The sequence below is a fragment of the Vidua chalybeata genome, chromosome 1 (genome assembly GCF_026979565.1).
Source record: "Vidua chalybeata isolate OUT-0048 chromosome 1, bVidCha1 merged haplotype, whole genome shotgun sequence".
Classification (NCBI taxonomy): Eukaryota; Metazoa; Chordata; class Aves; order Passeriformes; family Viduidae; genus Vidua; species Vidua chalybeata.
The window spans coordinates 21,497,371-21,641,549 of NC_071530.1; the positions used below are offsets into that span (position 1 = coordinate 21,497,371).

Here is a 144,179-nt window from a genome sequence, read left to right on the forward strand (position 1 = left end):
GTTTGTTCAGTCACATAGCTCCACAATTGCAGTGAATTTGAAATCAGAGATCATTAAATCTTTCTTCAGATCTCTTATATCTTGTTTAAAATCTATATTTTGGGTGAGACTATACAGTTTCAGCCTTGGAGAGATTAAATCTGTAAAATAAGTCAACAACGGTAGAATGTGAGGTATCACCACTGCACATTACCTGAGTACATAAAAATCCTGTGGGTGAACATAGTAGCTGATTTACAACCAAAATGTACAAAAACACCTAGAAACAACATAGGTGCCAGTCAACCTAATCCAAGGAGAAATACTTTGCCATCCAAAGTCTGGTGACTGGTTTTGCCCTAAATTCATTAGCAGGATTCTATCATAAAGCCAGTGTTTGAAAAACACTGTCTTCCCTCAGATCAGTTATTTGGCTACATCAACAGCTTACCCTCAGCTTTAGCCAATCTTTGATATCATCAAGGGGGAATTTTTAATTCTATAGCCCAAAGACCTGAAGCATGAAATCTTGTATAGACATTGTCTGTATCAAGTAGACAGTGACAAGAAGGATGACTTGAAAAGCAGAGTGTCCTGATCATTTAATAATTCAAGATGAAAGAAAATGTTTTTTTTTTTTCAACTTCAACTTACTAGTCACAAAATTTCTCACAGAAGAGGGATTTAAACAGAGATGACCAATCTATAACCTTTGAGCTATTTAAGGCTCATAAACAACTCCAAATTCCTTCTCCACCCAGTTTGTTATACTATGATTAGAAGAAGCAGAGATCTGGTAATATGGGAACTGTTGGACAATTCAAATCCCTTGTTGCAGAAGCAAGTAAAGAATGGTTGATAAGTTTCATCCACCTGGACTGTTTGAAGCTCTGCTACATGTCCATTTCAGGCCTATCCAACAGTGGATCAGTGGGATTTTATGAAGATAATGACAACTGCAGCTCAAAGAGCTACCTTTATTGAGCTATGGAGTAAATGTTTTAAGAGATTTTAGCCAGTTGAAAGTTCACTAAAGTGATTCATGAGATCAGGTATGTTGGCCTTGTCTAAAGCAATGCCTATACAAGAGGAAAACTTCTAATTTTATGCAAAAAATCGCAAGTGGTCATGAGTTTGTTACACCTATTGGCTAACTGCTTCTATGCTCCATTTCCCCTTACATTGTTTAATTGAAGATAGAACAATACCTCTTGGATATTACAATTTCGTTGAAGCTCTGCGTCATCAGATATATTTCCTATGTGAAAATACTTATATATATTCATAAGGTTTACTCAATCCCCTCTTTATTAAGATAGTAGCCAATTTCCCTTTGTCTAACATAGTTTTATTGTTTCTGCATTATATTCACATATTTTTTTAGAATTTTAAGCATAAATATTTTTTATGTGTTTGGAGCATGATCATAGGCCCCTTGAAATGTTCTGTCAACACTGATTCTGTAAACTGAAGCACAGTTAATTCCCTTCACTTATATGTTATGAATGCATGGTTTGAATAATCTCTCTTGAGTGCTCCAGTACAATGAGAGACTGTATTGGCACAATAAACTGAACCTTAAATCATTGTTTGAGCCAGTGCTATTACAGACCATTCACCAGACTTTTCAGTATAACTCTGTGATTTATGTTGTACTTTGCATGATCATAACATAATTTTTGGCCTGCAGTTACATTAGGTATATACAGATCATCCTGTACCACTATTAATTATTTCAGACTGTTTCCATGTGTTTAACTATCTAAATTTACTTATCCAACCCCCTTCTTGTGTCAAAATGTCTTAATATTTTATTAACAAACTGATTATGAGATATGAGTTTCTGAAACTGCAGAAAAAGACATTTGAAAAATAGGGTTCTCAGGTTTTGTGGTGAAGTTTCAACTACTTATGCTTCTAAAAAATAATTGATGTTGAGAAAATCTCATCCCACAAATCACAGATTGGATCTATGCATTTTTTTTTTATCTGATGCACATCACAAAGTGACAGATGATATTGAAGCTACTGACACAGACATTAATCTAACTTTGATATCAGAGACAAACTGTTGCGAAATGATGGCACTATGCCTTCAAAGTTTTCTAAACAATATCAAGAAAAGCTAACCTTTTTTATATCCTTATTAACAAAACTAGCAAACAAGACAAGAAACTGAAGCAAATACTTCAACATCTGCATATACTGTGACCAGAGAAAATCACACAAACTATTTTTTTATTCTATTTACTTTAAAGATGGAAAGTTGGATTTTCTAATAAGAGCCAGGTAGGCAAAATGCTGGAAAAGATTGCAAGAATTCTTTAATGATTCTGCAATGACATTCAACCCTAGCATAGATCAGAACACCTGTGAAGAACCTCTGATTTATGGTACTAGAAGTCCTGCTCTATTTTAGCAGTCTGTTAATCAGGGCTGGAAAAGAATAATAATCTGTAAAGGAATTTTGCCAGCTTGAATACCATTCTAGCAATGAGAATTGTCCTATATGAAGGGAATTATTATACTGTCAGACTGACAACTTTGTGTTCCTTTAACTATGCTGTATGCTCAGCTACAGGATAATGCCTATTGTAGTTGCTGGACATTTTATTTTTGCTGGACGAAGCATGAGAACAAATCAAGTGAATGTAAACATCAAGCTTCTATTTGTGTTTAAAAGGAAAGTCTATTCTGAAAAGCATGTTTTAAAATTACAAAACTCCACTCATTGTCTGTGATTTGATTTGGAGTTAATTTTTTAATCTCATAAGGAGTACTGCCACAAACCAATGTCACTGTATTCCTACTGTTAATGTGCCAGTTTTCAGCTTTACAAACTCAGTCTTGTTTCTGAAAACATAACCATTACTTGCTGGATAGTTGCATTTAAAATTATATTATTACTACAGTTAGAAAAATTAATTTAAATAAATTAATACAGAATATTCGGGCTTCGAAAATTTTCAGGACTTTATTTTACAAATGAAAACTTATGGGAAAAGATAAACAAAATTACTTTTTGTGCAGATGGAAAACATTTTTCCTACTTAAATCTGAATAAAATATACAATACTATGACACGTCCAATTTTTGTCCATATAACTTTTCTGGACAAGGCTATGCCTGGTAACATTGTAACAGTACAATAATCCTTCCCTCACCAAGTGGCTTTGATTGGACAGGCACCTTTCGCCGCGCACAAAGAGCCCTTTGTAAACTGAATACACACAGCTTAAAAGTATTCAGCAGTTACTGATTAGTTAACCACACATTACCATTTTTTGATAACTTGAATTAATGAAATACTAAAGTGAGTGTTGGTATATTCAATGCCCATGAGCAAGAAACAGGGAAACTCTTTGTTGGCCAAGTCCTCAGTGAGGTAGGGTAGAGCTGGTTTCTGCTGCCCCTGGAATGGATCCTCATTGGGACTGAATTGCTGTCTTCCAAAGCCCTGCTTTTCCCTTAGGATTTTACTTCTTTTCATGATGGTATTTTTTTTTCTTGAATCCCTAAACTGCTGCTTAACTCCATTTCAAGAGACTTACCTTTGTCTGCAATCTTTCTTACCTTGCAGAACCCCAGTTTTATCAACTTCTTTGAAGTCTGAAAGATGGTTACACTTCAGTCTTGGATCACAGACAGCTGAACACCTGAGAAACAAGGAAAGGAGTTTACAAACTCACTATGTATGAAATATATAACAGCATTGATATTATATTTTATACAGAAATCAAATCTATTGACTTATTCCCTTGTACAATACTATTCAAAGCCATATTTTCTAAATGCTGCATTCTATTCCATACTATCTGTGAAATGTTTAGATCACACAGGAAATTATCTGAAAAACCTCTCATTCAGCTTCTTCCCAGTAATACTGAATTTCAAGTTTTTGTTTATTTCTATAGCCACACTTCATTATATGTGGAAGACATATAATGTCAAAATGCCATCCTGCCCATCCTCCTTCCTTTAGATCACATCAAATATCACGTATTAAATTCTTAACAGGTGTTTGAATTCTGTACCTCCACTGTCAGTTTCCAAAAGCAAAGATGGAGAACTTCAGACTATCTGAACTACTTGGAGTTTTTTTGGATGTCTAAAATGAATCGTTCTTGATACAAGTTAGACCCTTTACTCCTTCCCTGTCCACAACAAATAGGAAGAACTTCTTCCACTTCATTTTACAGTACTTTCAAAATTTTAATGCTGCTTTCACACGTGGTCCCTGTCATCTCTCAACAAAAAAACCCAACAAAAACAAAACCCCAAACCAAAAGAAACAAACACCGCTCCCCCCGCCCTGCCTAGTTCCTATAACCCCTCTAGGCAGAATTGGTGCTATTGATCTTTGACATTACTATTCTCTTGACACAAACTACTTCAAATATCTGTTTTTTTTTCAGGAAAGTAGACCCAAACTAGGGGTTATTTCAATAATAGGCAAATACTTTTAATTTCTGTAAGTAATTTGACTTCCATTTTCTGTGGCAGTATGGAAGTATATTTATTTATTTTATTTGATCTTAGACATTGGATTTCATAGCTGTGGTGAAATGACTAAAAATAATCATCTCATAAGACACTGATTATATAGCACTGTGACCAGGTTCTGCATGTTATCTTTAACCACAGTCAAATTGCCTTTTCCTTTTTTGATGTTTACTATAAAACAAATGATTGTGCACTCTAAGGTAAATGTGTTTCTACAGGCAATTGGATACAGTGCAGAAACATGTTTACAAGCTCCAAACCTTTCAAACAGCCATAACCATAGACAATAGAGGCAATGCTCCCTCATATAATTTCTGCTTCCAGAAACATCTGCCACGTGCCACACCTCTACCTTACACGTCAACACCAATGATGCCTGACAACAATCGAGGGAGACTCACCAGTTATGATATCAAGATATGTCTTCATGTGATCGTTTTGCAAGAAACAGTTCTAAAGAGACTGGAGGAAATAACTCTTCACCATGTAAGACTTCAGCAATTAGAAAATCAGATTTCTCTATTTTGTGGCCAGCTACATTGTGGCTACAGTAACTGAAAAGGCAATTACCTGCAGTCTTTCTAATGACTCAGATTAGATGCTCTCACATCTGATTAATCTACCTGCATCTTCTCTAAATCCTCATTTCCATAATTCTATAAAGGATCTTTAATCTTAATTTCCATAAATTCATCATAAGATCATTAAAATGTATTTTGATTGCAACAAAGTTTATAGCTCCATCTGCAGATATTAAGGGAAAAACAACATTTTCCCATACATTTTCCACTGAAACTTGAATGTATTAGACTTTGCATTGCAAATCCAGATTTCAGGGTATTTTTCCTATTTATTTCTTACTGATATCTAAGTATAAACTTTGTGTAAAAGTGACATAACATATGAAACAGTAATGCAATCAATGAAACTTAGGCAGTGCTAATCATGGCCAAACTCATATGAGTAATATTAGTAAATTCAGACCTTCCTGCCAAGAAACAGAAGAAAGCACTCATAAGATATTTAACTAATCAGCAAGCCTCCTCAGTGTTCCTCCCCTTCCCTGTGTGGACAGTGAAATCACAACATGATTTCCTACTTCCCAGACAGAATGGGAGATAAAGGCTGCAGGTCAGAGCCAGAAGGACAGGTAGGTGGCTCCCTAGATGTTGATACTTATGGGGACCCTTGAATCACAAGGTTTTGGACAGTGAGTGTTGCAGCACCACAAAATGATAATTGAAGGAACAAAGCGATCACTGCTCATATTCCAACTTCCTCACTCTTTGCACTTTAGAGATCCTCCTTTGTGACTCAGCCCTGTGTCATGACCTCTGTGCAGTTTACATTCTGCTTGCATGCAATGACACGTGACCCTTTGTGAGTGCCACGATAGTAAATGTAATTCCTTGATTTCTTTTTATTGTCAACAATAAATTATGAATGATTAACAGCTCACCCTGATTGAATAGGGTGTTCAGAGCAGTCCTGTTTCCATAACACCACTCACTGAGAGCAAATGAGTTTGTTAGTATGGGAAATGTTCAAGGAATCTCAGCATGATGCTCTCAGCATCTCATTCAAGCACCTAGTCAAACCAAGATACCTCCTACTGTAAGAAGAAATCCACTCTCCTTGCATTCACTGTCTGCACCTGGCACACAAGGAATGCTGTTCCAGTAGAAATTAGAGAACCTAAGGCAAATATCCTAAGGATCGAGAGATTCCCTGTGGACAAAGTATGATTATTAAATGCTACTGAGATTCCTCAATGGGAGCATCCTCTGGGGTTCTTTGAATAATCAGTACTATGAAGCAGAACCAAATTTAGAAAATTGATCTTTTTCTTAACTAACTCTGGTGAGTATCTACGGGTTAGGATTAGGGTTAGATAAAAGCCTTTTAGCTAACCTTTTATCTAACCAATAGAGGAAAAAACCTGGCAGTGACTCCATTTCATGGGCCATTTGCAAAAGACATTATAGGATTTTTTGTAGTGTCTGAGGATGGATATATTGCTAAATTATCCCACATCCTAAAGAAGACACATGATTTCTGCAGTGATCACACATGGCTCACAATCAGTTCATTAAGACATACACTAAGCTGGAAGTTATCAGCTGTGAGCAGAACCAGGACAAATCCTATAATGAAACTGATTCCATGGCATGGTGCACAAGAGGGAGGATAAGGTATATAGGTTATTAATGGAACATCCTGGCAACACATTAGCAAAGAAAGATGTTTATTACTGTATGTGACAGGACCAGAAAAATTTCTCACACACTAATGGCATCATCTAATGTGCATATGAAATGGTATGTTTACAAGAACAAAAATTATTGAAACACAGTACTTCATTTTGTTCCAAACATATATGTGACAAAATCTCTTTCTGAATACTGGTGTTGTGCATTGTTTCACAGAATAGACTTACAACCTACTTTCCTAATAGATTTCCACTTACATTGATATATCATGTAAACAGAACTATTCAAGAGTGGTAGGTCTCTTAGGGAAAGCATGTGTACATGTTTCCTTAAGGCCTAAAAATGAGGTCTGAGTCATCATGAGTGCATGGTCTTTTCATGCACTGGGGGTTGGATTGTGTTATCACATTTAATTTGTTGCAGAGTTCACCTTGCTCCATTAAATCCAGCACTAGAACTGACAATTTCCTCTGTTTCACAAAAGGGTGAAGTTGAGCAGGCAGAATAATGCTTACCTCAAGATTTCATAGTAAAATGTTCCCCATAAACATTTTAAGCCCAAGAACAGTAAAAGTTATCTTGTTCCTTTTTATGTGCCACCACTATGGTAGTCATTAAAACATCCTTTGTGCTACCACAATATTCATAGTAGTGGCTATTCTGACAATGGTAAACTAAGCAAACTGATCTCCTCCCAACAGATCACATGGATACAGATAAGGACCTGATTGTCATGCCATATCAGATGACTCATACATACATCAGTGTTAAACCGTGATAGGAAATAGAAGAAAAGAATAATTACATTGTTCAACTCTGAAAATCCCCTTCTTCTTCATATATATTTAGATGAATACATTAAAAAAGAGGAGTGAACAACAGAAAAGGAAAAAAAAATATAACTTCTATATCAGCAAAATATGAGTGGAAATAATGGCAAATCTTACAAAAAATGTTACCTCTGTTTTGCATCAGTTTTGATCTAGCTGATAGTAAGAACATTCAGGCTTTTGTCTCTCTTTGGATCTGGGTGTATAATACTGATCTAATGGTGTTTAAAGTTTCTGATTACTAGGTTTACCTTGTAGATTTTGCAGCGAACCATTTACTAACTTGAAGACACACCCTGAAACCTCTACTGCACAAATGGATTTCTGCACACTCAGAAAGCCATTTTACTTCATTACCAGTCACCCAGAACACAACTGTCAACTATATATACAAGGATATAAGGGAAACTCAGGCCACAACTATACAGGTTAAAGTGACAACAAAATAGGTTTTTATGATCTAGTTATGATGTTAAAACCAAAACAGTGGCAAAAAAAGAATGCACCCCACTGGTTACTCCTGCTTGGGTTGTGCTGCTCCTAAAATGTGGGAGATTATTATAACAATAGCAACTGGCCTGACTGCAGAGCAAGCAAGAGCATTTGCTTAAAACTTGAGGCCACTGAATTCAGAAACTTTTAAAATGGGTTTTTTGGGGCTAAAGGATTAGCTTTCCTTAGCTAGTAAAGATTGCACAGCCTCAGAATGGAGTAAGATTATCAGCTGTACCGCAGGAACAATTTCCTGTAAGAAATTTAGTAGGTAGATGTCTCAGAACAGTTATCTGAGCAATGACAGGAGACTTGGCTGTCTCCTTCTGTTCCACCTAGAATCCTATGAGATTGTAAAATACTGTGAATCCTGGGATAATTGTTGGTATTGGCATCTGGGAATGTATCTGATCAAATAGAACCACTGTCTTTCATGCAGCAGTCGTACAAGACTTAAGTTAGCAAGAGTAATTATCAGACCTGTGAATCAAGCAGAGCTACAATGGAAAGAGCTGCAAATTTGGCTTCAGCAGGTATGGACAAGGAAAATGGACAAGGTAATGGAGGTAAGAAAGAATACAAGGAAATCCGAGTCCTGTGGATCTACTAAAAGGTCTACATACTGTAAACATTACAGACTGTAATTTTCAGAAATACAGCCTTAAACAACCCACAGCCTCCATTTAAAATAACAATAAAAAGGAACAGAAAAGGAAAAAAAGTCTTCAGTGTGGGTTAAGTTCTTTATGTAAAAAGAGGTGGTAATGGTAACTGCAAAATATTCTTGGACAATATGATAAAAATTTCCTTTAGCAGACACCAATGAAACTGCAGGAAGAAAATATGGTAAAATATGAGAAAAAGAGGCAAAGATTTTAGAAAATGGAATAGAATACATAAATTCCTTGCTGGCTCATTTTGTCAAGCAAATAAAAAATCATGAGGAATAAAACTACAGAAAATAATAGGTCCCTCTCAGCAAAGCCCTCAGACATCATCTCCTCAGTAACAAGGACTAGGGAGACTCTGCTGTCTACTTGCCCTGGTGGTAAAATTACAATATAACCAATGAAAAAGCCAATAACCATATCAGTACTGGGTGGTCAAGGGAAGAGCATTAACTACCTCTAGTGCCATGATGTTAATTGATACTATAGTGTCAATAATCACTCTCCTCAACAAATATTTGTTCCAGCTATAGCCCAAGAAAGAGGGAAAATGATACTGCATTGTATGCATGAATGGATGTTCAAGTACCTGTATTAAGATCTCTGCCTGCAGTTAAATAGCTGCCAAGTTCAGGAGTCTCCTTCTCCTGTTTCTTCAGGAATGGGAGGATCCCTTTTAGGAACACCAGGGAATTATTGGCAGAGCCTTGTTGAAACAAAATGGATTAGCTACAGATTTTGCTACGGATGTTTGTGAAATTGGGCCTGACCAAGCGGGAGGTGAGGGTGGAGTGATTCCTGCAAGTCATTGATGTTTTGTTATTAAGAATCCGGAGGAAGCAAAAACAGTGGATATTTGGGTAACAGAATTTCCTCAAGTTTTGTGTGTCTGTAATTTAAAATGTGAAAAAATAGAAATTGTGTTTTAATGGCAGAGAAAGGACTCCAATCCACCATCAACAAATTTACTGGTAAGCAAGATCTTAGTACAGAGACCTATTAGTTTAACATCCTATTTGTCCAGGGTTAAAAGCAAAGAAAAAAGCTAAAAGTGAGATTTTAACACTTAAATAAGTTAGCCATCTCTCAGGTTGTCTGTATGCCTGAAATCTGTGTAACACTAAAGAGATTATTTGACTGTTATTTTGTTACTGGTTTAACCAGGGCTTTCTTTGCAATTCCACTAAGAGAGCAGAGCTGGTAACAACAAGCATTTAGCTGTTAGAGAAAGTAATGTTGTTTTATCCACATTCCTCCAGACTTTTAGATAAAATATAATACAGATACATAAAATTATCATCAGAATGTGTTATGTCATACCATACATGAATGATATGTCAGTACACGGAAAAACTGAATGTTTGGGAATATATTCAAGAAGCAGACAGCATTACTCAAAACATAGGCTTCAAAGGTAATCATGACAAAACTCAGGTACAATCTAAAGTGAAATATTCAGTAATAGTTTTAGGTCAAAGGAATGGTGATGCTGGCATCAGCAAAGGGTAGAACTGACTATGAGAGTCCTTGCATGTAAAAATTGTATTTGTTTCACTTTTGCAGTTGATTACATTTTTGTGAGAATCATATTTGCAGAAATGAGTAAACCACTAATCAAATTAGTGAAGAAATCTCACAAAAAAGAATGGAAGGAAAGAAAAAAGAAGCAAAACTGCACTAGTTCAAATGCTGGCCTTTGGATGCACATTACTGTAAGCTGTTTCATGTTCAGCTGGTCACTACCGGTCTACATGGTGCTGTTTAAAGAACACAGAAATAAAATGCTTTTACTTTGAGATTCTTAATATTTGTGGGGAAAAAACTGTATTCCTTATTAAAAACCAGGTTTAGCATTAGTATAGGCAATGCTATCACTAGAGGCTGCTTTGCAGCAGTCCATATCACACATGCTCCACTAAAGTTCATATAATGCATACTCCACTGGAGTATCAGTGGAAAAGTACACTGAAGTACATAATCAGTGGAAAAGTAAAAACTGGATATATATCGAGTCTAGGCTAGCTGGATACACACTGGCTTTTATAAATAAGAGCTTTCTGTAGAATGAGACAAGACTTTATCACTAGCTCTATAGGGTTTTTAACCACTGGAAAGAATAGAAGTGCACTTTACCTTTTTACGTGTCTCTCACTGGATAAAAGCTCCGTTATTGTCTTCGTGACACAGGTTATTCTGTGTGGTTCACAAATGGCTCCAGTTTTTATCAAAAGAATGGAAAATCCTCTATTAGATATGCTGGGAAAACTAAAAAATAGCTGTCTGCTTTCACTCTGTATGAGCAACAGAGCCACAACCTCTGCTAACGATGTTAAAAGAGAAACTCTAAGGAAATTACCTAGCTTCATACTTAGTTTCAGACCGGATACATCAAGCTTTAACTATTTGGCTACCAAAGTAGAATAAAAATTATCTACAAACACAGAATGGAAATCTGGTAGCCTCTCCATCATGGAAAGGAAATCCTGAACACAGTTTAATAAAAGCAGAGAGAAAAAAATGCAAGTCATTTAAAGCCTACCAAAAAGAAACATATAGAGGTAGCAATCTTGGAATAATAGCCAAGCACACACCCTTGCCAAGGTTGTGGTAGTCCCAGTAGATATGACATTGGAAGAAACACCCAACTTGCAAACAAACCGAAGAAAATCTTACAAAGCAAGGTATAAAAAGATAGAGCAACTTTCCAACATGGAAATGAGGAAATTGAGGGTCGATTACTATAGAAGCTGGTAGACACATGAAGCATAGAGAGTGTAGTGTGGCCAGGTAAAAAACACTTGTACATAACAAGCACTATGTACAATTTAAATAGATTTGTTTCAATAGATGCATGAGCAAGATCATGTAGGTGGTGCTTGAATGCAAAAGGGAGTATTAGAAGGCAGCTAGTTGCCCAAACATGAAGATGGACGGGTGCATAATTGCTTCATTTGTGCTGTGGTGAATACCCCCACTAGGAGAAAAATAAAATTAAAACATTAGAGAATTCATGAACCATTTTTGCCATGGTTTAATTCCAGATGGCAACTAAATGCCACACAGCCACTCAATCTCTGCCCAATTCGATGGGGAGCAGAACTGGAAAAAAGTAAAAACTGATGGGTTAATGTAGGAAAAGTTTAATAATTGAAGCAAAGTAAGATACAACAACAACAATAATAATAGTAGCAATAATAATGAAAGAGAGAGAGAGAGGGAGATAAAACCCAGGAGAAATTAGTGATGCACAAGAAAGTTGCTCACCACTCACTAACCGATACTCAGCTGGTCCCTGAGCTGCGATCAGCTCCTCCCAGCCAACTCCCCCACCTTACAGGACGTTCTGTGGTAGGAAATATTCCTTTGGCCATCTCGGGTCAGCTGTCCTGACTGTGCTCCCCCTGCTTCCAGCTTCTTGTACAGCTCTTCTCTGGCAGAACATGAGACACTTAACAAGTCCTTGACTTAGGGTAAGCATTACTTAACAACAGCCAAAACATCAGTGAGAAACATCAGAAGAAGATGAACTCTATCCTAGCCAAACCCAAGACAACGGGCTAGGATACAAACAAACTAAACCAGAATTGGTGCAGTCCCACCTTAGTTCCACATACCATGCAAAATGGGAGAAAGCATGGTTTCCTAATTCTAGACTCACTGACAAAGTGCGTTGAGGTAGTTCAGTAAAGAAAGCTATAGCCAAGTGTACCACCATGCAAGCATTTATCATTGTATTTTCCAGATGCAATTTAAACCAATACATTTATTTGAGACAAGGAATGTATATTCCAGGGAAAATCATCAAGGAATTATGTGGAAGCCTGTGAAGAAAAGAAAGGCTCTGTGTTGCTGTGAACTTCCAGTTCAAGGCAAACTGAATGGTCCAATGGGACTATAAAAATAGCACTAAGCCAAAAAGTGAAAAATTACAGAAAGGTTTGAGATATTGCATCATCTTGTCATTGTAATGACCTGTGAGCCACAGCTTCTCCCAATTTCATGTGATTTAGAGTTGGAGATAAAAAAAGTCTGCCCAATGTTTTAACTGAAGAATAGCTACTGACCCTATCTAAACACATGGGAAGAGATTAATGTTGCTATAGTAACTCAGATGGGAAGGAATGCTCAATGCAATAATAAACAAGCAAGAATGAACCATACTTTGCAGAATGGCAAGGAGGATGGTAAGTAATGTTGCATATTTTCCACACAAGTTTACAGTCTAAACTGTAAATGGGATGAACTAGCTCTAATTATAAACAAAGCAGGATCTTATGTATCTCAAGATAAACTCATAAATGGAAAATAGCCTAAATAGTTCCAGTTTCAATTTTAATGATGGCAAGGTAAATAAGCTAACAAAAGCAAGAATGTTATAAGTGTTGCTATTAAACTTTAAGAGTACATAAGGGAAGTCTCACCAGAATTATAGCCAGCAGAAAGGCTTTTAAAAGAAGCAGCATAAATTAATTATTTAGTTTTGTCTGAGTGAAGTTTGCCTGTTCTTATTTTTATTATTAACTGTGTTAGGTTCAAAATTGTGAATATTTGCTTGCATAACAAGGGAAGTAGTAAGCACCCTGTTCTTTATTCATAATAGACCTTATCTGTAGTGACAGTGGAAAACTCTTTGGTACCAAAGGCAATGAAAACATTAGATACATGTCTCCACTACTTTAAAATAGTGGAAAAAAAATTGTGAGGGCTAAACACAAGCATCTGTGTTCCATGATGCCAAAAATAATCTTGTGATTTTAATGAATGTCTCTGATTTTAAGGGAATGCATTATGGGTGCTTGAAGCAGCATACAAATTTAACTTGCATATTTTATTTCTATTTACTTGGATAAAAATCAAAGTAATGCACAACAATTGTGATGGAACCTGGACAACCTCAGCAACTGAAACACAAGTCGAAAACATCAGAGACAGCCTAAGAAAACCAGAATTGAAGTAAACAAAGTGTGAAAACCAGAAGTAAAATAGGAAAAAAAAAAAAAAAGAGGTCAAATGTTTACTTCACAGCATTTTGTTCTTGGTGTGGTTAACTTTTTTGACTAAAGATTCCAGTTGAGAGAAAATTCAAAATTTTATGTATACAAATACTATACAGTAGCAACAAATTAATTAGAGGGCATGTTACTGTGAACAAAGCATTTACTCTGACTTTTTTAAGGTAGAACAGATATTCTGCTTTTATTAAAGGGTCATTGCAGCACTGACCCAAAAATGGATTTCGTGTGACTGAGTACAACAAACCAAGAGTTTTTATGGGTACCATTTTAGAGGAAGTAGAAATGATAACTGGAATTTTGAACACAATTATATAGAAACTTTGACTTGTGAGTTATCAAAACTGGAGCATATTATAAGCAATATTCAAACTCCATGAAATAAAAATACATATAAATAAATAATTGAATTTTATTTACCTGAGATGTAACAATTTCACAAGGGAATAGAAATATGGATAGAAGTAGCAAAAAAAAAAGTTTTAGAGAAAAAAAGGCACTGGAAGTAGAAAGCGCTATTAACATTGTTGAACTACTAATATCAGTAGACTCTTTAAGCAGTAATCACCAACATACACATTATGGGCCAATCAGAGTGTAGGATGACCAAAGTGCCAACTATTGAAATGGAATAGAGCTGTAATTTTAGGAGAAATGAAAGCCAAGATCCTATACTGAAGAAGGCATAGAGATGACTGTAAAACAGCACACACACAAACCTCATTGCTATTGCCTGAAGAGATGTTATCAGTCACCGTGTGGAAGGCAAGGGGAATTACTGATGGGCTATTAACAGATTCAGAGAGGCATGTAAAAAACAGGGTTATAGTCACTGCTCCTGTCCCATAGAAATGCAGTCTGAAGAAGGCTCCACAATGGAAACAGAGTATTGCTCCTACAATAGCAGTAGCTACTTGAGTGTGGACCCAAATAGTTAATGATTCTAGGATCCATGACACCTGATACAGATACACGTAAATGTTTCTTTGTATTTCAGTAGAAATTGTCAGAAGATTGTGCTCTGTGTAGAGAAACACATCTATACAATTTTGGGTAAACATTTGCAATGTTCACCTACACCAGCAGAATTATAATACCCAGAACATTGTCACCCTGGGGCTAACTGGAATCTTTATAAAAAAAAAACATTAAGGAATCACAGAAAACTGAGCAAATAGCTTAAAAAAAGTCACGAGTAAGCACCAAGCAGTGAAAGGATATATTGCTTCAGAGAATCAACAACAACTAAGATCACAAAAGCATGAAGAAACCTTGTATCTACTATGGTAATTTTAGAGGACAGTCAAGCACTGTTACAAGAACACAACATTTTAGCCATAAATCATTACTTGTGTATTAACTAGATGTCTTTTTGTTACAGCTTGCAGTATGTCTTTTAGTGTGTGACAGAAGACTTGGGGCTATATGGAGTTATGCAATTGCAGAAAGATGTACATAGATTTTGCAAGAAAATCACAAGACTGAAACACGGTGACAGTGCACTTACTTGCTCTGAGGCAGTACATAGCCTTGAGCCAGCAGAGTGTGAGACTGTGGGCTCAGAATCACAGAATCACAGAATCATGGAAGGTCATTTGGTCCAATCTTTCTGCTTACAGAGGGTCCCCTACAGCCTATTACCCAGTATTGCATCCAAGTGGCTTCTGAATAGGTGGTTTCCCTCACAGAGAAGGAGACTCCACAATCATTCTGGGAAAGCTGTTCCACTGCTCAGTTATCATCAGAGGAAAGAAGTTCTTCCTCATATTTAAGGTGCAATTTCCTGTGCATTGGTTTCTCCCCATTGCCTCTTGTCCTGTTGCTTGGAACCACCGAATGAGCCTGGTCCATCCTCCTGACCCCCCCCCCTTCAGATACTCATAAACACTGTTGAGGTTCCCTCTCAGCTGCCTCCTTTCAAGGCTGAACAGCCCCAGCTCTCCCAGCCTTTCTTTGTAAGAGAGATGCTCCTGTCCCCCAGCCATCTTTGTTCTCTGCTGGACGCACCCCAAGAGCTCCATTTCTCCCATGTACTGATGAGCCCAAAACTGGACACAGCACTCCAGATGTGGCCTCACCAGGGCTGAGTAGAGGGGCAGGATCACCTCCCTTGACCTGTTGGCAATTCTCTTCCTAATGCACCTCAGGATTCCATTGGCCTGCAAGGCCACAAGGGTACTGCTGGCTCATGGACAGCTTGCTGTCCACCTGGATCCCCAGATCCTTCTCCTCAGAGCTACCTCCTGGCAGGTCAGTTCCTGGCCTGTACTGATGTGGAGGGTTATTCTTCCCCACGTACAGGACCCTACATTTGTCGCTGAATTTCAAAAGGTTCTGCTCTGCCAATCCCTCCAGCCTGTCAAAGTCCCTCTGAAGGGTTGCACAGTACTCCAGAGCATCAGCCAGTCCTCTCAGCTTTGTGTCACCAGTGAACTTGCTGAGGAGGCATCTGCCCCTTCATCCAAGTAACTGATGAACAAGTTAAACAATCTCAGTATCGAACCTTGGGGGACATCGCTAGTGACTGTCCAGCTAGACTCTGTGCCACTGCTCAAAACCCTCTGAGACCTGCCATTTAGCCAGTTCGCAATCCACCTCACCATCCATTCATCCAGCCCGCTCTTCCCAAGCTTGCAAGGCATGGGGAATTGACAAGAAGCTTGCCAAGGCAGAAGGTTTCTATGAGTAAGTGTCCTAAGCATGATATAATAAATATTTGCTTGCCTTGAACCCAGACAGAAATACACTAAACGAGCAGACCCAGGAACAAGAAACTAGCATTTTGTAACAAAGCTAATCATACAAATAATATGGAACCACAGAGGGACAGAGACTTGGGGTATAGTTTCACAAAAGTGATCCAGAAAAACATTTTCAAGTAATAAAATCTGGAAAATAAGAACTAAGGATGCAGAACAACAGGAAAGAAGCCTGGCAAAATCAGAACAAACTCTAGTCCTAAAAAGAAAAAGAGAAGTTAAATTACTGGTAGCAGACAAGATCCTCTGCTTGTTTTGATTGAGAAGGAGTGTGGAACATTAAAACTTCAAGGATGGGAGAGGAAGAATGGGGAGAAAAATCATTCACTTAAGTTCTACCCTTACTGAAGAGCTCTTCATTCAGACCCTTAAGAACTACACAGCAATCACCACAGCATCCACATATTCATTGGAAAAAAGGATATATTGCTCCTGGATGTGTAGAAAAATCAAGTCAAGGTTTGAATTGCACACCTGTGAAGAAAAAGGATCTTAAATTACATTTTTTATCTTCTATTACTGATCAAATGAGGCCACCAAGTGGCAATGTAAATATTTTAAGTCACAAAGGAAAAGTGTAATAACTTTTAATAATGTAACTCTAGAATATGTAAAAAGAATAATCAAGAGAAATGAACACAGATTAAATTTTATGTGCCATGGCATAAAGCAATAATCTCATTTATCTCACAAGTAATCTCACAAGCATAACTTTCAAAAGCTACAGTGTTTAAGTCATTATGCCTTCAAATATTGCTTTCTTACTCATTTCAGGCAAGCAACCTTAAACCAACTTGCAACAAGTTTTAAAACTCATAGATTGAAATTTACATATTTCCAATCCTAAATCACACACATGCTTCATATTTCAGTGTTTCATATTACTTTCCTTGGCCAACTCTACTATGACATAATTTTGTAAAATTCAGGTTTTGTTCTTATTCTCCTTCTGTTCATGACTGTCATCAAGTATGCTCTAAAAAGGCATATGGTACTCTGCTTTCCTCAATTCCTTTCACTCCTTCCACAGAACTAAGTATCAGCAATATGCCAAAAAAAGAACGTGAGTAGAATTCCATGTTCTAACATGCCCTCAAATCTTTCTTTTAAAGGCTCCTGTAGAGATTTTCTAAGACATAAGGATAAGCAATAATGCCAAAGTGCAAGATCTACAAATAATCTGAAAAATGGACACATTCTGAGAATTCTCATAGGATAGAGAAATTTGGAAAAGTGCAACTACAACTTCAAATTATACCTATCATTTACAAAGATGTTGGTAAATCGGATATTCGTAGATACCCAGATATGCTGCCAACAAAAAACCAAAAAAAAGCCCAGCACAGCAAAAAATAAGCCCAAACTATTTCAAACCATGAAATTAAAAAGAGCAAGTGTGTATGCCTCCGACATATACAGAATCACAGACTTGTTCGTGTTGGAAAGGGCCTCTGGAGATCATCTTGTCCAGACCTCTACCAAGACAGGGTCACCTGGAGCAAGAGACGCAGGAACATGTCCAGGTGAGTTTTGAATGTCTCTGGAGAGCGACACACCTTGAGCTCCCTGGGCAGCCTGTGGCAATGCTCTGCTGCCCTCAATGTAGAGAAGGTTCTTCCTTTATGTTGAGATGAAACATCTTGTAGTTTAGTTGTGGTTAATATACAAAGCTAGGCAGCTGACTGGAATCCATGAGATGTGTTCTATACTATCAATACACTCAAAATTACCCTAAAGAGCAATAGGAAAATATATCACATCTCACACCAATTTGTGTTTTGCTCCTAACTGAGGGAGTCTTATGTGATAGCTTGAGATCATTTTCTCCTACTATAAATGACAATACAGTGCCAACTTGTGGATTAATCCTGGTCAGCAGCTAAGGCCCACACAGCCTTCTGCTCAGTGGGATGGGAGAGAGAGAAAAGGAGCAAAACTTGTGGGCTGAGTTAAAGACAGTATAATATAAGTGAAGCAAAGCAGTATATGCAAGCAAACCAAAATAAGGAATACATCTACTGCTTCCCATCAACAGGCAGATCTTTAGCCATTTCCAGGAAAGCAGGGAACAGGTACTTGGGAAGACAAATGGTGTAACTCAAATGTCCCTGCTTCTTCCTTCTCTTCCTGAGTTTTTACCACTGGACACAATGCCATATGGTATGGTTCCTTTGATCAGCTGGAATCAGTTGTCCTGGATGTGTCCCCTAACAGCTTCGTGCACATCCCCAGTGCTTAAACATCTTTGCATCAAGATTTTTTCCCAATATCTGTCATTGGTTGCAGCTTTTAGCAATTGTTCCTTGCCTGTTTGCTCTGCACTCCTCAGAAAAACCTCTTCTTCTATCCTCCCATTGGCTAATTGAAGGCAGTAAGATTTTCCCTTAGTCTATTTTTCTTACAGAGAGGCTTTAAGAATTCAAGACTTACCACAGTGTACTTCCTGATAAACTTATTGAGCTTTCAAAAGCAGCTGATGATATTTAAATTATTATTTTTTATTCTTTTGAAGTGTTCTAGAACCTTTTTACATTTTCTACTTTGATAAGACAGCAGTGGAAGATAAACTATATTTGAAAGAAAGCAACAATTTTTAAGGAAGTCCATTTACTTGAGGACTAAAACTTAGTAATATTAAAACCTAAGGCTTGGTACAGCAAATAAGTCTGATTTAATCTTAAATCTTTTTCAAGTATAAAAATAAAAACTTGCAGTTTCTGGGGAAAAGGTGAAGAGAGAAGATACTTCTGTTTTTGATATATGTAGAAAAGTTCTCCTGGTTGTTTTGTTTTGTTTTGTTTTGTTTGTTTTTTGTTTGTTTTTTGTTTGTTTGTTTGGGTTTGTGGGGTTTTTTGTTTTTGTTTTTGTTTTTTTGTTAAATATTAGTAATTATCCAGTATGTTTATCATCAGTTCAAGAACAACAAACCTGGCAGCTGAAATTGCTCATCTGCAGAGATTAAATCTAATTCTGCCTTAGCTTGAATTTAATTGAAAGTTTACTCAATCTGCACAAATCTCTTAACAGAAGCTACAGAAACAACAGGCCTTAAAAAAACCTCTGAGAAGAGAAGGAAACCTGAAGACAGGCTTTTTATTTCTGAGAGGCAACAAGTAACACATGCAACATTTCCCTTTGATAGTTTGAATGAAAAAGTAAAGAACAAGAGCTTTTTTCAATCTTGTACTAGTAAAGCCCCTTAAAATTAATTTTAAAAGTATTATTCTTTCTTCCAATGTAGAAAGGATATCCTCCTTCAGATTTACCTGTGCCGCTACGTCTTTATTTTGTTTCTGGAGCAGAGAGGAAGAGAGGCAGAAACAAAATGATGAACTATCTTATAGTGAATTTGAATGCTAATATGCTTGGGGAAGAAAAACACTCAAGCAAAGAAGAAGCTTTACTTTAGAGAAGGCAGAACAGTTTACTTACCATTTCATATCAAGTTCAATGAAGATAAAGATTAGGTCAAATTTACTCAGTTACATGTTGAGTGAGGTGAGACTACAGCATATCAAGTAATACATTATGATCTTGGAAGTTTTGGTAAGTGGTAATACTTGAATCAATTTATGAGATATCTTCTGATGAAAAAAAGTTTATATGCTACTACATTTGAAAAAATAGCCATCTATATGGTAATCTACTTTTCAAACTTCTTATGTCAACATAATTCCTCTTCATGTAACACAATTGTGCTGGACACACTTCTAGTTTGACAGGAATTGTCAGAAATTGCTTCATATCTACAAGGGATATTCTCCAAAGAAACCATAATCCAATGGGGATTTGCATGTCAGTAAACAGAAATTTTTATGTTTCATTAACGGAAATGGGTAGGTTGGAGTTTAACAGAAACATTTAGGAGTATTATGTACATAACTGAGTAGAAAGAAGAGTTGTGCCAAAATTTATTTCACCATTCACTCTCATTGCAAACAAATAAAGTTTGTAAATCAAACAAAATTATCCTCTTAGGCTGAAAGGGAACTTCCTCCCATAAAGGAAGCAAATCAAATTAATCCATACCGTTTCACATCTCCCCAACTAACCAGCCAAATCTACTCCTTCACAGCCACAAACCGCAATTAGTTTACTGCTAGGCTTTCTTCTGCAGTGCTTTGTCTTCCTGTCTTCCAGTGACATGAACGTCATGCAATTCTGCGTCTTGATGCCAAGGCAAAGCCCTATAGCCAGAGTTCTTCCAAGCACACCTTAGTTCAGAGCTGGGCCAGCTGCAGTTTGGTGGCAAAGTGTATTCCCACTTCATTCCCGTATTGCCACAAGCATGGCCTGTAAAGCTGATATATTTCATAAAGCATTGTCCAGCACTGCAACAGACTGCCCAGCGAGGTGATGGAGTCATGCCCTGGAGGAGTTCAAGAAATGATGTGGCACTTAGCGGCATCTAGTTGACATAGTGGTGCTCAGTGAAAGGTCGGACTCGACGATCTCAGGGTTTTTCCCAACCTTGTGATTCTGCGATCCTAACGAACGACTGACAGCATTTCAAACTCTAAAAGCTACAACCAGGGAAGTTCTCACATTCTAGGCGGCAACGGGCTAAGAAGGGACAGAACTGAAAACAATTAAAGGAAGACCACGATTTTACAGACGCTCGGAGAGCCGCAGGGCCCCCTCGGGGTTCCGACGGGGCTCCGACCGAGCGCCGCCCCCGCGGCCGCCTCAGGCGCGGCTCCCCCCGGGCGGCGCGCGCCGCTGGGGAGCGCCCGCCGTGCCCCGGGAGCGCCGCCAGGCGGCGCCGGCGCCGCGCCCCCCGCGCGCTGATTGGCTGGCGGCGCCGGCGCTCTGCGGCGCTGTGGCCGCCCGGCTGCCGGGAGCGGGGGGGCCGAGCCGCCCCCGCCGCGGGGACCCCGCGCATCCCCGGCCGACCCGCCGCTGCCTCGGGCGCGCCGGGACCGGGCAGCGGGAGGAGGAGCGGGAAAAGCACGGGGGCCTCCTCATCCGCTTCCTTCTCGTCCGCGTGCGGCGGCGGCAGGCGCAGCATCCTGGAGAGCGGGAGGCCGGGAACAAAGGCTCCGAGCCAGCCCCGACGGCTCCACCTGCCCTGCCCAGCGGAGATGGCGTCCCTCGGCTTAGGGGGGCTCAACGTCTCGGCCCGGAGGAAGAGCGTCCCGTCCCGCAACGCCGCGGTGGAGAGGCGGAACTTGATCACGGTGTGCAGGTGAGCCCCGGGCCGGGGCCCTGCCCTGCCCGAGGGGACCGTCCCCCCTCGCTCCCGCCGCAGCCCGCGGGCCCGTCCCACCCCCGTTCCGCACAGGTGGGTCGGGGGCAGGAGCGCGGGTGTCGGCCCCGCCGCAGCCCTGTCCGGGGCAGGGAGGCCGGTGCCGGCCCCCGCGAGGGTAGAGCAGCCTCCTCCATCCATCCTGACTCAGCTCCTGGGAGCGTTCGCGGGAGGGTGTCCGGGCGGCAGAGGGGGGGCGGGGGCTCTCCGGGCAGTGCCGCTGCTGCGGGGCGTCGGATGGCCTCTTCTGAAGCGGGGGACTGACAGGTTTGTTCTCGGCACCATGCTTGCATTCTCGGGCGAAAGGCGGTGCGGGAGCCAGGGGGGCAGGATGAGCGCCCAGCGGCGCTGGACTCGTGCGGGCACAGCTGCTGTAGCTGCCCTTGCATTGCCGCGGTCCTGCCGCGGGTCCGGTTCGGAGTTAGTGTGATGAGGTTTAGAGTGAATGGGATGGATCCGGGGGGAAGAGGTTCAGGCCGCTGACCGTGTGCTCCTCCTGCGAGCGCGCCGTGCCGCAGGACCATCCCGAAGAGGCTGCGCTCCGGGATATTTTTATCTACGAAATCTAGATCAGGAAATCTGCAGTACTAAAGATACTGTATTCAAATTTCTTTCTTTCTTTCTTTTCTTTCTTTTTTTTTAAGGATCTTAGTGCTGAGCTTATGCAAGCTTAATAGCAGATCTATGACATTCCATTTAAGCGTTTCCACTGCTGTCAGTGTGGAATTCATGCAGCATTTCCAGGTGTGCAGCAGTGACCTGTAACGTCATGGCAAACTTTTAAATACGTGGATATGCTGGTAGCAATGGCTCCATTCGGTCGTTTGTTTCAATTGCTCAATTTTGAAGTTATTAAAGTAATTTGAATATTATCTCAACAGATTCATGAGGGTTATGATATACTTTTAGTTCCCACAAATCTTACTAAAGTGCCAGGACAACTATTAGATAATTTTGTACCATCATCACTTAATGCTGCAGCAGGATTTTTAAAAACCCATACAATATCATATTTTCTACTTTTTTTTTTCTTTTATGGTATATTGTTAGCAGGTTTTACAAAGTATGACTCTATCATTCATATCATGAATTTGTTTCAGCATTTCTTCAAATCATAGTATTTGTGTTTGGGTAACATCAGTACTATTCTATCTTTTCCTGGGCTTGTATGCTTATCTCTGTTCCTACCTGTGAAGAAGATATACAACAAAAAAAAAAAAATTAAACAAAGTTTTTTATCAAACCTGCTGAAGTAGCTTAAATAATAGAAATAGAAGTTTTCAGTTTCACTGTTGTTACAAAGATGCAGATATTGCCAATCCATGTGCTCTGGAAAACACCGGTTTTATCAAGTAATCACACAATTGTACAGGATGTAAACAGTTCTTTTTAAAGGAATATATTGTATTCTAAAGAACTTGGGGGTCTTTTCCTGCCTACCACTTGAGAAGAACTCTTCTGTACTGTGTGCTGTTACATTGGTTTTTTGGTTTATTTGATGTCCTTGTCCTGAAGTTGAAGTGATGGTGTAATATATTGAAAAATGCTTAGAAATCTGAGGGAATTCACTTAAACACATATAAAACAAAGTACTGCTGCAGAAACTGCTTGAGATTGGTGTATTTTTATTATTTTCAGTAAAGCAACTTAATTTTGCTTTTCTTCACAAAACCTAAAGTTCTCAGTTTGTGAATACACATTAAAATTTGGAAAGAATGTTGAGGAGGAAGGATTTACATTATTATGATGTACATTTATTTATATTTTTATTTTGCCAATGTAAGAGTAAGCGTTTAAAATATCTCTGTGCTTTACTGTAGTTAGTGCACATTTTCTATTATAAAAAAGTGTTACTTGTTAGGAATAGCCAAGTTAGTATTGAAAAGAGTAAAATAATAGTCCTTTCCAATCAGAATTCTATGAAAATAAGGAATTGTTCTGGTAAAAAAATTGCTCCAGTCAATTGATTCAATCAAATGTGGATGGTATGGGCTGTTCCTCAGTGAAGGGGAAAGATCACAAGGAAGATAATCATCTGAGTTACCATCTGTTAACAGTCTCTGGTAATTTAATGAATTATTTTTGTCAAAGCTTCAATTTAGTATATTTTTACTTAATAGCTTTACCAGACTTTAAGGTTTTAATCTCTTCTCTACAGTGATGATATCTAACTCTTCCTGCAGATGTGGGTAGTTTCTTATATTTACAGTTTAGGAAGGAACAAGTTTGTTTTTTTTTTCCACTGAAGTGTTGAGTGTCACTGTAGCCATGGAAAGTGACATAGATGCTTAAGTGCCATAAAGCAATTGCATGTGAAAATGCATGGCTGTGTTTTTGTAGCTGCACAGCCATGATTTAAATTGGAATAATTCTCAGGACTTTTTTGAGTATGTAATGTATGTTCTAAGCTTTGTCTCTCTCCTTACCTGTTTTCCCTTGAGTTTGATCCCTTTCATTTTTCAGTAAGCGGCACTGAGATTTTTTACTAATTATAGATTGTTCAACTTGTTTTAATCTAGTCTTTGATAAAATGCATAGATTAAAGATCCATATAGATATAGAACAACTGAGGCAGGCTTCAGAAGTGTCGTTCATAGCTGAAACTCAGAATTTCTGTTAACACAGACTTGAACAACTGTTAGGAAATATGCTTTTAAAACAGTGATTTTGCTAATACATGTAAGATCTGTTGCAGTGAAATTGACTCTTAGCTTAACTGTCTGGTTTCATGATTGCCATGTTTAGCATAAGGCATATTGTTTTATAATCTTAGGGATTATTCTGTAGTAATAGCTTGAATTTTTTAAAATAATGTTTTAATGACACTTCCCAAATTGCAAGCCAAATAATCGTGACAAAATCCTTTCAGTCACTTGAAAACTTAAAAGGAGACGCAAAATTGGACAAGGAAAAGGAACGGATTCATACATCAGTCTGATTTCCCACTTTTTTGCTTTTTGGTTAGAGACTTGTTGCTGTTTTGGAAATAAGCCTATGGATGTGGGATGTATCCACAAAATGTTTGGCTTTGGTTTGGAGTTAATCAAGTAACTTGGGAGACTTCTTGATCATCTTGCAAAACAGTGGAACAACCTACCCTAAAAAGATTGGTTTAAGTCTTTCTTATTCAAGAATGTGTCCATCTTACATAATTCATAAGGTCTTTTTAAGGTTGGGAGAATGCTACTGTTTCTACATCATCTTTTTGGCTCAAGCAAGAGTAGATTTGTGACAGAGAAAGATGTGTAATAATCCAAATCATCAGAGTATATTAAGGTAATTTAGAAACATTGATAGTGGAATCTCTCCAATGGCAGTTATTGTATTAAAAAAAAAAAACAAATAACAGAAGTCAGGGAGTAAAAGTTGTTGCAGTAACACAATGGGAAATGTTGGATAAAATATTCTTTTTTAAAAAAAGTCTTGAAGCAACTGGTATTATAGCCACAGAAGCTACATTACTCATCTGCCCTTACAGTCCACTTAGAAGTTAACCTCTGATATGTAAGCAGACTGCTGCTCTGGAGTGCAGTGCTGCTGTGGCAGCCCAGTGGAGAAAAGATGGAGTGAGGTGGTGCTTGGGCTCTTTTCCCAGGTAGCAAGTGACAGGATGAGAGGAAAAAGCCTCACGTTGCAGGAGGGAGGTTTAGATTGGGTATTCAGTGAAATTTCTTTGCGGAAGGAGTAGTCAGCCATTGGAACAGAGTGCCCAGGGAAGTGGTAGGATCACCATTCCTGGAAGCGTTTTCCAAAAAAGTGTGGATGTGGCTCTTGGGGACATGGTTTAGCATAGACTTAGCACTATTAACAATTGGACTCCATGATCATAAAGGTATTTTCCAACCTTAGAGATTCTGTGAAGATGAGAGCAATACAGGGAGCCAAGGAAACAGCTCTAGCTATTTGGACCTTTTTTCTTCATAGCTCTTGTGTACTTTAGACCTGACCTTTTGTTTCTTGACTTTCAGTCTCCACGTGGCTCCACATAACTGTTCAAGAGCATGGAATTTCTGGTGTGGGGCCCCATACACTGGAAACAACTTCAACGACTGAGGAGAATTGCTTACTTTGTGCTTACAGTGTAACCTTTTTTCAAAGGCATAACTTCTATATACCCTTAATCCTTTTTCCAATGTACATGGTAAACATGGTGAAGTGTGAATATCCAATACGCAAAACGCACTCATGACTTTTAACTTGCACTTAAATACATGTTTGCCTCTTTGTAGTATTTGGAGAAAAAAAAGATAACACACAAGTATCTGCCTAAGAGTATTTTTTTAAATATCAAAAAAATGTTTCTAGTGAAACAAATTTTGCTTGGTAGTGCTGTTATCTTCCTGGTTTATAGAAGTAAGTACATACTTGCACTTCCTGTAAGTTCTCCTAAAAGCAAATCTAACCCAAGATTTAGGTTTTTGGTGAAAGGGATGTGTGAAAATTAACATTATGAAACTTATGAAAGTAGATGTATGAAAATTAACATTTCTGACGTTATGGCAGTAATATGAGCACTTAAAAAGAATGTTATTTTGATGATGAGCTCTTAGACTGTATTTTATAATCAGATCCTAGGTATATAAAAATTTTTTGTTTCCTTAAATACTAGATATTTTTTTCTTCAGTTGTGTTGCAGAATGCTTTAAAAATAAAAAGAAAATAAAGCTTATCTCTGATTTTTAAAAGTGTTATGAAATTCCTCTTAAGTGTTTCTTCTTGAATATATCTCTATTTCTGAATAGGTACTCTATACAATATTAAGTAGTGAACTTTCAAGTATGACATTGAATACAGGAAAGATAGACATAGCTTTTTATTGTACTCTACTTGATTTTGCAGTTTATGGATGATCCTGTCTCTGAGTTTTATGATGATATTCATGTATACAGGGCAGTACATCACACTGCTAACTCACTGTCTATCTTGTGTATGGATCTGTGAGTGATATGCTGCACTGTATCTTTTTCAGACCTGCATGGTGTGGGAGGACTCATCCCATTACAGTTAATATTACCTTAGTCATGGCATTGCTATAGGCATTTGTTTTTCAAAATGAAGGTTTTCTTTTTAATCAAAAATTTCTCAACTCTGATACAGCTTTGAGGAAGTGATAAGTTCTGCCATTAGAAGAGTCAATAGTAGTTAACTGGTGGGCATGCATGTCTCTCACTTACTCAAAGTTGGTTAAAAATATGGAGGAGTTCAAAACTGAGTCATAATTTGGCGCTGCAGGAGAAGTTTCCTCCTCCACCCTAATTCACTCCTAATTCTTGTTCTGCAAAAAACACTACAACAATAGATGCCTGCAGGAAAGGTAAAATAGGGAGTCTTTATTCAGAAGTTTACTGAGTAAAACATAATTGAGTGGAAACTCTTGAGCTATGTGCCAGTTCAGTTTGAGCACATTAGTTTTGTGCATCAGAAAGCTGTGCTGACTCCACTAAGGAGGTAGTTACTTCTGTAGTACAGAGCATTTTAAAATAGTACCCAAGCTTCATTCCTGCCCATGCCTATAATGCTGTGCTGCTTCTGCAGCTGTGCCATAGAAGTGCTTGTGTTGAGATGCTGTGAAGGATATTTTTTATGAATGTATCCATATTTAAGTCACTTCTCCCCTTCTTTCCAGTACTGAAAATCTAGAACCATAGTGAGCACCACAAAAAGTAGAACTGGCAAAACTGAGGAAGCCAGCGCTCGCTCAGGTGTAGGATCTGGGAGGAGCAGGCAGAGTGAGAACATCCTGAGTTGGTACTGTTGGCATTTGGGTGTTGTGAAAACTATCTCCTCAGGCTGCAGTATGGGTCTATTAATACAAATAAGATTGTTGCAGAAAAACATAATAAATCTGAAGCATTTACTACTTTCAAGTTTGAGAAATTTGTCTTGAAACTGGAAGAACAAATTGAAGAAAGGAAAATAATGGATAATAATAAAAATTATGAAGGTAGAAGAAAAATAATTTTTTGTCGTATTTGTTGAGGTTTAAACTATTTTCTGAATAAGAATAAAAGTTTGTATAAATGTAGGAGTAACTAAACGCAGCAAGCTGGCCAGCTGACTAATTACATCTTGTCTGCATTTTAGTGACTTGATTCAGCCCTTCCAGTTTTAAGTGTTGGATCATTGAAATTGAAAGCTTTTCGAGTGTAATGATGAAGTAATATAGTGCTGAATACGGATTACCCCCATTCACAGAGAAATCAGCCTAAGTAAAAGCAGAGTTAACAATGCATAAAAATTCATTGTTTTATAATATGTCTAGATTAATTTTGCATTAGGATGAAATTAAAGTGTTCTCATAATAGGATAAAGATTGTATTTCTGATTATTGGACATGGATTTTGTGAATAAAAGGAGCACTGACAAAATGTCAAGCAAAAAATGTTTACGTTTAGGATTACAAAGAGAAACTGATGTTGGATGCTTTTGAGTGCTTGTTTTTCTCCAACTGCATTAAAATAGTTTAGAAAAGAGAAAAATAATCGACTCATTCCTGTGTGGAAAGGGTGGAGGTTTTTGTTTTCTTTCTGTTTTTAAGGCTTTATGCCTAAGACCAACAATGCCAATTGCACTTATATGCTATATCTGAACATTTTGTGTGTTCCTGTTGCTATGACTGAACTTGATATCATCAAGGTGGATTCTGGTTCGTTGCTCTTTTGGTTTATACAAACTACAGCCCTGCTATAGAGGACCACTAATTATTCATATAATTTATGACTGCTCCATATTTTTTGCTCTAGGTTTTCAGTCAAGACTCTGATTGACCGTTCCTGTTTTGAAACTATCGATGATACTTCCCCTGAATTTAATAATTTTGCAGCCATTCTGGAACAGATTCTAAGTCATCGACTGAAAGGTATGTTAATTAATTTCCTTATTGGTAATGATTTTGCCATGAGAATTTGTTTATACAAAACCAATATGCATTTGTACAAACTCCCTTTATGCTGAATGAAAGCAATGGCTTTCTCTGTGTGTCTGTCCTATTGCTGTTACCTTCCTTATTTTCTGCATTACTATGGAAAAGTGAAAGCAGCTATTTCTGTGAAACATGTTTCCAATGATCTTGTTGGAAGCCTTCTGGGCTGGTAATTAAGCAAGTGAATGTTGCCATGGTGCTGAGCTCTGTCTGCTTTTCAGCTTTATGATAAGGCTGTGTCCTAAGAGTCTAAAAGACAATTATATTATCTGCTTCAGTAGGAGCTACAGAGCATATCTGGTGCTGCTCCCTTTTCTTCCTCCCTTCCTTGCTTTTGTTGCCTTCTTTTCCAGATACTGTTTTTAGGTCCTTTCATTCTGTTGCCCCACCCCTTTAGTGAAGCTGTTTTTTCTGCTGGAATGTCCTGAAACAGATTGCTTATGAGAAAGGTCAGTTGTTGATTTTCTTCGTGTATCAAGTCAGATGTTCTAGTTCCAGATAATGTCTGTTAGCATTTTCCAGTTGTTCTAGAGGAAGCTGCTTTGCTCAGAGAACAGAGTGTGCTTTAGCAGTAGCAGTCACTAGAAGAGGAGCTTGGAAGAGTCTTCTCTTTTCTCAGTTCTGTGTACAGTTTCTGAAATGATTTCAGGATTATGAAGAACATCATAATCATCTAAATATAGATGTGTAATATGACAATCTACTCATTTTCATACTTTTTAATTTTCATAACCAAGCGTTGTGAACAATACTGTGTGTAGGCTGACATTTGAATAGCACAATTACTACCTGCTGTGGTTCTGTCAGAGGAGGGAAAAAATGGTACACAGTATGGTAGAAACATAGGGTTTGTCACATTGTGACAAAGATTTTTGGAGTGATTATGGGTACTTAGCAGCTTGAGTCTGCAGGGAAATTGCTCTCCTTTCTCCTTCTCCTCCTCCTCCAGCTTCAGCAATATTTGTGCAAAAGAAATAGTAATTTTTTTTTTTTGTCAACATTCTTTTGCTTCACAGTCTTTTTTTCAGGACAGGCAGTACAGAGAAGAAGCCTTGACAAGTTGGCAAATGGAATTTGCAAGTAAAAAATCATTTCAAGTAAGAAACTGAGAAATTCAAATAGCTAAGTTTTTGTTTCAGTCTTCCCCTTGTAATTACCAGTATAGTTTTCTAAGTTTGCAGAGTTAAAATTACAGAAAAAGGTGGGAACTTGTGGATTGTGTTGCAAACGGAGAATGTTTTGGTAATAAGCTAGTTGACTGCTTGTCATTTTTAAAGATTTTAAAATAATAAAACAAAAATTGAAATAAGAAATGTACTATGGTACTTCAAATTTTAAGAAGGTATGTATTCTACAACTCGGGACTTGAAAGAAATTGTATTTTATTGATGGAATTGATGAATATATTCTGAATGTATACTTAATGTCAGTAGGAAGAGACTAAATGCAGACTGGTGATCGCAGTGAGTTGTATAAAGTGTTTTGAAACTGGCAGAACATACTTGATCTGTTTGTCCATGGTAAGATAAATTGCTTCATTGTACTGAAGTTGTCAGGATAATCTCATGGCAGAGTAGTTAAACAGATGATCCAGATTTGAGAGTTTAAGTATATTACTTTGAGGCCATGACAAACCACAGTTCTTAATCTTTAGTTTCCTTTGGAAGTACTGGGTGGGGAAGGAAGAAAAAAAGAAAAAAAACCACTTACTTTATGTTATAAAGTATGAAGTTTGCTTTTATTAGAAAACTTTTACTGGTAACTCTTCTGACATTAAATTTAATGGATTTTTAAGAAGCAAAGCATAGTCTTGATGGAATATAGTGACTGTTTCTGTTTATTGGTTTCATACTTAATTAGGATCCAGACAAAAAAACCCAAACCCAAAATGGCAGGAAGAAGGATGGTTATTTTAAAAGGAAAAGAGTTCAGCTACAGGGATTAGAATTTTGCACTTTTTCTAAAACCATTGCAATTAAAAATTCTGTAATAGTGCTTGTCCAAGCCTTATCATCTTAGGTGTTCTGGAAAAAATGGTTGTTGTAGAAACACCAGGACCATGTAAAATGGATTTTTGATAGGTACCCCATCTGATGCTCCTGGTAACAAAAGGGTAATGAAATAGCGTTTTTTTATTTAACCACCATGAGTGGCTTTGTTGATTTGATTTTTTTATATTCACTCTCATTAAATAATGAAGTTTTGGAAAGTTTTTAGAATATCATCCGGTCCAATCTCTTGCTCAAAGTAGGGCTGTCACAAATTACTCATGACATTGTCCAGTTGTAGTGAAAATGTCCATGACGTTTCTTAAACTCAGTGCAGTTTGCTACAGATTTTTATTTTCCCCCTTACTGCCCGACTTTGACTTTGCACTTACCTTTCACGGCTGTGGTGTTCACGGGGTAGTGAGCCAGACCAAGAAGTCGCACAGGCAGAAAACTGATGGCTTTCCCCATGGATGCACTTTTTTAGCCCAGCTGCTCATGTTTTTAAGAATATTTTACATATGGGTATTTGCTTAGTAATAAAATGAGATTGGCAGAAGCAAACCAGCTCACACAACAGAGGTCTGTAAATGCTGCTTGAGTATATGTATCTGTTCATGTGATACAGAAGACTTGGCACATCTGCCACAAAATAGTTCCAAAAAAGGTAACATAATAAGCAATGGCACTACCTTACAGCTACATATACTGCCAATAAGTATCAGTCAGGAATAGACCACTGTTGACAGTAAAAACAATCTGAATTGCCCTAAGGACGGGAGTTTGAGCAAGCTGTATTAACTGTTTTTTAAGGGACTGCCTTGAGCTGTAGAAAGTGGAGAGCTATTTCCCTGTACTGTGTAACACTACATGTGCAGTGTACCTGGTACTTCCTACAAGTGTTGGATGTGTTGAGAATGTGGAGTCGACCAAAGATTGTAACAAGGAGGTTATAAGGCATGTGATCTTCTTGTCATTGAAGTAAATTGTGCAGCATCCCTGCTGGCAAGATATGATACCACTGGACAGGGCAGTTGAAAATCTTGAACAGGAAGGAGAGAAGAAGTAACAGAAAAAAAAGATGAGTGACTAATTGCTTTTTTATTTCTTCTTAGGAATAAGCTTTTGCATGATTTTACAATAGAGCAGAGATGAAGTGTTACTCTGGGGGGATACAGGGATGATGTATTTGCAGGTCCAAATAAGACCTATAGTCCTGAAAGGGATTTTACAAATTTGTGTATTTTACAAATGTATATGTTTGATAATCTTTAAAGCAAGGTGAATCATTTCAGGATTTTTTTTTTTTACACAGTTGTGTGGAATATTTTTTATTCTTGACCATTCTGTACTGTGGAGATGAAGCAGTATCTTGTAGTCATTTGTGTTGTTTCTTGTTTTCATTTCTGGTCACAGATTTTTCAGGCATATTTCCTGTAAGTGTCTTTTTTTTCAGCTAAGTATATATGGGTAGTGCAGAAATAGTAAGACATCAAAAGTGCCCAGCAACAGTGCTTGGGATTTGATCTCAGATCTATCCAAGCTGATTTAAAACTTGAAGTAATTTCAAAGTGATGTGTGTTTTGTCTTTACTATATAACTAAGTTGTATTACTTTCTGCCTTTTCTTATCACTTTAAGTTAGTGTTAAGTGAATTACTACTGAAAAACATAAATAACTGTTGTAGATTTCTATGGCCATAATCTCAAACATATCTCTGAAAACTATTCTCCTGGATGTATTTACTGCCTTGCTATGTTTTCAGTAATATCCTTTGTGCAGCAAAAATGTTTGCTATCCAAACTGCTAGCCAGTATGTGTGTTTAGAAGTAGTGTCAGGTGTCAGTGTGTAAATGTATCTAGTACGTCTTGTGACTTGTGTAATTTTTGCACATCGTGGTTACTGTGAGCACACTTGTCATCTGTACGCTTACTTGCATTTACCCCCATAAGGACACAAAAAGTGTGCTGTACTGTGCTATTTTGTCACTTTCACAACTTTGTGTGCCTATTTTCCTGTAGGTTTAGGAGGCACTATAAACATGTCAAAAGCTTCTGCTACGATTGTCCATGGAAGCTGATTTTATCTATCCAATCTATGTAACTCCTAAATTTCAGGAGTTCTTTGAGTCAGTAAAATGCAGCTTGTAATGCTCTTTGTTCTGAGAGAAACAAGTCTGCTGGATTAAATAATTAAGGTAATGGTGATATAATGGCAGTGAAAAAGGTAGGTTAAGGATATAAGAACTAAAGGCACTACTGTCATGAAAAAGACAAACATGCAGCTGTGGTAGCCCTTTATTTGGTGCAATAATGTTGTTAGCAGAATAGCTTTTATTACTAGATTTAGTATCTATACACACATACTGAGTTATTCTTTTCATCTAATAAGAGGCAGGAGAGCTCTGGTGTAATTTGTGGTTTAGTTCATTCTTCTTGTATGGAAAAAAATGGTAAATGAATTTATAATTGTGTTGGAGGACTGAGTTTATGAACTGCTCTAAGTATTTAATGACCAATTATGTAGGCTCAAAATAAGGGTAGGTATCTCAGAAATTCCTCAAAGATCACGCTAGTTTGTTAGCAAGAAGTTGTACTGAAATTTAGTTTTTATTGGATAGAAAAAATTGCTGCAACCTAAATAACATAGGGAAATCTGGAGAAAACCTGTCTGTACCTTGGAACATCCTAGTCATTACTTCTTTGCAACTGTGGAACTTTGTAAATTAAATTTGGCTGTAATTGAATTGGGATCAGATTGTTTAATCTTATTTGTGAAGAATCTATTGGGCACGAAAAAGATCTGTGATAACTGTGGATATTTGTATCTAGTTGTCGGGACAGAAATGGGTTGATACAAGTAGGTGTGCAACAGTTTGCAAAGATGTGAAAAAAAAAAATCACTGTTTGTTTATATTTGCTTTGCAGTTCTGTAGACAGGAATGGAATTTATTTGAACAATGTTTAATATTACACATGCAGCTTCCATGTTTACCTAATAATTTTGTTTGGCTGACAAAACCAGCATCACTTCTGTTGGAATAGCTGTCAGCTTCTACATCTTCAGATGACATATGAACTTCACAGCAAAGACCACATACTCATTGTCCTGTGCACCTCCTGAGAAACTTCCTTTTTCCTTATGACGTACTTTGACAGAATATAAGTTCTCTATTAAAACTAGCTTTCAATTTTATTAAGATCTTTAAAAATTTAGGTATGATTTTGAAATCATAGAACAGACCCAGGTTAGAAGGGTCCTTGAAGAATCATCTGGCCCAATCATTTGGGGATGGGAGTCTCGATGAGAATATCTGGCACCCTGTCCAATCATGTTTTGAAAACGTCCAGTGATGGAAACTCTACCACATCACTGGGGATGTTGTCATAGTGAATTTTGGTTCTTACTGTAAAAAAATTTCTTTCTTGGGATGCAGCTTCTCCCAGTACAACTTGTATATGTTGCCTTTTGTCTTCTGTGTGCCTCCTTGTGAAGAGGGAGCCTTTACCGTCTTTAAGTACTGGAAAACTGTGATGAGTTCCCCCATTGAGCCTTCTCTTCCCTGGAGAGAAAAAACCTAATACCTTCAGTATTTCCTCATGGGACAAGTTTAACAGCCCTTTGAACATCTTTGTGACCTTCCTTTGGACCCTCTCCAGTCTGATCCTGCACTTGAATTGTAGAGACCAGAACTGGACACAGTACTGCAGGCAAAGCCTGACAGGTGCTGAGTAGTGGGAGATATTTCATTTCTCATTCTTGAGACTTCTCATGGCTGTGTGCATTGAGTGCTTTAAGGGCCAAATAAATTTCACATGCTGAAAGCTTTTAAAATTTTAGTAAATCTATAGTTTAAAGTCTTATTTGATATTTCTTAAAATACATTCTAACTATTCTCAGTCAGTCTTTTCCAGCATTTTTCTGTGTATAGATAGGTTGAGAAAGTTTTTTTTTCAGATTATATTAATTATGGGAATATGGGCAAGGTTTAAACTTGTAGGAACAGAATAGTGAAATATAGGAGACCTTGGTTCACTTACAGCTGTGCTGGCTGTGAGTTTCAAGCAAAGGAAATTCCTGCTGAAGTCTGAAACCAGTTGCCACCTCTTACAGAGCTGGAATGAGCTGGGAGCCCACTGTAATGTCAGAGTATGTTGAGTTATGGCCAGCTGGCTTTCTTGATCAGTGTAAGCCAAGTAAGTGCTGTATATGGATTTCTATTGTAAAGTTATCTCTTGTTTTAATGAACATGTCTTTTTCAGGTGTTCAGTTGTAAAAGGAATTGTCTTGCATTAGGAGCTTCAGAAAACTAGAGTGAAACTGTTTTTTGCTAAATATATTCTGCCCTTAAGATAGTTAGAAAAAACCCACAAAAGTTAATATATCACATGCTTGCCTTTATTAGTTGGAACTGGAATTGATGATATGAAGTCATCTTTACACCATATAGCTGCATTTAATTTTGTAGGTACGATTCCTAGGGCAGAAATGTTTTTGATTTGGTGAAGAATATGAAAAATATCTGTAGCTTTTTGTGTTCTTAAAATGCTATTGAATTTTTGTTGCTGTCCACTAAACTTGGCATTTCAATAAAAATAGTAAGTTTGTAAAAACACATACCTTGTGGAATTTCTTTTATTTTAGTCCTTAGAGCTGAGCAGATCTAAAACTATAGTAACTGTGGCAACTAACTGTGGAATTCTATTTTTTCTTTGTCATATTGGATATTATATATTAATTCTTCCTGCTTGTGCCTTTTTTGTATTTTTTAAAGTCTTTTATCATGCTTTGAATTTAACAAATTTATCTTTGGTGAAGGAAGCAGATGGACCACAAAATCATGCACCCTCTAGGGAGAAGAACCTACCACTTGAATTTCTTCAGCTCATAGGGGACAGATCTTTGACACTACTTTGGCTGTGCTTGAAGCTAAGTCTAGTCATGTCAAATAAAAATGTATATTTTGAATTTTATTTTCAGTATGTATGATTTGCAGTATCACTCTAATATAGTCTTTCTTGAAATTTGAGCTTTCTACAGAAAAAGGGTTAGAAGTCTTTCACATACATTAGTAAAGCTTCATAAGTGCAATTCAATACTTGAAATAAGATAAAATTAGCTTAAAAAGAGCTCATTTTGTGTGGGGACAAGGTTTTTTGCACACAGCAGTGCTGGCAGTCACCAGGGGCCAATATTAACCTTATTTGTTCCATACCTGTTTGCAGGTATGTCCAAAGTGAGAACAGTGTGCTTGCTGCTCACTCTGAAAATTGGGTTAAGCTGTTGTGCTGCTGCTGAAGTTTATGTGGAGATGTTGCAAGTGCTGTGTAGTTTTGCCTTTCATTTTCTAAGTGCAATACGTTGCAAACTGGAACAAATGTGAAGGATTTTGGTTGTAGTTCCAGAAGAGGTAAAGGTCTCTTCTGTTATTTTCTCTCAGCTTCTGAGGGAATGTTCTGTGTATACTCAAAAGAAATTGTGATTGCAAAACTTGTTTGCTTATGCATCAGCTTCTCTTCAAATAAAAATACGTTTTGAAAAAATACAATCTGTTCTTAAAATAAAGATAACACTACCACAGCAAAGTGGTATTTTATATTTTTATTTATATAGTATTTTTAAGAATAAAAATCTCTCTACTTGACTGTATTAGTGAAATATATATGTTGCCTGTAGAAATAGCATAAATACTTCTTGTCTCATATTTTTAAGTTACAAGTTTGTGCTCTGTTGTGCTTGAAGAGTTCTGTGAAGGACTCTTGAGTATTATTTTAGCATAATAACAAGAAAAAGCCGAAGAAAGTACACATATATACACAAAGCCTGCCCTAAACTTCTCTTTGTGCACCACTTTCAAACCAGGGAGAGCTGCATAATGCAACTTTTTTTACATCTGTGAGTCAGTTTTCAGTAGGAATTAATGGACTTGTTTGTATAAAATCCTTTCAGTAAAGGCAGCATATCGGGGAGTATTTAATTACATTTATCTCCAATAAGCAGAGAGGGAGGTTCATGAATCTTGATGTATCTTGTATTTTGATTTAAGGTCAGATCACCTGGTTCGGCTATGAAAGTCCTCGTAGTTTCTGGGACTACATTCGCGTAGCTTGCCGAAAAGTCTCTCACAATTGCATCTGCAGTATTGAGAACATGGAGAATGTCGGTTCTTCTAGAGCTAAGGTAGGGAAGAGAAAGGCTAAAGTGACTCTTTTATTACATTGCTGTGACATTTCTGTACCTGTGAAAAAACCATTGTACTTAGCTTGCTCTACACATTTTTTCATTGTTCAAAATATTTTTTTTAATGTGCCTGGTAAATACTTGCTTTTAAAAGGCCCCACTTTTAAATTGGAATATGTTTCCTTTGAGATTCCTTACTCAGTATGAAAAACTCTCAATTCAGTGATTGTGTTATATTATGAAAGAATTGTCCTCAGATTTTTTACTTTACATAATTTTTTGAAAACACAATTTTTAAGGGAAATTAAGTTCTTGTGGACATGCCTGAGAAATATTAAAATTGTAGAAATGGGGTGATTTTTTTTCTTTCGCCTTCTAGTAATTTTACTTCAAGTTGAATTTATGCACTGATAGAATAGGTGTGATCAGCTCTTAAGATTTATTTTATAGGTCCTTCTGAAGTCTGAGATTTTAATAGATAAGAATATTTAAATCCAGTAGATAAGTTGATGCAAGTCTATTTTCTGAAATATTCTTATAAATAAATAAAAACTTCCTATCACTCTGTGGAATACTTCATGCCAGACCAGTAGACAGAGAACCTAATTTGTGCAGTGAGTGTGGAGAACAGTGTTCAGTTTTTTAGGGGAATATTTTGAATGTCTAGATATGAAAAGACAGTGAGCATGTTGATACAAATACCCATCATGTGGGTCCAAGTAAGTGTCCTCCTCAGCCTGGAATCTGTCAGCAAGGGTTTGCCAGTGCTAGTTGGCTCTGCTTTCACTGGAGGTGCATAGGCTTTAGTCCTTAGCTAAGCAGCATCATCAATTCCAAGGTTTCAGTCACATTCTAAATAAATGCAACATAAAGGCAGGTAAATGTCCTTTTAATTTCAGTGGGATTTAATTTAGTTTCTATGTTAAATGTTTTGCTATGCTGTTGATATTTATGAAAGCAATTTTATTTAGCATTTCATAGAATTTTAGAATGGTTTGGGTTGGAAGAGATCTTGAAGACCATCTAGTTCCAATCCTACTGCGGTGGGCAGAGACATATTCCTACTCTCTTTTAGCTTGAAGCTACTCCCCCTTGTCCTGTCACTACACACTCTTGTAAAAAACCTCTTGGATTTGATTTCATGTCTGTATTTTATGTGCATGTCCTATAATTATGGTGTTACTGAAACAATATTGCGCAACTCATTTTTAGTGTAAATCCCTCAAAGATTTGAGTGAACACAGAGAATCACTTTGAGGACAAGTTTCTGCCATTTTACTGGGGAAACAACTGGATGCTTCCAATACCATTGATTTTAAAATATAAAGCTTTCTGCTCTGATCTGCTGCCTCCTACATACGTAAGCTTTTCAAAAGGCTGGAGCATATAATTAAGGAAAAAACCCTCCACCCTCTCCTTAAAATTTTGGCTAACTTTATTTCACAATAAACTTTGTGTCCTTGTAAGAAGGCAGTTTTTATTTTCATTATTGCTGTAATGAAGTACATCCTAGCAACTGTTTCTGTTTCATGGTAGTTTTGTTAATCAGTCATTTACTCAGGTAAACCAGTGGTATTAGTTTTCAGATTGTAAAACTGTTTCTTTCTGTAATGCCTAAATATTTGATACCTGTTTTGTCTTGCAGGGTCGAGCATGGATAAGAGTAGCACTTATGGAAAAACATTTGTCTGAATACATTTCCACAGCTCTGAGAGACTTCAAAACAACCAGGTCTACAAGAATTTTATTTTTGCAATATTTTAGTAAATATTGTTTTAAGTGAGGGACTTGAAAGTGAATGGTGCACTTTATTTGTATAGTAAAGGATGTCATTAATGAAAGACCTGTAACCTAGTGAAAGGCATCTAGAGCTGGTATGGATGTGGTTTTAGTATGGGTAAAACTGCAAAATTGAAAATCTTTTTGTGATTTAAAAAATGTGGAAATAAGCCTGGAATTCTTGAAAAGTCAGAAGCAAAGAAAACCTCTCTGAAGTAGGAACTAAATCTGAAATTGTGGTGTAGTAAGGATAGATGTACTATTCATTTCAAAATTGATAGAAAGCATAAGAACTCAATGAAAAATAATTTTTATAGAACTTCTTCTGAAGAAAAAAAGAAGAGAATTCCAGGAACCTCTTGAGAGCTGTAGAGTAGCAGAATTAGTAATCAGGCATAGCTGGGATTCTTGATACAATAAGAAAAATATATAACAGATTCTTGTTTTAACTTCTAATGATAAAATCAGGGATGAGAATATGCTTTGTGATAGCGAATACTCTGGCAGTTTGGGACTGGTTTTAGATAATGTGATTATTAGATGCTATTTTATCTCCTAATGAATATGTCTTAGAGATTTTTTATGAAGTCATCTGAATGCAAGTGGATCTGTAACTTGTATTTTGTGTTGAACTCTAAAAGTTCAGACATAATGAATGGACTATTGAAACAGAAAGAATTTTCTCTGTAAGGACTTCCGTTCATTTAGCATATTATTTGTTTGTCCAGAGATTTCCATATAGTTTGCCAGTATTAAGCCAATTTTGAAACACAACTAGGTAAACATCCCATTTCATTGCAGTTTCAAAACCTGTTGTCTTACCTAGATTTGCTTGCATTTACAGTAGACAAGAAGCACATAAAACAAAGAAAATCTGGAATAGATTTACTAATGTTGCTTCAAACTGAAAAGTCACATGGGTTTCTGAGGAGATGAGGAAAAGTAGGGTCACAAATTATGTAGTTAAGTAGTACATTCTTTGTCCCTGTTTTGATAGTGTAGTTTGTTAGTGGATAACAATGGTCTTATTTGATTAGCAATTTCAAATTCATTTTTTTGAGCATGTTAATGTTTAATATATTTGAATGTTCTTTCAGTGGTATATCTTTTCGAAACAACTTCTCTTGCATTCCAAACATAGTAAGTGCAAAGTTTCTTTTGAAGTAATATTTTAAAATACATCTAATGGAAATAAAAATTACATTTTCAGGTTTTGGTTGTATGGATTTCAAAACCACTAGCAATGATGGACATATTTTCTTTTCCCATGTGGAATTTCAGATACCTAATAACTGACCTGATTTTTGGGTGATGCTTTGCATCATTTATTGAGCATTTTAAATAATATATTTTACTATATGCATATTTAATAATTATTAGTATAAACTATAAATTTCTTGTGTTACATGTGTGTGTAGAATACAAGATTATCTATCATGCCGATACCTCTTTTTAAACCTCACTGTTGTGTTTAGGGGCCTGAAGGTGAATGAAGCGGCACATTCTTAATGCTGGATGTGTATATTACACTTGGAAGAGGGGACATGGACACAGAATTATTTTTCTAACTAATTGGTCAGACTCTTAAATTATAGCAGACTGTTGTGTTGTGAGATGTCAAGTGTATAGCACTGAATGAAGATTTGTGGGTTTTCCAAGGGGACTGTTGGTTTGGCTGGCTTGCTGCAGCTGTCTTTAACCCTGGCACTGCCAGTCTAACTTCTGCATCTCACCATTGAAGGTGTGCCTTGTCCTTTTTGTGTGATTTCTCCCTAGGCACTATTTTAAAAGAACTCAGTGCAGATTGGTACCTGGCAGTGATTTTACAAATGCCAGCTGGTAATCTGCATGCCCTGGGGGCACTGCTGTTTGTTCTCAAATAAGAGTCACTGTGCTGAATCAGACTGGAATCCCTCTAGCTCAGCCAGCTTAGCCTCCTAGTGCCCTTCCTGAAGTCAAAGAGTACAGAGCTGAGTTTGTACTTCCTAGCTTCACTATCAGGACTATAATGTCTGTCTTCTGAGAGGAAGTTTTACAGATTTCTTCCTTCTACTGAGAACATCTGAGGTCTTGGATGACTCATTTCTCTATAGTGAATGGATGTCTGTTAACAAAGCTGCAAAAGTGGGACTTCTCACAGCATGCATTATAACACAGTTCAATTTCTGCAGTTGGGCCTCAAAACATGTCTTTTCTGGATGTTCACCATGCAGCCAACTGGAGCTCTCTCTGAACTATCTAGAAGCTTTCATGCAATTCTTAAAACAGATGGAGTTTTGCTAGGGCAGTATTGCTGGTACTTGTCTGGTTGTAGTCAGTAATCTGGCACATTCTTGCACTAATCTGCTCCTAGGACATAAAGGTGAACCGTGCATCTCAGTTCTTACTAAGTGACATTTCAGCCTTGGCTTTGGTACTGAGCCCCTTGGTTTCCATCTTACCACATGTAATTCTCAGGTGAATTCTGATGACCTTCCAGCATGCATCTTCCCAGCATGCAATATTTTAAGAAAAGGTAAACTACCTGAAAAATAGATGATTTGTGAAAATATTTTTAAGAAAAAATCAGCTACTAGGAATGAAAATTGAACGTTGAACTTTAAAAGAACCTGCAAATACAATTGTGAGAGAGAACTCTTCATGTGATGGAATCATTATTTCTTTATGTACATAACACAAATTCTTCCTTTTAGAGGTAAAGAATAACATATCTTCATTATTTTTTTTTTAATTTTAGCCATCCTGTTCTACTAGTTCATTGGACTAATACTGAAAATTCTTTGCTTACATCTAAATTCTTCTGTGTTTTAAGATTGTGAGATTGTGGTGTTTTGTGCTATGTAGTCTATTAGTTTGCTTTATTTGAAATTAAATATGAATGCCTCTGGGGTTCATGAATTGTTTTAATTTAAACTGGATTTCTTCAGTTTTCTGCTAAATATGAAAAATAGCTGAATTAATTTCTTTTTTGTTGAAGGAGGTTTTATGAAGATGGAGCAATTGTTCTTGGTGAAGAAGCAAATATGCTTGCTGGTATGCTGTTGGGACTTAATGCAATTGATTTCAGGTACTGTATTTGTGTGCTTCATAACCAAATGCTCAGGAAGAGTACTTACAAATCAATGTATTATGGAAAACATTCTTAAATTCCCATGGTAGTTTGAGAGAAAAAACTTAGCTTGGGGCAAAGAAGAGGGCAAGAGAGAGATCTTGAATGCTTCTTCTAGATAAGAACCAAGTTATGCTTTTATGTAACTGCATGATTATGGTGTAGTTCCTTCAGGTATCGAAATCCTAAAAGGAAAGAAGTATAATTGCAGAAGATATTTCAAACCTATTAAATGAAGCTTATAGACATGATAACTTTTAAAGTTATTTTTAAACTGTAAGGAAAGTTGTGTGCTTAAGTACTTGGTTATGTCCTGCTACTCGAGTACAGCATTGTAACTGCATATGTAGAAGGTAATCTTTAACTTTATCACTTCTAAATTTGAAAAATGTACCCTACAAATAACCATTTCGTAAAAGTTTGTGTTAAAATTACCTGCAGCTGAGCTGCTTACATTAATTGACCTTTGCAATTTCTAGCCAGGCTTTTGTGGGCTTTCCTATATGATTAATACTGTGGTTTTGAGGTAACAAAAGTGCAAGCACACCCTAGATAATAAAAAAACCAACACGGCACGTCTGTATATGTACATGTATTAAAAAACCCATCAGCAATATACAAAGATTACAGTGCCTGTAAAAAGATAGAACCTGGCTGGTGCAAGACCTTGATAATATGCCTGGCTGGGCCAATTTAGCCTTGGGCAGAGCCACTGGCAGAGAGTTTCATAATCCAGCATAAGAGAAAGGAGACTGATAATGCTGTTTTTCATTCTTCTGTCAGTTCCCTGTTAATATTTACCTTGCAGTAGCATTAATGCTTGTCACAAACTAATATAGGAGGTAAACTGCCAGAAAACAGAATGGATGCGTTGTGTGATTGACCATTGCCGAAAGGCCCTTCACAGATTTACTGCTGTTTATGTACCTCCGTGCCGAGCTTGTTGGACCCTTCTATGAGCCAGCCAAATTGTTGAAAAATGAAAAAAACATCCCCAGTAATAGGACTAGATACTTCTTTTTTTGTTAGCTAGTTTGATTCACAGAAGCCTCCTACTGGTGGCAGAGATCATGGGAGAATAATGCTTAGAGAAGAAAAGGAACAAATAAGGAATGAGCAGTGTTTTCCCTTTCTGGTGGTAAAGAGTATTTAGTTCAGCTGGCTATGGGACTGCAACTGGGTGGGGAAAGGAAAAAACATTGAAACAACCTAAAAATGCAGTCTTGATGGCTGCTGAACTATCATGGAGTCAGATAAGTGCCAATACCAGTGTAAGGAGGGGAATGTCATGCTTGCACTTAAAAAAAGGGCAAAAAATAGGGAAGGAGAGGGTGAAAACACAGGATAGCTTCTTTTTCCAGCATTGTGTCATTAGATTGGCTTAACTAGATCCTCAATATATGTTCTGGAAGAACAGAAGTGTGCTGCAGGATGATAAGAGTGCTAGCCTTGTCTACAGCAAAATTCAAATCTTACCAGATTTTATTAGTTTAAGCTTTACATAATCTGAAATTAAACTGCTTCTGTATTAGCCCTGTACTTGGAAGGACTACAGCTATACATGAATAAGCATTGCAAGATTAGGTCTGCATTATGTAAATCCTCTCATAAATAATCATCAATTGTGTTCGACTCTCAAAAGCCTTGGTGGTACATACTAGAGTATGACGGCTTACTTGCATGACTACTTGCTTTTTCTCTGTCCTCTGATTTCTAATATAAAGGAACCTGTTAATGATATTAACATTGTTAATGTTAATGACTGCTGATTGGCTCTTGAAGACATTTACATTTTGTCAATGCAACTTTTAAGAGTCTATGAATTTTCTGTGCAAAATGGGAGCTTAGTACTACAGGAGCGTTTTTATTGTGCCACATATCACAGAATGGTTCGGGTTGGGAGGGACCACAGTGGGTTGTCTGATCCAACCTCTCTGCTCAGGCAGGGTTATCCTAGAGCACATGGCACAGGATTGTGTCCAGATGGTTCTTGAATATCTCTAGTGAGGGACTCCACAACCTCTCTGGACAGTCTGTTCCAGTGTGTGGTCAGCTGCAAAGTAAAGAAGCTCTTCCTCATGTCAGTTTCTGCTCTTTGCCTCTTGTCCTATTGCTTGGAACCACTGAGCAGAGCCTTCATAGTATTGTGATTTGAATGGCTGAGAAGCTGTATCCATTCATGTTATATATGAAATTTGTTTTCAGTTCAGTGTCTCTTATAAATGTTGACTAGCTTATCTATGTGGAACTGTAAGTAAGAGTTTGGGCTGGAGATGAGCGACCTTGCATGAGAACATTATCTGATTTTTTTTTTTATTCTTTGCAATGTGGAATTAGGTAATTGTGGTCTTGGGAGGGGGTGCTTTTTCACTTTCTTTGTTTTTCTTTTTATTTTGGGGAAAAAAACCCCAGCAACCCTTTACATGTACTTCCCAAATAGCACATAAATTACTGCATTGTCAAAAATGGCACTTTGCAATTCAGTTAGCAATAGCTGTGACTTACTAGAGTCTGTTTATCAATAACAGAGATAGGAGGAGTGAGGAATATGAGCCTTGTGAAAGCATGATCCTTTTGTCACTTCTGTGATAATTAAGCATAGTTGAAATGCAATAATTTATTTCCAGTAAAATACAGTGTAAATGAAAGCTTTATAAAGCTACAGCCATTTAAGAATATTTTCCAAAAGTTAGGTTCATTTATGTTCTTCAGCTTTGTGCACCTCAGCACCTGTAAGTGTCTGAAAGGAGAAAGAACCTGAAATATTTTTGAGAAAATTACTTTTTAGTTAGTAGAATGGTTATATAAGCACTCTGCAAACCCTTTAAATGATGTTAAATGTGGAAAATTCCAAGCTTGTCCATAATTGTTCTGTTTCTGCTGCTTCAGTTAGCTTTCTGGTTATTCTCTTGCCATCTCCCTGTATTACTCAGAATAAAAGTGAATGTTTAAAAATTCGGGTTTATAGCACAAAAAAATTAGAAAAAATGAAGTTTCAGGTTGGTAATATTCAACTGTCACTGTAATTTAATTTTCTTGTAATAAACTTACTGTTGTTGCTCTGTTTTACCAGCTTTTGTCTGAAGGGTGAGGGATTGGATGGAAGCTACCCAGCTGTCATAGATTATACACCGTACTTGAAATTCACCCAAAGGTACTTTTTAGCTTTACTCTGCTTTTTAAAATTATATTTCATTATAAAACTTACTTTTTATTGGGTCTTTTAGTTTTCATTTCGTATGCAAAATTATATTTATCTCTAAGTACAAACCTGTACACTCAGCTACCTCGCTCTTTCACATTGTTGGAATTGTTACATGATTCATGAAATGTGAGTCATGCTAATTTTGTTTCCTTGATTCACAATAGAAGTTCAGTGGAAAACAAATTCTGCATGATCACTTCGATGATCACCAGACTACCTGTCTGTTCTCTTAGGCCTTTTCTGCATAGCCAATAACTAGCAAAAAGTAGTTTTTTGTAAATAAAAATAATATATACCCTGATAAATATAAAATATGACATAGGCAATATAAGCCATTAGCACATAACAGAAAGTCATGACCAGTGGCTATGTAAACTGACTTCTTAGCTGCATTCTGCTCCTCTGATCAGCCTTATGATTAATAATAAAAAGAATTCTCACTACCTAATAAATCAAGTAGTAATTTGACATCACCAAAAAGCATGGCAATTAATGTCATGTTTTCTGTTATTAGGTTTACCAAAAGGAGAGAAGCAGTTAGGAATAGTCTTGAAGATGTACTACTCTTACTAGCTTAAGAGACATGATGTTAGTGACAAATTGTGATTCAGTTTGTATCATGGCAGGATCATGGGGTTATGGAAATCACTACTTAAAAAAACCTAGCAAATTCTGTTAATGTAGGGGGAAATATAGTTGTAAGGAACAGTTTTCAAATGGGCACTGGGATAAATCAGAATCACAGAATTGTTAGTTATGGAAGGCACCTTTGGAAATCACCCAGTCCAAGCCCCTGCCAAGACAGTGTCATCTGTAGCAGGTGACACCTGGAGCAGAGAGAGACACTCCACAACTTCCCTGGGCGGCCTGCGCCAGTGCTCTGCCACTCTCCATGTAAAGAAGTTCTGCTTCATGTTGAGGTGGAACTTCTTGTGTTTTAGTTTATTGCCATTGCTCTTCCTCCTGTCACTGAGTACCATTGAAAAGAGCTTGGCAGCATCCACTTGACACCTGCCTTTGAGATATTTATATGCATTGATGACATCCCCTCTGTCTTCTCTAGAATAAATAAATTCTTGTCTTTGAGACAGATGTCTGCATTCTCTAGCATGCATTGATTCTGGAAGATATGAAGATATTTTAACAATGAGTCTACTTACTATGTAGGGAGATACATTCTGTGAAGTAACAGGCACAGGATCTTTGCTATAAACATAGATATACATTCTGATTTATCTTGATTTGACGTAATGACAACCACTTTTTTGGGTTTCTGTTTTTTTTTTTTTTTTTGAGAAACAAAATCTATATTGTAATGCATTTACCCTTTGTACTAAGGAAAGTAGCCCACATAGAGTTGTCTAACTTGGCAAAGACCACAAGCAAATTTCTGTCCATTTTTAGGTGGCTATAGAAACAAAAGCTTGAAATACAAGTTGTGTTTAGTAATCCATCACATCCCAACATTTCAAATTTTTTTTTGTTTGCAGAGCTTTTAAAGAATTACAATGTTTCGATTTCAACCAGAATTTGCATTTTTATAAGCACAGCTTTTGACTTGGCTAATAAATATGATTCTTCAGTTCTGACAGTATCAGCAGTGATGAAGAAGAGCTAAGAACGCTGGGCAGTAGTGGCAGTGAAGGCAGTACTCCAGAGAACATTGGTCCTCCTTTCATCACAGATGAAAACAGTTGGTACAACAAATGCAAAAGGGTAGAACAGAAGTACCGGCTTGCACTGGAACAGAAGGTAAAAGATGAGTTTTGTATGGGGACTATGGGACCAAAGCTCATCACCAGCCAAATGGTGATATATCCAGCTAAGTAAAGGCAGGAAAATATATTAACTCCAGTCTTGGTGTTACAGACACTGTATCTCTAATGCTGTTAGTTTGTGAGCTTGAAGTTCACATAGATTTTCTCTTCCTTAGGAGTCACAGATTTTTATTGTAGGTAGACTGACAGTTGAAGGCTTTTATGATGATAGTGATGTTAAACTTTAACACTTAGTCTTAAACTAAACAAAAAGGATCAGTAAAGTAATCCATTTAGATGAAAGGTACACCTTCTCAGTGATACTGAGTTTTTAGAAAATAGGTAGTTTAACAGCTTGATTGAAGCAGAATGGGAAAAGAAAACATGAAAAGATGTGTTTGCATTGGATTTTAATTTAGGTAGCATATTGAATGTAACTACAGAAACCAAAGGTGGGTTTTCCATCTACCACCAAACATACCTTAAGTTAAAGGTGAAGTGAAATATATGTCCAAACCTTTTAGTAATTTATCATTTTCAAAGCAAAGTACTTGTCAGTTTTTCATCACAGCATTATTACATCTACAGTAATTACAATGCATATTAGCTAGTAGAGAGAGGAGGGCAGACTGTTCATACACAGCAAAGAGCTAGTGGAGAAAGAAAGAAAGAAGGGGTCAGGAAAAATTACAGGAAAAAAAATACACCTGGTTAAATTTTTTAAAATAACTTCTAGTAGTATTTTTGGTGTTCTGTTTTCCTAGCATAAGAATTTGATTTTTTTGAAACTCTGTATAGAGTAAACCATATGAAGGGCTGGAACCACACAAGGGTGCTTGGAGGTGTAATTATTTCCCTGAATACGGAATAGGTAGAATCAAAATTGGTTTATTTTAATGCACTTGAAAGAACAGAGCTAGAGTTTTTCTAAGTAACAGTGAAAAAGTCAGATTTACCATGGGATAATAGATATTTAATATTTATTTATATATATATTTAAATTATGCATACAGTTATTTCTTTTGTGGTTTGGGTCTCTTAGACTTTGTTTTTGAAATATGACCTGAAATGTTGCATCCAGATTTCTGGTCCAATCTTCTTAGCTGGTATGGTATCACTTTCCATAAGGAAAAAACTTTTGTTCCTGGGTCCTCTCTGGTACAGAGGGCATTTTCCCTGCTTATATAAAGCAAAGCGTGCTGGTCAAAAGGAATCTCTTCAAATACATAAAAGAAAACCTTTCTCTTGAACCTCCAGAAAGAATTCCCATTCTTGCCAGACAAAACCATAGGATCAGTTTGAATGCACACTTTTCCCCACGATGAGGAGAGTGTTGTCAGTCTGGAGAAGCATTGGAGAGAACAAAATAGGTGGATGTTTATTTTTCTTGGTATATCCAGGTAGTTCATTTCCAAAGATACTCCATCAAAGTTGTGACATACATGTGTAGAAAAAGTACTGAAACATGTAACCCACAGCCACAGTCAGAATCACTGGGAACCTTTATTTCCATAAGCACAGGGGTTGTCAATGGCTGTGACAGCAAATGGTGATTTTGGTTTATTCATGCATCCAAGATCTAGAACCATTCCCATTCCATGGAAGTTATTTCTGGTAACATTCTCTTAATGAATTGCTAACTTCTATAGGTAACTAATATAGGGGTGAATTTAATTCAGTTGTAGGATAACTCTTTGGAAATTTTGGTACATTTAAGCAATTTTCAAAATGGTGGCTACTCTGACAGCTGTTGACACTTTCCTAGTTGTCCTCCTTTGGAATGCCTATTTGCAATTGCAGCAGCAAAATAACTTATTTTTCCTACAGTCAGAATATTTTCTGTTCTCTAATTTTCATTTGGGATGTGCCTGTCAAGTTTTTATATGATTCACTTCAACTATACTGCATCTGTCCTATTACAGCTTGAACATTTATTACAGCTTGAACAAATGACCATTAAGATGGACTGTGTAATAGAACTCCTTTCCCAAGTGTTTCTCTCCCTTCCCTTTTTTCATGCCAGTAAATTGGACCGACTGAGTTGCACTCAGTGCAGTACGTACCGGTTAATCAGAGACTTTTTAGTTGAACAAAAGGGCTTTCTGACATTTGTGTGTTGGAAAGTTGAGTGTTTGCAACAAGAAGACCAAGTTGAAAATAATGTCTTTAGTAGCTGATACAGTAGGTCGGATAGATCCTTCTTTTGCTCTATTGTAATTAATTTTGCCCAAACAGTGGTAAATTCCTTTTGTGCCTCCCAAGTATGTGTGCTGCAGCCATTAATAGCACCAGGTCGCAATGTGACAGGCAATTGGATTGCAGCTAAGAAAAAGGTCTCTCTTCTGAGCCATTTGAGTGGTAGGATAGGGTCAGGTGTTACTTTAGCAAGCTAAATACTAGCATTGCTTTATTGGATCAGCTACACTCTGCTGGTTTAGATCAAGACTCCTTGGTTATGCTACTATCCCATCTTGGGTACTTGACCAAAGTATATGTGGAGGAAAGAATAAACACAAAGCACATGATTATGCACCACTTTTCTTCTAATGTAATATTAGCCAATGTATATCACCTGAGGGGCTGCCTGAAGCTAAAAGATTTGTCTGTGTAGTAACCTGTGATAGATGTCTCTGCCAAATACTTGTGAAATAGCCCCTTGATTCCATGTAAAATTTCACCATCCAAACTTTTTTTTTGGCAAAGCATTCTGTGAATCTACCATCTGTTGTGTGAAAAACTATTCTGTCTTTTGAATCTGGCTCCTAAGAGCTTGATTTCATTGTGCCTAGCTCTTGTTTTTTAATAACTCAGGAACTGTCTCTTCCTTTCTGCCCTGCCCAGGCCACTCTGGAAATATAACGACTTTGTCTTTTCCAAGTTGTCTCTTGTCCAGATCAATGAGTCATACTTTACACATTTGTTTTTTATGTGGAAGTTATCCCTTCCCTGTTCTGGAATGGTTTAAACTGTTCACTTTTGAATAGTAAACTCCTGAATTATTTGTGTACTGTTTATACTGGAAGATTATATACCTGTACTGGTGGGATGTGCATCTCTGTGTCTTTATAGATGGAGGTATTTACTGTACATAGGATTATGTTTCTGATACTGGTGCTTCAGGTCTAAAATGTTTCTGTAAAATGGTTTGATTTTTTTTTTTTTTGTTTTCTTTTGGGATCTTTTATGTTTCTGAGAGGCTGGGAATTTGTTATGTTGTAACGCATCATTTAGTACTTTTGAAGTGCTACTTAACTCCAAGGAATATCTTAGAAGTCAAGATAACAGTAATACTTGATGAGGCAGAACTAGGCATACTGAAAAGCTCTCAAGATTCCTTGGAACTGGTACTGAAACTAAAAAGTTCCTGTCAAATATAAATATATTTAATGGACAGAATTATATTTAACTATAAGATAACAGAATAGTTGTGGTCATGTGGCACCTCTGGAGATTGTCTTGCCCATCTCCCCTGCTCAGAAAAAGGTAGACTAGGGCAGGTTTCTGAAGGCCTTTTCCAGTCAGGCTGTGAATATCTTGGAGATACACATTCTCCAGCCTGTTTGGACGACCAACCCAGTGTTTATTTAATGGGGAAAAAAAGGAAAGAGGAAAGAAAAGTTTTCCTGTATTGAAATAGTTTCCTATATGCATGTGTTTCAGATTGTGCCCATTGCCTCTTTTCACTGAATGTCAGAAAGGAGTCTGATTCCATCATTCATACACCCTCCCATTAAATACTGATGCACATTGATATGATTCTTTTTCCTTACCCTCTTTCCTTCAGCCCTGACCTAAGCAGTCCCAGCTCCTTCTGTTTCTTCTCATACCGGAGATGCTTCAAACTCTTAACAGTCTTTGTGGTGATGAATTACACTTTGTTACCAGCTAATGCAAAACTGTTTTCTTAACTCAACAGGAGTTGAAAACAGATACACCCATTCTGTGTCTCTGAGAACTACATTTTTTAATACCTCTTATAAAATGTATACCATTTTATATGTGTATACCACATATAAAATAGTTGCACATTTTTCCACAGGTTTGAAGGAATGTGCAGAATTTTATGTAGTGTAGACTTAGTGTATTTGGTTTTAATTGACAATTTCTAAGAAGTTACTAACATCTGACATGCTAGAACCTTCTTTGTCATTATAATGTGTGAGTCAAAAGTTCAAAGAAACTTTAAAATAACATTGGATATTTTATTCATAGTAATTCTGGATCCCTTTCATTAACTATATTAACTATAAAGGTCTACATAGATGTATTCTACTCTTGCTCTTGTGTATTGTCTAACATCCTGTACCTGTTCAGTTGTAGAATTCTGATTTTCTTTCTTGTACTTGTGACAGTTGTTTTTGAAAGATAAATTAGTCTTTCATGCTGGTGGCTTTCCTGTCTTGTTTTTTCATCCATTTTTTTACTGCTCTGCAAGAATATAAATAAATATATTATTTTCCTGTTACGTATTAGGAAACCTCAAACTAATTTAAAGTCAATTTAAACTAGTCTGTTTAAAAATAAATAATTAAAAAAACCTACAACAAACCCAAAATAAAATTGTGTACATCATAAACCAACAAATATGAACATGCATGATCAAAAGTGGTTTTGATAGTGTGTTCTTTAAAGCTTTCTAATAACTTACATTTTCAGGGTTATCTTGAAGAATTGGTACGACTCAGAGAAAACCAGCTGTCTGAATCTGTCTCACAGAATAAACTGCTGTTACAAAGAATTGAAGATATGGATCTAGCCCATAAAATGGAGAAGGAGCAGCTGGAATATATCATTGTGGAACTGCAAGACCAGTTGTAAGTTAGCATAATGGAGAAGCAATGCTAGAGCAGCATTACTTAAATTATTTAAGTTATATAACTATACAATATGTTCCTAATCCTGTGGCAATGAGTCAACTTCTTAAAGAAATTGATGTATTTTAGCTTTTTTTTTTTTCTGACAAGTCTTAGATTTGGGAATGGTTTCCTGGAAACTGTAGTAGTGTAAAACAGAATAATTCTGAGATTGAATATTTAAATTTTTTAAAATCTGAAATAAATTACAGTTATTTGCTTAAATTTTTTACACATTTTTATAAAATGTTCTTTATATTTTATTACTTCCAGTTTTAAGGCTACCCCTAAAAGTATTGAAACCAGCTACCTTTTGAAGACCATTTTTTAAAAGTTAGGCAAGAGGGGCATAAAAATGTTTGTTTTCTTTGACTAGATTTTAATTTATTTGTGATGGCTCAGAGACTGTAGAAGTTCATCTGGTAGTCCTAAAACTATTCAAACTGGCAAAACAGTTCACTATCACCCTTTCTTCAATGCAAGGCAAAATGCTAAAATAGTAGAATGCTTATTTTTTATTAATAGCATTTGTGATTTCTAGTGTGATAAATATTTGAGTGTCTTATGATCATGATACAGTTTATCCTCTCAGCCCTGTCTGTTGGGTGGGGAGATACTGTCCTTTTGCAGAAACATTCCCACGTTGGATGGGTCTCTGGGCAGCCTGGTGTAGTGGAAGGTGTCCCTGCCCATGGCGGGGTGTTGGATTGAGATGATCTATAAGGTCCCTCCCAGCCCAAGCCATTCTGTAATTCTGTGTGTGAAGACCCAGGCAGATGGAAGACTCAGTGATAGGTTGCCATGAAACTGCCATAGGGTGCACCTGCAGCAGTTGAATGTTCTGTTCATAACAAATACAAAACAAGTTATTTTGCCTTAAATCTGGATTAATTTGTAAATGTCTGAGCCCTGGAGTAAAATGGCAGCCATCTGAGATCTTTGAAACAATCCATGATAAAGAGAATACATGAAGACACCATCCAAAAGGGTCTTTACTACAAAGTAAAATATTTCAAGCTCGTAAGCAAAGCTTTTTTCTTTCCTGCTGCTCTCTCTCTCATGATAGATAATTTTATTGCCAGTGCTTGAAATGGATTTTATGAAAATGTTCAGGAATACGGGATTGACATTTTATTTCAGCCGAAAGCAGAGCTGAGTCAGAAAAAAAGATGTTTTTCCAAGCTTCTTTTTTTTCCCTCTGATTTACTGTAAGGTTTTGAGACATACCTGTTCTTGAATTCTTATCTGAATTTACTGATATGCTTAATGATTTGTGTTATACTGCTTTGGCATCCCTGGTTATTTGGGGGAGGTGGGGGAAGGTGTAAACTTATTTAAACCTCTACACTGATAGTGGAAATTTTGAATGTTCATACCTCCTGTTAAATTTTAACTGAGTTGTATGCAGTCAGACTGTTCTGAAGATCTCGGTCTTTCAGGTTTTTGTTTGATGGCTTTATTGTGTAAAGGCTCAAATTGTGGAATAACCCTCTGTTGTATCTTGACAGTGTTCTTGTATATCTGTTTGTGAGACACTGCAGTCAGGAGTCTGAACTACTCTACATATTTGGAGTGGCATAACTTTACATTTTTATTGCTGTGAGTGTAGTGTGCCTGTCAGGTGAGGGAGGGGAAGAAATATTCCTAGCAGGTTTCTAATGGTCAACATCAGTCATAATTAACTTATTTTAATCATATTTTGTATTTATGTTGGGTTTTTTATTACAACCAAAGGGGGCCTGTCAGAAGAATGTGTCTTATCAGTAATGTGTCTGTAATAAGGCATGAGTTTTGGCCAATTCTTTTCATGGTCCAGCCATTTAGAATGATGTTAAAGTAATACCAAAACTTAGTGTTTTGCTCCCCTACCATTACTAGCATTTTGAAGCATTTAATGTATGCTGTAATCTGAGTTCTTCATCAGCAGATAAGAGCAAGTTTGGGATTGTAATTCTGCCCAAGGCGTACTGCATTGCTGTTTGTAAAACACTTTGAGATCTGGTTTAGGATTGTTTGCTGTGTAATTGAAACTATTATAAATAAACATTCTATACTTTCTTTTTGATAATGCTCTTCTATTCTGCTGGCTGTTCTTAAGGTAGCAAGGTCTATGACTTTAAACTTTTGCTGAGTAAAGTTTTGTTGAGGTTTCCAAAATGCTATTTCACAGGCATGCAAAGCAAAATGTTTTATGTGTCTTGTCAGTGGACTTGACAGAATCTGAGTCTATATCTATTTCTGCCTTCCCCCACCACAAAAAAAAAAAAAAAGTAAGGCAAGGAATAGAGGTCTGACTTTGTTGACGGTATAGGCTGTTGCTGTTACTGAAACTTGGAAATCAGTTAATCCAGGATCAACAGATCAACAAGACCTTCAGGTTAAACATTAGATTTCCTACAGAGAAACTTTTCTGTATGTACATATACTAAGGGGGTTTGCTGCAAAGCATGAAATAAATATGGGGATAGGACTTCATAAAAATTTGGAAGGAATTTTATAGCCGCTATGCTTCATGTTCTACAATTTTCAGTATTCTTAACTTTGTCTCACAAAGTTAACTTTATCTCACTTGGATATTCAAACTACAATGAACAACATAGTTTCCAGTGTAGTTCAAAGCCATTTTACAGATCTCATGAATACCAGTATCTGGAAAATGGTGAAGCTGAAAATTTATCAATTAGTTATTCACAAAAGAGTAACTTTTTTTTTTTTGTCTCTCAGCTTAATTGCATTTCTTAGCAATATGCCTACCCATCTGGGGATTGGACCTCTTACTTTGTTGGCAGGTATCTGATGGCAAATCAAGTTGGAGAAGTGAATCTGCAATAGACAACTGGATTACCAGTTCAGCACATTTAAGCTAATACACAGCTCATCAGGAAGAAGGTTCAGACTGGACATTGGGAAACATCTCTTTTCCCAGAGGGAGGTCAAACACTGGAACAGGCTTCCTGGAGAGGTGTTTGATGCCTCCAGTCCCTCAGTGTTCAGGAGGCATTTCAGTTGTGTGAACTGTAATAATGATGAGCCACTCAGGGCCTTCAGTTTTTTTCTTCAGATGTCATAGATGTCATCACTGTGATGTGTTTTTCCTAGGGCTTGAATTGAACACTACAGAACAGTGCTTTTAGCTCTACTCTTCTCTAAGAATAGTGTATTTTTACAGTGAGAGTGAGGCAGTTCTAAAGGCCTTAAAGTACATAAAATTAACAGCTCTTAAGTGCTTCAAAATAACAGCTCACAGGAGGACAGCCAGGAGAAGCCGGTGATCTGTGGAATGTCTAGATGAGGAAAATAGTTTGAATTCTGTAACATTCAAATTACAGAATTTTAATTTGATGGGATAGGGATCCCAAATCATCAAGGAACTGCATCTTGGAGTATTCAAAATATACAGAGGCAGACATTCCTTCATCCTCTATGTTTCTGTAAAGAAACGTTGAATGTCTCTGGAAGCACAGAGACATTTGATTGCACACCCCATCAATAAAAAAAATTCTAAGAACCCCCACAATATGTGTATAATTATTTATAAATGACATAAATATAGTATTGTGTCAATGTATTATTTGCATTCTTAAACATACAAAAATAGAAATTGAAGAGTATAAGATAAAGATGAAATAAACAAAATGTTACATTAAAAAAAATTATTAGCAGTACAATAAGGGCTTTTTTCCAGTACTCCAAAGGATTATCTTCTGCATCTCACTTTGAGACTACTGCCTTGAAGGACTAGTTAGCTCAGTCAAAGATGTGACTGGGCAAAATCTGGAACCATTGGCCCACAATATCCTTGCATTAAAACTCTTTAGTTCAGCTTAAACAGACTTTTTTCCCCCTCTTAGGGCAATTCTTAGTCTTTCTTTTGACTAACACACTTACCTGTGTTATGACAAACGCTGCTTTTATTACTTTTAAGTTCAGATTCTGCATCTGAAATTGATATTTATATATGTTAAATATTGATGTATGATTATGAGAGAGATTCCATCAATTTTGTGATTGGCTCATTTCCTGCATATTGACTCACTGATGTTATAAAAATTGATCTCACTGATGTTATAAAAGTTGATTACTTTAACATAGAACATCTTTTTAAACAAAGTAAAAGGAAAAAGGAAAGCATTGTATGCAAAGCAGAAAAACTCTGAAAATGCTTTAAAAGCTTTTTTTTCTTTTGCTTTGATTTTTGTTGAAATGAAAACAGTGATTTGTGTAAGGTTTACCACCATAGGTTTCCTCCTAAATAATTTCTTCAGCTTTTCAGGTTGGTGTACCTGGAGTAAGATGGTACAGCCCCTTTGTCCCCACTAGTGTAATTTTTTTATCAATTTATCACATTTATGTGAAATGTATTTTGTACATTCAATGACTATTCTATATTTTATACCACTCTGTTTTTTTATCTCCCTCTACTGTTTCTTCCTAGATCACCATCTTGATATGGTGTTCTGTGGAGGGAAGAAAAGTTAGGGGGGAAAAAAACTCAGTCTTCCATGTTTGGAATTCTATTACTGGTTAATGCATAGATAAGCATCAAATTAAATTATAGGGACACTTACATCTTCTACTGAATTAAGCTTGACTGTGTAATTAAGAATTTTTTTTCATGTGTTGTCAAATCCTAAAGATAGGTTTAATTTGTCTGGCTGTTCCTTCAGAATTAGCCTTTCCAAGGTCCACACTATGCTTTTCCTCCATTCTTAATGTCTTAATATAGCTTAGCATTTTATTGTATTAATAATAATATTTTAATATCCAGCAATACTACATTTTCTGTCTGAATAATACAGCTGTATTTGTAAAGAGAGTAAATTTGGACGTGATTAACTCCAGGCAAAATTAGCTTCTCTGTTTCAAACACACCATGAGCTACCAGGTCTATTATGGACTGTGTAAAGGAAGACACACTATATTCTCTATAGCAAAGATGATTTCTTTTCAATGAATGGCCATGCCCCATTTGGTTAAAAAATTTGCTTATGAAAATAGTATCTCTGCTTGTCCTCACTTTGTCAGGATGCTGTTTGCAAATGCTTTGGAGTCTGCAGTGTGCTGCCACAATGTGCAGGTAGGGGAGGGTCAGAGAGGAAGGCACAAGGCTGCAGAGGATGCAGGCTGTGGCTGGGCTGTCAGGGACAAAGCAGAGGAAAGCTTCTCCAAGGAAATGGAAGCAGGAGGGTCTGAGCAAAGGCTTTGAAATTTAGTTTGTGTTTTGTATCTCCTTGTGAGTAAAACTAATGTGGGTTGCCTGGCTTTCTAATCCTAGCTCAAAACCTAAATCATCTGGAGAAATAGGAAATCTGGATCGATTTTTTTAGCCCCCTTGCCTTCATTTCAGATAGTCTGTCCCTCTTTTAAGACTTCTTTTCAAAGAAACTGAATTCCTCAACTGCTTAAGTACAGTAAATCCAATTTGTTGCAGCTGCTTTATTTCCTCCCTGAAAGGAAGTGAAAGATTAAAATTTAATCTTTGATCTTGGCAAGTTTCTTTCCTAGAATGTGAAAACTGAGAATGATAATCCTTTCCTCTTAAAGCTTTAATGGGTCCTGCTATCAAACCCTAATTCACATTAGCCATGCTTTTTTTTGTAATGCTTCCTGTCTATCCTCTGCTTCTCCCTCAAGTTTGAGCAGCAGTTTGAAATCCTTAGTATTGCAGTTTGGTTGATTTTCAGGTCCTTTTTTTTTTCAACTTGTCTGTGTATGGTTTTGTTGGAGTTTTTTTGGTTTTTTTTTTTTTTTTTTTTTTTTTTTTTTTTTTTGTTTTTTTTTTTTGTTGTTGTTGTTGTTTTTACAGCACAGAAAAAATATTACATATTCTAAGAGATGTTAAAAACTTGTCTGTGTGTGGTGGGGTTTGTTTGTTTGTTTGTTTGTTTTTACAGCATAGAAAAAAATTACATATTCTGAGACATGTTTAAACTTTTGTTTAGGCAGTGTTTTGAATTTTTTTTGTGTAATTTTTTCTTTTCAACTTTGCTGCAATATTGTAATCGCATTCTGTTTTACAAGGGCATGAGTTGACAGCAAGAAAGGAAGTTCTGTTTTTAGTGAGGTGGAAACCCAGGAAGACATGGGTGTTTCCTTTTTTGCAAATATAGCTAGGAAAAGTTCAGTTGGGTGTAGGACATAGACAGAGAGACTCCTGCAATTCAGAGAGGAACATACAGGGGAGGAGGCAGAAATATGTACAATTAAACAATTTGCAATCAAGCCTCCAACATGATTATTCTGTTCTTAGAATCCACCTGGGTTTCTTGTGCAAGTGGAAGCCAAAAGTTTCTGGGTTGATAGCAGCCTGAAGGAAAGGGCTTACTCTGCAAGATGCAGTAGATAGGGAGGCATTTATTTTTAACCCCTCATATTTTAATACCTTATTCCAAACTATTAAAAAGGGGAGTTAAAAGGTTTATTTTAAAATAAACCTTAACATTCTAAAAAAAGTTTAAAGCTTTTGAAGCTATTGGTGTCTTCGAGAATGTATTGGAATATTTAGAGGAAAATGTTTTCTGACTCCAAAATGAAAAGTACTTTTGTAAGGAGTCTGCCCTCTGTTCCCTTCTGCCCTGCACTTCCCTTGGTGGGTTAGAGACCCACAGGGTCTTTTCTTTCACCATTTTGCATACTTAATGACATTAGCATGGTGGTGTGTCCCCTTCTAGGAGTCTAATGTGTAAGGCTAAAATCTGGTTTTATAGTGGGATCTTTTTTCTCTTCTCACATAGCTTCACTTCTATGGATAAAGGCATTACATAGAACTACCAAACAAGAAAGCTTTAAGTCAGTTACTTGGACATTAGCACCTATGCATTCCAAATTCCAGAATATTTGTCCAATGTAGAATTAAAAGATTGGGAACAGGGAAAAATAAGGCCATTCAAAATAATAATAATGACAAGTATTGAGCCTCTGAAGGCCTCAGTACAATGCAGTTGCAAATGATGTGCACTCATGGTAGGAAAGCAAATTGTGTGGATTAGGAGTTTCTTCCTCTGTCACTATACCTGAGCTCTACCTGAACTGTGGCAGAAGAAGAATACTTGCTTTGGCATAGCAATACAGCAGACATCAGTGTCTTCCTCTTCTCATTTCACAAAGAGAATTATCTCGTGTCTGGAACCTCAGGTGACCTTGAGGCTTTGTTGTCATAAAAGAGTTTGAATAACTTGATGCTGCAAATGGAGAGATTAGAGAGAAACAGGTAAAAATTATGGTAAGTTAATCATGATGCATAAAAATCATTAACTGCTGGATTGCAATCACAGAGCCTGAATTTGATTTCTTTGTGCTTTATCTGTTTAGATAAATAACCTTGCATTACCATTTGCTTCTGAGAGTCACAGGGTTTTGTTCTTCATTTCTTAATCTTCATACTCACCTACTGTACATATGCTTCTGTATTCCAGAAAATACTGGTGGGAAAAGCAAATATTTCATATTGCTTATACATAAATGAGAAAAGTTGAGCAGAACTTAATTTTTTCTAATATTTTTAATGCAAGTTACATGAAGTTCAATACCAAACAAAATGGACTTGAAATGACAAATAGTGGAAAAAATAATTTTTTAAGGGTTGAAGAACAGTACCAAGTTAGAATGGGGAGGAGAGGCTATGTCTGTATTTGCAGACATTACTTTATCATTGCTATACTGAAGGAGTATCTCAACAATTCATCAGACAAAATAAATTGATACTTAAATTATCCTAAACTTCGGATTTATTTTACTAGATTTTTTGGTTTAAATAAATCAGATCAGGAATTAAGTTTCATCCAGTAGGAAAAGATTAGCCAATTCTTTTTATACTTTCACAACAGAATTATAAGTTTCTCTAAAATACAAATAGTTTGCTCAAAACAAAAGGTGAATTACAGATCAGTGTGCATACAGGATTGCAAAAATGTTGGATATTTTTTAAATTATGGATGTTTGTAAATTTAGATTACAACTTGATTTTCCAGTTCTAAATTTGTGTCTTGTGTTTCTTCAGTATTTTGTTAAAATAAAGCACAGTCAAAATTAGTTCCGGAAAGGCTTTAAATAGATAAAGTGAAATGCCTGAAGTTATAACCAAGAAAATACAATCAGTGTGCTCCCTGATTCCTGGGCAAGAAGCTTGTATTAGCTGCTGTCTTGTTTTGGCTAGCAAGTGGTTGAGATATAGGTGGGTATTTTTTCTGTTGGCCATTGAGATGTTCTTATGCAGCCACTTAACATTGTAATTTTTCATTATGTTGTTATCCAAATTATAACTCAAATTACGTTGGCAAAGATTCTGTTTCTGGTGTTAATCTTTGATTGTGGATTTTTGTTTGGGTTTTTTTTCACCCCTTTGCCCTTGGATCAGACTTTTGCCCTCCTCTTTTTTTATTCTGCAATTTCTAAGATTTTGCAGCTCTGCCTTACTGTTTGCATAGTTTGGCAGTTCTATTAATTCTCGTTCAACTGCCAAGAAGGACTTATATTACTCAAGGCTTGCTGCTAATAATTTAATTTGTTTGTAATTAAAACTTTTACATTCTGAAAGTGCTTATATATCCTAGTTTTGGTAAATACTTGCCTATGTATGTAGAAGATTAATCGTCCAATTACCCCATGGGATATCTCTCATGAAACTCTTGCTGTCTGAATATGATAGTGGAATTTTAAAGACAAAGTGGTCATTCAGTCAACCCAGAGTTACTTAACCATTTTGCACTTGTTTCTCCTGTTTTTACTGAATTCAAAGGAAATCAAGTTAAAATGATAAAAGAATTCTTGAGAATACCAGTTTTCCTGATCTGTTAAGAAGAAAGATCTTGATTTATTTTTTTCCCACACCCCTGTAGAAATGTTTTTTTTAAAAGGAATTCAGCTATAAACAGATATGTAGTATTTGCATTACTGACATAAGGAAAAAAGACTCCTTAAACGACAAACTGAGCTTGAGAGGATATTTACAGAAGGCAGATTAGACAATCTGTCAAAAAAAAGCTTCTTTGCTAAGAGTCCTTCCTTTCCCAGCAGAGATGATCTGATAGCTGAAGAACTGAAATTTGCTCTTTACTTTTTCAGTAGTTTGGTTGCTGATCAAATTCAGCATTCTTGTTTTCTGTCAAGACCTACTATCTGGGAAAACTGGCTGTGTTGTGCCTGTTATCCTCCTCCAGAGAATCAGGCCTAGTTATTTGTCCATGGACAAATAACCATGCAGTCACATGCTGCAGTGTTATTTTAGTGAGCATATGCAAAGCTAATATATTATGGTATGTTTTGATCCATTCTGGGTGTCTATGTTCAGAAACAAAGTCTCCACTGCAGTCAGACTAGAACTCAGGAGTCCAGCTGTTGGTATTTCTGACAGTATAAACTTCCTCAAGTTATCCAAAGGTCAAGAAAATTGAAGCCTGTATAAAATTGATAACTAATTTTGTTAGGATATAGTTCAAGATCTCTCTAAGAGACAATAAAGGAGGATTAAAAAATGCTGAAGAAGCTTCAAGGTTATCTGTTCTGTGGCACAAGTAGTGCCATGGCTGTGGCACTGTTGGTCAGTCAGAATAAGAAAATGTGTTGCAGTAGGACATTCCTGTTTTTTTTTTTTTTTCACTGCAGCAACTGCCTTTAGAAAGTCTGCTGGCATCTAACTGCTCTGGCATCTAGTTTGGGGAATAGTGTGTCAGTGTACAGGGCACAAATCTGAGAGTGATGCTATATTGCAGCATCAAAATCTACTGGTAAGTAACTCGTTTTCATACCTGCTGATCTAATTTCTCAAAGTCCAATGACATACCAGTCCAGACAGCTCACTGCTGTGCTAGAATACTGACAGCTTGGAAGTTCTCTTTTTATTTGGAGTTGCTTTTACAGATTTTAGTTATATTCATGTATGCTATCAATTTGAGTTTGCATTCCATATTCCCTGTCCTAAATAAAAGTTTTTAAAGCTTGTTCTTATGCAAATGTTTTTATTTTTTTTAAGCTTTTATTTTCACTTTTACTTTTCACTACTCAGGTAGTTCTTGAACTGGAACACTCATCTGATGTAATTCCCTTTCTTAGGGAATTAGTCTGTTTGGTTTATTTCCTGTCTTCATCTGCTGGTAGGAGGGCAAATTGCCAACTGGACTGGCATTTTCTGGATTTGGAGAAATTAAACTTGCAGGTAAGAAATTACTGGTTTTTCATAGGTATAATTGGAAACAGAACTGACAAACAGAACTTTGTTTTGTTGAACAAAAAAAAAAACCCTATGTAAATGGAACTTTTGGAATAGGCTTCCAATGAATCTGCATTTGATGCAAGGGAAATTGGAAATCTGGTGTAGCTGAAATGACACCAGAAATTCTATGTGGTTATGCAGGAAAGGCTTTTCTATATTAGCTTGGGCTAAATTTTGATTAAATTTTATTTACTTGTTTATTTTTAAATTCCCAGGGGTAATATAGTTACAATATAGTAAGTAACTAGCTATAATCACTTCTATAATTTCTGTTGTGCATGCAGGAGCCCAACATACAGGTTGTCTTTTGTCCCTCTGTCTCACTATTAATTCAGGTCACACTTTCAAGATACAGAAGTCTTAGATGTGTTAATTCAAAGCAGTAATTTCTTAATCTCTTGGGAGGCAGCTGAACTGCCAAAAACAGTGCTAGTGCAAACAGAAGTGTTTGTGGGTTTTAAAAATTAAATTTTAAAAACATAAACACAAACAAAACAAGAAAAAAAGCTGCTTAGTAAAAAAAATTAAAATAGCTATTTTTGATGCTTCATTTACACAGTGGCCCCTAACATGATTGTGCCAGAACTGAAAGGCAGCACGGATGGAAATGGGCAGTAATCTGTTAGTTGCATTTTATTTTTCTGTGTGTACTGTACAAAAATATATCCTGTGTGTGCTTAATACTCTCAAAATATTAAATCATTATATAAATATCTCAAAATAATAAAAGTTGAGGAAATCTGCATGTAAATATTCTGGAGAGTACCTGACAAACATAGGGCAAGTGAACAGTGGAGGAGGAGGATGTTTATTGGAAGACTTCACTAATCTCACATTTCCCAGCTTCTTAAATACACAATTAAAGAACTGGAAGTCAAGAGCATGCAGAGATATTTCTGGGAATAGCTGTGTAAACCTGATGAATGCTTTGGCTGCTTCTGTTACTCTTGAATAAACATAAGTAAACTTACAGGCCTGGAGAGAGCATGTGTCTGCAGACACTTATTTTCACCCTGGGAGTATGTTAGTATTGATTAGTCTCATCAGTGATCTTTTGTAATAGGCAGGAACTCTTTAGCAAGATGCTTTTACAGAACAGGTTTTTTTTTTGTTTTTGAACAGGAGCCTAATTTTAATAGTAGTTCTTCGTATAGAGAAAAAAAATACAAATGTAAGGCAAATATTTGTTAGTTTTTAATCATATAATTTAGTACTAAGATGTTCTCATCTCATTTGCTGATTGTTTTGCCAAGGAAATTACTACTTGCAGTAGTATTTTCAATTTGTGTGGAGTTTTTTCTTTTTTTCAGATATTAAAAACAATCCCACAATTCAAGTGGCCTAAATGTTATCCTGGGACAACATGGCAAGACTTTGTATATTATACTCCCGATATATATATATATATATATATATATATATATATATATATATGCATTATGGAAAAATCTATGCTGTGAAGTAATACAAAGGGTATTTGGTAATTTTAAAAGAAATACCCTGGTTTCAGCTGGGATAGAGTTAATTTTCTTCCTAGTAGCTGATACAGTGCTGTTTTTTGGATTCAGTTTGAGATTAATGTTGGTAGTAGACTGATGTTTTGGTTGTTGTTGAATGTTCTTTCTCTGCCTATCTCTTCGCTATTTCTTTATTTTATAATGTTTGCAGAACTTGAAACCCTATATAAAGTTATCTTACAAAAGTGTTGTTTGGGGTAAGGATTGCTAAGGGTACATCTGTTAACTTTCTGCAGATTATGGAACAGCTACTGCTACTTTTTTGCCAACATGATTGTAAAAAGATGGAAATAATTGTAGACACAGAGGATACCATTTCGTTGGATGAGAGAGGGGAAGTTCACAGGCTCTCAGACAATCAAGAATTTTTTCATGCCTAGATTAGAGAATGTACCATAAATGGGTTTAACCCCCCTGCTCTCACAGTAAGTTTTTACATAATCTTCCTACACTGCACTAAACCTCTGCACTCTGCAGTCCCACTGTGTTAGTTCAGGATACCCTGTTCAGCCGTATCTCACACGCTGCTTGTCTTTCATCCAAAACACAGCCTTACAATCTCTTACTAAGATCCACTGTATTCTCCATGTACTAGCTGCCTTCCTGAGATTACTGCTTTTAGCCAGTTTTTATCTTCTTTTCCAGACTGAAGAAAAGGAGTTAACAGCTTGGTGTATATGCTTGTTTTCACTCAGGTTTAATTGTATTTCCTTGTTTTTTAACTTCCTCCTTTAGTAAATCCCACTGTCTCTCTTACTTACCTTCTTTTCTTTTTGGTGTGTCTTTACTTTTATTCCTATATTAAATGGCTTAACATACTGTCTACAAACCTTATCTTGCATCATTCTTAAATCCTCACAGCTACAAAACCAATAGAACCATATTTTATTGAACTTTATTGAAAAATAGAACTGCATATTCATTGCAGTCCTGGTGTGAGGAAAAGTCCTGCCTGAAACCCTGCAGCACCTCTGCACAGAGCTGGCCAGCCTGGTTACTGTGTTTGCATTCTGGAGAACAAGAGCACTACTGTAGAAATTCAATATGCCTTGGATAAAATAAGTTGTTTTACTTGGAGAGCTCTTAACCTCTAGAAAGTGTTTTTCTTGTCTGAACAAGAGCAGGACAGTACTAGATAGTCTGGCACAGCTTTTTTTTCATATTGAGTTTTGAAATTTGTATTTGCTTTTTCCATTAGAACTTGACCATATTTTCTTCCTTTTTAACCTTTTCTGTAGTAAATGCTTTTGTATCCACCTCTTTTCCTGTTTCTGAATACTTGTAGCAGGATCATCTTTCCTCATGGTGATTAGGAGTGTGGGGATTCTGTATGCTGTTGACATGGCACTTAGGGACATGGTTTAGTGATGGACTTGGCAGTGGTGGGCTTATGGTTGGACTCAATGATCTTAAAGGTCTTTTCCAACCTAAATGGTTCTATGTTTCGGAGCAGTTTAATACTTTGACTCTTCAAATAAGTTTGGTTAAACAAAAGCAGTGCCAGTTTTTGCATATCAAGAGAATTTCTGCCTGCAAGCAATGCCTTTATAATGACTCTCTGCTGCAGTGGAAACTTAAGATACTTGAAAAATGTCTGCAAAAGAGCTAAGAGCTAAATTATCTACAAAGCTGATAAAATAGGTGGTAACTAATAGCATCAGGCATGAATATTTTGTCTAACTTTTATTCTCTATACTACTATTTTTTACTTTTTACTATTTTATTTACTGCTATATATTTGATACTGTGCTTGGACTGATTTTATCATTTCTAATCTATTTTTTACATATTTTTAAAGATTCAAAATAAAAGCTTTTAAGAGGAGAATAAATATTTAGTTCTGTATCATACTTGATGCCTGGTTTTCTTCCTGAGCATGGTGGAGTGGTTTAAGAAGTGATTAACTGAAACTATCTTTAAATTTTATGTTAAAATTCCTCAAAAAGTTTGTGTTTGCTTCAGAATTTCTTTGTTCACACAGTAGGGTGTAAAGAGTTGTGGAATATAAATATAGAAATATTAGATATACTCAATATAGAAACCTATGTCAAATGCAAAAATTCCACTATTAGCAGCTTGTCTGTAGATGTGTATCTGTGATAATATGTCTATGATAGCTTACAGGGGTTGTCCAAATGGAAATTTGTGTGTACCTGTTACATGTGTGAATTTACATTTAGGCACTGTGGGCATAGTTGCTTATATAAACTGTGTCCTGTTTTGAAACTTCTGTGAAAACACTCAAGATGTCCTTCTGAATAAGGGGGTGATGTAATGTACCTGGAAAACCTCATAAAAGCTTGCTATCTTAGTGTTTCAGTTTGCTCAAATCAACAAACCTGTGACAGCTCTGTGTAATGCTTGATGTTCCAGGGGATTAGGGTTATTATATGGGGAAGTGAATGCCATGCAAGATATTTGAAATTATTGAGAGCTTTGGGTCAGCAAAGTGGTTATTCCTGTAGACCTCTTAGGGGGGGTGAGGGTGTGGATCCCTGGGTAGAAAAGTTGATTCTTTACCTGTATGAATGCTGAGGGAATTCGCTAAAAGTTTCTTACTGAGCTTACTGCTGTCTTTGTTTTGTGGGAAATTTTGGCTCTTTGGGCACTGTTATTTGCCCTTACAGAAGTTCCTGTCTAAACAGCTCAAATACCACCAGAATAAAAACTGTATTGTAAAAATAGACCTGTTGACAACGTTACTGGAAAATTCAAGTAAATGTATGTGTGCTATGAATAGTTATTTAATTTGCTGTGCAGTTTGGTATTTTGGATAGCAACATGGCATTTGGCTTTGAACTTCTGAGTACATTTGGTATGGATATGAGTAAATTAGCATTTTGCTTCAGGCCAGAGATAGTCAAACTCCTTGTAGTATTTTGTGGATTGGAGGACTTAAAAATCCAATTACAAAGTGCTATTGCTTTTATTTCTAGTTATTCTACAGCAGTAGAAGGGCAGATCAAAGGTTGCCTTGTGCTATTAGAAAAAGGCTGGTCTTGTCTTGGAGCCCAAAAAACTATGTACTTTCCTTATTTGAGTATGACTTTTGGCAGGTGATTTCCAATACTGGCACATTAGCTTCTTCATTTCTAGAAGTTTAGAGAACTGATTTACTTCATTGGGAATATGAGGCAAAACTAATTTGAGCATTTAAGGTATTCAGTTTACACTTCTTAATATCAGTTATAGACATAGTTACTAGAAATTGTAAGGTGATAGAAAACAGAATAACTGTGTGCTGTATTTTGCCTGAAAGCATACAGTGGAATTAACGTGACTGGTTTTTAGTTCATTCCGGAGAAGTTTTGAAGGGGGGATGCAAGGGTGTTCAAGCTGCAAAAAAAAAAAAAAAATGGTGTCAAGGGGAAGCACATCACATTCCCATAGTGGGCTTGCAAAATAGGTGGCCTGTTAATTACCATTATGCTGGCAGAAAGAACTTTTTAAATGCAGTTGCCTTTCTTTATTGCTTTTGTAGAAGCGTTCAAATGTCAACTTTTTTTTTTTTCCTAAATATGTCTCAGTATGTTTCTAAGTTGCTTCCCTTAGGAAAAGTTAACAGTTTTAGATGCTTTATGAAAATTGCAGTCTGTTGGTCACTTGAAATAGAACATCTGGATGGTCACTAGTTATGTTCCCCTAGGCTTGGGTTTGGGGTCAGTCCTGTTTAACATCTTTATTGAGGATCTGATTGTGGAAATTGAGATCACCCTCAGTAAATTTGCAGAGGATACTAAGTTGGGTGGGAGTGTTGATCTGCTGGAGGGTAGGAAGGCTCTGCAGAGAGATATGGACAGACTTGACCAAAGGGCTGAAGACAACTGCATGAGGTTCAGGAAGGTGAAGTGCCAGGTCCTGCTCTTAGGTCACAACAACCCCCTGCAGTGCTACAGGCTGGGGAAGGAGAGCCTTGAGGGCTGTTTGGCAGAAAGGGGCTTGACAGGTGGCTAAACATGAGCCAACAGTGTGCCCAGGTGGCCAATGGCATCTTGGCCTGTATGAAGAATAGTGTTGATTGCCCTGTACTCAGTGCTGGTGAAGTACAAGTACTGCATTCAATTTTGGGCCCCTCACTCCAAAAAGGACATTGAAATGCTGGAATGTGTACAGAGAAGGGCAGCAATGCTTGTGAAGGGTCTAGAAACCACATCCTGTGAGGAACATCTGGAGGAGCTGAGAGTGTTTAGTCTAGTGGAAGCTCAGCAGGGACCTCATCACTCTCTACAGGTTCCTGAAAAGAGTTTGTAGTGAGTGGGGGTCGGTCTCTTCTGCTGTGGCTGCAGTGACAGAACCCAAAGAAATGGCTTTAAAATGAGACTTAAGAGGGGAAATTCAGATTAGATATTAGAAAATTTTTTTCACTGTTCAGGTGGTCAGGCTGGAATAGGTTGCTCAGGGAGATGGTGGAGTCATCATTCCTGGAAGTGTTTTAAGAGACATCTGGGTCTGGCACTGGGTGATATGGTTTAGGGGTTACAGTGGCAGTGCTGGGTGATGGATGGTTGGACTGGGTGATCTTTGAAGGTCTTTCCAACCACAATGATTCTATGATCATCTATGTCCTGGTTTTCCTTTATCTTAAGGAATTGCATTTAATAGACTCTTTTTTGGGTTTTTTTTTTTGTTTTTTGGTTTTTGTTTTTTTTTTTTTTTTGTATTCACAGAACTGTGCTAAAGAATAATGACTTGAGATCAAGACAAGAATTAACTACTCACCTCACCAATCAGTGGCCTTCCCCAGGAGCTCTGGATGTCAATGCTGTTGCCTTGGACACTCTACTCTATAGAAAGCACAATCAACAATGGGATGAGTAAGTTTCATATTTATTTTGATTCCCCCTTAGAGGAATAGGGGAACTGAAAATTAGTATTTCCCTTAGCATACTTTGGAGCATATCCTATTGGAGTCACTTGTAGAGTGACTCCAGTAAAAGATCACTGGTAACTAAAATCAGTTTCTCTTGTTTTCCATAAAGATTTTCTTCCTTTGGATTGATTTTTTTTAAAAGGGCAGAAAAATAAATAATTGCTTTAAGAAAGAACTGGCTTTGGAAAGAAATAAAAATAGTGTTTAAGAGAAGAAAGATTAACTGCGTAGGGGTTTTTTTAGAAAACTTTTTAAGGAGAGTTGAAGATACCTAGTTAGATCTTTACAAGTGTTGCTATCAAATATTACTTGCTTTGCAGGAAAAGTTTTCAAAGTCTGGACCAACTTTCAGCAGAAGTTAGTCTTTCTCAATCCTCTCTGGATCCAGGTCACTCACAGGATGGGAAGCAAGATGGAATTAACTTGTTAAATGAAGGTACAGAGCCAGTCTAATGTCTTCCTTTAATTTTGTTCTTCGTAGCTCTGAACGTCAGTCCCTGTGAGACAAACATATTTTTCATTGTTATATGAAGTGTTTCAGTTTCCATAAGGACTCTGCTTCAAATAAGTTTGGATATATGAAAATACCCACCCCTCTTCTCTGTATTTAAAGCTAAGCTTCAAATGCCTTGTACATCTCTTCCTTCTCCATCACAGAACCAGTTGGCTTCACTACAAGGAAGATCTGCTGACATCTTTCTGCTATAACAAATTCCTTATGTTTCCTCTTTTTAGTTTTAAAAGAATGACTAAATTTGCACTGGATTTGCAACTACCACTGTCATTCTTACATCTTGCATTTAACATTTATTTGGAGATGCAGTGTTTCCATTAAAATAGAGAGAGGAACATGATATGAACTGTCTATATAAGTGTAATATATGCATACACCCCTTTCAAACCTGGATGCTTATTAAAGCTTAGCTGCTCCATCTTGTGGGCAATTCTGAAAAAGCAGGAAAATGTTGGAAGAATTGTGAAATAATAGTATTTTGGGTATAGAATATAAATTGTTAGAACAGAATCCTTTTTGTATCTCATCGATTCTAAGTTTTAAATAGACTTGCCAATACAAAACCTTAGTGTTATGTAACCACTAAACTTTCTTTTTTAATATATATCAAGGATAAAAAAAAAATATTTTTTTTTAAATTGTAAGCAATATTAAAATCTAATTTAATTCAAGACTGATTTCAGCCCACCCTGTAAGGCATGGGTAGGGATCTCTTTACCACCTAGATAGGGAAGGTGTGGTGTAAGTTGTCTTCCCAATTGCATTTATGGAACATGCCTGTGCTGAAGCATACTATGGAATTCACAGGCAGTGTAGATTAAACAGCTTTTTCTGTTCTCTCATTTTTTATGGTCAACTACTCTTGTGCTGCAAAACTGATTAGCTTAATTCTTATTTTTCTTCACAGGAAAGGAAGACACTCCATCATTGCTTGGTCTTTGTGGCTCTCTTACATCAGTAGCAAGCTACAAGTCTCTCACAAGTCTGAAATCAAGTGAATACCTTGCAAGTCCCACAACAGAGATGACAAGTCCAGGTTTAACACCATCTTGAGATGCACACAAGAAGGAAGAGCTTTCTGTTGTATGCATTAGGTTTATGTTCCATAAGATGACTTACAGTGAAGACTGATAGTTCTGAGTTAAAAAATAAGCAGCTTTATTTTTTCTTGTCATGGATACCTTTATAATTCACAAATTTGGTCAGTTTTCATCTGCTTTTTCTTCCCCCCAGAGAACTTTTCAAATATTCTATTTTAGTCTGGAATTATTTAAATCTCTTGGTCAGTTAAAGAATGTATAATCTGTTCATGACTGGTTTTTAAAAAGAAACAGTTGGAAATGAGACCCATACTTAAATACCATCAGCTTTGTTTCACCTTGCACTAGCCTGAACCGGCTCTAGCCATTGTACTCTGCAGTGCTTGAAATATTTATCAACTCCTGCAGAAGAGACAGGGAATCCTGAACACCAGTCTTTGTAGGCAAATAAATACCTAAAAATACAGCTTTTCATCTGTGTATGTTGTGTAGAACCTCAAATAGCATATTTAACCTATCAACAGCTTCTCTCAAGTTGACTCAGTGTTAGGTTTTGCATTCCTGTTAATATCATGGCACTTAGGAGACGTTCCCAGTCGCACTGAAACACAAACACTTGAAATTGCATGTGAATAACAAATGTAACTTGATCATATAAATCAAGCATACATAGAGATTTGTAAATGGTGAGCAAACTCACTAAATGCTTTTAAGTGGCCTGGGTTACAGATAATCTAACATTATGCAAAAAGTTTCTTGCTGAAAAGATGGATGATGGAGGTAAGCATCATGCAAAGTTTGGATTCTGTGTTTATTGGCAAGATCCCAAGGAGAGTGAAAAAGGGGAAACAATGTAATGACTGTATTTGTGTGTTAAAATACATTTCTCATCCCTGTAGTAGTGCAGTAGGTATTTTTCTTGCTTAGGTAATACAGCAGAAATTCTTTAAGTCAGTTTTCTCAAATTATTTGCCATTGATTTAAATTACTGATAGGAAAAAAAAAAGGGAGACATTTTTTTAAATGTAACTAACTTTCCAGATTACCCTACAGTTTCAAAGTTTGCAAAATAATTTTTGAATTGCAAACTATATTCTTAATTCTTTGTAAGATACAATGGGTCCTTTATCTATGAATTTTGCTAATCAAGGTAATGCTTATCAGTATGATTAGTAACTTTTTAAACAAAAGTGAAATGCATGTAAGTATGTTGTATTTATAAGTGCTAGGGAAAATGCTTTTTTGTGCCAAAGAAGTTTCATAAATTGTTTACATGAGTAGCTGCAATACAAGACAGATTTTTAATTATTGCTTACTCCTAGGTGTTTATAGTATGTTACTACACTCTGTACAGGTTTAGTTGATTTGCCTCTTGTGATGATACCTTGGCACTACTGCTTTAAATTGCATCATAGGGTGGGCTTGAAAGAAAGATTCATTCTTACTTTAACTGAAATATTTAGTCTTGTTAAGTAGGAGGCTATGCATTTCTAGAACTCGAGGCAGTGTTGGATTTAGCTAGAGGATAAGAATCCATCTCCTCAGCTCTCTAGTCCATGCTGCTGGAGGACACTACGTCTGTGGCAGGGTACACAACCACTGATGCTATTTTAATGCAGAATTTTAAAGCAGTTTAACAAAACCACCAGGTCTTTCAAGCCCTTGTGTACCCACACAGATAATTTCTCTGTAATAAACTCCAACCATTAAAGCCTTTCATACACCTTCAGAATGTCCATTACTTCATGAAACTTTTTTTGTTATCAGATTGAGCATCTGTTCCTTGAGTAACATTACTAAATATCAATTTGTAAATTAGAGATGCATTTTTACTACAAATAAAATGAGGGAATCCAGATTCCACAGGTTAACATTCTGCATCAATGTACAGTGATTTAATCGGTCTTGTTTGCTGTTAAACACTTCTCATGTCCCATCAGTGTTTTGGAGGGGGCAGTAATCATGATCTTCAGTCATGTTCACTGATGGCTCTTTTCTTAGAGCTAAATGTGTTGTTTAGCTGAAGTCTTTTATGTAGTCTGACGTGTTTCTGGGCATCATTTTGTGCATGGGCAGTCAGTTACACGCATCTTTCTCAGTTCTAAACATTAACCATTTTCTAAAAAAGAATTTTAAACTACCAAAACTGTATGTTTTGTTGCCTTGGTGTTCCATAAATGTTGCATGTAAATTAAAAATTTTGTATCATCACTAGTTACAAGTTGTTGTCTCTCTTTTAATCACACAGGATAAGACCATTCTGTAAATTACAGCATTACTGAGTTTATAGCAAATACTTTTCTTGCACAAGGGGAAGACTGGTTTTCTTGCTCTATATCATTCAGTGTCATCCAATATCTGCTGCTACTATGTCTTCTTGGGCCTTATTTTGTAAATTTACATTCAAAAGTCACAGTGGAAGAACAGTGTTAAGCATCTCCTCTGGCAGCATCTCTTGCCTAATGTGGTACCTAATGTCTTTACAAGTAGAGCATTTTTCAGTGTGTGAGGAATTTTTACCATGGACTGAACTCCATTTCTTGGGTAAAGCACACCCAAATGTCAGTGTCTTAATGATCTGACTACTGAGTTGCTTCTGTATCAGCATCCCCTGCTCAGTAAAATACACAAAAAAATAGAATTCAACAACTGCATTGAAAATGCATGAAAAGAGGGAAGTAGTGAAAGTAGTTAAAAAATTATTTAAATCATACAGAGGCAGCTCTGATTTATTAATTTGAGTGCCTACAAGTGAGTGCAGTGCTGCAGCTGTTCTTACCAGGAGTGCAGCACAGTGGGGCAGAGGGTGGCTGTGCCTATGGCAGCAACCTGAACACACTCTTCCCTTCAGAGGGGCGCAGGGCTGAGTCAAGCTGGCATGAATCGCCTCTCCTTACGCCAGCAACCTTGGCCTTCCAAGAGAGGTGACCCCACACCAAATGTGCATGGCCTGGCCGTGCCTTGGAGCAGTGTGACAGTGACAACTTCCACCTCCCAGAAACACATGAAGGAGTGTTCCTGCAGAGCACCCGAACAGGCTTTTGGCTTCAATGTATAGGTGTGCTTTAATTTCTTTGAGTATTACATTAAACAAAAAGCCCCTGCTGCCCCACCAGTGTATACACTCTCTGTGTCTAATGAACATATGTATTTTTCCAGTTTTACAGAATTTTTCATATAAAATAAACCCGAGAAGCTTTTATAATATGCACTTATACAAAATACAGAGCGGCAAATAACAAACCTACAGAATGAAACACATAACAAGCAGCAAGAATAAATAAGTATTTATTGAATTCACTCTGTATCAACCTCCTTGCTGAGAAATATATCTTACGATTAGAAAGCCAAAACATTTTTAAACATAATTTTAAAACTCAGCTAAAATGTTTAATCATGAATGTTTAAAATTTAACACAGGTGGAAGTCATTATTCTTCATTGCTATATCCAGCCTCAATTTTTCTTCTCTTTCTCCTTTCTTGTTTTCTTTTGTTCTTCCTTCCTTTTTTTTTTTCTCTCCAGCTGCAAGAGAAATCATAACATCTTCAATGATAGTTTAAGAGTGATGTGCATTTTCTTATTCTTAATAAAAAGAGTGAATTATTCCTTTGTGAAAGTTAAAAATGAAGCTTTATTTAGTTACCAAATGTAACGGTAGAAATTCACTGGGAATTCTAAAACACATCTTGACAGATTTAACTTTGGCACAACTTCCATCATATACTTTGCCTTCATACAATTGGACGAAGAAGAATTACGGATGTTGATTCTTTTTTTCATTTAAATGAGAAAAGAAAGACTTTCCATATTCGTACGTGCTGATCATTATGGCACAAGCAGGAGCAACTTTAAACAGCCGTGGAGTAATACCTGCCCAGAAGAGAAAGGGATGTATTCACTATTATTTGTTTTCAGACCCAAGTGCTGCAGTACAATGTGTTGATCACAATATATCGATACCACGGTATATCAGTTTAGAGCTGGGATTCTACCTGCTCACATGCCTCAAAATACTGAATTTACTGGTTGTAGATATTACCACTGTAATAAGCTTATGCGCTCACCTCTGCTGTCTTGTGTGGTCTGCCTGCCTCAAGTCCATTGTGTCTCTGCCCCTTCTGATTCTATGCAACTGGAGCACCTGGACCTGCAGGGCTCCTGTGCTCCAGCACACAAGAGGTGGCCTCTACTAAAATGAAGAATCCTGGTCACATGAATAAATGATGGAATTTACGTGTTAAGTGTTTCCCATTATAGTCAACTGTGATCTTACCAGTGGAGGTTAGAGTGATTCAGTTTAGAGGAGGGGAAATAAGGCTGAATCCCCTTGTCCACACACAGCCAGTCCTCTAATTCCACTTGAAATGCAAAAACGTCTGCAGAGAGCCAGCACAGATGACACATGACCCATAGAGATTTTTGTGTGGCTTTGGAACAGCAGCAAGGAGCCAGGCAGACTAACCCCAGTCATCTCAGCTACGTGTGGCCAACTGAACTGAACTAGTGGCTCATCAAGAGTATCTCTAAACTCTGCTGCCCATGTGTCAAGACTGAAGTGCAAGTGTTTTAATCTATTAACTGAATTCAATATCAATATTATTGATACTTTGTGCTGTCTTGCATTCTGTTAGCATCCAGTGCTCTGAAATACGCAAATCCTGTTACCCAGCTATGCCATCACTGTACAGTGAGGAAAGCAGTTTAATCTCTTTCAGCAAACACAAGTCTTGCAAGGCTTAACCACCTGTGCAGCCATTCACACAAGGACCCCCAATGAGCCAGTGCAGTGTGGTGAAGTCTGGTAAGTATCCTGGATTTGCAATGTCTCTTGCTGATGGTCATTTTAGTATGAACTACAATAGGATTTTATCTCAATATTATTTTAATCTCAGTATCTTGTCATTTCCACCTCATGCTGCCAGAGCCATGCAAGAGAGGGCCAATGTTTTCCCTTGTCTTCCTCTGGTCACCAATATACCTATAGAAGCTTTTCTTGTTGCTCTTAACATGCCTAGCCAGATTCATTTCCTAACCCAATCTCTGTCTACTTGGACCATTTCTCTGTGACAGGTTACCTGTCCTGACTTCCTTATGGTGCCTGAGTTTGTCCAGGAGCTCCTTCTTCCTCCATACAAACAATCTGAAGTTTTCACCTGACTTTCTCTTTGCTGGGATACATTGTTCCTGAGCCTGGAGGAGGTGATTCTTGAATATTAACCAGCTTTCTTGGGCCTCTCTTCCCTCCAGGACTTTATCCCATGGTACTCTACCAAGAAGATCCCAGGAAAGGCCAATGGCTGCGTATCTGTTACTTTATATATATGCAAACTATTGCATAACTAACAGTGTTCACAGAAATGGAAATATATAAATTTATGCATGTTAACATCTATAATTAAGGACTCTCTAGTCTGAATTTGTTTTAGAGATAAGAAAAAATTTACCGGCAAATAATCCAGTAATCCCATTTCCGGCAGCAATTTTCCTCATAACTGCCCAGGTTGATTTACTGTCCCTCTGTGGAACTCAATATAGTACAAGACAACAGTGAATTAGGCAATCCATGCAATGCCACAGAATGATATTTTTAGAAATCAGAGACAGTCACAGATGTAATTGTTAGGTTTAACTTCATTTTTTGTTAATTTTATCCATCTTATTTATACAGTATGTTGAATTAATACAGTATGCAAATACACAAGTTGAAACAGCAAGACATGGAAAAGACCTGCAGTAAAACCTAGAGTAAGATAAATTAACAGCTTCTATAGTCTTTACTGGATTGCTGATACAGGTGAAAAAAGCCAAAAAATATTTTTGCAGTCACAGAGAGACAAAATGTAGATGCATCATCAGTGTCCAACTCTAACAGTAACTGGATCTGGAAAGAATTAAACTGGCACAAATTAAAGAATACCATAATGGAATTTTAAAAATATAAATTAATCTGGTTAATATTAACCTAATAAATATATGGCAGATACATGTTTCAAAGTGATGTTAGGAAGGAATTCTTTCATTTATCAGCACTGGAAAAGAATTAAAAACAGTAACTATTTATATTTAAAACTTTTCTTAATACTAGTTCTGCAATCAAAGGATAATAAATTTTTTCAAGAATTACTCTAGGAAAAAAAAATTACCTGAGAGAATGAAACCTCATGCCAAAAAGTGAGCACTTATTTTCTAAGCAGAAACTATTTGGATACTCAGCCTTTTTAATGGTCTGTAATCTTAAAGCCATGATATAATATTTATTTAGGTTAATGTAAGTTCTTCACTGGTCCACATCCCAAGCAATGGAAAAAAAGGTATTATATACCACTTCAATTTGGATAAAATAAAGCAGTGCTCTACTGACAAGAGCAAAACAGAAACTTCCTCTTTTATCCTTTAAAGATGTTGGGACATTCATTAATATGTCCTCAAAAATAGTTTTTTTATATCGCATGAAAAGAAGGGGAAAAATACACAACCTAAGCACAATACTTTCTAGTCTAATATTTATCACAAGAATATTGCTATGTAGGAGTAAGTGGTAGTGAATGTTGTTTTGAAGACTTCTTCAATTAATCACTGTTCACCTGAATGTTTGCTGTGAAGTTACTTTTTTGCCTATTTAACTATAATTTACTTCAATCATAGAATAGTTTGGGTTCAAAAGAAACAAAGAACCTTTACTGGTCATCTAGTCCAACATCCCTGCAACAAGCAGGGACATCTCAAATTTGAAATTTGTCTGCCTAAATGTAATAGCTTTGGAGTCCTTTGTTTCAATTTTTAACCATCTTATTAAGCTATATTGTATTGAACTCACACCTTTTCCCTCTTCCATGCCATTAATGAAATATGGTATTCTCCTAGGAGATAAATTTTAATCTTTTCTAGATTTGGGGAAGAAAAAATGCCTGAGTGATAAAATGTTTACATATATTTTAGAAGTGGCAAATATTTAAAATTCCTACCACAAGCCATACCCAAATACTAGGTTTTATTTTTTAAACAGTCTAGAGTTTTTTTAGTCTTACCAGCAACTTACTTTTTAAGGTCTCATTCTCCCAAAGTTGAATCTGCCTATGTGTTTTCACTACATCAAATGGCTGAGTTACAACAGCTGCAATCTATCAGGAAATCAGTTTTAATGTTACTGCACAAAAAATTAAAATTTAACCTTACATTTTTAAAGTGCACACACAATTTAAAACTAGATTTGATATTCCAAGCACATTATATTTTTAAGTCTTGTGTGTCAGAACATTGCAATTTATTCAGATTTATTTAATCAGGCTAAATGCCACACCACATGTGTTTGAAGTACAAGTACCCCAAAATATACAACATTTCTGAGAGAATAATCTAAAAATCATACCTTTTTAAAACAGTTTATTAGTACTAATAATAAAGAATAGTACTAAAAATGAAATTATATACTTACAGAGCCAGATGCTGCTCCTGAAGTAAAAGAAACAAAAAATGTATATTCATTTGCACCAACTTCCTTGCACATCATCTTCTTGAAACGTTCATAATTATACCAATACATTGCTATGATTACAAAAAAAATAAACCTGCATTACAACAGAGTTGTATAACAAGTACAAAAATTCTTATATCAAGTCCAGATGTAAGAATTCTACTGTGGCAAAAGAAGCAAACAGAAACAAGAGCTGAAAGCACAGTAAGTGTCCTACGTGATAACCCATGGACAGATTGCTGTGTTCCCCTTGTTCTCCATATACCAAATTTCTTCATGATACAAATTAGCCTAGTCATTTTGTCTTTCCCTTAGGTAACCTCTACCTTCATACAATCTAAACCCAGCACTATAAAACTCACATTCAATTTAAAATAAATCAAGATGTAGGCTTCTAATTACTTGCTATGTTTTCAGGCATATTTCATGTTTCATACGTCTCAGGAATTCTATAAAAATGAACTTCTATACAAAATGAAATTTGCTCAGGACTGCCTCATACGTTTTTGAGGTGCAGTATAAAATTTAATTCTGAGAGAACAAAAAAAATATGATTTTGCTCCCTGGAATTACTAATAGGGAAATGCCTCTGTGGGGACTGTCAAAAGTCCAGCAAACAACTTTTAGGAATAACATCTGTTTCTGTGACCATCTGCTGAGCTAAACTGCACTTTTTCTGCTTTCTAACTAAAACTTCAAACAATATACTACTGGGCTGAATTAGAAAGTAATTCCTCATGGCGGTTGGTCAACTAAATACTGCAAATACTAAATACTGCTCCATATCATGAAAGGTAACAATGCCTTGTTCAGCACCGAGTTCTGGAGGCTGTGCCAGCAGAAAAATTTCACAGCATTTTCTTGTCATTAGGACTACCAGCACACGTGCCTGGCTTCCAACATTATGCAAAAGTAAAAGTAGGCAATATCTCAGAAGGCATTCTGAGGATTTGAGGAGAACCTACTATTGAAATGTACAAAACCTTAATTTAATATAAATTACCTAAATCCAGCATTTTCTAAAGCACCTTCAGGACACATCTCCCTGAACACCATTTACATTTATATACTGTCTGTGACACTGCTTGAAGAAGGACTCAAATACTATTATTAAACCAGTTTTTGTGTATATAAGCATTCATAACTTTTGTTCAGCCTAGCTAGCATCCCAAGGAACATGCTTGAAACACGTAATGAACACTTGGGCTAGGAATAGAGAGGAATTCTAATTATCCTATGCTTCTTGAGTCATGCTGTGCTGTTTGACTGTTTTCAATAGGACCTGCTTTCTCTACTCCATGTTACACTGATTTTAACTCTTGAGATAGCTGACCTGAACTCCTGGCAGCAAAGGTGCAAACTGAGAACCCCAGAGATTCAGCTGCTGTTAGGGCATCATTCAAACTGAAGAGCTCAGACTGAAGGTACAAAGGGAGCACATCATAGCAGATAGAGAGCAGTTTTAAGGAAAAAAACTATCAGGATATACAGTTGGAAAAGGCATTAAGTAGTACTAAACATCCTTAGCTTTGCATAAGCAGAATTTTGTGGTATTTGTGGTTTTTTAAAATACATTTTCCTTTACTCATGCTTCTACCTGCCTGCTCGCTATTGGTTGAGTAGTTCTCAACATGCAGCTACTGCCTTGCAGGTTAACTTGTGTTTCTACCATCATGCTCACAAAGTACTGGGCACAGATGAGCGAGTGGCCACTGGCTGTCCAGGGAATGCCAGAGCAGTGTGGAAACTGACTAAAAATCAACGAGCCTGGCTTGGAGCAGTGGAGGAACAGCAGGCGTGGACACAAGAATCTGAAAAGGGCTGAGAAGAATGCACATCACCTTAGTGCCCTCTTCTTTGTGCACTCCCTCTGATCTGCCCACTCTGTTAAAAGGAGCAAAGGGAAGGAAGCTCACTAGCTCCAGCCACACTGCTACAGACAAAAATCAATAGAAAAATGAGAGTTTCTACTTGAAGTCAGACAGCATGAACCAGATGAAGAATTTGAGAGTTCCTTTACAAACCCTAGAGAACAGCTTATGAGAAAATTGCATTTGGCAGAGAAGAAAATAAAGTAAATTAAGAATAAATATTGAACAGGAAACACTTCAGACAAAAGATTCAGATGAATTCTGGCAGTTGTCTTTAGCCTTAGTGAAACCGTGTTTTCATAGGTTCATAAGCCTTCCCTATCACAGAAGACTAAATTTAGTCCCATCAAGCAACTGGATCTTTAAGCGGGAAATACATTCCAATCACAATTTTCAAGCAGTAGCTAAGTGAAAGAGAACGGAGCATTATAAATTCTGGAAAGAAGACAGCAGAAATAACTTAGTTCAGTTTACTCAACTACCAACTGCAGTTTGAAAGTAAATATCCTCATCACACCTCACTTACGTCTCAGTTTGGTTCATGGCCAATTTAAAATTTACTCTGGGTACGCATATCCTGTAACAACCCAAACCAATGATTAGCCCACCAGATTGTTTGGAAACACAAATTAAATTAAGAGCAAAGTAAGACAACAGAGATAGCAGGTCAAGTACTTCAAAGGTTCTCTGACTCCAAAACCAGGTTTGAATAAGAATCTTTCCAAAAATAGGTTTGAATAATTTTTCTGGGCCAACATAAAGTGTTTAAAGATTCCTGGTACTACCCCAATGACAGAAACTGCTTCAATGACAACTGATGTCTGATGATCCAAAAGTACTCTGACAAAAACAGGCCTTAAAGGGACAGGGGCTTGCTGGTGCTTTAGCAGTCTCCCCTGTAGCATCTGTCCCAGTTACCTTGAGGAAGGGCCCTAGGACTAGTTATGCTTTGAATCAGACTTTTCTTCTTCTAGGCTTTCAGCTTTCGAGTCTTGCTAAAGAGTTTTTTGGAGCAGTTATACAAAAAAATTCATCTTGACTTAAAAAAAAAAAATCTTGAAGATACTACTCTGTCACTCTCTGTACATGTTTCCAAAATTATGTAACAGAACACTTAGATACAGCATGGTTATCAGAAAATAGCCACTATTTCTATCACAGAGAAAATTTTCAGCTGAAACTCCTCAAAAGCAGTCATTGTGTAAGCTAAAGATGAGAAGAAAGAGTCTAAGTACAGAGAAAGGGAATGTAACAATGAATCCTATCTGGTATCCACAAACAAAATGGGGGGGGAAAATCACATCTTCAGAGAATTTATAAATAAAACCACTCAAAATAGGAAAAGTAAATCTCAGTCATTCTTAAAACCAACTATTAAAACTACCTAAAAGCACAGAAAAATAATATAAAAACATAAAAACCTGCATGGAGAATAAACCTTACCTGAGAAAGGGACATCTCTCAGAACAGTAGAAGTCCAGCCCTGCCACAGGGAGAACCACCCATCTGCAGCCACTTTGGTGCTGATACGCAGGTACAGCTGCTTGTAGGACGACCTGCGATACTGCATTTGAGTTCTGATCAGCTCCAGGGGACTCACCACAGTGGAAGAACCAACTGCAAAGGAAACATGGCTTTATTAGAAAAATCAATATTTAATAGTACAATTTCCTGAACATTCAAGTCATGTCTCACCTTACTTTATTATTGGATTCTTTTCAACTCTCCCATTTTCCTTGAACTAATTCCCAAAATAAGTTTCCTTTCCAGCTAAGAAAAACGTGCCTATTCACAGTACCTAGGTTTCCAGTTTAGGTTTTTTTTTTTTTTTCAATGCTAGCATGCTGTAAACAATGTAACATGTTGACAGTTCTCATTTTTCAGATCTAACACATAAATAGGCTGAAAATTTCAAGTACTTACACTCAATTATTTTCATTAGTTGCCATTTTAAACTGTAACTTGAAGAAAGTGATCTTGATGTTTAAGGCTTCTTTTTGTGTTAAGGACAGAATTGTGGTTACAGATTTAAGCTTTTATTGATTTCTAAGCATCTTTGCCAATCTTATTTTAAACTATCAAGAACAATTATCTGATAAAGTAACTCTTGCATCTTGCACAATGGTCAGTGAGTCATCATTCAGTAACAAGCTACCATCACACATCTAACAGACATTAAAAATTTTACTAGATAAAAGAATTTTCCTTCTGTTGCTGGAATAAGGTTTTACACATTAATTTAAAATCTGGAACAGCCCTAATAAGAGCAATGTGCTACATCACCACAAAATAGCAATTCTTTTTCTGCTAGTCTGCCAGTGCCCCCATGGTTGCACAGGTAGAACATGGAACTGCATCATCAGACCCTTCCAAGAAAGCCGTAAAATAAATTAGCTGAGTTAATTCTACAAAAATAGATGAAGAAAAGGATAAACAAAAGTAAGAAAATATATAAATTCCATCCACATCATACAGCAGTAAAAGCAGTACAATTCCAATTTTCATCTTTGTTAGAAGTACCTATGTACCTTCCATTATAGCAAATGATGATGTTTATTATTAGATTGATGGCAGAACAGACTTAAATTAAACTGTCCTTGGTAGAAATCTAGAAATATAAAATTTTGAACAAATCACAAATGTAGTGAAAGTGTTTCAGCAAAACCAAGTCTCATTATTCCAGGTGAGAGGGTTCTGTTGCCCAAGAAATACTGGGTAATGACAGTATTCCTTCCTATTCCTCACTTATACCCACAGCATATTTACTTTAAATAAAAGTCAAGAAAACAGCATAGAGGTATTATGTTCCAGTTTTCTCTTTAAACAGAGGACAACTTACACCTGCTTAAGGAACCTGCAATAACTGGAATGTGCTCATCATGCTTTCCTGGTCTGTTTTTCAAAGCTTCACACAGCTGATCGTAGCAGGTAAAATAGATTGCTGTGGTAGGAACTGCCATTATTCTAAAATATAAGAGAGGAAATATAAATTAATACCAGGAAATCAGGAGAATAAAATCAACTGTCTTGTATTGATATTTTACTTCTATTTTAAATAAAGTTAAATCTCCAGCTGTCTGTAATGGATTAATAAAAAAAAACATTAATCCCATAGCTTTGATTCACTGCTTGTAGTTCAGAGTTTCAAACCCACACATTTCCCAAGTTTTCATTTCATTAGAGAAAACCATAAGTAAAATGATGGTAGATTATCTCAGTCAAAATCTATTCTGTACCAGCTACAGAACTATTTTGATAAAGAATGGGAAGTGAAAGATCTGAAAATTAAGAACTCAAACAAAATATTACACAAATACTATTAACCTTAACTTTTATTTATGTAACAATTGGATATTATGCTCTTGATCAACAGCCATGCTACTCACTACTTAAGAGACAATGTAGTATGCACAAATATAAGCTCTTTCCACACCAGCATAGTACAGACTGTAGTAGCAACAGGTAGATTCAATAATCATTCAGTGTAGGGGAAAAGCACCACATCTTACTATGATCTGGCAATTACACTTCTGTGTTATGTCTGTGCCAATACAGCATGTACCACCATTACCAAAAACCACCGAGGACAGTCATGCTTGGAAAACCAACATGGCTGAGTTTAGATCTTCTCTTCTACTTGTGTGACTTTCTCCAGTAAAGAAGTTAGTTCTCTGGAGAACAGAACACTTGCTTTGTAAAAAACTGCACTGACTGGAACAGTTCAGTCAGGTCCTAAGGTTTATATTTTGAAGTTGTCACATACTGGAGGGTAAACCAGACTGAACTCCACCACGCTTTGCTTTTTTGTGTCTATACATGGAGCACTGTCTGCAAATCAAAATTGTACCAGTGCTTCCCACTGGGCACTTCCCACTTTGTGCCTTACAAGATACAACTTTAATACACATCTTAGATTCGAAAACTTTCTTGGTTTATGAAGGAGAACATAATTATAGAGGTCTTAATTTCTACCTGTACTAGGTTAATACGAATAAAAAGATAAAACAGTTTGGGGCTGTTAAGCCTAAAGAGAAGAGCAGGAGGAGATCTGATTGCAGTGTTTAAATATGCAAATTGCTCTTGTAGAAAGAAAATTAATTATCTGTTTATCCAGATAGACTAAAACCCCAAAGTTCTTTGAAATAAAGAAGATGATTACAAAACTTAAGTGAAGGTAATGAGGTGCAACACCAGAGTGTCTGAAACAGCTGTGCTGCTGATAGCAAGTCATTAAGTAACAAGATACAACAAGAATGTGTCACCCTCGAAAGTGATCAGGTCCCATCCTGTGATTTGATGATGCTATCAAAGGAATGGTTATAGTAGGAAGAAAAAAAAAAAAAAGGCACGAGAAGTCTATTGATCCTGCTTAACTACAGAGAATGTATCAGGAAATTCTAAAATCTGACAAAAATTATACTGTCCATAGACATTTCTGATCGAACTGATTAGTCTGTAACTTCAGAAACAACAAATTTTTTAAATAACTTAGAAATAAGCATAATAATTTGTCAAAAATAATTAAGTAATTTTTTAACAATAACTTATAGCGTGTTACTAAAAACACCCCATTCAACTTACAGTGTTGGGGGAAGCCCACTCCACAGTGACTTAATTCCCTCTATTCTAATAATTTTCACAAATGCATCCTAAAAATATAACCAGGCAAAGAGCAATAATTAGCTACAAACTTTTGTAGTTAGTAATACATTTTAGCTGGCAAAACACAAAACTAATGTCTTTAAAAGTATATTTCTAAAATGGCTTATCATTGTAAGATCCCAATTTTATAACTGCTTACACAAGCTATCACACTTAATCATGCAAACAGTTCCACTGATCTGAACAGAATAATTTATGTGACTGAAATTAAGAATTTCCTTCCATCTTTAAAAAGCCAAAGTTCTTATCAGTGACTTATAGCCCTGTGAATAACTATTTTCAGTACTAATATAGCATTGCAGCAATTAGTGGAAACTTCCCAAAAAATCCACTAAAATATTTTTTCAATATGTAGCAGAGTTTCTAGGCATGACATAGCAACTAATTCTCAAAGATTCTTCAATACTTCCTCTGACAACATGACCCCATACAGGCAATGTGTATACAGTATACCATATACAAGCTTTCAATTATTATTACAGCTGTCCTGTATATTCCCAGGAGACTGACAGCAGAACAACACTAAACCTTGAAGATCATTCAGCTGAAATCACAAGCAAAATCACAAACTTTGTAATGTCAGGATACTAATTTTGTTAAAACAACTGGGGAAAGAGGTTGGGATTCAATGAATTAGAATGTGCCTAAGACCAGACATTATTACAGAGCCTCAAAAGATAGAGAGTCTGGCAGACCACAGAAAGAGGAAGGAAAAAGTAAATAGCTTTAGAGGAGACAGCCTTGATGGACTAATCCTGTGAGGTAAAAAGTTGAATGGAAAAAACAAAGAAATGGTTTATTACAACAAACCTGACTAGCTTTGAAAGGAAGCCAAGAATCCCTAGAGGTCCTAACATGGTTTAACAAATAAAGACACTTTTAAACTAGCTGATTAGTATCTTTATAACCCAGCAAACTTCAACAAGTTTACAAAACAGGAAGGTATAGATAAAAGACTCATTTTTAAAAAACAAAAAAAGAAGATGAAGTTATATGATAGTCATTCTTCTTTAAGAATCACCTTGTTATGGCAAAACCGGCATAAATTCATGTCAAATAGAAAACTAAGTAACTTTCTAAAATTATATAGAAAAGGAAATTGAAAAAAAATCACACTTGTAAAGTTATTATTTAAAAAAAACCTTCTTAAACTTCTGAAAACACCTTTTGCATTAACATCCCATTCTCAAGATTTTAATTTTGAAAAATCCTTGATCTTAGGTTTAATTTCATGGCAGAGTCAAAAAAAAAAAAAAATAATGAACCAGCATGACAGTATCTACCAGCAAGTCTGTTTCAAGTGTTTAGGAAAATGCTAGTCCTACAAGTCTAGATACTTGACAGGCTAGAGACTTCTCTGGATAGAGAACTTGACACACGAACTTAACTTTAAACTGCACCATTAGCTCAGCTCAGGAGCCCATTGGGAGATGTGTGGGCACAAGGGCTGTAAGCAGGAAAGAGAAAATTATTACCTGCAATCAGCAACTACTGCCAATATAGCTGAAGTGGGGAAAATCAAATCATAAAGCCAGAAACCTGTGAGGAGAGCTGTGCAGCTGCCTCCTTGTTCATTTTAAGGAAGGAATATGTATTTTTTTGCAGACAGTAGAAGGTATGATCAATCAGCAGTGTAACCACAAGAAGACCCTCTCAAATGATAACAGATTCCAGTAGAACCTGAAAAAAACTGAAAACTTCAGAGTATGCTACTTAAAAATGCAGTTTTATATACATGTAAAATGTTCTTACCAATGTTCCTTTGAAATGCCCAGGTTTTTTATAATAGGCTTTGCTGTCCACATTTTCACAAACATATACATGATCCATAAGGCCATTGGAGTATACAAAACACTTTCCTAATAAAATGATGTATAAGAATATAGTTAACACTTGTAAGATTGTTTTTATGCAGCAGCAATTTCAAATCAGATATAATGGCAACACAGATTTATCTCTGGTTAGTTACAGAGGGGCAAAATAATTTGGTAAGTCTATAATGACAAATTAGGTCAAAGGAAAGAGGGTACAAATGTACCACTCAGGCTGCCTAACTAAATGGAACTGCTTTCACAAGGCTCCACGAGACATGTTTAGGTAATATTACCATCTGCTGAAAGGTAAAACTAACGGAAGACCTGAATGTCACTATTGTATGTAACTGTGAACAACTTTCAGACTTTTAAATCTTTTATTAAGTAGCCTCAGCATCCACTTCAAGTGGAGGTATTGTATCTTATTGTTATTATTATGTCTTATCTTGGTCTGTATTTATACTAGATCATCCCCTCCATTTGTTTTTCATTTCGCCTACATTATGTACTTTCAACCTGTTTGATAAAATATTATTGCCATTACAAAAACATACTTTAAGCTTCACATTTGCAGATTTCTGAAGGCTTTAGAATTTACTCAAAAACAGGATAGAAGGCACAAGTATTTTTCCTAATTTTATTTGCAAGTGTGACTGCAAATACTCACCTCCACATTCAACATGAAAAACCAGTCATCTTCTTTTAAATCTCATTTACTAAGTACAAGTAAATAGTAGGAACCATTAGCACATCTTTGAGAGCACAGTATCCTCATCTATTTAGAACCCAACTGGCAAGGGACTAGTTAAGACTTCTCCATTTCAAAAATCTCTGGATTCTGGAGATTAACTTTGATATAACATCTTGATCACTTAAGCCCTCTGGTGAAATAGTTATTCATTTAGTAACAGTATTTTATTATTTGACTCAACTCAGTATTAGCTTTTTATTATTTGACTCAACTCAGTATTAGCTGTACGTTCTGCCATAATGAAAATATCAAGACAGGGAAAAAAGCCTGTTTTAAAATGGTATAGATGTATGGGATTTTTTTTCCACTGTGTCTGTTTAGTACATATTTGTGTGTTGCTTTCCACACAGCCCCCCCAGTTATATTAGAGAAACAAACTCAAACATTCTACACCTCAGCACAGCATTATGACAACTACTAGCTAAATACAAGAGCAAAAAGCAAACTGTGTCTCCCATTACACTACATATTTGTTTGTTTACCTTCATGAAATGGATTCCTTTGGGCTTGCAGTCGAGTTTTGATAACATCAAGAGGAGTTACTAAAATAAAACAGAAGTCATTTAGAAACACTCTGGATGCCCTGAAAATGTAGAAGTTTACAGATGCCTTATCATGAACTTCTACAACCTTTTTTTTGTTTCCAGAGGGAGGAAAAAAAACCCACCTAACAGATTTTACAATGTTATCAAGCAGAGAGAAAAGGGATGTTAGCAGACAGAGACAATGCTATCAGAGACAAAGGAGAACTACACACCCTTTATGGTTTCCAAGATATCAAATCTATCTTTTCTAATTTACTAACAGTTGCATAGACATGAAATATTAGAGATACACAAAGCTCATTCAAAAACCACTGTGTTTCATGTTTGAAATTGCTTTTTTAAGTTGCATACCACAAGGCAAACAAAATCAAATTTTGGCCTCTGGCATATAAAATAGCACAGCACTCTTCATGTGTTTGTTCTTTTCCAATAAACTGACCATAATATAACTTTCAAGAAAAAAAAAGTTAAGTTCATTATGTACTTTTCTTTTTTTGCTGCATGTAGCCAATATGTAAAACATTGGGGTTCTTGAAAAGTAAAGGTTTAGTGAATTTCACTGCTTTCACTGCAGGCCTTACAACTATCACAGGCTGAGACACGCTGTACGCTGCAGTGGCTGGGCAGCTGGACCATCTTCCTCTGATTATTTCGGCTGAGGGCTCGATTCCACATATTAGTGGAAACACATAAGCAGACATCATGCTGAGTCAAACTGAAGAGTAATCACTTTGTGAGATTCTCTCTGTGGCCAGTTTCATAGTTTGCCTTACCAAATAATGATGTAATTATAGCTCCACAACAAGAGGCTATTGCTTGCTGAACAACGTTTAGTTTTTGTACATTGATATCACTCATTTCAGCCATGGCTTTATCCCCAGAGTAAAAAAACCTGTTAAGGAACAGAAAAACATATTGTAAGACTACACTCAGAAAAAAAGTCAAGGGATAAATATTTTCAGTTTTCACTACTAAATTATGTAGAACCAGCAATATTACTTTTCTACCTATATAGGAGCTTCTCAGTAATTTTTGAGATTGAGCCATATTTTGCAAGTAAGTTTTCTAAAGACAATAAAACTTCAAAATCCTTCTTAAATGAATTACAACGTTTACATGTTCTTGCAAACCACATTAAATGTTTAACACGTATTGCCTTTAATTGCAACAAAGTGTTTACAGACAAGCAAATAATCCTTACAAAGATAAACTTTCAGCCTGCAGCCCATAAACTGAAGCACTGCAGAATAATTGACTCAGCCCTTCTCTTGCTCCCATCTCTTCTGAGAGAACCCAGAAAGGTCTCCTGGCTGACCCAACAGCTACAGCCTGCTAGTGATGACTGTGTGCCCTGGCTTACTCCTCGTGTAATAATAAGCAGGGACTAACTACTAACAATGTTACCATCAAATGCTAATTCCTCGAACGAATCCTGCTCTACAGCTGCACAGGCATAGGAATGCATTCAGAATACCTGCAACTAGCCAGGACAGGAGAAGATAATAAAAATACTTCAGAAAATAAAGTCCCTAAATAGAGGCGTGTCTTTCAAAACGCACCACTGTGCTTAAATGCAGCCCTAACTTTATTAGAAACATTGATCTAATTGTGAATTTCATTGACTTCACAAGAATGTTTTGTTATTTTCACTATGCTTCAAGTTAGATAGAAAAGATTAAGTGCACAAACCAACTCTGTCCTCTCGGGTGCTAACAACTGCAACAGCAGGTGGGGATACTGTTCATTTTTCACGTATCTTTAACTCGGAAGGGGACCGCTGCCCAGAATTGCGTACATACCCGTTTATCGGCGGCGCCCGCCGGGGGCAAAGGTCTCCGCGGCTCAGGCACGGTCCGGGCTGCGGGGAGGAGGGAAGAACGCTGCCACTCCAACCGCTCCTCCCGAGCCAAGGCCGCCCAGCTCCGTCCCCACAGCCTCCTTCTCCTCCTTCCCCTCCTTCCGCCCGCCCCTCGGCGGGAGGGGCCCGGCCCGCGCGGGCGGTTGGTGAGGGCGCAGCAGCCGCTGCGGTGGAGGCGGGAAGGCGGCGTGGAGCGGCTGTGCCGATCGGGGGTGCCGGCGGGGCACGATGTGACTCCGCGGGAAGATGAAGCCGAGCGCTGCCGAGGCCGCCGACAAAGGAGCGCGTCCCCGTAAGCGGCGGGGGGCTGTGGGCAGTGCGGGGAGCTGCCGCCGTTCGGGCCTTGCTCAGCCGGTGCCGCCATCCCGGCTGGGGCTGTGAGGCGCCGCAGCCCGCCTCGTGCTGGGCTTGCGCCCGAGCCCTCGGGCAGGCGCTGCGAGCGGGGGGGGGCAGCTGGAAAGGCCCTTGTGTGCCTTGGGGAGTTACACGTAAAAGCGCGTTCCTAGTGTGTGGGAAATGGCCGGGCCGCTGCTGGGCGAGCTGCTCTCCCCGGGCAGGGCTTCGCTGGTAGTTGTGTGAAGGGCTCCTTAGGCCCAGGGTGTGAGAACGCACCCCCTTTGCGAGAGAGACTCTTTATTGATGTTGTAGTCTTGCTAATGCGCTCCAAACTTCTGATTATCCCTGAGACGTTTAATCTGCATGCTCCAATATTAATTCCAGTGTTTAGAGTGTTAATTTTTAAACGACCCTGGCATGTGTGTGGTGACTATAACACTATATTTGATCCGTGATCATCTACAGAATTGTCCTTGCACACTTGCTTATCATCCATCTTTTCTATTCAGATTCTAGATCAGTTACACCAAACTATGTGTCCTAATTTTCTTATTTTTCTAGGTTTTTTTGTCTTCCAGATCCTACAAAACTGACTGCTGTTCCTGTGTTTTTTAGTGTGCTCATAAACCTTAGAGGATTTTGCAGCATGAGTAGTGGTTCTGCTCCCTTTCCCACCTAGGACTGTTTCAGGGAAGGAAGGAATACTTAACAGAGGGACTGTTTTGCATGTTGCCTTTTTGTCTCCAGAAGAGGCCTGCTCACTTCCTGTGGCAGCACTCATTGTCTTGAGCTTCTCCAGAAGAAGCACCTAGGAGTAAGTCAGTGAGGAAGAAAAACCAATGTAAAACCAGTATGTGGAATTGTGCTTTGAGCAACATGGTCTAGTGAAAGGTGTCCCTGCTTATGGCAGGGAGGTTGAAACTGGATGATCTATAAGGTCCATTCCAGCCCAAGTCTTTCTATGGAAGCTTGCTCCATCCATTTCCTTAATTTAGGAATTTTCCCTTTCAAAAATAAAATCAACATCTAATTCTGTTTAAATTGCCTGTTTTTTTTTTTCTTCTTTCCCCAGCAGATGGAATACAAGCAAAAACAGAAAAGATAAGATCTTCCCTGAAGAATGTGAAAAAAGACACAGAAAAACCAGAGAAACTCAAATTTAAGCCGCTCACTGGGAAGGTGTTTTACCTCGATATCCCATCAAATGTGATCTCTGAAAAGTTAGGAAAGGACCTCAAAGAGCTGGGAGGGGTAAGTTAATAGTAGAGTCTTGTATGATCCTAGAAGGAAATGTGCACATGTGGAATGTCTTTTTTGTGTTCTTTGTAACTGCATTTTAATGTTATTTGTAGTTATCTGAGATGGGGTCTTATTTTTCTATGTTTGTCTTAAACTTTAGTCCAAAAAATGAGCTTATCAACAAATTATTCTGTGGGTTTTCAAGAGAAGCTGCTTTCCTGCTTGGAACAAAAGTTCTTATTGGGAAGTTTTATTTTCAGTTGATTATTCACCTGGCTTAAAATTTTATCCAAATTTATTAGGTTTCATTGTTTGAAGTGATGATATTGACATGTTTACATGTTGCTAACTGTTGCATCTAACAGTGTTCAGCTGAACCCGAAAGAGATTAAAGGAAGAGTTTTGTGTCTGTTTTCTGTAAGTCAACAACTTCACTAACATTTTTCACAGAGAGTATCTTAGTGAGTGTTTTTGAATACTCTTCCTTAAACAATAAGTTTGAGTAATAACAATAAGCATCTTACTAATTTTTTTCCTAATTCTCCTTTCTGTATGGAAGGAACTCTTTGATGCAAGTAAGTACAGGATGCTTGTGTGGAGGGCATTTAGCAGTGCCTCTCTCTGTATATCCTGGTTCTGTAAAAGATGCATAGAGCAGAATTGAAAGGCACAGTTTCAAGCTGTGTGATTTGTGCTTCCCACACTGATTAGTGGAAAAGAGGAAAATACCTCAAGCTATACAATCTGACCTGAAATAACAAGGCAGATAGCAAAACTGTAGTTGGCAATGAAAGAGACTGAAGGAGCAAAATTGAAGAGTAAACTCAGAATGATGGCATTTTTATATTGCTGAGTATGATATGAATCTACTTAAGACTTTACTTTTTGGAGAAATGTTATGAAAACTGTAGGTGTGAATCATGGTAGCTATCCTGAAATTTTATTTTTTTCTGCTGGTCCTAAACTCAGTAAATTTATAGCTTCTTGCAGACTGTAAATTACATTTGCAAATACCTGCCTGTAAGTTTAGCTGAACACTTCTGTGTAATTCCTTTTACCTAAAATTGGAGTTATTTCCTTGAATTAATATGTTATTCCTTAAAGCAGTGTTTGCATTCTTGTAATTGGAAAGTATTACAGGTAGGTAGTAAAAAATTGTAATAATCATAACAAAGCAAAGTTCTTTTAATAATGATTACAAATTAAGAAATTGAAATTAGAATTTGTGACTGGTAAGATGCTAGTACAACATAATTGTCATTGTCAACCAGATATTTAGAAAATATTTTCTTGTTAACTCAGTGTTTTTGAAGTTAATTGTTTTAGAAGTTTTATCGCTTTCCTTTAAAATATTCCATGTAAAATTGAGTTACTGAACTACTGTCCTGAAATAATTACTTGGTTTATGTCTTTATATTTAGAGAGTGGAGAGTTTTCTTAGTAAAGATATCAACTATCTGGTGACTAATAAAAAGGAGGCAAAATTTGCACAAAGTCTTGGCCAGATTTCTCCTGTTCCTAGTCCAGAATCTGCATCTAATGGAGGAAATGGTTCACCTCATCCTAGCAACCGAAAAGATCGACATGATGGAAGTTCATTTAAGATAGTAGATACAGTAAGTTTCTTAGTAATAATGCTGCAAATTAGGTGCAATCCATGGGATATGCTCTTACAATTTTCTATTTTGTTTCCTAAAGGGGGCAGCAGTTCCTTGGGTGAATAAGGGTTTTTCTTTCAAACATTCTTTTAAATTTATTCTGGCTAACTTGTTAAACTTAACTAACTCAAACTAATTCAGCAAATTTTTCGAAACTTATTTTAAAAAGGATCCGTTCTTGCAAATAAAGAGTACACTAAAATATGTTCTAATTTACTCTGTCTGACTTACAACACTGATGTCATGTTTGACAGCTGGATCAGGCATATGATGACATCCAGTGATTCCTGTCTCTTTAGCAACACAACCTATTAAAATCTGGCTGATTTGATGTTGTTAATGCTGATAATCTGCAGAAACACTCTCTGATAGTAGTAGGAGATAATTAAAATTGAGCATTATGAATATTAAATTTTTCTGACCTCTTTCTTAGGGATCACATTAATTGCAACAGTTAGTATATGAATTTATGCAGGTTTATGTGAAGTTTCTTACATGGGCAAGTCTTGTGTCCTTTCAAAATACAGTTGAAAATCATTAGCTGTACTATGTATATAATGCTTATTTAGAAACATGACCAGACTGCAGGCTGGACTTTGTATTGCGTGGGTGAGGTCACCTCATTTTGCAAACAACCTGGGTAGGTAAAGGCAGCTCATTATGAATAAACAGCAAAAAGTAGAAGGAAATGCAGTGGTGATTGAAAAGCAGGGGATAAGACAGAGGCTGTGATTATATTCATGACTATAATGTTCACAAGCCTAGCTGACATAACCTCATCTTTTGGTGTCTGTGTCATTGACACTTATTCCCACCATCTGCTTTGTTCCAGCACTATCATTGCAGTGGCCTTCTTTGGCTGAAAATGATTACTTGTTGGGGTTTTTTTGGTTTTGGGTTTTTTTCCTTTTGACTTTATCAACCATAACCCTGTGAGAAAGATGTATATTATTGAAAAATTAGCAGTAGAATGAACAAAAGGAGATCCTCGTAGCTTACATGTGTATTTGCTAAGAGCAGTGTAAATTCTCTCTCTTCGCTACAAATGTATTTCTGTTTTAATGTAGGTACGTATGAGCAGAGGAAAGTCCTTGGTTGAAAAAGCAATCAAAGAACAGGTAAGCCAAATAATCAACAAACTTGTGCTTCAGAACCTTGGTCGTTTGTTTTTCTAGAAAACAAGCAGTAGCATAAGTGGTCTTAGTGGTCCTAGAGAGAAGTCAGTCACAGAATACTCAGGCAGAAGTTAAGGGATTGTCCTAAGTGAAGTTGGTTATGTTTTCTGAAGAACTGAAAGTCTAGGAGTCTGGAGTCTTAGGACAAGTAGTAACATTTTTTAGGACTGCTAATATAACTAGCACTTGAGAGGTGCTCATGAAGTTAATGTATCTATTCAGTCTTCAGATCTTACTATAAAATGTGACCATAAAGAACAGTTTTGGTTTCTGAAGGTTAAATGTATTCTTTTGATGGTGAGGTGCTGTAATAGAGAGAGAGAGACAGGAGTCTAGGAGAGTGGTATTCTTTTGGCTAGAAGCAAAGCATCTGCATTTTAATCTCAGCTTTCATATTACATGTTATATTTTTAATTATTTTAAGTAATTACTATGTATTATTTAAGATTATTAATGTAATTTATTGCTTGCAGGACTTAATCCCCTCTGGCAGTATACTATCCAATGCTTTGAGTTGGGGAGTGAAGATACTTCATATTGATGGTAAATATTTTTGTTAGATGAAGCCTGACTTCAACGTGTAACATTCGTTTAACAGTTCTTTTGTTGAATTTGAAATATTATAAGTTATATCAAACATACAAAATTGAGTAAACTGAGTATAATTCTCCCACTTTTTGCCAGATGTTAAGAATTGCATTGACCAAAAGAAAAGGGAGCTCTATCTAATCAAAAGAGCAGGCAGTTCTTCTAAAGATGTGGTAAGTGCCTCTCTGCCATTTATAAAAATGCCATTTGTTTCATTAGCTGAGAAAACACTAAGTACTAAAGTACTGAAGACTGCCTACTGTGAAGCTTGTAGATTTTATTTTAATAAGACATTGCTCATTTTCAGTTTTTCACAGACTAGTATGTCTTGTGAATTGATCTAAAAACTGTCTTTGATAATACTGTATATGCTGTATATTTCAACATTATTTAAAAATAACTTTACTAGTAGTGTTGATTCCATGGTCCGTAGAGGTGTACTCTTGCAAAGGATATCTATGAGTCAGATGTGCAGAATTGTCTGAAATTTCCATTCTGCCTGCCTCAAAAGTAATTAATAAAATGTATTGTTGTTTTAGTATGATGGCAGCTAAGTTGTCTTATATATTTTTCCTTGGGACACAGTGATTAGAAATTGTTTCATTTTGATGGGCTATTTAAAAAATCATAATTATATTTCCTGGAGAAGCTGTCTCTATAAGGAATCTGCAACTCTTCCTTCACAGAGAATGAGCATAAAGTATCTTGAAGCTAATTTGCCAAGTATGTGGAGTTGGCGAGTGAAAAATCCCCTTTTCTCAGGTTTTTAGTCTATGATGTAGTGAGACATTAAAGCTTGTAGCTCTTGTGTGCTCCATCTGCAGTGGCTCTGTAATTTGCACAATTGTCTAGTTTAGCCATGGGGCCTGATAAATAAATGGAACCAAACTACCCAGCGTGTGTTATGTTATTTTGCAATCATATTGGCCAGTTCTTGAGGCCACATAAAATCCTCTGCCAAATCATCACTGTGTTCATGGATATCGGGTGCGTTTTTTTTGCAAATAGTATAAAATGAGTTTGTACTTTTACCAGAATCAATTACATGTGTACACCCATTCAAATGAAAAGAATTGTTTTAATTGGAGATACTTGCTGTTCTACATGTTTTGGTGACATTTTGCAGCTTGCAAAATGTTGTAAAAATGTTGTAAAATGTTATCTGTATTAAAGACTGGACTTTCGACCATGGCAAGGTAATTTCAGGGTGGAGAGAGTAAGTGTATAAGTTTACGTATCTGGGTTTCTTTGGGTTTTTTTAGAAAAATTAAATTAAAGCATCTGAAGGAGAGTGTAGAAAGAAATATTTCTTTGGGAAACATGTTACCTTGTTTCAAAGTACTAATGAGCTTAGTTTCCTGAAAAAGTCATCATGAGTGTATGAAGTCATGATTAACACAGGGAGACGCTCATAACTTAAATTATCTACAGCTAAATCTTCAAGTACAGTGCAGAATAATACTCACAGGGATTTTATACCATCTCTCTTTTTTCAATAGGGAAAACATGTTACTGCTCAAAAGTCAAAAAGTAAGTACTTCAATAATTGTAGATGTTTCTGGCTTGATTTATTTTCTGAATGCTTAAAAATGTGCTACTGTTCTACTGTGGTCAAATGTAGTGCCATACTCCAATTTGTATGTCCAAGAGAAGCATGTAGAGAAACTTTGTGGAAATCAAGAGTTTGTCAAAACCTGTACATAATGAGTTCTAAAATAAAACCTGCTTATTTATTAAGCTACTGGAGCAACTTAATAAATGATGAAAAGTATTTTTCTATTGATTTCCTTTTCTCCCCCTTTGAGCAGGTAGACTGAAAAGTCCATTTATCAGGGTGGAAGATAGGAGTCGGTAAGTGTTCTATCCATGCATTTAGTAATGTGGTTCTCAAACTGAGTAAATCAGAATTACTTGAGGAAGTGTGTCCTTAAGTATCAATTCCTTTCAGCTTCCTGACTTCAGATGTCAAGTGTACTGCCCTCTTAAAATGACATACAAATGTCTTTAGCCACCAAATGAAATTGAACAAGTAGTAGTATAGTAGGGAATATTTGCAGTAGGTGAAGGAAGTGGCAAGTTAACAGGTAACTCCAGTTTGTAGATTATGAGAGTGGGTTCTTTGGGTTACTTCCTACCAAGGAATGAAAAGGAATCATGAACCTTTACATCTTTCCTTAGATTCAAATCTTGTAGTCCAAAACTTTGCATACTGAATTCCACTCCTGTAGTTCCAACTCAGTTACATTCATCTCCTGCTGAGACTCTTTAGATGTAAGGAAAGTCAAGTTGTTAGTTAAAATAATTAATTGAAACTAGGTTTAATTTCCTGTTCAATCATTTATTTTTAAAAGGAAAAATTACAAGCTATTAATCTGATTTCAGAATGCACAGTAGCATGAGATTTGATACTTTCAGCCTTGAAGAATTTCACATCTTTCTGGTCCTGTAATCAGTCAATCTTTGTTGTATAAGAAAATGCCAGTTAGCCTGAAATTGAGAGAACAATTAATTGTAAAAAAAGTTTGGTTCTGCACAGTATAATTTGCACCTTTAAATTCCTAACTAACTTCTGAGTTATGGTGTTGTTTATAAGCACTAAATTCTTTGACCTGATTTCTCTGACACTTTTCCTGATTTTAAACAAGAGATCTAAACCTAGTTGTACGCTGTGAGTTGGTGCAATGGGTATGAGGGACATGGGGATCGTGGGGAGAACTGGACCAACGGAGTTGTAAGGATAAGAAATTCCTCTATAAATATGTGTGAATTTCACAATGTAGTAAAAACACTTGAAACACTTCTAAATATTTATGTAACATAATGTTTTTTAATGTTTGTGCAACAAAGGTAACAGTTCAGAAGCAGAAGGTGATGATTCACTGTTGTGTTATATTTTCCAGACTTGCTCTTGTAGTTTTGCTTGGGTAGCTTATAATAGTCATTTGGGAAAAAATCAGACTGAACTCTGCCATCAGCATTTCAGTAGTCAACTGATTATTCAGTATGTGAACTTTTGACATATCCTGTTTTGGAAGTTCGTAATCTATTCAGAGCACTGGTATGGTTGCTAGTTCTGCTATCTCTGAAAGTCCATTGGTGTACAGGAATATTGTTTTTCTGAAAAATTAAAAAGTTTTTGTATTTTGAGTAGTGAGTATTTTTTTTGAAGAAAATGATAAAATAAATTTTTAAAAAAGCATTGGATGTTGGAAATTACTGTAGCTATTTCTCAGGAGCACAAATGCACTGTTGTCCAAATTGTTCTTGGGTTTATTGGTTACCCAACTCACAACAACTAATAGGCACACAAGTCATATCCCAAGGAATGTGTAAGATAGCTATGGGAACTGAAGGAAAGTATCAAGGAAGAAATGGATGATTTATTTTAGGATATTTATCTGTTTAGCATTCTGTGTATGTCATATGTAAAAGAGAAACACTTTTTCAAGATTTTGGACCTGGAGTAATGTATGCAATTAAGCCCTTTTTCGATTTTTGATGGTTCTCATGCACTTGTTTTGTGTTAATACAGCCAGTACCGACCATTTTATCTGCAGTTACTGAGTTTTCCATTTCTGAACTATTGTGTTCCAAAGCCATATAGTCCATTTGAGGTGGATAAGAAGTATCCTGGTCAAAAGCAAACTCAGTCTAAGGAAAGGTTTGTTGAAAATTTTATTTTATTGAGGTGTGGTTAGAGGAGAGAGTTGTTCTTTGAATTATTCCATGACTGATTGTATTCTAAAATAATTTCTCAACTTTGAAGCTTCTGTGCTATTTAATACTATACCCATGTCTCATCTATGTATCTACTGCACTGTTGGTGTCTTTCTATCTTTACCCTCTTTATCCTGTCTTTAGTCCTTTTTTTGGGCACACAGATGCATACATCCAAAAATGTGGCCTTCTCCTTTCACAGTGTGTCAGCATAAGATATTTTTTTCCTTTCTGCCACTGGTTTCTTCTTTGTCCTCATCTTGGATGCTGTTAAGTAAGTATTTCACAGGAAGTGGGTTTTTTAAGACTTTTTTTGTATTGGTCCGTGTAGTGCTGAAATAAGTAGTTGAACTTTTTAAAGCAGTGATATTCAATTACAGTGCCTAACCATTGTTGATAAAGAGTGTATATTGTTAATAATTTATAGAAATTAGATAGACTGCTAATACTGCTTCAACTCTTCAAAGATGAAAAGTGGATGCCCGCTGCCTAGTGGAATTGCAGCTGGCTTTACAGCAAGTGTTTATGTAATATATTTTGGCATTCAGGCTCGATTTGAGCACTACGGATGCAGTTTGAACTTCAGCAAATCAATTTTATGATTTGAAACTATTTAAGAGTCTTAATTAAATGTTTTTTGTGAATCAGTAGGGTTTTAAATTTTTTTCTACCTAGCTTTTTTCACTGATTTCTAAAATTGGTTCATGTGAGAGACTAAATATATTTAGGTGGAGGGTAGCTTTGCTATATGTGGAACTTACTGTATTTAGTAAGTTTCTACTTTCCTGTCTTTGGGGCTGAAGACTTACTTAGCTCTGATACCTGTTTTCTTTATGAAGTGTCTTCTCCACAGTTCTGTCCAGTCTTGACCATAATACAGTAATACAGTACTGGAGGTTTCAGCTGATACTGCCATGATGTTTTTTTTTTTCTTTTTTTTAAATTGCAAGGAAGGCAGCAGTATGAAAAGGTAAAAAACATATTGCAGGGGTTACTGCTGTATTAATAAGGCAGTTTATGATTGTGTCTCTTCAGAGGATGTAGGAAAGGCCCATTCTTTTTAAAGCGTTAAAAAACCAAAAAGGCAATTTTTGTTTAGATGGATTAAGGAATATGATATATTAAAAATTTCAGGATTTATGTTTGAATACATGTTCCTAATTAATATTCCACATGGGCACATATCAGAGATGTTTAGGTAGGAAAATGTTTCATACTCAGCAAGTGAATGTGACCAGTGTCAGTTTTGGGGGAGAGAGAGAGGGGAATGTTCACTTGTTTTGTCTTTACCTGGGAGAAAAACTTGTTGAAGCAAAGTTGTTAGTTATACTTGCTTCTGCATTGAGCAAGGCCTGCAGACTTTTTCAGTCTTCAGATGATCCATTCTGTTGCTTCTATCCTGCTTTAGTGGTTCTCTGTGAGGTTTACTGTTTTCCAGAGGGAAGGTGTGAAAGCTAGTCTAACAGTTAAAGCACACATTAGAGTGCCCTGTCCTGGGGAACCCAAGAAATGCTGGGGCAGAATGTTAACAATACATTGCTATTGCTTTGTAAGCTAGTGATTTTTCAAGACAGATTTTTAGATGTAAAGTCCTGAGCTTACATCTATGGAGATACTTGGTAAAATCTGTCAGTGATTTTTGGCTAAATGAAGAGATGGAACTATTCCTTCAAAGTCAAAAGGAAGTAGAGATTGATGACTTTGATTTACTGCTGGCATGTCAACTGTAGGTGGTTTAATAGTGGATTGCAGCAAGCAGTTGCTCTTCCCTGATGAGGATTCTGAAGATCATGGAGCAGCTGTTGAAAACCTCTTTAAATTTTAATGTCCGGGAAGAACTTTAGGTTCATTTTTTTTTGTATTCCCACTTAGCCTTTACCTAGAAAAACAGGATAAAATGGCATTTGGTCAGCATATTCAAAATTATGTACAACCAACAGTGGGTGTTAAAATCTTAATTTTTTTTTTTTTTCTATTTCTAGTTTGGGTTTTATCAGCTGTGCACAGAGACTTCTAAATGTCCTTTGATTTTTATTTGTTTAGCAATTTTGTGTTGTTTATTCTTAGTCAATGATAGTAGTACGTCTATACTAACCTGGATGTTCTATGCTTACTTATAATTCCACTGGGTCTGCCTGTCTTCTTGCAGTAAATGTTTCTGGGTTTTGTTGTTTGATTTTAAATCTATGCTATCTTCAGGTTTTTTTGAGCATTGACTAAAATAATGTAAATAGTTTAAGGGGAAATAAAGGTTTGTTTTGGGGGCGTTTTTTTAAGTGAGTAAGAATGAACATACTGTGAGGAGCAAGTTGAGCACTCAGTTCGATGTTTAAGACTCATTAATAATCTCTTAACAGGAACAAAATAAACTGTGACAAGGATTGTGGAATGCCTGCTCAGTTTCCTCAGAAGGACAAAAAAAAGAGAGGATATTGTGAATGTTGTGGGAAGAAATATGAAGATCTGCAAACAGTATGTGAAATGTCAAGTATATGCTTTGATACCATCATATCTCTTTAATGTGATATCACCAGAGGTTTCTCTGTAATTTTTTTGTTTTAAAATATTTTTCCGAATAACCAGCAAATTAGTATTTTTTCCTATGTTAGAAGCAGCAATTAAGAATTAAAACCTATCTCTGATAGCTGAAGGCACTAGTAATTCATGTCTTAGAGATGCTGGTAATAAATTAATGGTACTTACTTGGCTCCTTGTTGTGCTGTTGACTTGTGTATTCATATCTGTAATATTAGATTTATTTAATGTTTTTTCTTTATTACAGCATCTTGAAAGTGAGCGGCACCAAAATTTTGCACAAAGCACACAGTATAAAGTTGTTGATGATATAATCTCAAAGTTAGTTTATGAGTTTATTGCATACAAAGATGATGATACAGGAAAAATAAAAAGGTGAGTTACATGTTGTAAATTCTAAAGACTCTATGAGTCAGGACACTGAGCATAAAGATAGTTTTGAAATTCTTGATCTGAATAGAAAAGGATTAATTCATGTTTTTAAGGCTGAAATAAATCATGGACAATTTCTGTGAGGTTGTATGTGGCAAATCAGTTCTGTAAAGCAGAACTTAGAAAAAAAAAGTCAAAATTGCAGATGACATCAGAGAAAGTTGAAACTGAAAGTTGCCAGAAGTTGTCCTACTTATCTTCAGCTCCCGTAACACAAAATCTACTGCACTGAAATATTTCTAACAGAAAAACAGCAATGCCTGGACATCTTGTTTTCTGTCATACTTAGTAGTCTAAGCACAGCAAGTTAGTCAGTCTGGTCTCATTACCTGTGGAAAAACTTCCTACCTGTACTCTAAACCTCTTTGCTGCTGTGCTGCCTGTGCAGGACAGAGGAAGCAAATGTTCCTTTCTTTGTGCTCAAGAGCTTGAAAGGCAAGAAAGGCTTGTTTGGTGTCTCGGACTGTAGGCACCAGGGTCTTTGTTATGTAAAGCAGTAACACTATTCAAGGTTGCTCTGATTTTTTGGAAATGAGTCAGGAGATAAAGAATAACTTCCTTGTTTATTTCTTCATTACTTGCCTTTTTTTTATAAATAAAGATATTCTTAATGAAATCAAAGGAAATGGAAATAGAATCAAACAACTGATAGACTAATGAAAGCAAGCCTTTATTTCTTTTGTGATTTCAAAATACTCAGAGTTGTTAGGCTTGAAATCCTGTCAAGAAGATCATGTTAATTTTGTGTGTAAATATCATAGACTATTTGTAAGTATTTATAGTCATTGCATTGTATTAATTAATTTCTTTTGTTCCTAATGCCACTGTAAATTGAGATTTTCTGAAGTACTAGACCGCTTTGTGTGGTTTTACAATGTCAAGAGCTGTAGAAATCAGTAAGAAAGCATCAAAACTATAAGGCACTCTGCTCCTGTAGAAATAGTGTGTTGCTACTCTAAATATATCTTCCCTTGAGGAGTCAAAACAAAAGCTCCTTTGTCAGTTCAGTTGCTTTTCTAGACTCAGTTGCATATGAAGTTACATTCCATGGGGCTTTTTATGTTTGTTAATATTTTTAAACAATTTCCTTGTAGGACAAAATGTAGCACAGGATATTTTTCTCCTATTATTGGAAAGATAACCAGACCAGATGAGCTGAAAGAGCGACTGAAAAAGCAACGCATTGCATTGAAAACTTACTCCTGGAAGGATACTGCAATGCAGGCCCTCAAACTGGATCGCCAGCCTGCAGAAGTACAACCAAATTCTGTGTCAATACCTACCCCTGTTTCTGCATCTGTCTGTTCAGTTCTTTATTGTCACCCATCACAACCTTCAGAACTAAAAAGTAAGTTCAGAATTAATAATGCAAATATTAAGACTGATTGCTCCTGTGCTGTGAAGTTACAAGAGACTGTTGTATCATCAAATTCCTTACAACCACCCCTTCAGAAAACTGACAAAGTGTACACAGAGGACTTGTCTCGAGCTTCTGAGCTGTTCAGCAAGGAAATACTGGAACCAGATGTAAGTAAAAAGAATGTACAGTGTTTTCAGGAAGGAATGGATGCTTTATATTCTCATACCCAAGTTACAGATTTTAGTGAAAAAGACAGAAACTTACTGCAGCAAAAAAGAAAATTAAATAATTCAGTAGTTCTACCAGCAAAGTGTTTGAAAAAAGCAGATGCCAATCCTACATTTGTCAAGAAACATCACGATTTATGTGATAATCATCAACAAACGCAGCACAATGTCGTTCTGGAGGCTGAGGTAACTGATACTGCTGTAAACAAAGAACTTAATGCATCAGCTGCCAGCACTGCCCACAGTTCACCGTCTGGAAAGCTGCACAGAAAAGTGAAGCTTAATTTGAGAAAGAATAAAAGAGAAACCCGGACACAGGATATGGAGTTATGTGTAAGGAATTCAGATGGGCTGTCTGTTCCTGAAGAGAAGAGAAGCACTTGTAGCTCATCACTGCAGACCCTATTGGAGTTATTTCAGACAAGTGAAAGAAACTCAGAATTTGGAGGTTTTTCAAGTTACACTGAGAACAAATGTTCAGTAAGAATAAATGATACATGTGAAGGGCAGAATGCAAATGTTATGTGGTCATTATTTTCCTCTTCATCCTCATCCCCATTTTTTGGATTTTAATACTGGTTTATTTAATACAATGATTTTTAAATTGACTTGAAAATTTAAGATTCTATTCATGGAGACTTAAATTGCTGTATTATATGTACAGATTATTTGATTTTCAAGTTTTTTAATGCAAAAGCTTCTGTATATGTAAATATAAAAAAATAAAACCTAAGTTTGACTTTGGTCATATGTTTTGGGGTTTTTTTAAATGTGCTTCTTTATTGTGTCTGGTGTGGCTCTGACCCCACTTTTGGATTAAATGAATTGCTAGGTAAAGCATGATGCTGCTGCATTTAGATAGAATAATTTCCTAAAATCATTGACTATGATACATTCCAAGTAACCACATTAAAAATAACTGGATGTTCCACTGTAAGTAGTCTATTACTCATGGATTGCTGATGTTTTGCCGGCATTTGGTTGCTTCCCTTTTCTGTTTCTTCTGCTGCTTTAATAGAGAACACAGTAACAAAGATGTATAACATTCTTTGACTACTCTGATGTATTATTATTAAGTTAAAACTACCTCTGTTGTCTATTTCAGCTAATAAGAAAGCAGTTAGATGTATGTATTTTCATTGGGGGAAAACAAACAAACAAGAAACCAACAGGACAGGTAGGTTTCTGATCGACTTGGGTCATTTGTTTGATTTTTCTTTCAGAGTAGCCAGCCTGTCAGATTGGCTTTATTCAGAACCTGAGTGAAAGACACAAGTGAGAGTTGGAAAGACTTTTTAATAATGCAGATCTTTACCAGAGCTGATTTCTTTCAGAATTTCTCTATCTGTAAATCATGAGAGGGCACAAGTATGAAATTACAAGAGGCACAGCTTTATTAATAAATGTAGAATGCTTTAAGGTCATATAAGAGATCTCAACCACAGAAATTACTTTCGTTCATTTTTGTATAAATTGTTTGCATTTTCAATTCTTGCCCATTTAATATTCTCAAATTTGGTGCTCTTACAGTTAAAGTGCTTTAATGTTGCAGGCTATTGTCTTGTCCTTTATAGGCTGTTTCCTGTGAGGGGTAGGTAAAGCTGCTTGGAATGCAGGAATGGGTGAGAAAAATGATAAAAAGTTGCTTTCCTTTACAGGGGTATGAGTTGGAAGCTTAATTATGAAAGTAGCTGCTTAGGGTGTTACTGTCACCTTTAAAGGTGACATTCCTTATTCCTCTGTTAATGTAATTGCATGTACAGTCTGGGGCAGACTGCTTTTGCTTTCTCCATCTTACTGGTCACTTCTGGCTTGATTTATAGTTAATTTTGATCTGGATTCACCTCCAGAAAATATAAAAGGCCATTACAGAAATTAGCAAAATGAACATTTTAAAGAGTTGATCTTGAATGTGCATATCTGTATTTATTTTTTTGCCTGCAAATTACCAGTATATAGTACTCTAGGACTGGGACTTTAAAGTAGAAGATTGAAGCAATTACTTTGGTCTTCATTTTGAATGACACTTTGGTGATTGCTTTCTGGTTCAGTGAGCTCAATATATTTTAGGAACAAGTGTTTTGACTGTTTTTCTTCTATTGAGATAATTTTGTTGGGTTGGAGGTTTTTTTGTTGTGTGTTTTTTTGTTTGTTTGTTTGTTGGTAGTTTTGTGGTTTTTTTTTTTTTTTGTTTTGGTTTTTTTTGTTAGGTTTTTTGGGTTTTGGGTTTGGTTTTTTTTTTTGGTCAGTTGGAGGTTCTCTTTGTGTGGGTTTTTTCTAGCTTTTGGTTCAGTCTTGAAAGTAAAATTTTTTAAAAAATTGCATTTCCCCCCTAAAGCATTGCAAAAATCTGCCAGTAAGTATCTTTTGTTTCTGCCTGCTTCCATCCCTGGGGCACACATTCCTTAGCTGCTCTGTTGGCCTCCACCTGGGATGCAAGTGCATGGCTATTGATAGACATAAGGATTGCTGCAATGATAAGGCTGAGCAGTGGAAGAGGTCACTGTTAGTAAATCTACTCATCAGATAAACACTGTGTGTGTTTTGCATATGATTAAATGCAGTCCTAGAACACGTAAGCTCAACAGGCACTGCTAAGTTTTGAACACATTGGAATCTGGCTTTAGAATCTCAAAGGGGAAAAAAAGAATCCGAGGTTTGTCATTAAAATATGAAGACTATTCATTGTAACCCAGAACAAGATTAGGAAAGTCACTGCTACTGGTTGCAAAAAGCAGTTCTAGTTGTGATGCAGATTTTGTTTACTGGTCACTTTAGTGTGTGTTAAAGCATCCCCTTTGTCAGGGATGTGTTCAGTTGGTGTTACAAGCCACAGTAAGCCTATTAATTATTTCCAAAACAGATTTACTCAGCATATTTAATTATTTTAATGTATTTATTATCTTTTAAGCTTGTAAAAAAAACCCCAAAACACAATTTTTAAAAAAGCTTGAATGTATTTATGCTACAATTTGAAAAAATAAATGCAGATGCGTAGTTAATAGAACATCTGTCTCTCTCTGATTTCCTCATAGAGAAGAGAATTGAGTACTTTCAATTCATGTGGTAATGATTGTGAGAAATGTCAAACAGTTCATACAAAGATTACCCCTTTGGTCACTAAAACTGCACTTCTAATGGCAAACATTTATTTATCTGCATGTATTTGCGATAATTAGATATTATATAAATACAGTTTGAACTCTTTCTTCATAAGGATTTCTTCTAATGCACTTCATTTTTGAATTGTCTTGCTTTCTGTGACTTGGAGGGCCAGAAATGTTGTGTCTGTTCAGGTAAATTATAGTGTGGCTATAAGGAGAGGAAACAGTTCCCAAACCATGTATGTGTGCACAGGGGAGTACATACACACACTCCTGTGGGGATTAGCAATGCCAACACCACTCACACGTTGGGAGGTTCTGCAGGAACTTCTGAGATTGATGCACTCAGGTAAGCCCTGTGCTCTGCAGCAGCATTCCTATGGGCAGCTCTTGCACGATGTCCAGCTGCAGAGCACTTGACACAAAGCAAGAGGTAACTATCGGGCTGGCTTTCCCGTTAGCATTGCAGGAAGTTAGTTACAACCTGAGGTTTTGGCTCCTTAGATATACCCATGAGGGTGTGCGCACCTTCATCCCACATCTGAAGAGGCTCGGCTCTGATGCACTCAGCTAATGTAGCTGGTGATGGTGTCTGTGAAGCTCTTGTGGCAGCCTCTGAGTGAAGGAATGTTGAAAAAATGGTAGCTGCGCTAACTAGTGTAATTACAGTGGGGCATGTGGACACAAGACAAAAATATGAATCCCTCCGTGTTCCCCAGCTGGAGAATCTTTGTCCATGTGGCCTCTGGGCTGATAATAAGCACCAGGGGCTGATAAAGACTGATCACGCTGGGCTTTTTGATCATGTTGACATTTGCTACCACTGAAGCATCAAATCACAGTCTAACTTGGTTTTACACTGAGTACTCAAAGGTAGAAAGCACTTCCTTGCCCTAGTTTCATTCTCTAGATGCTTAGAATCTGAGAACTTTAAGACATGCAATTAGATTGTGTAAGGAATTATGGGAAATTCCTGAAATAGTGAAGTGTAAGATAAAACTACAATTAAATGTGATCAAGCATTCATATCCTTCTTGTGTGACTAGTTTGGATGTTACTTGCATCACAGCAGGAAATGGTCTCCCCTTTATTCCTCTAATTTTTTCCATTATGTTTCATCTCATGTAAATATTCTTCTGGAAAATAAGCTATTTTCTTTCAAGTGCTTACTGCCTCTCAGATTTAGCTGTAACCTCTATATGCATCTAATCACCACTCTTGAAGACAAATGAAGGGAAATTTTAGCAACCATTTGATCCAGAGCAATTGTACAACTTACACAGAATATATGTAGGTGGACTAGAAAATGAATACCAAAATTTATTTCTTAGCATAGCTAGTCCTCTGGACCCTGTAAAGAGATTATTGATGCTTGCTCTTAATAGCAAAAACAAACGTAAATCCTGTTGGTAATACTACAGAGTCACCGCTGATAATCTGAAGCAGGTGAAGATAAATGTGAGTAAAGTCCATTAACCAGTATACCATCTCTGAAGGTGACATGAGATTAATAATTTGAGATTTTTTACCATGAATTCTGCAAATGTTGCTTTTTGGTTCTTTGCTTTAGATAGTGCAGCTATCCAAAATAAATGCTGAGCACCCCAGATATAGCACTATAAAAAGATTTGGGATGGAAAACAGGTCTTTGGGTGTAGTCCAATTTAATTCGGGATAAAGAAGTTGTAGATTCAGGTGGCTGTCTATAATATTTTTGTTTGTTTGGGGTTTTTTTGGTGGGGGTTTTTGTTTGGTTTTATGTTTTGTGTTGTGGGGTTTTTTTTTTTTGTTTGTTTTTTGTTGTATTTTGGTGGTTTTTTTGTGGTTTTTTTTGTTGTGGTTTTTTTTTGTTTGTTTTTTTTTGTTTTTTTTGTTTTTTTTTTGTTGAGCGGAGATCTCACTTCAAGATTCAGTGTTAATTATTTGTTGAGTATGTGGATAGTTGGCCACAAACCCCAGACTATCACTGTGACCTTCAGTACTACAGGCAGTGGAGCAGGAGGTGGTGATCTCCTCTCTCTGGGAACTAGAGATAGGACACAAGGAAGTGGGAGGAAGCTGGTAATGTTCAGATTGGACATCAGAACAAGGTTCTTCACTGAGTGGGTGGTCGGTCACCAGAACATGCTCCTCAGGGAAGCAATCCCCATGTCAAAAGTTAAAGGATTGGATGACACTATTATATGGTGTATTTTTAGGTAGTTCCATGAAGAGAAGGGAGTTGGACTTTGAGTCTCACAGATCTCTTCCAACATGAGATATTCCATTACTTGCTAGAAGAAGAAAAATCTGTCCCCTGAAGTGAAAGAGTTCATTGCTCAGAGGTGGATAGTCTGTGACAGTCCTCAGCAATGTTGAGGAACTCCCAGGAAAGTAAAACTAGGAGGTTGATACTTGCTGCCTGATTTCCCAAATGAATGTGAAATCACCATCAATGAAATTTAAATATGTCTCTGAAGAATTAAGCCTGTCAAATCATTAATTTCTAATCAATGTGTACAATTAGAAGGGACTTCAGAGATACAGATCAGGATTTACTTCCTTGTGATTTAGATCCTTCAACATAATAGAGAAATTTTCTGCAATTTATTTTTCTCTTTAGAATTAATCTTTAGTGTTTACCACAGAAGTGATAAATAAATAAGCCAAAGAATAGAATATATAAATGAGAGAGGTTTGCAAGAAGAGGAATGTAAAACCTTTTTCAGCTGTGTTTTGGCTAATTGCTTCTAGCACACACACTTTTTAAATGCCTTTATCTTTGTATTAATTGGCCATTTTCCTAAAAAAAAAAAAAGTTATAAATATTATTCTTAAAATTAGTGAAGGGTTTGACCAATATAGAGCTGGCATACTAAAAAAAAGGACTGCATTTACGAAACGAATGTATCATACCTCACCATATCCACTGAGGACACAGACTGGATAAAACTCTGCATTCGTAGCTAGATTAAAGCAGCCAAGCTTTGGCTGGCACTAGGTTGGTGAACCTTCCATGTGTAACACCTACACTAAATCTGAACACTGGTGAGCAAGAGAAAAAAGAATTCTGTGATGTACTGGTCCAAGAAATGAGTGTATAACTGTACAGTGTATCTGCTGTGTAATGTATACCCAATGTCATGAATTCTCACAGAAAGACTGACAGAAGCAGCTGTGAAATAGTGGGGAAAGTTTGGTCTAACTGCAATAACTGTAGAGGTTGGCTGCAGCCTGAAATGTAAGGATTTATGACTTTTGTAAGATTGAAGCATCATATTACAATACTGATTTTTTTTTCCTTTGCTATAAATAGCACTTTCTCAGTTTCTTTACCCAACTCACCCGTGGTCTTTTTGACATCCCACACAAGAGTTTTATAAGCTAATTTTGCACTGTTTCAGCAGCTGCTTCAGGATTTAATGGATATTTTGAGGTAGTATTGCATCTTGCCTGTAGTACCTGACAGCAGTATAAGCAGGACAGCACAAAACTTACTAGGCACTTTTTCCTCAAAATTACTATATATTTCCACATGCAATATTCTGCTGTTATCTTCAGCTTGCTGGACTGTCACTTTGTCTATTTTCATATCACAGAAACAAACGCTGAGAAACTGAATTTCCTCCATTTATCCTCTAATCGGTTCCTTTAATAAGATTATATATGTAAGTAAGATAAGCCCTACAGAGAAATCGGGCCGGGAGCGCCGGCATTCCCTGTCGGGCGGCTCCGGGGAGCCCGGCAGCCACTGCCGAGCCGCTGTGCCCGGAGCACAGTCCTTCCCGTGGGGAAGCCCGGCGGCTGGAAACGCTCCTAAGAGCAGAAATGGAGGTGCCAGGTGTCCTGGCTGTTGTCGGTGCAAGCAGCGCAATTAAAATCGATCTGCATCATGGTTTTAAGATATTTTGTTTGTTTGTTTGTTCTTTTGATCTTTGAGACTACAGTGAGCAGCAACTTTCAGTGGCATTATCTGTGATGCCACCTCCTCCTTTATTATGTGTTTACAACTGGTACAAGCCTTGCAGTGGGTAGTTAGACTTCGTATTCTATTGCCTGGATCGGTAGCGAGCTGCATCTGCCGCTGCCCTGACGTCCCTCCTCCTCTCTCCTCTCACCTCAGCTGCGGGCCATGGCCGTCCTTGCTATCGACCCTTCCGAAAACGGCGAGGAAAGAGGTGCCTCAGGCGACCGCCACTCTTTTCCCATTTTCATAAAGAAATGTAGTTAGGGAAGGTGAGATACGCCGTGCTGAGAGGCAGCACCGCTGCTCTCGGCTTCCCGGTAGGTGGGAGTGTAGAATTGGGTTGCAAATGCAGCCAATCCCTCCGCTGAGGGAGAATTATTCTCGCGTTTCAGGGAATGGACATCGTGGGGACTCATTGACACCTCGGCCTCTTGCTTAGTCCGGGAGAGCATGTTGTAACGTGAAAGGAATGATTCTGCCTTGTAATCCTTTCCTACTCACGTTGATAAAAGAGCGAGGAGAGAGTAGAAATTTAAGAAGGGAACAAAAAAATATCATAGAGAAGGAAATGAAGGTTTGCTCAGAAAATGAGCACGTAAAGGAGGAGAGAGGGGCTGACGGCGGTATGGGCAGGGAGGGAGGGAAAACGCCCCGGCTGCCTCCCCAGAGAGCCCCCGCCCTCACCCGCAGCTGTCAGTGAAGGCAAGTTTTGCGGCGGGGGTTCTCTCAGCCCCGGAGCGGTGCGGTACCGGGGCGGCCCTACGGGGCGGGGGCGACTGCAGAATCCCTGCGGCGCTGCCCGGGCTCCGGGGCTTCTCCTCCGGTCTCGCCCCGCTCCCTCACGCCCTGGCAAACGACTACATTTCCCAGCACTTCCCTCTTCCGAGCGGGCTCTGCGGGGAGCCTCGCCGGCTCTCGCCATCTCCTCCGCTGGCAGGGGGCTCGGCGCGGCGGCGGGGCGGAGCTCGGCAGCCCCGGCCCCGCGGCAGCCGCGGCCCCGCAGCCCCCCCGCCCGTGCAGGCGCGGAGCCGGCGGCGCTCGGCGGCGAGCGGGGCGGCGGGCAGCGCCATGCGGGCTGCCGCCTGCCTCCTCTGCCTGGCGCTCGGCGCCCTGACAGCGGCCGCAGGTGAGTCGCGGTGGCGGGGCAGCGCCGCCGCGCTTGGGGCGGGGGCGGCGGGGAGAGGGGGACGCTGCGCCGAGGCTGCTGCGGAGCCCCATGGAAACGGAGCTCCTGCTCCAGCCTGCGCGCCGGGGGCGAGGGCGCAGCCGGGTGACAGTGCCTCTCCCCTGCGCAGGAGGCGCCGGGCCGGCGACAGCGGCAGCGGGGCGGCGGGGCGAGAGCCCCTTCGCGGAGCGAGAGAGCATCAGGCCCCTGCGGCTGGTCTCCGGCGAGGGCGGCGGCGGGGCGCGGTGGCCGGCGCTGAGCACGCGGGTGCGGAGCGAGGCGGCGCGGGCACAGGTAAGCGCCGGGCGGGGGGACAGGGACCCCGCGCAGCAGGGCCCGCGGCGCGGAGCCTCCCCGCACCCTCCGCCAAGGGTGGTTGCACCGCCGGAGGATAACGCTCGGTGCAAAGCGATGCTCGGCCCGACGCACGGCTCGCTTTCCCGCAGGAGCGCGGGGAGTGCCAGTCCTGTGCAGGGGCGCTGGAATTAGTTAAGATGGTCCCCGTGCGTGTTAATGCCCACTCGCGGCCGGCAGCGGGGCCCGGGCGGGCATAGCCCGCTGCCTGCGGCGGCCGGGGCACCCAAAATGAAAGTTGCGGTGCCTTTGCGGCAGCGGGGCTTGAAACGCTGCGGCTTAATTTCGGCTTCTGGCTGCAGCGTGGGCAGGGTGGGTTTGTGTTCTGTGGACTCGGATGTGGTTTTGAAAATAGAAATTGTATATCGGAAGGTAATTGCTTGAAATGTAACATGTGAGCTAAACTCTGTACATATTGCCTGCTACCCAACCCGGGGTATATTTTCAAATTCCATAGAATCGTAGATTCATTAATGTTGGGAGAGACCTATAAGATCATTGAGTCCGACCATTAATCTGGCTCTGTGTTAAAAAACATGTTTTGGTTGTAAGAAGCCCAATCCCTATAACTTTTAACACCCTAATTTTGTATTATAATACAGTGATTTTCATCTTGACCCCTTTTGTTTGAGGTGGCACGTGGCTATTACATCTGAAGGAAAGAAACATTGAGTCCATATTGTTATAGATGTAGAACATAAAATCTGAACATTTGAGGTAACTGCTGACATACAAGATGATTTGCAGGCCTCCGTTTCCTCCTTTTCTAATTGACTACTGTGTGTTTAAGAAACAAAATAGGTGAAAAATTGTCTCATATTTCTTTTTTTATAATCCATGAAATTTAAGAACTGGCAACTTGCATTCTCTTTGTTTCATTAAATAATAAACATGCTCTTCATAGTATATATATTTCCCTCTGAATGTAACTTACTCTATGTAAAGATTTTTCAGATATGAAGACCATATTTAAGGTATGATAAAATGCTATTCTCAAAGTTCATAATACTTTGTTCAAAGAAGACAAAAAAAACTCCTTTCGGAGTTTCAGGATTTCAGGATTCTTTGAAGACCCCCAAAAAGTCACAAGTTCAAACACTTTGTGACATGTCTGTTTTAAACTTAGTAATGGTTGCATTTAGCTTTAATATTAGGCTTAAAATACTGGTCTTACAGAACAAACTGCTAATTAATGGGTTTTGTTTTTCTGAATGTCTCAGCTTTTATTCACCAAATCTTATGCTCATAAAATTTTAATGTCATCCTGATCTACTTAAGTTAATAGTAACATGGATGATTTGAAAAGGGTTAAATATGTTTATTTCATGACTTCCACAGTAAACTAATGTTAATATGTAAAAGCGCTGATATAAATGTGAAAGCTACTACAATTTTTCTCCCTGATCAAGAAGTTTCCCCGCTGCTGCTTAAAATATTCCCAACCTCTTCCATGGCATCTGATGGTTGTAACTCATGGAAGGATACAGTAGCTGACAGTGCTTTGGACAAAAAAAATTGCCAAGCCGGCTGAACCGAGTGGAGCAGTGGAGACTTTATGTGATTCTGGCACAGAGCATGGTTACATCCTAATTGCAGGATATTGCATCCCTTGCCCAGGGATTTGAGTCAGCTCACCGGTAATGGACCAGCAGTGTGGCTGACTTTGCTTAGCTGAAGTTGTGTAGGAGCTGCATTTAGGAAGATGCTTATCAAAGTTATGGACTAACTTCACACAGTGAACTTTTGTGGTACTTTTGGATGTCTGGTGAATGGCACATGAAGTATAAAGATGCTGGGTTCTGCTCGTACATGAAGACACACCCATGCCTGCCCTGAAGAGTTAACAGTCAGTGGCATATAAAGAGTAGGGGAACAGGAGTGTCCTCTACATCAATAACATTTCCATATGTATTTGATTGTTTTATGATTAAATACACTCTTACTGTCTTCATGTTCTATCCATTGCTAATAATCTTTGAATAGCTGTATTTGAGAGTTTAAAAAGCTGGTCTTGAATAGAGATTTCAAACCAAAGCTAACGGCCTTCTGTATTACTTAAGGGAGCATGCTTCTTTGAGGTGGTCAAAGCATTCAAAAAGAATCCCTGGTGAGTGAAGGACTAGCAACCATGAGACAAAGAAAGACAAAGATACCTGAATGGGAAGGTGCATTCAGAGGACTAGCCAACAAGGCTGTAGTTGAATTAATGTAAAACAATGTAGTTGTATTTTGAATCGGATAAAGATAAAAGAGGAGGGGGAGAGAGAGATAAGCTGGAGAGAAGGAAGTCACATTAAATAGGATTGGATTCCTTTAATTCCTGGATGAAAGCTTTAGCTGCAGGAAGGGCAGAAATTGAACAAGAAGGGTGCAAGCCTGAGTTCAGAACTGCACAAAGGCAAATGAAGATGATCATGCAGAGGAATGCAGAAGAAAAGTGTGGCCTTTGCAGATCAGGAGTTTTAGAACATGCTCATGATGGAGTTGAGCCAGAGGATAATACGAGTAAAGGGGGTGATAATTGAAGGCAGAAGTGACTGGGATGTGATGGATGGCAGATTTTTAAAAAGTAATGGCTTGTTTTCAACATTTGTTGAGATTTTTCTCTAGCAACTTCCTTAGTTTTGTTTGTTTTAGGGTTTTTGGGCCATTGCCATCAGAGTTGAGTGACTTCTATACCTGCATGCTTTACTATTAAATAGTAAAGGAAATGGTCTCTATACTCATCCTAGAAACCCAGAATGTAATTGCTTAAAAAACATAATTAATATGCTCACAATTGTAGTTGTCCAAGATTGCTGAACTTCAGAACACAGCACAGGGCAAATATTGTAGGCTTTTACATCTTCATGTCATTAATGTTTTAATGCACAATGTCTAGTGGACATTGGAGAATTCATGTGACTTTGGGTTTTTGCTTTTAATTCCGTTGCAGCATGCAGTCATTGCTGGTATCTGTGACACTCCTGTATTTCAATTTCTCTGTTCCTCAAAGGGTGCCTGTTAGTAGCTGCACAGCACTCAGTGTATAGAATAATCAAGAGAAGATACAGCTAAAAATACACTAATACTGTATTATCATTAATGCAATCCAGGATCTTAGCAATGGACACCTAATTTCCTGTTGCATAAATAAGTGTGTTAGAAGATGAGAGTCCTCTATGTCAGGGACATTCAGTGAAGACTAATCTACTATTTTTTGTGTTTAAAAGAAGGAAAGTTCTCACCTTGGACATTTTTAAGAAATGTTTTAACTCCATGCCTTAAGTCATATTTTGGTATTGTAAGAAGCACATGGGAAACCACAAGTCTTGTAATATTTTCCTTTAGTCAATATTGTGCAGGCGTGTTCTTTGTTAGAATATGGGAATGTGTAAGCATGCCTCCCCACTGCCTGTATTATCATAATTATGATAATAATTATTATGATAATAATAATATGATTATTATAATAATATTTTTGATACATCTAAGTGTTACATGGAAATTTGTGAGATTTGCTGTGATTTTCAGTGGGAGCAAGGCTCTGACCTGCTATGGACAGAGACTCGCTCATCTCTGCTGGTTGTGCAGGACATCCATGATATAGCAATTTCTGTTTCTCAAGCTGTTTTTCACTTGCTCATTGCCTGTTGTAATGAAAATACACTGGATTCCTTCAAAGAGAGTAAAAGGGATGACCTGATTGTAGGGAGCTTGGCCTGAAGGGGCTCCAGGACTGAGCTGCATCTGGAGACAGAAGTGCATGTTGTTTGTAGTCCAGAGTGAGTCAGTAGTTTTCAGTAGAGAACTTAGTTGTCTTCCGCAGCCTGCATTTTTTGTGACCAAATGATACGATTGCGTACACCTCCTTGGATTCATGGCTTGCAGATTTCTTAAACGATTTCTTATTGCTAATAATGAGTTTCAGAGAAGCTTTGCTCTGTCATGCTGAGTTTGCATAGCTCTGCTTGCTTTTGGATTTTAAATTTTCATAAGTTATTCGAGTGTTGCCTAGTCTTTGCTATTGGATTCTCTGATTTCTTGTCATCTCACTCTAGTCTTCAAACAGGATATCCCACTTCTTTGCAGGTGCTTCTGAAATTGCTGACTCTTGCTTTCTGTTCTGATGCTGTCAATTTCTGTTGGTATTGTAAGTTACTGTGTTGAGTAGCTCCAACGAATAGTATTTTTTTTTTCTTTTAAAAAAGAGCTCTGACTGTTGAGGCACTTATAAAATATCTCTAGAGTTTGGGACTGATGGATGGTGACTGTTGGAAGAGAGAAGTGTCATAAGAAATTGCTTGATTAAAAAAATTCTTTTCTGCCCACTTAATCAAATTACTTCTGTCTCTTGAAGAAACAGGCACACTTTTTGATCATCCTAACACAAAATCAAAGGGAAGGAGGCTAAACTGGGAAAGGGGCTATAGTGAGTAATAACATGCATTTGGTTTATTACTGAATTTGATTTTCTTCCTGCCTTGTTGCCTCTTAAGGTTTGTAAGGCATTAGGCAAAATGTGTGTGATATTTTACTGTATATATTTCATACTCTTGAAGGTCTTGCCTTCCTGAAGAGGAAAAAACTGCTGAAAGCTAAACTTTGCTACAGGCTGTGTGTTGAATGATGTACAGGCATTGACGCTGTCCTTTGATTTCTGATGTAGGAGGCATTTTCAGGTACACCTTTTTATAAAGCACTCAAAGTGTGTTTGGGTATTTTATAGGCAAAGAATATTTCAAATACCTAATTTATCCTTCTTTGCAAGCTCATCTCAGGAAAAGTCTTTCCCTGCTTGATAATGAGATTTGTAAATGTATAAGTCCAAAAAAAAAAAAATCTCTGGTAGCTGCTGCTTCAGAGTTCATGTTGTTTTGTGTCATCTCCTCATGCTTGTATCACAGCAGACTGGAAATGAGAGATATTCCTAAAGCTGTGGCTTAGCCTCATAAAACAGGCTTATATACAGCCAAAAAGGATCATAAAGGCTCAGATGTAACAATTTGTATAGAAAGTATTTTCCCAACATTTGCTTGTTGCCATGATTAGTGTAGTGACTGCAAAGTCTGACAGAGGAGTGCTTTCCAGCTCTGGTGGTGAATGTATCTGTATTCACTTCTGGTCTGTGTTGGTGCCCCTGAGTGCAGGATCACACTGAGTATTCTTTCTGCCACAGTTTCACTGTGTCCCTGTTTTGTGACTCCTACAGTGGCTAATCAGCTATAACACATGCATAGTATAGAAGTGTGTTGTGTCCTGAGTAGTGGCATGATAAAGTTGATGAGATTTATCCATATTCTGGAGGAACTACATGTGAAGTTAAGATTCACTCTGAAATGTTTGCCACAAGAGCATTATGGACTTATATGTTAAAAGGTCATGGTAGATATATTATCCTTCTGGTAGTCCAGGTCCCTTTTGTAGTTTTCCCAATAATCATAGCAGTCTTTAAGTGACTCAAAATGAACAACTTTTTTAGGGCTCTGCTTGTGAAAACATTATCACAGTTATCCTGTCAAACACTGCTTAAAGGTCAATCAAACTGTATAAAACCTTCAAAAGCATGATAAGGTTAATGTCTGTAAATTGTGGGTCCTTCTAGCTAGCACTGGCTCAGTGCTTTTCCCTCTCCAATTAGCTCTGCTGAGGTTTGTGGTCCTTCCACTTCTTGCTGCCTTCTGCCAGGTTTCTCCCCTGGAGAGGATGGGAGACAAGGATCCTTGTCTTCCACTCCCATGTGTTTGAGCCAAGGCTGCCTCTCCCAGTCAGACTGCTCTTCTGCTTCATGGGAAGAGCAGACTGCTCTTCTCTTCTTCTACGTGGGAAGTAGCTCACGTGTCAGATGATTTAGTTTCCAGCCCAGGCCCATGTGTATTCTCTCAGTCTGGATATCTGTGGATGTAGAGGGTGAAATCCAATACTGTCAGAGGATCAAGACTGGACACAGGATTTTGGTGTCTTTCTATGCAATCTATCTTTCTCTTCATCTACTGATATAGTTCAGTTTTCATCATTAGATAATATTTTTCATTATTGTTTTTTCTAGAAATAGAGTAATTGTTTCTTGCATGTTAACCAAAACCGCTGTATTCAGTGTCTCCAAAAATTACTGTGGCTCCCATCCTGTCTTCCTTTTCTCTGGTTTTGACTTATGTAATTAATTTTAAACAATGCCAAATTTACTATAATTGTCTGTGGAAAACTTTCAGACAAGAAATCCTTCAATGCCCCTCTAGTTACTTTCTTTCCTTTGGCTTGTCAGTGCTCTCCTGGATAGTGTGTGGATACGCTGTTCTGTGGAGATGTCTTTTGGAGCGCATACAGGATTGCAGAGATCTGTCGCATGAAATTTAGCTCTTCGTAGCTGCAGATGCTCCCTGATGGTGCTCTTCTGGAGCCACTGCAATAGTTGCATTAATCTGCAGAGGAGAAATCATTGCTGCAGGGGTGAACTGTGCAGCGGCAGCTGTGCTGAGCCACAGCCAAGCGTGGATGTGGAACAACATCACTCTCATCAGATGGAAGCATATTCTGTGCAGATGAGCGCTTTGGACACTAAAGATTCCATCTGTGCAAGCCTTTAATACTTTAGTGGGAGGACTGTGTGAAGGAAGGATTATGTTTTTTTCCCAGAAACTTTATTGTTAAGCTAAACAGAAAGGTGGCTGACACATGTGGCAGGCACACATGGTCCGGCTGTGTTCTGCCAGGCTGTGGCATGCACTGCCATCATGGGGCTTGGCTGGTTGGATAAGTTCAAGTGGAAAGTCAATGTCACCTGAAATTGAAGAATTATGAAGAAATCACAGAAAGTGACAAATGACGTAGAGCTGTTTTAACTGTTGAGTCACTAGAAGTCCACCTTGAAAACTGGATTTTTATCCAGTTTTTGACAGAAATTAACTTACAGTTAAAGTAAGTTAAAAGCATGACATTGTTGTTGTGCATTTGCCCCCAGACAATGAAATTTGGTGATTCATCCGGTAATTTGACCAGCTCAGGTTTGTCTACCTATGCTAAATTCACTCTTAAGTCTCTCTTTCTTCCTTGTTTTTAAGTGAAATGGGTGTTACCAGACCAGAGAACTGTAGCAAGGGACATGCTTTAGAAAAAGCATACTCCAGAATGTGGTATTAATATAAAGTTTAGAAAAAATTGTGTGGGTAAATGCCTTCTAATGCAAGTGTGATGTGGAGGAATGTGGAGGCTAGAGCCCTGACTTACAGCTCAAAAATTGCCCAGAAGAATAGCAGTATGTAGGAATACACTGTGTTCCAGAAATGTCTCCTTAGAGTATTTCAACTCCTGCAATTCTGTGGGAATGAAAAAAAAAAACATCCATCAGTTGTTTCAGAAAATATATACAGTGAGAATGTTGATTCATTTTGGTCTCCTAGGCTGTATCAAGGGGAAAAGGAGTTTTGAAATTTGCTTTTCTTGCACTTTTCAACTTGAAGCAGGACTTTGATACTTGAATGTAGAGGGTGAGTCATATTTTAAAAGTATTATCTGTGGAATTGATTGAGCAATGTATTGGTGTGCCTAAGAGTCTGCAAGTTTTTTCAAGCTTTTGTTAGCCTCTAATACTGACAGGACGTTGGTAGACTTTCTGTTGGTGCCCAGAGTCCATTCCTGTGAGAAGTTAGCCATGTTGGTAGGCTTTAGGTGTCCAAGACTGCTTGTTACTTCCAATGGGCAGAGCTAATCTTTTGGTGGTAAGCTTTCATTTGTATGTAAACTAAATGTAAAACCAATTGAAAATGTTTGGAATATGTCACTGTGTTGCTGAAAAAAGGTTTGGTATAAAGGAGCAAATTTAGTGGGGACTCTTTTTACTGCATTTGAATGCTTTATTTTTAATGTAAAGGCAACTTAATGGAGGGTTTTTGTGGATTTCTCTCATAGTGGAGCTCTGTTCCTTCATTTCTGAAGACTACAAGAGATGCTGAAAAGGGGGCCTTTAAATGTTATTGATTCCTTTCAGAGCTTGGAAAACATGTAGCTAAAAATGACCTCAAGGCACCATGTGTTTCAGCAAAGGAAATGCCTTCACTCCTCCTGACTGTTGGATCCATTGAGTTTTCCTTCTTGACTAAATGGTGTTCTTGGACAATAGTCCTTTCTCCAGAGAGATGACACAGAGATGCAGATGGATTCATGATCCAGGGCTGCCCAGGGCGCGTGTGTTGCTGCCCTTGTTTTGTCCTGTGTGCCTGGGTTGTTTGCCTCTCTTGCTGCAGCTGTGCACGAGCAACGTCTTGTTTGGGTTCTGCCCACTTGAAACTGCCAGGGAGAGGGGAATTTTACTGAGGATAGGTTGTCCTTGTTGGAGACCTTTCTCATGTTTCTTCACAAAGTAGTTCCCCGCTCTGATTGCAGCCAGGTCGTGGGCTGCTGAGTGATACAGATGGAACACGTTGCACTACTGCTGCTCTAGTATTTTTTCTGACTCCTAGGCATGCCAGTACATTGCTTTTCCTGTTAGATCTGGCTTTCTGAAAACTACAGTCACTGTGGGGAGCAATGGAAACTGGTGTTTCTGGGTCACAGGGTGAGTCTTTGTTTGCTCTGCTCCCTGTCTTAGTTTAAGAAGTGTGATCTTCAATGGTCATCAGAGTTTTGTATGAATTATGGCAGGAAGAGATTCTGATTCTGGACTTTTCAAATTTTCATTCATGACTTTTCTTTGTTTTCTGTATGTAACCCTGTACTTGATTAATCACACTTATAACAACCTATTTAATAATATTTCCCCTGGCCATTAGCATTTGATGAAGAACCTTTTTGAGTGCATTTTAAAAACATGAGATTGAGCAGTTGCCAGTTTTTTGGTTTTGCCACAGTAATGATACATTTAAGACCTCTGGCACTGTAGCTGGATGTAACCTTTTATACATGAATTCTTGCTGCTTCCCTTTCAGAAAAAAGAAAAAAAAAAAAGACTTAGCAAAAGTTCTTGCAGTTCTTCCTTTCACAGTGATTTAAAGACTTGTAGTAATTAGTCTCAGAGGAAATCAAAACTTATAAACAAAATTTCAGAATGAAATTAACATTATCCTCTACATTTAAAAGCACAATGAGTGTGAGATCTGGTGCCACAGGGCTTTACTGGTGCTGGAAACAAGTGTTAGATTGCCTCTTGGGAAGCAGCATCTTGCCCATTCAGTTGCTCAAATTTGTCCTATTAGATGTGTGAGATCAAATGGTAGCTCGTGCTAAATTTGATGGCAGTGACAGCCCAATAGTTTTCCTGTGTTCATCTTAACATTTAACCTTGGGTGAATTTTTAAGAAAGATGAAGTGGAGGTGAGGAAGGAGAGCAGGAAGAGAAGCTTTCAGGGGTCCTCAGAAGGATCCATGCTGCTACCCAGGCACTGACTCTGCAGCAGTGACACCTGTGTAACATCTTGCATCGGTTTGTGCTCGGGGCTTTTTTCCCTTGTGCTCTTCCCCCATATATATTGAGTCAATTCAAACAATGAATGTGTTCAAATACACTAATAAACAAAATAGGGGGGTTTGTTATGATTTTTTTTTTCCTACTGGGAAGACTAATTACTGACTAGAGGTACAAGTGGTTCGTGCTTCTGAGTTTGAGTTCATTGATACAATGACTAAAAAGCTATTTTAGGTCTTGTTTATGACCACAAGGACTGGGCACTACACTCTAGCTGATGGTGTTTAGCTCTCCCTGTTCTCCACCCTCACTTGGCATGGAGAACAGATGTGTGATCCAGGACTTAAAAATGAACATGCATCTATTAAAATATATTCTTATTTCTAGCTTTTCCTCAGAATAAATAACTGATTTACTAAATATGCCCCAAAGAGGTAGTAGTAAAAATGTTTTCATCAAACCACGATCCTATTCTGCAGTTTCTTCGTTAAATAAACTCCACCCCACCAAATGCCCCAGAGATACTTAGATTTATGCACTGGATAAAAAGAGAGAGCTTGCATGAAGAATGTCAAATATTGATGATTAATACAGTAAATGAGTGCCTATAAATATTACGAGAATGGTAGGGAAAATAAAAAAAGAGATTTTGCAGTTGTTTAATATGCTATGATATGTGAATCCAGTTCAGTGATCCTGAACTTTTGATTAAAGTTAGATATTTTCAAATGGCAATAGAGAAGACCTGAGGAAATAATGTTGCAGTTATATTTTATTGCATATTTTTGAAAGAAGATTCTTTGACTTGGGAAACATATTTTAAATGTTAGACCTAGGCTTATTTGTGATTTTTGTCTCTTAGCAAAGTTTTAATTTTTTTTTCTTCCCAGTACACATGAAAAAATAATTTTTGGAAGAGATTTCTTATTTTACATAAAGCAACAATCTACTGCATAGCTCTGGATTTATTACAACAAAACTGAGGCTGAAAATTGTCTTTTTAGAGTGTTTACATTTTATGTGTCCTATTATAGAGTGCTAATTGACACTGTATTTCTCTACTCTAGCATAAATTTATTTGCTATGATTATTTTCAAAACAGCAAATGTAGGTAAATCTACATAATTTTTAGTCTATTTTTCATTTAATTGCATAAATATATTTATTTTGATTTCCCATTGGCTTGTCTGTATTCTTACTGAACTTAAGATAACTTATGTTATTTCATACACACTTAAGCCTGTTGACTGTCAAGAAGCTGAAGTTTCTATTCTATTAAATGGGGGGGAAATTAAATTAATATCTAAGCAATCTATTATTTTGTAAATGTGACTGACTCATGAAATGTCTGCTATAAAATCTCATTGTTCTTACAAGCTCTGAAGCACACTTTTAAAGTTTTTTCTTCATGTAACATCCTGTATTATTTTATCTCTTGATTCTCTTGATGCCTTTCTTTCAAGTCTACAAAATTGATAAGAATCTTTTAATTAGAAACTACAATCTTATATATAGTAGTAAATAGAATTTTTTTACATCAAAGGGCAAACATATAAATAGGAATTTCTCCTCAATTTTTTTAAATGAGACTTTGTTCCTTTTTGACAGAAATTTTTGTAATCTCTTCCAGCAAAACTTATTAAAAAGCATCTAAATGCTTTATTAAGGCTACTTCTCAGGGAAGAAACATGTTATGAGGAATTGCACATTGCATCACAACATGTTTTTAATTATTTTTCCTTATTTTTTGAGGAAAAATATTAGTCATCATGTTACTGTGCTGCTTTCAATACACAATGTGAGGAAAACATCTACATTTTTCCATTTCAAATTCTTGTTAGTTTGATTATTCAAGAAAGTGCATAGCTTGTAAATGTTTCACTGGTGGCTAAGATATTTGCCCTGTTTGAAATTAAAATAATTGAAATATACTTAGGGTTACCTCCAGAGCAGTGCACTGATGTTGATCTGCAGAAATGTGTTGTAGTTGATGTACAATTGTTCCCTTCACAGATGCTCATTCTTTGGGGCCAGCTTCTGGAGAAAGCTGATCCCCAGCAGGAGTCCCAGAGGGACATCATTATTCTGTTGTTTCTTTATAGTAATAAATAGCCATATTTGGTACTGATTGTCCATCTCCTCTATTGCTGCAGTGATCCCTGAGGCATGGAGCAGGTGATTTAAAATAATTGGAATCACATTGCTCTTGGTTTGGCAGGAAGGTTTGCATACCACTTTTGTTTTTGTAGAATTCAAGCTTTTAATCTTTGCTTTAGATAAAATACCTTTGTGCTTAGTGATTTGAAATAATCTTTTCCACTCCATTTACTCTTGATTCCTTTCAGACATTCACTGATATGCTTAAACTTCACAGTCTTTAACAGAAGTTAGCTCTGCATAGTTGCATTACGTGCATTGGGTGCTGAGTATTTTCTGTAGTGGGCCTTGCAGGTCAGTGCAGTTTATGCACCACTAAGTACTAAGTGCTGCACCTGAAGCAGCTAATTTCAGACCTGTTATTGGTATTTTTCTTCTTCAGTTGCATGACAAAAATTTCAGAAGCTTTTGATTGTGTCGGAGGCATTGTATTGCGCTCTTCCATTATGTTGTTCAATTCTCCTTTCCTGGCTCTTCTTCATGTTCTGCACTGAGTGCATCTTCTGGTCTCCAGGAACTCCCCTTTCATGACTCAGTTGTCAGCCACTGATGTGTCAACCTGATGGTTGTTGCAAAAGCCTCACATTTTCTGAGAGAGTTCCTGGGTTTGAGAACTGAATGACGTAATTTATTGTCTTGCTTCGGTGGTTTAAAGAAGGCTTTGTGCATGTTTTTCTTGTTACTTCTGCTTGACGGAGGTGGTGTAGATGGAAAAGGATTTATTTCCTCTCTTTGGGTTCTTTTATTGATGTATGTCCATGAACATAAGCTCCTTTGCAGCTGGCCATTTTACCTATTCACTGAGCAGGCAGGTAGATGTGCTTAAAGATAATGTAGACCCAAGACTTTTTAAAATCTGTTTCTTTATTTTGTGGTTCTTAACCAGATATTTAGAAGAACTGTTAACCTAAAAAGTGCATTGTCTGGAATTCTTAAGGTGCAGTTTTTTGCTACGGTAGATGAGATTTTTAGCTGAACGGGGGAGTCTGTCTTCCTCTTCATTCTCTCTTGAGTGTCCCCTTTGACTTGTTACTATTGCATCTATCTCGTGGCTTATTTAGATCAGTTTATTTGTCTGATGAAACCCAGACCCACTCCAAGTGGTGATCTGACTTGCTGGCTAGCCACATGTGCTGACAAGGGAGAGTTGGTGAGAACACATTGCCAGGATGGGGCAGAACTGTTCGTTTTCAGCAGCAGCCCACAGTGTGTAGTGTGACAGTGCTTTAGAAACATGTATCAGGAAGGGATGCAAATTCTGGAAAGGGATGAGTTTGTCAGGCTATCTAGAATGTCTTGGTATCTTGGTAGGCCTGAAATATCTTTGAAATACATTTGATTGCACTTGAGCTTAAACTTAATGGTAAGTTTCTGTGTTTGCATCATGTGTCTTGGGGAGTGGTTACATCTGTGTAATGTTTTTCATATTAATTTATTCATATGTATTTTCTCCCTTAAATCCACATTAACACTTTCTGTCAGGAAACAACTGTGGTCCAGGGTCACCTTAGAAATACATTAGCTTGTAGTTGTTTATCTTAGAGCTGTGTTCAAGAGAGGAAATCTCCTAGACCAAATCGATATGGTGCAATGTACCTAGCAGTTAAAAGCCAAACCAAACTGAAACAATAGAGTAATTTTTGCTCTGATAGTCTCTGAAGTGGATATATTTTAATGACAAATGTTACATTTAATATATGTGCCTTCAGAAATCCAAGCTAGGCTTTTTACATTCTTTCTTACTCACTAATTCTTTTCTGGTACCAGCATATGGTCATATAGAAGACTTGGTTATACTCTGTATAGACATCTAAATGATGGCATATGTAGCTATGTTGTTAACAAGCAGGAATAATAAAATGCTGTAGAATGTTCTTTGCATTTAGTAATGTAATGATGAGAATAAAAAAATTGGGTTTTCATTTCTCCTTTGATCAGAAAGCAGTTGTTGCAGTGCAGGTGGATGAATGAAGGTTAGCTAAGATCAGCAAATGGGCTGCAGTGGAACAAGGGAATGACAGAGCTGCCATTGGTCCCTTGTGCCTTACTTGATTCTTGGCCTGTCACATCCTGTGAACAGCAGCCTGAAAATTCACATCTAGCAAGAGAAGATGAAATTTTAAAATCATTCAAAGCAGGCTCTGCTGCCTGAGAGGTGGAAAAGAAACAACAATGATAATGTGATAATTTGTTGATGGTTGTTTTTTCTGTATTTATGGTTGCTCTAGCTACTGCAGGCCAAAACCAGCTAAATGATGGTCCTGGATGTGGGTGCCATATGTGCTGTGGGTGTCTGTACATTCTGTGGGTGTCATTGCAGATGCCAGCTGGATGTGTATTTTTTGTTTGTTTATTTGCTTTTTAATTTCTTCTTTATGCCTTTTTTTTTTTTGATAGAAAGTAGGTTTTTAGGCTTTTAATATTGATGGTAATTAACCACCTATTATTTACCCAGATAAAGTAAACTATATGTAATATATATATATATATATATATATATATATATATATATATATATATATATTTGGTCAAAAATAGCATTTTTATAGAGGGCCCTCAGCCTGAGCATCCTCTAGTAAGAGAAACTGTTCCGACTTCTGGGTTTTTTAAAGGATTCATCTATTTGTGTATATGTATTCATGGTTGTTGTCTTTTTTATTTATTAATACTCATGCTTATATATGTAGACATAACAAGAAAGTTTTGCTGTAGAGCAACTAAAAGATGTAAAAACCAAAAATGTCATGATTTCCTCATCTCTCCTTTTCATTGCTGCTGTTCTTTTCCAAGGAAGCTGGTATTCTCAGCTCTTCTGGATTCAATACCTATTGAAAGCCTGCCAGTAGTTTTAGAAAGAGTTAATTTGATTATCCACATTATCCCATCCTGTTCCGTGTTTCCCAGAGTTTTCAAGAAATAATTTGTTACAGTTGTACTATCCTCTATTATATTTATTTGGAGAAGTACAGTTTAGAGTAGTAAGTGGTTCTTCAGCGTTTCCTCTTAGGTCCTCTGTCTACATGCTTTAAATCTTAATGTGCACATTTCAATGGAAACAAAATAGGAACAAAGTTGATACTGTTCCAAAATGTCTTCAAGTAGCTTGTCTTGTTAATTAGTTCAATAACATGGCTGTTCCGTTTCTTGGGTGTTTTCAGGTCTAGAAACAAGTGTTGCATTTCTATTGGATAGCTGAGTATTTTCTTCCACTACTACTAGAAAAAAAAATTGTTTCTGGCAGTTGGGAGTTATGAAGTGTTCCCATGTTTGCCTGCTATAGGACTGAATTAAAGGAACTAGTTTAGGGAGAATATATGGTAAAGAAAAGAAGAAAAGCAAGCAAGCAAGCAAGCTATTTCTCTACCACCCATTTTTCTTTGGTTTTCGTAGCTGCTCAAGAGTTTGGAGTTTTGGGAACCTTTTAGAGGGCTGTGAGTCAGAGCTTTACAGAAAATGCAGCTAATTATATTTTAGCTCATTGCTATCCCCTGTATGAGAGTCTGTATGAATGAACAGTTTCTTTCAAGCAGTGTTGGTGAGATTCGTGAAAGTACAGTTGTCTGACCCAGCCAATAATGTCTCAGCTGTTCTCTCTGGTCTGTGTCCAGAGTCAGCGTAAGGAACATGCGAGCCAGGGGAGGTTTCACTTCCCTCTGCTGGGTCTTGCCCAGGATGGGAATTTGAAGAGCCGTTTCCTACGACATAGATGGGTTAAGATGGGGGGCTGCTCTGAGTCACAGATTATGTTGTTGGGAATTCTTGAATAAGTCTCACAGATTCAGAAAACTGATCTTTTATTCATTATCATAGACTGCTTTGTCTGTTTCAATGCAATTTTATTTGGTTAATGACATATTTTTACTTACTGTATATATTTTGTTTCTGTATTCTCAAACCAGTACAAAAGGTTTTGCCATGACTTAATAATAATTCCAGTCTTTTCCGTATTGCAGTCTACCCACATTGCTCGAGCCAGCTTCCAGGTTGATGCTTTTGGATCATCTTTCATCTTAGATGTGACACTAAACCAGTAAGTACTGACTGTATCTTACACTACATTTGTCCAAGACCTGGTGCCTGTGAAATGGAGTTTTCCAGTGGAGTTTTTGGAGGATGTATTATAGTAAAAATATGATTTTAGGTATTGAGTTAATTTGTAGTGGTTTGTTTTAGGTTCTTCTGTTACTTTCTTGAGTAGCATTGTAGGCTTTGATGTTGCCATCGTTACTACTTGGTACCTATTCCAGTATAACTAACATTTTAGTAGCATAATTTCACAGAATCACAGAATGGTTCAGGTTAAAAGGGACTACTGTGGGTCATCTCATCCAACCACCCTACCAGTGCAGGGTTATCCTAGAGCACATGGCACAGGATTGTGTCCAGATGGTTCTTGAATATCTCCAGTGAGGGACTCCACAACCTCTCTGGACAATCTGATCCAGTGCGTGGTCAGCTGCACAGTAAAGAAGTTCTTCCTCATGTTCAGGTGGAACTTCCTGTGCATCAGTTTCTGCCCTTTGCCTCTTGTACTATTGCTTGGAACCAGTGAGAAGAGCCTGGATTCATCCTCTGGGCACCCTCCCTTCAGATACTCATAAACACTGGTGAGGTCCCCTCTCAGTTGTCTCTTCTCAAGGCTGAACTGGCCCAGCTCTCTCAGCTTTTCCTCTAAAGAGAAATGCCCCTGTCCTTTAATCATCTTTGTTGCCTTCTGCTGGACTTGTTTCAGGAGCTCCATGTCTCTCTTGTTCTCAGGAGCCTAGAACTGGACACAGCACTCCAGGTATGGCCTTGCTTCTGCCAGTTTACTGTAAAGGCAAATTACGAACTTTACACAGAGCATCCCTGGATATTAAAAGGTGAATTTTCCAATAACTGGTAGCTCTGAGCATTTTAAAAACTAAGCATAAAGTACTGAAGATACATCAATTGCACAACAGCTAATCCTTAAAAAACAATGAGTACTTGGGAATGAAGTTTCTCCAGATGTGTTTGCAGCCTTTTGGAACAGAGAAGCATTGTAAGGCAGTAGCACTGTGAACTTCAGTCCACGAGGAAAGATTGAATAATAGTAAACTTACAGTGTGTGGCTTTCACTAATGAGTTTTTGAAGTAGTCTTTAAGCACAGCTGTTTTAACATAGGAGTTGCTTTGCTTTTCTGTCCTGAAGTGAAAAGAGAATAAATAATAGAGTAAATAGAAGTGTTTTGTTAAGTAATAATTGAACATAATGTTTTGTGGTTTGATGTAAGGGTTTGCATGCAATTGCTGCAAGTTTTTCTGCTGTAAAGATGAATCATTCAGGTTGCAATGACACCCACTAAAATTTCAGGTTTGTTTTTTCACTTGTAAATAAACTTGAAACAGTGGCAATTTCTTTACATGCACTGACATTAGTTAAAAAGCACACGTGAATCTCTGGTGGTTACAGACAGTGGAGACACTGTGCTGCTGGAAGAAGGCAAGAGGCTGCTTTAGAAGTATGATTTTATAACAATTGTATTTTTAAACAGTTATAGAGGAAGAATTTCCTGCTGAAAAGCACCAAATCCACAACACTGAAATGTTCCTTGGAAGAAATTTTGTATACATATTTATACCTTACTGAAGGTAGGCTGCACAAACCTGTTTTAATTTGGCAGGTTAATGGTGTGGTCACAGTTAGTTTCTAAAACATTGAGATTGTCCTTAGAGTATAAATTTCAGGTCATCTTAAAAAAAAAGTAAACACATTTACTATGAAAAGAGAAGTTAAGGCTTTGATTTTATGAGCTGCAGCTTTCTATGTGTAAGGAAACTTGTAAGTAGAATTTTTGTTTATGCACATATGCACATAGACACACAAACATATGTTTAACATTTTATCTGTTTTGAGCTGAGTGCCATTTTTATGTCATTCCTTTATTGTCTTGGATGATATTGCACAAGTACGTGCATGGTGAGACTGTCAAAATGCTTTCTTATTGTTCTTAAGAGTGCCAGAATCCAACTTAATATTAACTTTTCTTGAAGAGCTTCACCTTTTATAATATGAAAGATGTTCTATCACAAATTATGCAAAATGAAAGGAAGAAGGCTGCAAGGAAATCAAGATATTTGGCTGCTATCATGACATCTAAATCAACTTTTAAACTACCTCTGCAATATCATTTGCAGATCATCAAATAAAAAGAGGGCCAGGTATACCAGAGCAACATTTAAAATGTATTTTTAATTATCATTCCTGTGAAAAAATCTTTCATTCAGAAGGTCGTAAATATTTTTTTCTTTTGCAGTTCTTACTCTCCATATTATATTCTGTGTGTATATTTAGACCATAGTAGCTCTATAATTGAAAAGTAGTTAAATTCTTGTAAGCAGCAAGGTTCAAGATTTTAGTTATCCTCTGGAAAAAATATCAGTTTAGTATTCATAACTGAATGTCTGCTGATGTCTAAAGCATGCTGAAACAGGCCCCTGTGGTAAAATTAGCTCTTATGTGTAATATACATTTGAGAAATGTTAAAGGAGGTATGGGGGACACGGGGACAGAAATAATTTAGAATACATAGGTTATCAGAAAGGAGGGCCATCCTTGCCTATGTCAGCCTCTTTTCTTTCAGTCTTCATGTTATTTACAGCTTAGTGTACCTGAATATAGATGAGCATCATCTGTAGTTATAATATCAGTGAAAGGTCAGTCACAGTGAAAGTGTTCATTCTCCCATACATTCCCCAATTTATGGAGGGAAAAAAGTTCAAAATTAAAATGAGAGTAGCAAATGGGGAGCTTAAAAAAATCAGAAATTAAAATATGCTCCTGACTCCAGATGTTTTTTCACAAATATTTTTCTTGTTTTTCTGCTTTCCATGTGGGTATTATTCTCTCTATTCTTTTCAAATCCATATTTTTATCTGTCAGATTCTCTGTTCCCTCTGCTGCATTTGTCTGTGCTGTTTTATACATACTCCTGTTGTGTACCCTATTTTATTTTAGATTCTGTTGTGTTTGTGTATTTTCCATTTCTGTTCTTATTCAGTTCTCTAGAGTCACACATTTCTTTGTCATCTTTTTCCATCAGGAATAGTTGCCCATTTAGCCACCACCATAGGTACTGCACAAATTTCTTATTTTTCTTTTACTGTTTCCTTGTCAACTTTCTGTACACTCGCAGTTGAGCTCGCAGAAATGTTCAGGGTGTCCTACTTTTCTCTCTTCCTCCATTGCCTGATTTTACCTCTTCACTTCCCTTGCTGCTATTGATTTGGGGTGTTAGGTGAAGCAACTTTCCCTTCTTCTGCCACCTCCCAGGACAGTGGCCTGCAACCAAAGGCTCACTGATTTCTGCACTGAAACAAGCAGTGAAGATACAGGAGCTGGGCAGGAAAATAAAGAAGTGGACCTTACATCAACATTTCACACATCAGGAAAACTGAGGCCCAGGACAGGAGCATTCTGCAAGTCCTGAATGCAATTGAGAGGAAAAAAAACTGAAAAAATTTGCAACTGGCATTAAAGTGTGGCAGTTTAACACTGAAATCAGTGTGCTTTCTTCTTGCTTGTTTTGGATCTCAACCAGTTGTGAATGCACATTTGTTCACATTAAATGCAGATGTAAAATATCCTGAAGTATAATCTGTAATGATAATAGAAAGTAATAATAAGCTGTTAAAATTATATTGTAGTTTCCCTTTTTTAGTTTTCCTTAGTGATGGTGGTATTTTCTCCATATACATCGCCATTCTTTCTCCCTCCTTTTTCCCCTGAGTTGCCATAGTGTTTCTACAATGAGCTTTTTTCTAAGATACAGTGTTTCTTTTTAACTTTTCTTGCCTGTTCAACTGGCTGTAGCATTTTAAAGGAGCTTTCAGATCAAATCAGCTGTATTTTTAAGCGGTTCAATGCCTTAGGCAGAGGTTAGGGATGCATTAGTGGCTGTGGTGTGTTTATGAGTCTGTTGCCTCGGTATCTGTATGTGTTCCGGGCTGCATCTAATGGAGCTGTTTTCTCTGGCTATCCTGATTAGTGCTGCCTCCATCAATGGCAGAGCCAGGGCTGGCCAACAGCACAGGCAGGTGCTGCTCCAGCCTTCCCACCCTCCACAGATGTCCAGCTCCAGCCACTGACCCAGACCTATGCAGGAGTCCCACAGGAATGAAGTGTGCTTCCTCATTTCCTTATTTTAATTCCTTCCTCTTGAAGTTTTTAATGCTGTGGTGGCATCTGTGGCTCAGCAAATGGCTGTTTCTTTTTTCACGCAGAATATTTCTTCTTAAATGTAGTCACACAACCATTTACACGCTCATCTTGTGTTGTAACCATGTGATTAAACAGCAGAGCTCATCGGGACAAAAGGCTCCTTGAATCCCTTTGGCTCACATGTATCTGTCTTGGAGCACCTGAGCCAGGGCATGTTTGCTCATGAGTGAAGCAGCTGAGACCTGATGTCACGATGGCCCAAAGCAAGCTGTGGTTGTGGGCTGGGTTTGGAAGGAGGGTGCTGCTGGATGGGTAGTTGGAAAAACTGTAGTTTTTGTGCTTGTCTGGAGGCTGGATGGGCTCTGACATGGGGGGATCACCCCAGGTTCACTTAGTGGAAACCACGATAGGCAAGAAAGATGCTGCTGCAGCATCACCCTTCGTATAAAGGCTGTGGTGTCTCCATCATGGAGACAAGCAGAGAGTGTTTCTTCAGTGTGAATTTGAAATGTGGTCACTTCTGAGGTGCAGTGTGGGCACTGAGGAGTTCCTTGGCCTTCAGAAAGCTTCCTGAAGCATCTGACAACCTGTGTGTGAGTTGGCTTCTCATGTTATAACAAAAAGAGCCCTCCCTGATCATGTCCTTTTCTTTGTGAGAGTGAACACATTGGTAGCCTGGGATCTTCAGGTTTGTGGTGGTGGGGAAGTGCTCTGAAGGATCACAGGCATAAATAAGGATTTCAAGCTTATATTCAGTGCTTCAGCACTGCACTGTCCTTCCTGGTGGCAGTCAGTCACTAGGATGGAGCAAAACCATCAGATGCTTTCTCTTCCTGCAACACAAATTTAATTCCTTTGGTCCATGTTTTAGTGGAAGTTAATCTATACAGAAGTAGTAGGCTGGGTGAGATGGGATCAAAACTCTGCCACTTCAGGAAGCTCATACATCATCTGTTCCAACTGAGCACCTGGCCATGTCCTGAAGGAGGGCCAGCAGACTGTATAAATTGATGGTTGTCATGATCAACTACTTTCAGAAGGCTGAAAGGTTACATATGAGGCAATTTTTAAAAACTCTCAGAAAATATTAATAGATTTTTTTTGTATATGTAAATATTAATTTAAATTATTTCTGGTTAGTGATATTGCAATGTTCCTGGCATCCTGGAAATTGAATTGTTTTGCTTTACCACTGAATGTGTTTTGCAGCTACTGCTGAGAAGGATACAGACATTCCTCATGCCTTGTGGGGAATGTTTATTAGGAATGTCTTTTAACTAGGGTTTTGCAAACCTTACAGGATCAGATTGTAAACTTCATCAAAAAATTCTGAAAAGAGAAGCAAAATAAAAGGCATCTTGACAGACAAGTGTCAGCTTTTTCATGAGAGAAACTGCTGAAACTTTGCCTGTAATTTCTCTTGGCAAATGGTCTCCAACACGAATATCAATGTGTCATGTAAGCTGTAAATGAAAAACATATTCCTAAATTTGCTCTAAATGGTAAACATTTGGTTCTGTGGAATTCAAATGGATTAATTTCCCCAAGTGGTTTAAAAAATGCGGTTGTACTGTTTGTAACTACTGTAGTTTTTGGTGGGTCGTTCTCCTGTGCTGCCTCTGTGAGTCTCGCGTGTCTCCTGGTCACCTGCAGGAGGGGAAGTGAGAGAACCCATCTGCTTTGTTCCTCTAAAAGTGCTCTGTGCTTTCTGGGCTCTGTCACTGTTTTAGAGATGCCTGGTAACTATTTGGGTAACTGTGTGTGGTAAATGATGATCAGATCAAACCTGTGGAGGAACAGCTCTTCTTCTGGGCCTTTTTGGGTCTCCCTACTTTCCAACTCGATCCCTTACTAGTTACTTTAGTGAATGTCTTGGTTGCACACAGTCCCAATTTTTCTCATTAGTGGCTGCAATTTACTGGGGTCAAAGGAATTCAAGCTCTGTTCACTTTCCTTGTTCACGCTGTGTTCAGGCTGTGGAGCCCCACTTGGGTATGGTCACATTTTAGTAATTAATTCTTAAAATCTGGCCTTTTCACCATATGAGAGTGCTCTGAAACTTTGTTTTATTTATTATCAATTTATGTGTAGTACAATATAGACTGGGCTCAGGTCTTCTGAATGAGGTACTGAATTGTCTTCTGCACTATCTTTGAATTATTTGTTAAGTAATGTTTATCATGTGCTCTGTGATCAGGACCCCAGCTGACCCAACAGGACTGTTCTTTCTCAGCCCTTTTCTGAAGTCATTCCCCATCCCACTCTGTGATGAAAAAGCTACTATGGTCATAAGTGCAAAGTTATGCAGACTTGAGAAACACTTTCTTGCTGATACTGTTGCTTAATTTCAAATGTTGATTTTGTTGTCTGGGAGGCAATTATTCTGTTTGTTGTTAACACATATTTTGTACAAACTGTTGTGAATGATTTACTTTTTTTAATGCTTAATGAAAAATGTTGATTCTGCAGAGATTTATGACAACTGATTCTGTTTGGGCTGAAAGACAAAGAAGGGTAAGGAAAAAATTCAGGGTTTTAATTTTACTAGTGTATCTCTAAACATCCTGAGACTGGGGAAGTTGCCTGGGGTTATGCAGTTAGACCTGTTTGTAGTGTCATCACTCAGGGCTCCTGCCTTTTGTTTGCTCGTTTGTTTTCTTTTTCATTTTCGTGTTTAAGAAGTGTGAGACTAAAGAATTTGTCAAAATATAAGTTGTTTTGATTGCTAATTAACCTAACTGATAAACATTTGAACCATAGTTTCAGTCTGAAAAAACTGTGTAGCATGGTGTTCTCCTCCCACCTTGGTATGTATAGCATATCAGTTCTTTTTGTTATATTCAAAATTTGACCTCCTGGATCTCTGACAAAATGGCACTTTTTAGGACCTTTAATAATTTCTTTGCCTTTTAAAATGACCTGCTGAGGGAATCAGTATCCTTTGCTGAATTGTATATTCACTACTGCCTTTTGTCTGTGTCATGTATAAAGGTAGCATCGCTTTTGCATTTTGTATTGAAATCTTTCTATTGTTCCCAAAATTTGCCCAGGACTTAAATTTTATATTTTTTTCAACTTTCTTTTTCTCACTGTAGAGTTTACTATTTGGTAAATAGGAACAATGTTCTTTAGAACAATGTTCTTTAGTCTTATTGTATAATCACTATCACTTTTGAATTTGTAATCCCATGCAAAAAAAAAAAAAAAAAATCCCTGGCTAATTTGGACAAGAAGAATTTTCAATAAGCATATGTCAATTATCTGTAAGTTATTACCTTCCTTCAGTTTGTTTTGTACACAGTTCTATTATGCTTAAAACATCTCTTGAAAGGGTAAATTGCTTTTGATAACTCAATTACTTTTCTTATATTATAATTTAGTTTTAGGTTAAAAAATTCTGTTACCTATTATTTCTGTATTATTGACAGTAGATTTGTTGATTTGGTACAAACTACTGGTAAACACCGTTGAAATCAGCACAGGTTTGCTGCTGACTTCAGTTGGATATGAAAAGTTTAAGTGATGTCTGTGAAATTCCAGTGAGTGCTTTATTGACATCCTGGTTAAAGTGAGAACAAAAGGTAATTTGTTTAATTTACCTGTTATTTCCAAGTATATCACTGTGCATCCCCCCATAAAATACTTCCCTGACCCATTAAAATTTTTTCTGAAAGGCTGTTTCTTTGTTTTCCCCTCAATGGATGTGATAAAGAGTATTTTACTGTGTTTAGACAATTGCATTTGCTGGAAGCAATGTTTGTTGGTTTAGAGTGATTAAAACATATGGAATTATCAGCACTAAGTAAATTGCTTTTCCATAGTCTGAATTTTTCTGACACAAAAATAATTGTAGAGAATGTATTAGTGTATATTTGTGAGTGTGTGTTTGTGTAGGGAAAAAACAGATTAATTGTCCTGAAGAGATATTATCATTCTATTAGCATAATGTTTTTCTTTCTTGATGATATACCTTAGATTACCAGGTCATTTAGGAGAAATATATTTTCACACACACATATACAGAGATACCCCATACCTACATATCAGTCATGTACCAGTGCAATATTTAGTCTGTTTTAAGTAAAATGGCTCAAACTAGGGAAAAAATTAAATAATGTTTCAACACCTATGAATTTATCTTCTATCTGTCAAGTATCTCCAAGTGACTGTAACTTTAACAGTCAAATAATCTTTAGCCATTGTGAGAGATTTTACGAGGAAAATTGTAGTTTTGATTTAGCCTGTAAAAGGGGCTGTGATAGTCAAAGTGTAATTTCCAGATTTACTGTTCATCTGAAATGGAATGATGTCTTTATATGCTAATATCAGTTTAAGCACCAGAGTTTTTACTTGAATGTTTGATTTGTATTTAGATTACTGCCACATCCATAAATAATACAAAACAAACCCTTGACCTTTCCAACTATTTCTTTATTTGGTTATTATTTAACAGCTAGAATACAATTCATGTTTACAAAAGCAAGTGGCATCCATACAAGTTGGTCTAATAGGAGCAATTTTTTTTTTCTTACTTGCTTTCTGCCACTTAGATTCTCAGGCCACCATGGCTACACCACTACTATAGCCCTGTGAATTGGTACTTTTAAATAGCAGGCAGAGTAAAACACAGGAGGAGGCTAGTAAAGAGGAAAATGCATGAAGTAGAATGTGAATAGCAGGTATTTTCTCTACTATAATTTATAGGGCATCTCTTCCCTGAGTCAGCAACCTTCCTGCTGATAGAATTTCATTCATAGGCCTCTTCTGGTGCTGTCCAGCCACTCTGCCCTGTTTTTTACTTTCTACTTGAGAACTCCTTTGGCATCATGACCTTCTGTAAAAATAGCACCTACAGAGGCAGAGGAAGTGCTGAAGGACTTTTAGCTTGGGGCTTAAATACTTTCCTCAGCTAAGCAGTGAAATGAATTGAAATTTACTTTTCTAGACAAGGAGTCAAGGGATGCATGGAGCTAGGAATGAAGATATGAAGAATGAAAACAGTAAAAATGATTGCACTTTCTGCTGGGGAATTGGAGGACCTAATGTCTGGAAAAATCATCAGCATACAAACTCTTGGTCTTTAATTCTGTAAGATTATATAAGGAATAGGTTATTCAGCCCTTTTCTATTCAGGATAGTGGTTCTTCTTTTAATCCAGAAACTGAATCAACAGGTGGTATTAAAACAGTGTGTTGTTAACATATGGAACATCTTAGTCCATCAGCTTGCACGCACAAACTCTGCTGTACCTAAGCATGGGGCTTGTTTGCTTTTTTTACAGTATCTATTACAGATGTGGCATCTTTGAAACCCACAGCTATTTTTTTCTGTGGTTGTGTGAATTTTATATAGCATTTTTAATGTGTTTTGCTAGTAAGATGCAAGATGGGTGTGCCCACATTTCCTCGCTCAGTGGCTGGAACAGGCCACACCTTCTGCATGGCGTGGTCTTTAATGTAATTGTTTGCATTGGCTGGGACCTGCTAGTGGGTAAAACTGCATTTGCAGACAATTGTGTCACCTTAGTGCAGAAAGAGTTTCCTTGAAGAAAACCACAAGCAAATCAAATTCTACACTTTGGTTTGAAGGGCTGTGCATACAGTGCTGCAATTTTCTCCCTGGCTGTATTAGCATGAGAAGCAGCAGGTAATAACCCCAGCATAATAACCCCTCTATGTGGGTAGACTTCTTTCCTCTTCCAAAATATGCACAAAAATGAGGTTTTCAAACCCCCAAAGCACCAATTATCAAATGCAAATCTGGCAGGAAATACTGATCCTGCTCATTGCTCTGTTTCCCAGGGATGCTGTGGCTGAGGAAGCCAGAAGCTCCCCTCACCCAGTGGGGCTGGGTCCTGTCCCACTGGTACCACTGCTCCCAGCAGCTCCCTGGGCTTTTGTCACAGGGCCATGGTCTTTTGTCACAGGGGTTTCACCCTGGAGGATGCATTGGAATTGTAAACTGGCTTGTGGTAGACGAATATTCTACTGGTAAACCTCTTATTTCTTCAGTATAACCAAAAGTTACTCTGTTTACATACTGTAGATGAGAGTTTGCTTGATAACCTGATACTCTCACCATTCAGACCCTGGAATCTTGATACTTTGCAGGCCTTTGTACTTCACAGTTTGTGATTCATTGTTATTGTGATTCTTCTGTAAGGGCCCATCTATTTCTCTGTTTTTTCAATTATATTAAAGTCAAATTTCCCTCTTAAATAATTTTCTGATTTGAATAGAATTCACTATGTCTCTAAAATTCTTCAAGTATCTAATTGCTTCCTATTTGATTTTAGTTCTTTATTGCCCTAGTTGTATGATGAAATAGTAGTAGATGAATAAAGCAGTGAGAGATACCTTACTGGTACACCTTATCAAAAGAGCTCTGTTTTAGCTTTTCTCTTTCTTTTCAGGTGTATTAATGAAGGATTATGGAATTTGCTTGTATTACTATGAAATAAAAATAAATTAATGTAAGCCAAAACCAATCCCTTTATCAATTGACTGAAGTACTGGTTGATAATAGCTATGATAATAGCTCTATTTCTTTAAAAAATAAATGACAAAATGATGTTAAAAGAGTATTTATCTTTGTCCTTCTTCTGTTCCATTTACTTTATTCCTAGCATCCCAAAGGAAATAAAATGCTGTCATCTAGTGTGATATACAGTGAGATGGTGAAGAAGAATCATCTTGTATTTTTATTAAAGATGACCTACAAAGACATATTTCTTCTAAATTGGGCTTCTGCCCTTTTTTGAGATGTAAAAGGTCATTTGAAAAGAAAAATAATTTTTTTCTCCTGATCTTCTTCACTTCTTTCTCCAGGGAAACAGACCCACGTAAAATGTAGCTTTTATAATAGCTGAATTTATTTTTACCCAGTGTTGTTTACCTCATATCAAATCTCCTTGTTCTTGCTGAAGAATCTGTTGGGGAGGGTGTAAACATACAGGAAGAATTGCAAGCTTGTGGGCTGTACCCATCTCTCAAAGTAAAAACCCCTCCTGATGACATATTAAAGGTTGGCCTAAATATCAAAGATATGAAATTTGCTTCAAAAGAACAACATTAAAGCATTCATGTCCAAAGGGCATGACAGATTTTTGGCTCTTGGTTGCGTGTTATCAGATAAACCATAGTGAGGGTTCTGAGACTAAATCATGGTAGAGATAACTAAATACCTCATCTTAAAGATTTTCTCTCTACAAAGCAGTTCAGTTAGAGAAAACTGTGCTCTTTCTGACTTTAAATGTGGTAATTCCATGTGGCAGCCATTCAGCCTTCCTTTCACAGGGACAGCCCTGGTGGCTGGCGAAAGTGAAGTTACAATTGCCTCACTGCTTATTATTGCTCTTGTAATGAATCACGCTTTCCATTTGGCCTGTCAAATTTAGATAGTATTCAATGGAGTTTTGATGAGGGAAAGGAGAAAAAATGGGCTTGATGTAAGATTTCTATAATAGAATTATGCATGTTTTCAGAGCAAAGAAGTAAGGAAAATCTGATGTAGCTGTGCTTCCTAAAGGAACAGCTATTTCCACATATCATTGAAGGGACAAAAAGCTTTTTGTTTTGTAGCCATGTGTTTTAGCATCACCTCTGTTTTTGCTTAACTATAAAAGCAAGGGAATTCTCCCAGTGACTTGAGAGACGGTAATCCATCCAAAGGCATCAGATTATCAATGCATTTCTGCCTATGTCAGGTAGCCAATTTGATTACAAAGGAAATTTCCTAGAAATTAAGCAAAGAATGAATTTAGTATATTGTACTTCACTCCAGAAAGCTGCTCATCAGTAAGTGGCAATAACGAAATGTGAAGCTGTAGAGAAATAGCAAGATCAAGCTGAATATGATACTGTAATGAAGCTGCCAAGTCCAGCTAAAGAGATTAATATAAATACATTTCCAGTGTTAATGAAAAATGATGGCTGGAACTTTTAATTTACATGTGCATAGCCTTTGCTTTGGTACAAAGTGAGATGGTTCCTTTTGTCTTTTTCTTTTTGGAAGAGTAGTTAAATCTTGCATTACAATGTATTTTCTGAGCTTGCTTGCTGATCTTTAGCCTCTACTTATCCATAATCATTCTTTGATCTTCGTTTCTTTTTTGCTATAAGAGGATGTATTTCTCTTTGGGGGTTTGCCAGAACATCACTGCTAATGGATTTCTGGTATGCTAGAATTTTTGCAATAGCCAGATAGAATTATATTCCAATGGCCTGTAAATATGTAATGTACTGCCTCTTGAATTAGGCAGCTATGCTGTAATCATCATTTGCTTTCTCCTTTGCCTGTCTCTTAGCTAGACTGTGGGAATTCAAGAGATGCAAATCATCACTTCTTACGGGATGTGTTTGTTTTCCACATTTGGTGGTATGAGTGATACAATTTTGCAGCTCAATTTTGAATCTCAAAGACTAGGAGCTGATACTTCTGAATTTCTGCCTTTCCCTTGAGGACCAGGTTCTTGGGTGTGTTTTTAGGGCTTTTCAGCTGTGAAGCTCATCTGAGTTCACCTTAATCCTCATCCTGCTCTGTCTGGATGGCAGAAACACAGCATTTTAGGCCCAAGCATATAGGTCTCCTGTCTGATGCCACTTCTGCCCTTTAAATCCAGATTTCGCTGACATCCTGTTGCATTTCGTCCCAAATGGCCTGGTAGATTAATTTTTTTTTTTTTGCAAACTTTTGCAAACTTTTTTTCTTACTCTTATTTCTGGGTGAACTCATTGCTGTAATATAGCAATAAGTGTTTGACAGTAGACGTTTGCAAAGTTTATTTTCTTTTCCTCCTTCCTTAAAATCTCATAAATATCCACTAAAACATGGTTTTCATGTAAGTACAAACAAGGGAGAAAACTTCACTTAATGTCCCCTCAAGCTGCCCTCTAAGTTAAATTTCAGGGATACAGAACACTTGCTGCTTCTGCTGATTTTTTTGACTTTGTACAGAAAATTATCTTCAATCAATGAGAAAAAGCAAAATTTAGATAGTGTATATATATATATATATATATACATATATATATATATATATATATATATATACATACATACATACATATATATACTGGAATTGTTGTGATAGCCTTCATGTTGGTGCATGGTGTAATGCCCATGGATTTCAGGATTACACCAGTACAATTCCACTATTACCTAATGGTATAATTCAATTGGAATGGGTAGAAGCTGTCAGAAAGTCCAAAGAAGCATCTATTATTTGACAGTTCTTCACAAAGAGCATGGTGAATTGTATCAGTATCTGTAGTAACTTCCTCTGTGCTTTGTTTTAGTAAATCTGTGCACACACACATACAGGTACATATACACACACACATAATCACATATTTCTGCCTTCCCTCCCTCTCTTCACAGGTAGGAATACATTGAAGGCTTTAAGTAATTCATGTGTGGCTTCTGTTCCTAATAGCAGCATAGAAAGGCTGATACTTACAATAGAATTGTCTAGACATTGTCTGAGTGTGCAGACAGTAGAGCAAGGTAGGTAATGCAAATTCTGGACTTGGCTTCTCATATGGGAGATGAACTTGAACACTTACCTCCTAGCGGGATTCTTTCAAATTTTCTGCTTTCCATTTCTGTCCCACTTCTCACCAGATTGAACAAGAGGCACTTGGGCACTTTGGAGGAGTAAGATCTTTACAACTTTTGTTGCTTTTGCAGATAAATTCTAAAGGGAGTTTTTAAAATTAAATTCTGTGCTTTTATTTTGGTTTCAGTTTTTGCACCTTGATAATCATGCAGACAATTCCTGAGAGCAACTCTCCTTTTTCACTAAATGAACATGAGAAAAACATGTTCATGAGAAAAACAGAAGGCTATTATGGCTTGGTCCTTGCAAAGCCTATCATAAGAAAGGGTTTGCCCTTGCCTTTAAGTACAATAATTTAGCACAATATGATTGATAATTATTTTTAATTTTCTCTGCACCTCTTTCTGTTATGGAGAAATGAAAGCAGCAACATGCTGATGCTTTACTGTGCCAGAAAGAATAAGAAAAGTATTCAAGCTGACATTCAGCAAGGAAACTATGTGGACATTTTCAACATTTTTGTTTTATGGGAAGCAGCTTTAAACTGTTTTCAGAATTGTTTGCAGGTAAATCACTGAGGACATAATCCTTTCACCCCATGTTGCTGATAGCATAGGCTCCTTCGTACACACACAGGGAGAAGGAAGACCATGATGCTGCTGTCTAATTGACAGTGTAGATCTTAGGGGAATGGCTGGGGAATGAACAAATCACGAGTTCTTCTCTGTACTGTTGGCCCACTACTCCTTCAATATTTCTAATCTGTGTGTTATTTAAGCAAAAATTCACTGAAGGTGTTTTAATACTCTTCTTTCAGCTGTGTCACCCAGCAGAAAAAGAGAATGGCAATGGAATTGCACAAAGGCTATGGTAAACTGTCATGTTCCCACACTTGAACAACTGCTGCATTTCAGTTTTGCTGTATCCAAATCTATTTGCTGGTTTTCAGTTATGCATTTCATATTATCTCTATTTAGACTTGGGTATAACTTAAAATAATGTTATATGTCAAATTTTGCCCTTGAGAGAACATTAGTAGTTCTGGTTGACTTCAGCAGGAGCTGCAAGCAAACATCCTAATAAAAGAATTTTACTTTAGACCTAAATCATCTTAAGATGCATTGCATATTCCAGGAATGCACATCTTCCTGCTTTCAAAGTACAGAAATACAGGAATTATTAACAAGTCTCTTTGGAAAGCCAAACAGAAAGAGCTAAATACTGTGGGAATAAGAGGCCAATATTTGAGCACCTTTGAGATCCCAGGCCCTGAAATCCACTGCCACCTTACCAAAGCATTTTATGATTTTGTAAGTCTGTGTGGACAATTAACACCCTAACCAGAGCAGAGTGATCTTAAACACCAGCTGTCTGTGGAAACTGCCGTAGGTATGCTTACTGCGACACCCTAAATGCCTGTATGGTTTTTAAGCTGTATTTTTATTGTTATTATATTGTAACTGTGCAGTCAAGTTTGCCCTGGGGTTTCTGAATGTAGCTGACAACCTCTGCTCTGGCTTACTGTTGTAACTTAAGGGAAGGGGCAGAAGCCCAGTCTGTGGGAGGCACCTCACCGCTGTCAGCAGTGAAGCTGACAGAGGAGCATTTTAGAAATCAAGAATCCTTTCCCCTTCACTTAGACCATATGGCAACCAAAATCTTCCAGTTCATTACAAAGGAGCCATTATAAAGGAATTTAAATTGCCAGTGAAAGACTGAGCCAGAGCTAGGAATAATCAATATACAGAGAAACCACCTGGAGAAGTTAAAAGGCTGAAGCTGTTTTGGGTATTGTGCAGCAGATTCTGATGGTATTTTTATGCTATTTTAAATGGGTAAAGTGGGATTGCCTGCTTGCTTGTAAACTGGGGACACAGCTGTCAGTAAACTGAAGCTGGAGTAGGAAATGTTTCTGTGTTTCTACAAGTTTCTTCATCAATGGGAAGGAGAATTCCCAGTGTCTGATGTGGAACTTGGACCGAGTTTGCCATCCTGACAGGGGGACCAGAGTTGTTGGCTGCAGAATTTGCCTTTTGGGCACCATGGCTGTTCAGCATGTATAGAAATCAAAAGCTGTTCAACTACCCAGTCTTTAGAGTGTCTACCTGGATTGTGAGAAACCTGATTTGAGGGTTTTTTCAGCAAATCAGCCCAAGTAGGGATTTTTAAAACAGGTCTGCTAGCTGTCTTGTTTCCTTAGGTGTCTGTTACTGTGTGAGAATTGACAGTGGATAGGTGCTGAACTGAGATAGAGAAATGCTTCAGGAATCTTTGGTAGCTGTTTAATGATTAAGCTGATGTTAGCATCAGTCTGAAGAACAAGAATTTGCTGCTTTAGTGACTAACAAAAGTTGCATTAAATTAGAGGGTGTGAACAGATAAACTGTTTATGTTTATATTTATGTTTTTTCTTGCTTTGCTTTTCCTTACTGATACAACAGCTATGCCTTGAAATAATTGTTTTTATTCCAACTGTGAAATACCTGTTTAGTAACTTGCAAATAAATGGTCATATTCCCAGTTTGTATAATAAATGAGTAATGAGATTATATAATATAATTCCATGGCTGGCTTTAGTGGTATGCATGAAGTTCAAGATTGAATAGTCCTGTCTAGTCCCCTTTGTATAAATGTAGTTTACTACCTTAGGACAAACTTAATGTCTTTGGGGTTCTTGGAGTTTTTAACTGCAATGCATTTTATAAAAGTTTTTTTATGATAATTTTTTTAATAAAAAAATGTTAAACACAAAATACAGATATGAAAAAACAGCATTAAAATAATACCAACACCCCCAAACTCTCAAGCTGAATGTCTGATAAGAAACTAGGAGAGGCATAACAACTTTTGGAAAATGTCATCATGTGCCAAAATATCACAGGTTTTGATCTCTTTCAGCATCAGTGCACTTGTGTTACAGAGGAGGCAGCTGGTGCTGCCTTATTGATACTGTCATCTGCCTTCTCACTCTGGTATTGCTAGATTTCAAAAAGTTTAGAAAATGGCTGATTGCTTTTTCTGTCCTTGTTGTAACTTGGTGCAAGCATTAACTTGTCACCAGTATTGCATTTACCATTGCATCCTTTCTATACCTGTGTTGCTCCCATTGACTGAATTAGTCATTTGGTATGATTTTTTTTTTTTTTTTTTTAGAGAGAGACAATACATACATACATACATACTCTCTTGGTATCACACTGAGCCTGGCTGTTTTTTGTTAACCCAGGTGCTGTTTTCTGCTTGTCAACAGTCAACACTTTGCGACACTTTGAGCTGTACACCTGGAAAAGCATTATTTTTCAGTGTCTCACAGGTGCATTCTTTGTGATAAATTTTTCTTCTACTCCATGATACTGAATGTGAAGGGTCTGTGGAGATAGACACTTTCCAGCTGTCATGAGAATACTTGATGCAGGAAAGTATACCCTTTATCAAGTGCCCCTTTGTACTCTTCCAGTGTGAGTGCTGCAGTTACTTGGCTTGACATCAAGAGCAGCATGACATTGCTCTTGCAGTCCCACAAGTGACTTTTTTTCAGCAATCTCTTTCCTCCTCCTTCCCTTGGGACTTTGCCTGACTGTCTTCTTAGCTTGCGTGCTGGATTGTCTCTTTTCACATATAGTTATTTTTGCTAAGGACATCAGGTCCAGGACATTTGTGTCCCTTAACTTTATTCCACATTAATTTCAAATTGCGTTTTTACTTGGAAAGAATGAACTGTCTCCATGCTGGAGACATAAGGATCTAAGTTATCAAAGGAGTTTTTTATTTTGCCCTCAATATTTGCTTTAAGTTTTAATGCGATTCTCTTAATTTTTAAATTTTCAGGTACCGTTTGTTATCTGCTGAACTATGGGGCTACTGTGCTCTGCATGGGTCTTAGTCCTGTACCAATTCTGCCAAAATACTGCAGAGCATATTTCTGGGTTCAAACTGGGGAGATTTCAAGGTGACAATACAGGCATATTTATACACAAACATTGTTTTCTCTGTTCTGTTTTGTCCTTAGCTGCTGTTATGTTTAGAAGCCTCATGGCGTTTTCACTGCATGCTCAGTACTTCCGCTATCCCTCATAATTTGTGGGGTTGCCTCTATAACAAGGGGTGACTTATAAAATAAATCATCTATTACTTCAAGGCAAGTCTCCATGCTTGCAAACTTGTGTAAGGAAAGGACTCTCTAAGACTCTCCTCAGTGAGTATCAAGTCATTTTCTTAGCAGCAGCCCCAGTGCTTTAATCCTCACCACCTCTCTGGAATTGTCCCAAGATATGTGTCAGGAGCTTGATGGTGATGGTAGGGTTTTTTTCCTCAAAAGTCTTGGGTTAATTTGGGGTTATTTTTGTATGGTTTTAAATTGTTAGAACACTCTTGTTATCCACAGGCTTTTTTATACAGTGATAGCTTTGTTTTCTTGTACCTTTGTCATGTAGGTCATTGCCCATACAG

At 37.3% G+C, this 144,179-nt stretch overlaps 3 protein-coding genes across 12 annotated transcripts; 2 read left to right on the top strand and 1 right to left on the bottom strand.

Moving 5' to 3' along the window:
• The first annotated feature begins 21,327 nt into the window (after window positions 1–21,327).
• On the top strand, window positions 21,328–71,857 carry RUNDC3B (RUN domain containing 3B). Its single transcript, XM_053938877.1, has 11 exons — window positions 21,328–21,638; window positions 28,442–28,557; window positions 36,656–36,789; window positions 38,435–38,520; window positions 41,546–41,635; window positions 44,751–44,831; window positions 46,466–46,634; window positions 51,296–51,453; window positions 67,887–68,033; window positions 68,410–68,525; window positions 69,511–71,857. Exons 1-11 carry the CDS (start codon window positions 21,535–21,537, stop codon window positions 69,654–69,656), a joined length of 1,347 nt encoding a protein of 448 aa, XP_053794852.1. The 5' UTR covers window positions 21,328–21,534; the 3' UTR covers window positions 69,657–71,857.
• Window positions 71,858–72,915: 1,058 nt separating this feature from the next.
• SLC25A40 (solute carrier family 25 member 40) lies at window positions 72,916–88,641 on the bottom strand. Of its 8 annotated transcripts, none has more exons than XM_053938946.1 (12): window positions 88,562–88,641; window positions 87,536–87,654; window positions 86,700–86,759; window positions 85,405–85,511; window positions 83,572–83,639; window positions 81,830–81,954; window positions 80,434–80,607; window positions 77,081–77,190; window positions 76,685–76,766; window positions 75,090–75,170; window positions 73,289–73,515; window positions 72,916–73,167 (listed from the first exon to the last, which is right to left on the bottom strand). In XM_053938946.1, exons 2-11 carry the CDS (start codon window positions 87,627–87,629, stop codon window positions 73,400–73,402), a joined length of 1,017 nt encoding a protein of 338 aa, XP_053794921.1. In that variant the 5' UTR covers window positions 87,630–87,654; window positions 88,562–88,641; the 3' UTR covers window positions 72,916–73,167; window positions 73,289–73,399. The 8 variants fall into 8 exon arrangements, with proteins under 8 accessions (XP_053794921.1, XP_053794865.1, XP_053794894.1 ...); XM_053938890.1 differs by lacking the exon at window positions 88,562–88,641 and adding an exon at window positions 88,452–88,514; XM_053938919.1 differs by lacking the exon at window positions 72,916–73,167 and adding an exon at window positions 74,721–74,911 and having other exon boundaries at window positions 73,430–73,515.
• A 181-nt stretch (window positions 88,642–88,822) lies between these two features.
• DBF4 (DBF4 zinc finger) lies at window positions 88,823–102,631 on the top strand. 3 transcript variants are annotated; one of them, XM_053938850.1, is made up of 12 exons: window positions 88,823–88,912; window positions 90,029–90,207; window positions 91,617–91,811; window positions 92,921–92,971; window positions 93,502–93,571; window positions 93,713–93,789; window positions 95,116–95,146; window positions 95,422–95,467; window positions 97,149–97,277; window positions 99,691–99,805; window positions 100,116–100,243; window positions 101,395–102,631. In XM_053938850.1, the coding sequence occupies exons 1-12, from the start codon at window positions 88,867–88,869 to the stop codon at window positions 102,458–102,460; spliced, it is 2,133 nt and encodes a 710-aa protein (XP_053794825.1). In that variant the 5' UTR covers window positions 88,823–88,866; the 3' UTR covers window positions 102,461–102,631. The 3 variants fall into 3 exon arrangements, with proteins under 3 accessions (XP_053794825.1, XP_053794833.1, XP_053794842.1); XM_053938858.1 differs by having other exon boundaries at window positions 95,425–95,467; XM_053938867.1 differs by having other exon boundaries at window positions 88,824–88,912; window positions 90,032–90,207.
• The last annotated feature ends 41,548 nt before the right edge of the window (window positions 102,632–144,179 follow it).

Bases quoted from the DNA above. Each gene is read 5' to 3' on its own strand.
- DBF4 (XM_053938850.1), top strand. From the start codon at position 88,867: ATGAAGCCGAGCGCTGCCGAGGCCGCCGACAAAGGAGCGCGTCCCC. The intron at 95,468-97,148 runs GTAAGTGTTCTA...GTGTTAATACAG, and splicing joins AGGGTGGAAGATAGGAGTCG to CCAGTACCGACCATTTTATC. The intron at 99,806-100,115 runs GTATGTGAAATG...TCTTTATTACAG, and splicing joins AATATGAAGATCTGCAAACA to CATCTTGAAAGTGAGCGGCA.
- RUNDC3B (XM_053938877.1), top strand. From the start codon at position 21,535: ATGGCGTCCCTCGGCTTAGGGGGGCTCAACGTCTCGGCCCGGAGGAAG. The intron at 46,635-51,295 runs GTAAAAGATGAG...TTACATTTTCAG, and splicing joins GGCTTGCACTGGAACAGAAG to GGTTATCTTGAAGAATTGGT. The intron at 68,526-69,510 runs GTACAGAGCCAG...TTTTCTTCACAG, and splicing joins AATTAACTTGTTAAATGAAG to GAAAGGAAGACACTCCATCA.
- SLC25A40 (XM_053938946.1), bottom strand. From the start codon at position 87,629: ATGGCTGAAATGAGTGATATCAATGTACAAAAACTAAACGTTGTTCAG. The intron at 85,512-86,699 runs GTAAACAAACAA...TCATTTTATTAG, and splicing joins AAGGAATCCATTTCATGAAG to GAAAGTGTTTTGTATACTCC. The intron at 73,516-75,089 runs GTAAATTTTTTC...TCTTCTGGGCAG, and splicing joins GATTACTGGATTATTTGCCG to GTATTACTCCACGGCTGTTT.